At 43.6% G+C, this 125199-nt stretch overlaps 2 protein-coding genes across 5 annotated transcripts; one reads left to right on the top strand and one right to left on the bottom strand.

Moving 5' to 3' along the window:
• Nucleotides 1-2486: 2486 nt before the first annotated feature.
• Nucleotides 2487-106771, bottom strand: KIAA0319L (KIAA0319 like; the record flags this gene model as incomplete). Its single annotated transcript, XM_079697243.1, has 20 exons — nucleotides 2487-2729; nucleotides 9457-9548; nucleotides 12031-12121; nucleotides 12845-12967; nucleotides 13817-13959; nucleotides 19710-19869; nucleotides 21418-21556; nucleotides 21924-22075; nucleotides 23493-23641; nucleotides 25397-25529; nucleotides 26249-26372; nucleotides 27555-27783; nucleotides 30807-30939; nucleotides 32776-32868; nucleotides 33332-33419; nucleotides 36333-36430; nucleotides 39482-39583; nucleotides 42468-42711; nucleotides 70978-71492; nucleotides 106633-106771. 20 exons carry the CDS (start codon nucleotides 106769-106771, stop codon nucleotides 2542-2544), a joined length of 3135 nt encoding a protein of 1044 aa, XP_079553369.1. The 3' UTR covers nucleotides 2487-2541.
• Nucleotides 106772-111020: 4249 nt separating this feature from the next.
• On the top strand, nucleotides 111021-118382 carry NCDN (neurochondrin; the record flags this gene model as incomplete). Of its 4 annotated transcripts, XM_079728484.1 has the most annotated exons (8): nucleotides 111021-111053; nucleotides 111281-111352; nucleotides 111908-112048; nucleotides 113144-114112; nucleotides 115105-115346; nucleotides 115909-116133; nucleotides 116521-116663; nucleotides 117946-118382. In XM_079728484.1, the coding sequence occupies 8 exons, from the start codon at nucleotides 111021-111023 to the stop codon at nucleotides 118380-118382; spliced, it is 2262 nt and encodes a 753-aa protein (XP_079584610.1). The 4 variants fall into 4 exon arrangements, with proteins under 4 accessions (XP_079584610.1, XP_079584611.1, XP_079584612.1 ...); XM_079728485.1 differs by lacking the exon at nucleotides 111281-111352 and having other exon boundaries at nucleotides 111878-112048; XM_079728486.1 differs by lacking the exon at nucleotides 111281-111352.
• Nucleotides 118383-125199: the final 6817 nt, after the last annotated feature.

Below are 125199 nucleotides of genomic sequence, written 5' to 3' on the forward strand. Positions count from 1 at the left end.
TGGTCAAGGCAGGGGCTCCCAGGCTCCTGAAATTCAGGATCATGTCAGAAGGGTTCCTTTGGGGTGACAGGGTTATATGGAAGTAGCCTAGCTCTCCGTAAGCAAGCCCAAGGATTTCTGGCTCTTTCATGAGTCAGGCAAGAATAGGGACATGGCAGTCTTCTCGATGCAAGACCCCAAGCCAGGAAAGCAGCACTGGTTTCTGGGTTTTGTCCCTTTTTTGGTGGGAGGAGTAGGGGATGAAAAATTATTTTATTCATCTGAGACTGAGATAAAAATATATCCTTCAATGAGCTGTGGCTAAGATAAGATATAGGAATGAGGCACAAAGAACACAGAAAAAACCTACAAAGCCAGTAAGTTATCAAGTCCTGTAGCTCCTTCATGGATCCTTCAAAGTTCTTCCAATATACCAACCTCACTAAGTCCTGATCGCCTGCCCACCAGCTGCTCTTGGGCAGCCTGGCCTACACACCCGAGGACACACGCAGCCCTGGCCCACAGCACGCCCCGGGCAGATCCAAGCTCCCACTCCTCTGAGCTTCCTGCTCAGGATGGGTCAGCTGCTGCCTCCTATTCATGACACACTGAATGTGCACTTCTAGACCAGCGGTTCTCAAAGTGTGGTCCCCAGACCAGCAGAAGAGCATCTCTGGGAACTTACCAGAAAGGCACATTCTCGTGTTTCGTCCCAGTCCTACTCAATAAGAAACACAGTGGTGGGGCCCAGCAACCCATTTTTAAAGGTGATTTTGATCCAGACCACGCACAGGCTCTGCTGGGCCTGAGGTCTAATTCCGTCATTTACGGTGTGTGGACTGAGTTACTTCTCGTATGCCTCGTTTCTGTTCCTGTAGAAACAGAACCAATACCGCCCACCCTCAGCTGGTTTGTGCGCAGGGCCTTGGGGGAAGAATGAGTTCCACGGTCCCTCTCTCCCCTCCCTTTCCCGGGAGTCCAAGACCGAACAGCAGCCCTCCTTCTATCCCACAAGCTCAGCAAGCTGTTCCTCCAACACTGCACAGTGTTCTGGGGGCACGGGGCCAAGCCCTACTGCCTTGGAAACCCAAAAGAGAAGGGCAGGGCCCCTAAAGGCCAACCTGGGCACTGGGACACGCTGTATCCCCAGCTTGTCCACAGGGTAAGGGTAGGGGTGAGAGGGAGTGGTAGTGTTTGTGTGTGTATGCATCAATTTTGTGTTCACAAAAGGTCGAAGGAAGGACAGAAAACTCCCCTCCCTAAAAGCCACAAGGAGCAGCTGGCCAGCAGGGGCCAGGGTGGTGACTCCTCCATCAGCAGCCACTGAGGTAGGGTCCCAGCACCACACATGCTGACGCCAGGCCCATGACTTCCCTGCCAGAGGCCATTATGTCACAGGGACATACAGGTGCCTGGACCCATGGTACAGGCCAGCAATGGAGCATAAAGCAGCACACCCAGAAGGCACACGTACAATTAAATAGCAGGTTTAATCATCTCACAACAGACTGTAGTGCAGTAGTATAAACTGTAAGTTTCTTTTTAAAAAGCCACTCCCCCAAAGCTCCCATTCCTCAACACCCAGAAACCATGGCTGAGGAACCAGTGACAGGGCCGGAGGGATTCAGGAAGTCTCTGTTCCATGAAGCTGAAAGTCTTTCCAGGTCAAGGTTGCCTTATGAGTAGCCAAGAGCCCTAGGAGGAGTTGATGCACACACACTCACTCTAACACACACACACACACACACATATGCAAGGGACACAGAAAGAAGACACTCAGACAGACGGACACAGAGGAGACCGCTGTGGGAAAGTCACACACGTGCACTCTCATTCCATAACATTCCAGTCTGTTTGTCGCTATCTCCTCTGGGCACAGGGAGTGGTGGCCTGATCCCTGAAGCAGCCAGGGTGGTCAGGAGGAAGAGGGGTGGCAGTCTGTGTCCAGCCTGACTACTCTGACACAACAGCCCAGCAGCCAGAGGGGCCCCTCTGCGTTCCTGAAACAGCCAGCCCTCCCCTAGCCCAGCAGCAGTGATAAGGAGGGGGCACCACTTCCTCTGGGCCTAGCAAGAGGGCGCACTCTGCCCCAAAGACGAGAACAAAGAACGTGCCTGCAGGCAGGCTTTTGGAGCCAGGGGGCTGGTGGTGCTTGTTTCTGTACCCAGGGGTGGAGGACACAGCCAGGCCTCGCTGTGCAGATGCCCCAGAAGCAGCAACCCTGCCAACAAAGAGCTGGAGAGGAGGCCAGGAGCTGGCAGTGTCCATCCTCGGAACAGATGAGGGGTTCCAAAATCGGAGGCCCTGAGGTGAGGACATTCTGTGGGACCTACCAGGCGGGTGTAAAGAGGAAACCTCTTCATTCACAGCTTCATTCAGGGGTTCCCGGAGAATGTCTCTGGATTCAAGTACCATCAGCTCTAGTTGAGGGTATTAGGGTGGAGTGACCAGCAGACGCTGGGAGAACAGCTGCCCTCAGACATGGGAGGTATGAGAACCAGCCTGGCAATGCTCTGCACCCTAGCACTGCCAACCCCTAACCTGAGGAGACAGACCAGGTGGCTACAAGATCTCCTCCCGTGGGCTCCTGGCCTTAAGCGGGGCCTGCCCATTGGGCACGGAGCCGTTCTGACCATGCAGGAGCTTGCCCTTCTCTCGGTCTGGCCACGTGAAGATGGCGTCGTCACTGTCCAGCTCCGACTCCGAGTGCATCAGGCTGCTGCTCAGCACCGGGCCTTTGTGTCTGACACCTGCAAGGGAGTCAAGGGACCCAGCGTCAGCAGCACAAATCTTCTCTTCCTTGAGCCACACCCTGCCCCCTCCTCCCAGCCTGCAGAGGAGCGGAGGGACAGGGACAGTCACGGTCCCCTCTCCTGAAAAGCAGGCTTCCCAAGTCCTCCCAGCCCTGGCTAGATGGAACACTCCATCAGGGAAGCCTCAGAGAGCGACTGATCAGGTTCCAATGGGGATTCTTTATTTTCAGCATCTATTAGCTTTGGTTAGGGCCACCCAACGACATTCTCATTTCTCTCTCTTTTAAATGTAGGGCCTCCCTGGTGGCGCAGTGGTTGAGAGTCCGCCTGCCGATGCAGGGGATACGGGTTCGTGCCCCGGTCTGGGAGGATCCCATATGCCGCGGAGCGGCTGGGCCCGTGAGCCATGGCTGCTGAGCCTGCGCATCCGGAGCCTGTGCTCCGCAACGGGAGAGGCCACAACAGTGAGAGGCCCGCATACCACAAAAAAAAAAAAAAAAAAAAAAAAAATAAATAAATAAATAAATAAATAAATGTAGAATGTTTTATCTCCCTTTATGCAGAGGGTGGAGTTCTGTGGGGGGCAGGAAATACAAGGAACAAGAACTTAGGCTCTAGAGAATGAGCTTTGTCACTGTACCCTGGCTCAGTATGGATGTAAAGTGCCTGCCAGAGGTGCTGACACTGAGTGAGGACACAATTTCATTCTACGCAGACGTTTACTCTGGCTTCGCTGAGAGGGTACAAGGGGTGGGAGAGCAGGCATGTGGCCCGGAGAGGCCTCTGCTGCACAGCCTGACTGAAGCGGGGACTGTCCCAAGCCGTCAGCTGGTCAGAACACACGAACGAGGACCCATAAGAAGCACCTGAGGTCAGAAAAAATGCCTGAGATTTTTTTTTTAAATAAATTTATTTATTTTTTTATATTTATTTTTGGCTGTGCTGGGTCTTCATTGCTGTGTACGGGCTTCCTCTAGTTGCAGTGAGCGGGGGCTACTCTTTGTAGCGGTGCACGGGCTTCTCATTGCGGTGGCTTCTCTTGTTACGGAGCACGGGCTCTAGGCACGCAGGCTTCAGTAGTTGTGGCTCATGGGCTCAGTAGTTGTGGCACACGGGCTTAGTTGCTCCGTGGCATGTGGGATCTTCCCGGACCAGGGCTCGAACCCGTGTCCCCTGCATTGGCAGGTGGATTCTTACCCACTGTGCCACCAGGGAAGTCCCAAGATGCCTGAGATTCTATAAGTCACTGTAGTTACCTTCACTACTCATCCTTATGGCTGCAGAGGCCAGACCATACCACGAGGTCTGGTAATAGCTTTAGGGCAGATCCCATCCAACAGCAAGATGGCTGCCCTCTGGCTGGTACAAATACTACTCCAGAGTAAGCAAAAGGTAGGCTGAGACAGCAGAACTAGAAGTGGGAATTGCCAACATCAAGAACCCAGCTTGGCAGCGTTCTGGGCCTGGCATTGCCCAGCCCCAGGACCTAACCCACCTCCTTTCTTAAAAAGGGGACCAGGGCTTCCCTGGTGGCACAGTGGTTAAGAATCCTCCTGCCAATGCAGGGGACATGGGTTCGAGCCCTGGTCTGGGGAGATCCCACATGCCGTGGAGCAACTAAGCCCGTGAGCCACAACTACTGAGCCTGAGCTCTACAGCCCCCGAGCCACAACTACTGAATCCCGCGCCCCTAGAGCCCGTGTTCCACAACGAAGAGTAGCCCTCGTTCACTGCAACCAGAGAAAAGCCTGCACGCAGCAACGAAGACCCAGCACAGCCCTAAATAAATAAATAAATAAATAAATAAATAAATAAATAAATAAATAAATAAATAATAAAAAAAAAAAGGTGACCAGTCAGGTGAGCTGTGTTTGAACCCTCATCCTCCAACAATCACTCTCCCTCCCCCTGGTCCCATCCAGATCCCCAATAAACACTGAAAGAAGGTCCTGGGATGATTCTCAGGCATTGTGCCCTTTCCTGGCCAGACATGACTTCAGGCTGTGAACGATGAGGGCATCTAGACTCTGACTGCACCTGTCACTCAGGAACCACAGCCCCACAGACCTTGCCCGTGTGCTGGTCATCTGTGCAGTGTGCTCTGGGGCCCAGCTTGTCTACCTCAGGGGCACAGTTCTGGGACATGACTGTGGACAGCCACAACTCGCACTGATTCTCAGGACGGCAGAGCAGCAGGGCCAGAGAAGAACACCAGCTTCCCAGGCTTTTCCAATGTGGTAGGGGACAGTGGCAACATAAGAAGCGTCAAGACCAGAGGAGCGTCAACATTCTCAAAACCTCTGTTTTGCCCCTATAGATGAAATACCCTTTGGGGGCTTTCTCCTCCAGCATCCAAGCACTTGAAGCTTCCCTTGTTCCCTAAAGCCCTTCTGGGCCATAGGTGTGGAGGACAGGAGCCTGAGAGGGGACGTGTTGCTGGCTCCAAAGTACACAGCACTCACCTGGGCCCTCCTACCTCTAGCTCCCGCTCTGCTTGAAGAACTGAGTGGGTTCATCCACTAAGCAATACAAGCTAGGAAGCTGGTTATATCAGTGGGTGCTGAACACGTACATCTCCTCTGACTCAGCAATCCCATTCCTAGGTCTGTACCTAACAGAAATCCATACACATGTCCACCAAAGGACATGGGCAAGAACGCTGACAGCAGCACTCCCCGTCACAGCCCCAAATGGAAAGCACTCAACTGCCCATCAACGGTCTACCCGACAAATAAATACATTCCTACAAAGGAAATTACACGGCAAGGGGAATGAACAGACGACTGCTCCACCTAACACCACGGATGGACGTCCTAAATGTGATGTTGAGGGACAGGCGCCAAGCCCAATGATTCCATTTATACAAACCACTCCAAGATGTTAGAAGTAAATTGGGGGGAGGCAGGCAGTGACTGGAAAGAAGCACAAAGGGGGCGCCTCTGGGGGGCTGATTACATGGGTACATTCACTTATGAAATGTGCTTATGATTTTCTGTACACATTAGACTGAATCACAGAAAACTGCTATCTTTATAGGTCAAAAGTCAATTATCAGTAATCTTATATGGTTCAATCTAATAGACTTCAATAGAAAGTCTTGAAAAAAAGTCAATAGAATAGCAAAACCAAACCAAAGCAAAAACCACAACTGCTGAATGTAAACCACGTCTCCTGAGGGTGGGCATGCGTCCCGCTCCGCCTGCTGGTCTTCGGTGCCAGTGGCTCCGAGCTCGCTCAGGTGGGCGCACGCCACTTCCAGTTCCTCCTCCTCCCAGCGGCATCCATCTCGGCTCACTTCCACACACACGTCACGCTCCACTAAACTCACTCTTCTTCCAGCTGAACTTCTTCAGTTCCAGACCTGGTACAGTTTGGTCCTGAATCCCATTCTCCTCACCCTACTAGTGACTCTGCTCTGGGTTGCACCCAAGAATCCACTGCAGAGCCCAGAACAACAGCCGGGACTTCTGGCCTGGTCAGACCCACACCAGACGCAAGGCGACTCTCACCGCCTCCTCGTGTGGACACCGCGCACGGAAGGGCCTGCCGACCCTCATCTAGTCTCATCTTGGTTACCTGGGAGCAGCTGGCCACCTGCAGCGCCCCCCGCTCCCTCCCTTTCCCCACAAGTCTGCCTTCCCATCCTGCCGTCACCCAGCTTTTCCCTCCCGCCTGCCTCAAAAGAGGCATCCAAGTCCCTTACCCCCTCCTCCCTCCCTGCCCAGGACCCTCCCCTCTGCCTCCTGTGTCTCTGCCTGCAAGCTGCTCCTGAACCCCGTCCACCCCGTCCTGAATCTCCACTTACTGTTGCTCAACTTCTAAAAGGACTTTTAGATATTTAGGGCCTCCATTTTCTCACCACCTACGTACTTCCTAAATAAACTGCACTTTGACTTCCACCATCTCTCACTCACCATCTACTCCAGTTCTTTAGGTGACCAGAAACTTCTCCAGTGTTGTCACTGCCGTCATCACCAATTCTCACCCTTCTCTTCCGCAGCAGCAAGCACACTGACTGCTCCCTGGTGACACCCCTCCTCCCTCACCTCAGCTCCTTAGCCCTGGACTCTTCTTTTGTCCCTCGACACTCTCCCCAGAAGGGATGTGATCTACTTTTGCGGAGCCGACCGTCACCAGCATACAGAAGACTCCTATCCAGTCCTGCTCTGCTGAGTTCAATTTAATTCGTCTTCTCTTACCCAAACTGCACTGACTGTCCTAATTCTGTGGTCAGGGCTATCAGTCCCTGTCTCTCATGTCGGAAGGCAGCCTGGACCTTTCCCGTCCCTCCATCCCACTGATAACCAAGCTGTCTGAGCCATCATCATCCCTCCTCGGACCGTCGCAAGAATCTCCTTGCTGGCCTCCACCTGTAATCTCTTCAATGAACGAAATGTTGTCACTAGACTAATTTTACTACACCAGCATTTTCAAGATGTCACTTCTCATCACCATCAGAATAAATGCTTAACTCCTTAGGCTGATGTTCAAAACTCCCCATAATTTCATCCTCCAGCCTCATTTCCTCAACCCCACTCATAACTGTTCTAAACCAAATGATCTTTTCCAGTGCTTCTTCTGCAGTCTTTTGCATCTAATAAAACCACCCAATCCACAGATGCTCAAAGAAGATGCTTGGGCACCATCCTTTACTTTTCCTTTTCTCTCAGCCCCCCTTGGAAAGCATATCATGAACCTCAGCAAGCCTTCCCCTCAAATGTATCTGGAACCCATCTGCCTCTCTCCATCTCATCATCTCTCCACCATAAGGGCATTCTATCTAATCTCTCACCCACTTTGCCTCTCCAATTCCTTCACAGAGCAGCCACAGTTGTCTTTTTAAAATGTAAATCTAACTGTACTGTGTACCTCCTTAAAAAAACTACCCATGGCTCCCCGTTGCTCTTAGACGCAACCCACAGCAAGGTCCCTGCTCACCCGTCTGGCCTTGTGCCACTCACCTCGTGCTCACCATGTCTTCTTCAAATCCCCTCTGCTCATTCCAGCAGCCGGGCCTTTACCAGCTTTGCCTGCAATCCTATTTCCCAGAGTCTTCATGTGCCTTCCTCTCCTTCTCGTCATCCCTTGGGTCTCAGCTTAAGTGTTATCCTTTATAAAAACCTTCCGTTATCACATTTTGTATATTTGTGAATTTGTTTGTCTAATGTCAGCCCGACATAAACTACACAAGAGCAATGTCTTTCTGTTTAGTTCTCTGTAATGTAACCAGTATCTGGCACAGGGCCTGGTACACAGCGGTATTAATCCATATTTACAGATGAATAAGGTACAGTCCCTGCCCTCAAGGATATTACTGACTAGTAAGTGGACAAAGAATAACATAACTGATATCATACAGTGAGAGAAATGCCAAAATAGACACGTGGGAGAAAGATAAGCACGACTTTAACTGGCAGGTTAAGGGAAGGGTGAGAAAGCGCTTTCTGGACAGAAATACGAACCAACAAAATTTGTTTAGAAAAGAGAGATACCAGCAAGGAGGAGGATCTCAGAAAAGCACAGTGACGTAAGCTCACCAAGGCCACGTCTACCAGACCAAAAGTAAGTCGCGAATGACTTCAAGGAGTGGAAAAGCCTTGCCAGAGCAACGTAAACACAACCTTGGCTACCTTGCAGATGGTGCTGCACGACGTCCTCCCCTCGAGGCCTCATCCTCGGTATCCTGTGTGCGCTCTGGCTGCACTTGTGTGGTTCGCTAGGCCCCAGCCTCCAGGCACCGCCCCACAGTGTTCCCTAACCAAGCTGCCTGGGTGCTGACAGAGCCCAGACTGCCTATGAGCATTTATTCTCTCCTCATATGTCTTCTCGCTCACTACAGTGAAATTCTGAGGGCACAGCCTATGGTTTAGAACACTCTATAGTCCCCTTACAGCCTCTCCTAATACGAAGCTTTAAGCACGAGAGACGTTTAATAAATACTTTGTATAAAACTAGTTCTACTTGCAGAGTGTTTAGGAATAGCTCTATATAGAGTCCAGCTCCCATAAAGAGATGAGGCCTGTGCTGTGGCATCCGTGATGAATGGGAACCTCGCCAGTGACCTAGCTCAGACAAGGACGGAGGGCCCTCTACTCACCCTGGCCCTCCGAGCCCCATCACTGAAAGCCGTCTTAATGCTTGTGCAGCTGGAAATTCTTTGACAGATGAGCCCAGTGCACCTGGAGCCAGCAGGGGAGCTGCCCTCCACCTGCTCTAAGACAATGATGGAGGCTGTGGATCTACCTGACAAATACTGGAGAGAGGAAGATGGGAGAGGATGGCTGGCTGGCAAGAAGGCCAGCTGGCAGACACTGGCTTTGATCTCTTCATGGCCTCACCTGTCTGCCCAGAAAGGACAGACTGATCAGGAAAAAGAGATCAAGGTCCCTGAGCCCGACTACAGGGGCAGCTTGAAAAGCTGAACTCCAGGCAGGAACCCTGAGGGGAACGAGCAAGCAAAGGAAAGCAAGAGGCTGAGCCCCTCGGCACAGTCAAAGGACCACTAAGAAGTGAGCCCTGGAGTCTGAGCTTGTCCAGTAGGCAGCTTCTGCCCCCACAGGGCAAAGCCGACCCTGAGCCCTCGTCAGGGAGGGGACAAGATGCTTTTCCAGCACAAAGAGCTGCCAACAAAAACACATTAAGGAGGGACAGGTGATGGCGGTGGCTCTTCAAGGAGAGTGGACCAACCGAGACACCCCCAGTCCCCAGTTCCCGGGGCCACTACCTGCTCGGGAGGTTGGCTTCAGTTCCAGGCTTTCCTGATCCGTGGCATCCAGGATCCTGTACTTGCTTTTCCTCTTAGGTTTTCCTTTTTGTCTGAAAAACACAATCCCCTGCTCAGGAAAGAGGTTCTGTGTGAGGTTCAGGCAGCCCACCACAGGGTGGCAGCCAGACTGCATGCAGAGCCCTGTCTTGGGGGATGCTGCTTAATGGAAGGGCTGTTTCTCCTTGTTTCTCAGCTGGGAAAGGTAGCAGCTGTGATTTGTTATTCAAATAGTCCTCACCAATTTGGGAAAAGGTAAAGGAAACATTATCATTTTATCATGGACTCACCACTCCACAGTGGCAATGAAGGAAGGATAGATGGGTTAAAAATGTAAATAAGATGACACTCCTATGCTTGAAGGGTATAGGGTGGAGGAAAGCATTAAACCAGCAAAACCTTGTTAATGGTGGCTGTCTTAGGCTGGTGGGAATTTTTTAAAATTCTTTTAATTTTCTAAGTTTTATTGTGAGATTATATTGCAGGTTGAATCTCAGTTCTGCCACTTATTAACTGTGTGTCCATGGAAAATGTCATTTTCCTGAGAAAAGGTTGTTATGCATATTAAAAAAGATATTACCTATAAAATGTATAAAATGTTAAACACATTTTATACATTTTTGCTTGGTACACAGTAAACATAGAAATGATACCTATTATTAATAATTAAAAACATAATAAATGTTACCATTAAATATTATAAGACTAGCTAGGAAGACTAAATGAAAAAACCTGAAACACTTAATCATGACTAACCTAAGTCTACAATTACGTAAAAACATGTACAGGTGAGAATCCCAGACTGAAAGGCAGGCAGACAAATTAAGAACCCATGTGCTACAGCTACATGTAAAACAATGAAATCAGAACACTCCCTAACACCATACACAAAAATAAACTCAAAATGGATTAAACACCTAAATGTAAGACCAGACACTATAAAACTCTTAGAGGAAAGCACAGGAAGAACACTCTTGGACATAAATCACAGCAAGATCTTTTTTGACCCACCTCCCAAAGTAATGAAAATAAAAATAAAAATCAACAGATGGGACCTAATGAAACTTAAAAGCTTTTGCACAGCAAAGGAAACCATAAACAAGACAAAAAGACAACCCTCAGAATGGGAGAAAATATTTGCAAACGGAGCAACGGACAAAGGATTAATCTCCAAAATATACAAACAGCTCATGCAGCTCAATATTAAAAAAAAACAAACAACCCAATCAAAAAAATGGACAGAAGACCTAAATAGACATTTCTCCAAAGAAGACATACAGATGGCCAAGAAGCACATGAAAAGATGCTCAGCATCACTAGTTATTAGAGAAATGCAAATCAAAACTACAATGAGGTATCACCTCACACCAGTTAGAATGGGCATCATCAGAAAATCTACAAACAACAAATGCTGGAGAGGGTGTGGAGAAAGGGAACCCTCTTGCACTGTTGATGGGAATGTAAATTGATACAGCTACTATGGAGAACAGTATGGAGGTTCCTTAAAAAACTAAAAATAGAACTACCATATGACACAGTAATCCCTCTACTGGGCATATACCCAGAGAAAACCATAATTCAAAAAGACACAGGCACTCCAATGTTCATTGCAGCACTATTTACAATAGCCAGGTCATGGAAGCAACCTAAATGTCCAACGACAGATGAATGGATAAAGAAGATGTGGTACATATATACAATGGAATATACTCAGCCATAAAAAGGAACCAAACTGGGTCATTTGTAGAGATGTGGATGGACCTAGAGACTGTCATACAGAGTGAGGTAACAGAAAGAGAAAAACAAATATCATATACTAACGTACATATGTGGAATTTAGAAAAATGGTACAGAGGAACCTGTTTGCAAGGCAGAAATAGAGACACAGACGTAGAGAACAAACATATGGACACCAAGCGGGGAAAGGGGTGGTGGGATGAACTGGGAGATTGGGATCGACATATATACACTAATATGTATAAAATAGAGAAGTAATGAGAACCTGCTGTACAGCACAGGGAACTTTACTTAATGCTCTGTGGTGACCTAAACAGGAAGGAAATCCAGAAAAGAGGGGGTGTATGTATTCATAAAGCTGATTCACTTCGCTGTACAGCAGAACCTAACACAACAACGTAAAGCAACTATACCGCAATTTAAAAATAAAAGAACCCATGTGCTAAGGTGGTGAGGCTGAGGTGTGGAGTATTAAAGGCCACACACCCTAGAGATAAGAGCCAGGTCCACACCCCAGGCACTCCCACTCCCACTCCAGCCACAGCCACGTTTTCCAGGTGGCAAATCACTGCAGTGACAGCCACTCAGCCTAAAAGAGTGTGCTTCTGCCTTCAGGAGTGTCAGAGGTAAGGAGAACTTCTCTGTGCATGCCGTGGGTGGGCCACGGCATGTAACAGCGATGGGAAGGGAAGAAACCCAGGACTCAGCGCCCTCAATATAGAAGGTGCCAGATACCTCTCTAATGAATAAATATGTAATTAGAAGCCCGAACAAATTTCCAGGGAAAGTCCATCTTACCTCTTACAACAACAGATTACAGTCCAGGAGAGGATTCCCAAGGCAACAACAATGACAAAGGAAGCAATGATAACATATAACACGCTCCACTCTGCCAAGAGAAACAAAATATTAAGGGCAGTGAGAAAAGAGGCTAAAAGGGAGGTCTGGGCTGCCCACCTTGGGCAGGAGATGGCTTCGCTCTGTAAACAAGAAGACCCCTCGGGCTCCCCAGGGAAGGTGAGACCTTGGAGTTAAAGGCAGCTGAAACTTTAAACCTTATGAATTGCCCCTGTTTTCTAGCTGGTGCTCTGAGACCCTGGGGCAGTGGGGCAGGCTGTAAGGAGCTTCAACAGAGGGAAAGCGGGGAATGGAAACCTGGGGCCAGAGTACACAGGCACTCCAAAAAGACAGGAGGCCTTGCGGCTCCTCTGATTTAGGCTGCATTTTGTAGTTGGTCTGATTTAAGCTTGTTTCTTCTTAAACAACTGCTTCAGGGGAATTCCCTGGCAGTCCAGTGGTTAGGACTCGGCACTTTCACTGCCAGGGCCCAGGTTCAATCCATGGTCGGGGAACTAAGCAACTAAGATCCCGCAAGCTGTGCTGAGAGGCCAAAAAACAAAAACAAAAACAAAAACAAAAAACTGCTTCAGAGCTTTCCTCTAACCTTGAGCAAGTGTGGAGGAAGCAAGTAAAAGTCCTCTGCAAACAGAAAATACACAAAGTTCTTCTCCTTGCTTGCTCATCTGCCTTGGAAACACCAACACCCACCCACTCAACTCAGAGCCACATTCAATGCCAAACCAGCTGGCACAGTTCCAAGCAGAAAACTCACCACAGTTGCTATCTCCATCCCTCAGCTGCACCTTGATGAAATTCTCCATCCAAAAAGGGTCACAGATACAGCGTTTGGTGAATGAATCACAGTGGCCATGGTCAGAACAGTTCAGCTGGCATGCTGAAAGTATCAGGAAAGGGAAAAAAGTCAAGGGGAGTCAGAGCCGGGGGTGGACCAAATTCCAGTGCCCATGAAGATGCGAAGGGATCCCCTTGCTCAATGGCCTGTGATGACATTTCCTGGAGACCTGCCCCAAGAACCTTTATAGCTGGGCACAGTGCCCATTATTAACATCATGGATAAAGCTGGAGCAGTTAGAAGGGCTCCAGACTGTTTTTACTTGCTGTTTCTCCATATCAGCAGTTCTTAATCTTTCATGTCCCACAGACCCCCTTCTCTGAATAATTGCCAAAATAAAACTCATAGTATTACAAAGGAAGGCAATTATACTATACATGTTTTTGAAGTGTTTAAGAATACAAAACTTTAAAATAATATGGGCGTCTTTATTAAAATATTAAGTAACAAGATCTAGAAGTGTGTCTAACAACTGTCATAATTTTGAAGTGGTGATGAGTAAAAATGCTATTTCATTACGTAGTATGATACAAAATTATGAGATTTCTATTGCCTTAAAGTCACATGTTCTGTTAATACTAGCTGTAGTTTCTTGCCTACCTTCATGATTGAGGAAAACAATAAATTTCAGTTAGAGGTTCGTGAAAATAAGGATGTAATTTTTTTCCCATTCAAACTCACAGCCCCTCTTAATGCTATCTCAGGGGCCCATGGAAGGTTAAGAAGCTCTGCAATGAGTGGAGACTCTTTCAAGAAAAAATGGTAGTTGAGGAAAGTGATTATCTCCTTGTTCCCAGAGAACAGGAAATGAAGCCCAAGGACAGCAGGGACTGACAGGTGAGTTGTGGACACTGGGTGGACTCTCATTCCCAACTTCCCAGAATTACTCACTGACAGTATTGACTTCCAGGGCTCTGAATATCAGAAAGTCTGCCTTTTGCTTCCGCAGCTCACTCTTGAGCATCACTGCCACCTCATGGCCTTTGAAGATCTGGTGAGGAGGCTCATTTTGAACAAAAAATACCATCTTGGTGCTGCAGAGACATGCAACAGTATGAATGAGCTGAAGCTGTCAACACGATAGCGGTAGCTATCATTTGCTAAGTACCTTCTGTCTGTGCCAGACCCTGTGCTAAGTGTTATACACATTCTCTCACAGGAAGCCCGTGAGAAAGGGGTTATCAGCATCATCTCCATTTTATAGAGGACAACACTGGGGCTCAGAGGGGTTAAGTAACTTGCCCAAGGTCACACAGTTAATTATGGCAGAGCCAGATCCCAACCCTGATATGTCTGACTCTAAAGCCTATGCTTTTAGAAAAGGCCTAAGCTGCCCCAACTAACAAGAAGACCTATTCCAAAAGCTAACTGGAGGCCAGAAAAATGGGGACTTGGTTATGGGTACATCCCTGCTGTCAGCCTTTTAACAGCTAAGAGTGTGGTGCTGTTGGGTTTGTGCTGGGTTATCTGTGAGACAAACCACAGTGCTTTGTAAAATATTAATTGTTGGACAGCATCAAAGCATTATCCATAGATCAAAACATAGCCAAAATGATCATTACTATGACAGCAATTACATTGACACAGCATTACAATGACACACAATGGTGTGGCCAGTGCAAGATCATGTTATTCTAGGCCCAGAATCTGTTTGCTTTCTGACCGTCAACTTCTGTCCAAGGTAGACCATGTCTGAACTCACTTCTGGGTGGCACAAAATCTGTTCTCTCTGTCTTGGCCTCCGTTTTTGGCAGCCTGTTTCGTGACTCCGTGTTAGTCTCACAAACTGAACTTTCCCAATCAGTGGGTCACACTGGGTTTATAGGTGAGCCCCAGGTATTGATCCCCATAGCACACAGGGTGGCTGGGTGGGACCTGGGTATCCCAGAGGCCCTGGACCAGCTGCTTCCAGTATAACTGTCTATTTATCCCGAAGTGCCATATAAACAGCATCATTTTCTATGGGTGGATTGACATGAAAGTTTGGGAAGCCCTGTTCTAAGACTTTTAAAAGCGTGCTGCATAGTGAGGCTAACAATGGGTATAATAAACTCCAGATTCAAGAAACAAACCTTTTCCATAAAAGATTTGTGGTCATTTCTCATATATACACTACTATATATAAAACAGATTACTAATGAGAACCTACTATATAGCACAGGGAACTCTACTCACTGTTCTGTGGTGACCTAAATGGGAAGGAAATCTAAAAAAGAGAGGATATATGTATATGTATAACTGCTTCGCTTTGCTGTATAGCAGAAACTAACACAACATTGTAAAGCAACGATACTTCAATAAAAATTAATTAAAAGAAATCTGTGGTCATTTCTCATATTTTCTCCTAGTTACCTAATTCATGCTTATAGTTTCAATTTCTGTCTATATACAAATAACCCTCAAATCTTTGTCTCCTCTCCCTATGTCCCTCCTGAGTGACCAAATCTGTATCTGCAAATGCTTGCTAGAATATCTATACCAGATCTTCCACAGGCATCTCAAATTCAACATGTTCCAAAATAAACTTATAATAATCACTAACTCATTAAGTGTTAGAGACTACACAAACATTATCTTATGTAATCTTCAACAACCCTATAACATGGGTGCTAGCATTTTTATAAGTGAAGAACAGGTTTGGAGAGGTGCAGTAATCTGCCCACTGTCACAAAGCTGCCGCTAACAGAGCAGGGCTCAGAAGCCAGGTCTGCCTGGTGTGAGGCCCATGCTCTTTCCCATTGTAATAAACTATCTCCCTCCAATCATATCCTCCTCCTGAATTCCTAAGCCAATCTAGGCCAAGCCAGAAACCCAGAGTCACTGTGATGCTTCTCTCCTTCCTCGTGTCCCAGAGGCAGTGACGGCAAGTGTGCAAGCAAACCCTTCCACAGTGCTCTTACCCGCACTCTTGCTAGTGTCTTCCACTGCTTTGTCCCAGCCAATTCCCACCAGCTTGATCGATCCCAGCAGCCACCTTCCCTTTTCCTATTCCCAGGCTGCTGAGCAGAGGTTAAAAAGAAAGTCCTAATCATCATGCTGTCTCTGACCCAGTGAACCCAGTGCATATGAGATTCACCTGGGGAGTTTTAAAATTTTAGGTGCCCAGACCTCACTCCAGACCAACTGAATCATCATCTGTGGGGGTGAGGCTTGGGTAATGGTATGTTCATAAAAGCTCCAGGGGATACTATTACGCAGCTGGAGTTGGGAATCGCTGCTCTCACCTCATGTCTCTAACCTTGGTTGAGACCCCAGTATTGCTCAAAGCCAGCATCCTTTCCTGGAGCTGCTGTTCTCAACCTTCACCACTTTCCTCAGGCTGCCCACCTCATTCTCACCTCCTCAAAGCAGATGGCCTTGCCTCCAGTTTCAGAGAAAAAACAGGACGCTGGTCCCAGTACTCTCAAATTTCATCCTTCTCTACTTCTAAATTCACCCATAATAGCACATCTTGCCTCCTTTCCTCCTGCCTCCAGGGAAAGTGGTCTCCTGCTCTGCCCACAGCCAGCGCCCCAGACCTACCTCCATGTATAACCCGCCTCCCCAGTCGCCACCATCTACCTTTCCTCTGCACCCTCCCCTCAGTCTATAAAAATGTTCAAGTATTTCCTATCTTTAAAAGGTGTTCTTCTGAGCTTGTCTCCCATACTGTTTTCAACACCAGCCTCTTCAAAGAGGCTTTATACTTACCATCTCTGTATCCTCAAACTATAAAAAAAAATTTCTCCCAGCATCTAAGTAAAATGATCTCACTATAGTTCTGATGATCTACTAATTACAAACCCAAAAGCCTGTTTTGCGTGCTCACCACACCTGTCTCTATAGCACCTGATTCCTTTGGCAGCGCCCCTTACTGCCAGCTTGTCCCTTAACTTCCAGCAGACCGCTCCCACCTGGTCTTCCTCCCACCTCTCTGACGGCTGTTTCCCAGTTTCCTTTGCTGGCCCTTCTTTCCTTGCCTCCCCTGTAAATACTCATGTTCTCCAGAGCTCTGTCCTTAACCCTCCTGACACTCTCCCAGTGTGACTCATCCGTCCTCATGGCCTTAACGCCTGCCTGTATGTAGTGACTCCTTATCTCAGGCCTTTCCTTCCACCTCAAGTTCCAGCCTATATGTACTACTACCTGTCCCTATGTAACCCATAAGATACCCCAACTTCAACAGTCAAAACTGAACTCATTATCTTTTCTTTGAAACTGGTTCCTTTTGTATCCCTAATCTCAGTTAATGGCATTCACCATCTATCTAGGCATCCAAACAAAAATCCTCATATTTGATGACTCACTCACTTTCATTCCCCAAAGGTCACCAAGTCCTACTGATTTACCTCTGAATTTCTTTTAATTTCCTCTTCTCTTCTGCCATTTCCACTGCCACTACCTCAATTCAGGTGTTATCACCTTTTTTACTAGACTAGTCCAAAAGTGTCCTGATTGGTCTCCCAGCCTTTGGTCTCTCCCTACTGTTTTGTTTTGTTTTTTTTTTGGCCAAGCAGTGCAGCCTGTGGGATCTTAGTTCCCCGCTGTGTGCCATGTGGGATCTTAGTTCCCCAGACCAGGGATTGAACCTGCACTCCCTGCAGTGGAAGCACGGTGTCTTAACCAATGGACTGCAAGGGATGTCCTGATCTCTCCCTATTTTAGTCTAGCCTCCACACTACTGATCTCCCTAAGGAAAAAAAAAAAATCTAATATCCTTGCTTCAAAAACAAAACAAACGGGCTTCCCTGGTGGCGCAGTGGTTGAGAGTCCGCCTGCCGATGCAGGGGACACGGGTTCGTGCCCCGGTCTGGGAAGATCCCACATGCCGCGGAGCGGCTGGGCCCGTGAGCCATGGCCACTGAGCCTGTGCTCCGGAGCCTGTGCTCCGCAAGGGGAGAGGCCACAACAGTGAGAGGCCCGCCTACCGCAAAAAAAACAAAAAAAAACAAAAAAAAACAAACAAAAAATTCACACATATAAAACCAACTAACTTGAGTCCTCCTATCCAAAGTATTGAAACTAAACTGCTTGGCTTGCTTATGACTGTTCTCAGTCTACAGAGCCAGCCTTATTGTCCCCCATATCCTAGGGCCCAGTAAATGCTCTGAACCCAAGGACTTCTTCCAGAGGAAACTCCGTACTTTCATACCACAGGACCATTGCTCACGCTGTTCCCCTATTCTGAATTTCCTCCTAGTCCTTCTATGCTTGATCAGTGCAAGTTTTACTTCTGGGAAATCTCTGGATGACCTCAAACCTCCTGGAAGAATTAATCGCCCTTGCCTGTGTCTCCATGATTGTGTTACCTGAAAACTGGGTTCTCCACGTGGTGTTGAGCCAAAAGACACAACCAAGCCAAAAACGAGGAGAAGGAAGACTTTTATCACTTGCGGCAAGTAAGGAGAACACTGGGATCTTTCCCAAAGCAGTGTCTTGGTGAGCAGCAAAACTGCGGAAGCTTTAAGCTCAGGGTACATGCATATTCGTGAAGGGGCTTGAGCAGGGGAGAATTCAGCATAGAATTGGGACAAAAGTCGACAGAGTCCAAGTTTTAGCTGAGGGTCATGAGGGTCAGAAATGGTCGATATCATCATTCCTTAGGCTCCAGTTGATCTGGTTGTCAAGTACTTCAGGCTACCTTTACCACTAAAACAGAGCTGGGAGTCTTTACAACTGATTTACTATTTTTGCTATTGTTACTTCTCTTGCCTGAAAAGAGTCATTTGTTCCTGCATTCTTTTTTGTTTTGTTTTGTTTTTTTTTTTTTTTTTTTTTTTTTTTTGCGGGTACGCGGGCCTCTCACTGCTGTGGCCTCTCCTGTTGTGGAGCACAGGCTCCGGACGCGCAGGCTCAGCGGCCATGGCTCACGGGCCCAGCCGCTCCACGGCATGTGGGATCCTCCCAGACCGGGGCACGAACCCGTGTCCCCTGCATCGGCAGGCAGACCCCCAACCACTGCGCCACTAGGAAAGCCCCTGTTTTGTTTTGTTTTGGCCACACCATGCGGCTTGTGGGACCTCAGTTCCCTGACCAGGGATTGAACCCGGGCCAAGGCAGTGAAAGCCTGGAATCCTAACCACTAAGCCACAGGGAACTTCCTGTTCCTGACTTCTTTCTTTCCCTTAAGATCATTCATTACTGAGGCCTGTTCAAGGGCAAGTACTGTGTCCAGGCTTAGATCACAAAATGGCTTAGGCCAAAATTGGTTTTGCTTAGGTCAAGAAAGCCATGCCTGGTTCTCTTTCTCTGGGGACCCCCTACACTATCTGCTTACCATAGCACTTATTCTGTCAAATCTACCCTGTACTGATGCTATATGTTAACTTGATTATCTCCCCTACTAGACTATGGTCTTCAAACAGACCTCTTCTGACCTTGCACCCTGCTGCAGTGTCTAGTACAGAGCCCATTACCTGTACTAGAAGAGTACATTTCTTCTTCATTAAAAAAATGAACACCGGGCTTCCTTGGTGGTGCAGTGGTTGAGAGTCCGCCTGCCGATGCAGGGGACGTGGGTTCGTGCCCCGGTCCGGGAAGATCCCACATGCCGCGGAGCGGCTGGGCCCATGAGCCATGGCCACTGAGCCTGCGTGTCCGGAGCCTGTGCTCCGCAACGGGAGAGGCCACAACAGTGAGAGGCCCGTGTATCACAGAAAAAAAAAAAAAAAAAAGGACACCATGAGTGATTCCTGGTCAGAGAGCCCACCCTTCTCTACCTACCCACACTATTTCTCAGCTCAGTCAAGAAGCCCAGGGGACCCCCTGGTCTTTCCTTTTCTCCCCCCATTCATTGCCCAGCTACCTCTGCTCCGTGTACGGCTGAATCTTTTGCACAATGATGTCGGAATCCAGCACCCCCAGGAGGACCCCAATCTGGCGGATGAACATCCCCTTCAGCCTCTCAGTTAGCTGACTGACGTTGACATCCAAGATGATCTCCACCAGGTTGTTTTTCCTGGGATCTGGAAAGCATGTGGATCAGTCATGGCTTTAGAAGTAGGAGAGTTAACATAGACCTGCCACTGTGCATGTGCTTTGGCCCAGGAGAGAATGTGGTGAGAGCATTCAGAAATGCAACTGCTCTCCTTCAATATGGAAAGGCACAATAGTGAATTCCCCATTGCTTTGTCCTGGTCCCCAGCAATCTGGGGCTGGCTTGGAGAGCTTCAGAAGCACTCCTGGTCTCTACACCAACCTGGCAATTACCACACATGTGCTGGGGACCAGGCCGAAGTGATGGGGTTTAGTGAAGGAAGTGGGGAACAGAGAAACACTTCAAGGTTTGTTTTAAAAGTCTCTACCCAGTTGGCTTTGCTGAACTCTCCAGGCCAAGTGGCAGGTATCTAGCAATCTCTCCTGATCCAATCTGATTTTCAGTAACTTGCTGTACTTTGTCTACAACAATGGGAGGGAAATTTTCCATCTCAACAATCTTATGGGAATGCATCTGCCCTATAGTGTTGAAAACCATAAACACAAAGGAAATACAGGCAGCCAAGAAACAAGGATTTCCTTAAAACAACATCACAGCTGGACGATGTTTTTACAACTCTAGAACTATCTATAAGACCATTGTGCTTTACACTTTTGATTATGTCCTAAAGACTATTCTACACTTGCAAGTTAAAAGTGACTATTCAGAATACCTATTCACATACTTGGATGCACCATTTGCCTGTCCTGATGTATAATTTATATAATTAGTAGACTATCTGTGATCTGATTTTAAACACAGAAGAGACTTTATAGTGTCTTGGCTGTTGTCCTTCAGAGAGGTAGGACAAGGACTGGAAGACCTGCCAAGATCCCTTCCCATCTAAGACATCTGTACATTAGCTTGGCCTAGATAATAAAGAGTAGGTTTAAAGTTAATACCTTCTCATCAGTTGTTCAGGAATTTATAAAGCTCTATCCCACCCTGTACTCACTGCCTCCCTATTACCAAATTAGCCTTGATACAAAACAAAAACATGGTTCTATTTAAGAAAGAAATTTTATTTCTGCAAATCTTAAAAATGTAAAGGATGCCAGTTACTTTACCTTCCCTGGGGGTTGTCAGATAAAGCCTGAGGCTCAACTTAAAAAAATAAATCATTTTCTGCAGCTGGGTGCTGATAAGACACCATGACTCAAGTTATTCCTGTGCTCAGATTCCCAAAGCACCCTGAGCCCTCTCTCATCAGTCACACGTAAAGGAGAAAGTGCTGGAGTAGGGGCCCAAAGGCCTGGCTCTGACACAACTGCTGTGTGAAGCTGAGCAAGCCCTGCCCTCTCTGAGTTTCTGTTTCTCCATCTGAGCTAAGTAGGGGGAGGTCCATATTTCTGCGTGGGTAGGAGAGGTCTTGTTGGAACAGAAAGTCTCTAAGGAGTTCTTAGCTTGGGGGTTCTAGATTTTTTTAAACCTGGATATGCCATCTGGCTCTGTCCATGCTGGGGGAAGGGTCTCAAGATCGAGGCCCTGTTAGGCTGATCCAGCAATTCCACTCCGACTCCTCACTAAACGAACTCACCAGATTTCACCTCCACAGTGGTCCGGTCTGTGTCACTCTCACCCTTCGCATCAGTCACTTTCAGGTGAAATGTGTAGGTTCCCTCAACCAGGTTGGAAAGAAAGAGGACAGGGTGGTGGTCAGAGTGATTTAACACCTCCTGTGGGGTTGAACGACATGGCTATATGGCAGAACAAAACCACACTCCTTTTGTGGAGTCAGCTGTTATGTCTGTCATAACTAAGTCCCCTCTGGGCTAGACGGCTTTGACTCGGGGCAGTTCCTGCTCTGTGATGGCACTACAGCCCACAGCAACCAGGATCAGGGAAAAGAATCACATTCTGTTCCACACTAGCTTGAGGGGTGACCCTAAGCAAGTCATTTAACCTCCCTGGATTTCAGAGCACAATCCAGGTTTGACATAAGAGACCGCTTGGTTAAAACAGGTACTGGAGTGTTTAGCTCAGCCTCCTCTCCTCATCGCACCACCTTGACCTGTGTAGCTCTCCACCTGCTGGCACACTCACCCCTGCAGCTGGGCTCCCCTCGTCTCGAGTCCAGAGGTAGTTGACTATCCCCTTGTCATCTGAGGACTTGGAGCCGTCCAGCTCTGCCGTGTCTGTGGGCAAGGTAATTACCACATTCCCAGTTATCTTGGCTATAGGTGGTTTGTTCATTTCTAAACAAAGAGAAACCATGGAAAAAAATGTATCATTCAGGAAAAGAAGAAATGCTTCTTGTGATGCTTATAAGGAAATTAAACTTCAAAATTATCTTAAACGGAGAACTGTTTTAAGTGCTTATCCATGCCAGCAACTAACAGTGTAGAGTTAATGCCACCAGTGCCACAGGTCCTGAGGCTCCAGTCCCACCCAGAGAAATGTTCCCCTGACACCAGTACAGTAGAGGGGACAAGTATAGTTTCCTCTTGTATTCTCATAGCAGCCTCCCCCAAAGGAATCCATTTCTCTGCTTGGGGATATATGATGATTGGAAATGAAGGCCTAAAGTGGATTAAAGCCCTGAAGTTCAGGTTTCATCAGCTGATACCACAAATTATCTTCAAAATATGGCTGAAAATGTTATTCTCTGAACATCTTTTTTGACTCCTTCCTTAGCATTTTAATAGAGAAAAAGAAGAGAGACACTTTCCTTATCCTGGGCCCCACCTGCAGCTTTGTTTACTCAGTGTGTGCTCTCTACTCACTGAGTTCAGTATACTGTGTTTGGGGGTCACCTGCATATCTGATAGTTTTTCTACCATCAGCCTATAGACCTCTCCCAAGACCATCACTGATCACTGTGCCTGCAAACCAGAGCAAGGCCAATCCACTTTTGCTCAAGTTGGCCTCAGCGTGCATGCTCCTAGGATGAGCATAGGAAGCTACAGTGCAGGGCAGTCATTCTAAGGTCTGACAGCAGGTGTCACTGTAGCTAGCAGGAGAGTCACAGAAATCCCAGCAGCAGAGGCAAAATAAAAATGCAGGGCTCCCCCTGGTGGTGCAGTGGTTAAGAATCCGCCTACCAATGCAGGGGACGTGGGTTCGAGCCCTGGTCCGGGAAGATCTCACATGCCACAGAGCAACTAAGCCCGTGTGCCACAACTACTGAGCCTGTGCTCTAGAGCCTGGGACCCACAACTACTGAGCCCGAGTGCCACAACTACTGAAGCCCGCGTGCCAAGAGCCTGTGCTCCGCAACAAGAGAAGCCACAGCAGTGAGAAGCCCGTGCACTGCAACGAAGAGTAGCCCCCGCTGGCCGCAACTAGAGAAAGCCTGCACGCAGCAACGAAGACCCATGGCAGCCAAAAATAAATAAATAAATAAATAATTAAAAAAAAAAAAAAACAAAGGAAAAAAACCTTAATTCTCTCCCTATTCAACTGAGAAGGAAGGGAGGGAAAACAAGAAGTTAAAATTCACCTTAAAAGTAGCTCACTCAAAGGCTGTTGTAGAAAAGCAACTAAGAGCTACCCTAACCTCTAACCTCTTTCCCTACTTTGTCTCTAATCAGTTTCTGCAACCAAACAAGAGATGATGCATTCTTCAGTTATCTGGCCCAGAGGCTGCTGCACCAACCCAAGGCAGTGAGGTACCTTCTTTGACAATGACATTCACAGAGCTCTGGCTTTGCAGGTTCCTCTCATCCTTGACGGTCAAGGTGAACACGTAGGTTCCCACTTGCAGCCCAGTCACAGTGGCGACACTGCTGTTAGCATTCTCAAGTTGTACCCCGTCAGGCCCCCTGGACAAAGAGAGAAACCAGAGGGTGGAATTGTATCTGTCTACTGCTCTCCTGTCCCCGTAGGAGCAGACAATTACTGCCTCAGCTAAGACATAAACTATTGTTTCTCACACCTTGAGAGGGCATGTTTAAAAATATTCCATTTGGACAGAGTGTCATTTGGCCCCAAAATACAGGCTACCTGCTGATCAGAAAACTCCATTCACCAGCTTTCAAACACATCTAGCCTTATCCTTTGTAAGAGCTTCTAGAACATTCAAACTCTTTGCTGCTCCAGTAAAAGGAAGAAAGTGCTCTGGGCAGGTCTCTGATCAAAAGAATGATTTAAGAGTGAAGTTTCTGAAAAGCATTTCGGGCCCAGTGGTTGGTTCAGCTCTTGCCAGAAAAGAAGCAAAATGCATTTCTTAATCACATGCCAAACTCCCTCTTGCTGAAAAGTCAGGGAAAGGAAATGGGCCAAGGCTACAGAGGAACTCTCAGGGAAAAACCATCCTCTTCTTAGCAGTTCTACAGGCAAAACTCCCTCCAGCTCCTGGACAGGAGCCACAGAGGAACCAGGATGCCCCGTATCTTTCCTTCTCCCCTGTGGCCTCACGCCACAGCAGGTGAGTGAGCTCTGAGCCAGCATGTAGGCACAATACTGCACATATACCAGACAGCCCTTCTGTTCAAGGGTCAAAATGCCTCAGAGCTTTCCTTAACACTGCAGGACAACCAGAGAAACCTGTAGACGCCCAGGTTTTGCTCTGTTTTGTTTTGCTGTTTAAATGTATAACCCTGACCCTAGCAGCCCCCCTTGAAACAGATTCTCCTCCAAGAAGCTATGCTAAGGATTATTTCTGCTGTAAACACTAATAAAACTCAACTAAAAGGTTTATCTGCTGTATCTTCAATAAACAGTTATAATTAAAACATGCTGGGTTGAAGAAAATTAGGTTCTCCAAAAGATAGAAACGAAAGCTAAGGAAAATCATTTCTAGAATCCAACTCACTAATCGTAAGTCAAGTGCTTTTACAAGTCAAATTACAGCCCCTCCCCACCCATCTCTAACATCCTAGTCAAAAACAAAAGCAGAAACAAAAAACCCAGTCTGTCCTATGGTTGCTACCTTTGGAAATTGGGAATGCTTTTAACTCTTCCTTGGAATTGCTTCCTGTGGGATCCTGCATATAATCTGAGTTCCATTTGTTATGGTTTAAAGGAGCTGAAAGAAATTGTGAGAACCAGGAATGGTTCGATTAGGTAATTCCAATTTAATTAGTATTATTTTGGTTATTGCCTTTGGCCTCTGGCTAACATAAATGGCATATGGTATCTTCAAGGAAACAATACCAGAGTACTGCTTTCATTTTGGAGATGAATTTTCAATTCTCCTTAAGAACTGCTCTGGCCCATCCCCCCTGACAGCCTTACCCAGTTAATTTTGAGCAACAGTGTTTTTCTGCTCCATTACCCCTTCCATCTTGCCTCTCAAGTGTAATTAAACTATGCATTTCAGCAAATGGATTGTACCTGTAAAAGCACCAGGACCACAAAGTACTACCTGGGGACAGCTAATGGTAAGCATTCTTTTTTTTTTCTTACAAAAATTATATTTTTCTTAGAGTTGAAGTTTGGGATTGCAAACATTTCTTTCTAAGTAATCCCCCTTGGATAAGCTAATAAGAGAAAGTAAACTCTTAAAAGCAAATAAAACCTTGCTCTTCAAAGGTCTGGAGCCCTTGCATATATAAGGATTTTGTGTCAATACTCACTGTGTTTTTTCCCAGAGATATGAGATAATTTTCTGATCATCTGAGCTTTTGCTGCCATCCAGGGTTGTGCTATCCATGGGAAGAGTCAGCTCCTTATCTGGACCTGCATCTGCCTGTGGAGGCTTGTTGTTTTCTAGGAGACAAGAGACTTGGGAGTTCAAAAGCAGGCAGTCCAGCTGGGAAAGGAGGGGAACCAATTGGGACATATGTTCTGGAAGCCTCAAGGACTCTGCCTCTCCACTCATAGAACTGTCAGATACTGTGTGAGGTAAGCATATGGTCAGGGAGCTTGCCTGAAGAATATAAGACTGAAACATATAAAACATTCTGAAAGAACATGGATTGAAGTATAATGCTACAGGAGTTCAAATGAGAGGGTTTGAAAGATAAGGTAGGGCTTTCTTGAGGAAGTGGGCTTTAAGCTGGCCCTTAAAGGGCATGGTGGGAGGAGTTCCCTGGTGGTCTAGTGGTTAGGATTCGGCGCTTTCACTACTGTGGCTCAGGTTCAATCCCTGGTCGGGGAAGTGAGATTCTGCGAGCCGCAGCCAAAAAAAAAAAAAAAGGACAAAAGGACATGGTAAGATTTGGGCTGGCAGAAACTCTATCTGCTAGCTCCCCTTGAAGGCACAATAACTAGCCAAGAGCAAGGGCACAAGCGAGGTGGTGAAATACTCCTTCTCTCTAGCTATGAAGAAAGCACTAGGGGAATGGACAATAGCAGCCGCCAGGGGCTTGGTGGATTGGTAACTCCCACTTCCACCCTCATAGAGCTCAGAACCCAAGCCCTCTTCTCCCCCCAAGGGTCAAGGGACCAGCCAACAGAAGAGCCTGCACCACAAGGTTAGAACTTACCAGGCTGCACAATAACAGTCACTTGAGCGGTGGCCTGCTGTCCTATTGTGTCAGTCACTGTGAGTTGGTAAGTATAGTCTCCTTCTTGCATGGCAGAGAGCTGCAGGGTAGGTGTTCTAACACCCTGGATATACAAATACAGACAAGTGGACTCCCGGAATCACATCATACAAGAAGTCCTACTCTGGTCTAAATGATTTACCCAGTTTTCTAAACCTAGGTTGGTAGTGGGCCATTACCTCCCAATTCAACATAATTACTGAATGCTCAATCAGACACTGTGGGACATCTTGTTAAAAGTTTCACCCTTCAAGTAAATAACCCTCTGACACAGCAACAGTTTCAAATAAAGCCAGAGCTCTCACAAGGTAGACGAGTACAGGAAAATGTGCAGAGATAATCAAGATCCACTTCTATGACCCAAGCAGAAAGAAAACCATTAACATATAGTAAAATAACACAATTTACAAAACAATGTTCTTCCTACTGAAGCCACACAGCGTGATCCTAACAATGCTGCCTCGGTAAAACATGGCAGCAACGACTCAAGATGCTTTATAATGCTGTGCATGCCCTTACAGGTCTGTACAGATTCTGCAACAGCGGAGAAACCTAACCTAATACCTTGCAGACATTTTATTTGGCCTTAGGGTTCTTAAAAGTTGGAAAATTTCACATAGAAGTCTAGGTTTCTGTCTTGTCTTGAAAAGCTGGAGGACCTAGCAACACTGGGACGATACTCTAGCGTGGCAACAACCAGCCTGACTGGAGGGCTGCTGACCCCTTTGGTCAGGGCTTACGCCCTCTGGTTTGCCACAGTCCCCATCCAGTTTTCTTCATTTACTTACGTTACCTGCCTGGTGACAGATCTAGTCTCTTCTTAAATATCTCCAGAGAGAAGATGCTCACCATCTAGTCAGGCAATCTCCTCCAATTTGTAATAGAGCTCACTAAGATTTGCACCCTTCACCAGAAACTAACACATTTTAAAGCAACTATACTCCGATAAAAATTAATTTAAAAAAAAATTTGCACCCTTGTAGCTTCTAAAGAATTTGACTCCCTGAAATTATCCTAGAGCAGCTACCAGTCTTTTCCTCTAATACTAAACATTTAAGATAAAGTTTTTGCTAATGTGTTAACTAAAGGCTCCTCAATCTTTCTAGATTTTTTTAAAAATTCAAATGTTCTATTCACTAATCTGACTTTGGTTATTAAGATGGAGAAATATAAGTCTTGGATGGGTGACCCAGTCCAGCAGCTCTAATTCCCTGGGCAAGAAAAGACAGAAACTATTCCCTCCTACCTGCATCTCCATCACTTTCCCTTTGCTGTTTGGGCTGAGTGACCACTCATAGCTGGTGATGCCGTGATCATCAGTGCTCTGATTCCCGAAGAGGGTGATGGAGTTTTGGGGCAGGGTGATCACTTGGTTGGGGCCTGCATTGGCCACAGGGGGGTAATCCACAGCCTTGTTCACTGTCAGGCTTGCCGTGGTAGAGTTGGTAGCTCCATCAGAGTCTACTACAGTCAAGCTATCAGGAAAGAGAGAGGAATGCAATCAGGGGTGGTCTTAAAGAAAGAGGAATAAACATGGAAGAACTGAAAATCAAGGCTAAAAAATACCAATGTGGCAGGATTACCAATCGGTAACCAATTCTAACCCATTCTTTTTGGAAAGTTAGAGTAATACTAGAAGCTAACACTGACTGAGGGTTCACTGTGTGCCAGGCACTGTTCTAAGCACTTTGTATCTCATTCAATCCTCACAACAGCCCTATAAAGTACTATCCCCATTTTACTCCTTATACATATGAGGAGACTGAGGCAAAAAAAGGTAAAGTAACTTGCCCAAGCTTGAAAGCTTGAAAACAGTGGAGTCAGGATCTAAATCTAGACAATATATCTCTAGCACCATTTCACTCTGCTGCCTGCATGTGTCTGTGGCTGGGACCTTTATAAGCATTGCCTGATTTGGCCCTCACAACAATCATATAGAATAGGTATCATCAACCTCACTATTATAGAAGCCTTAGAGAGGTAAGAAACCTGCCCAGAGCTAAATAGTGAGCCAACATGCAAGCCCAGTTCTCTGACTCCAAAGCCCAGAACCAAGTCTTAAGAAAGCAATAATCCCTGGCCACTATTCCTATAGGGTTCAAAGACGTTACACTAAATAAAGCAAGCTCTGACTGCAGCAGGCTCTCCTCCCATCATCCTGTTTTGGCTGTGTACACAGCACAAGGATGGACCAGGAGGGCTAGCTCCAGTAAGATAGGAGCCTGAGATGGAAATGAATTCTCCTACGCAAGCATCCCACAGTTTGTGCCAGTGTGAAAGAGAATTTGCAAGAGAAAAAAAAATGTTCATTTGTAAGAGCAGGCTTCTACCTAAGTGATGCCTTCCAGCTGAACAGCCTAAAGCTTCTCTTGCCACCTCAAAATGTGAGCATAAGCAAGCAAGGAGGTTTGGGCTGCTTCCATTTTGCTCACAGAAAGAGGAAAAGCATATAAAAGACATGTCGTTTGTTTAAATCTCACAACCAGCCACAGAAAGAGCCAGACATCTGTGGGGTTTTTATCCCACAATCTCACTTTTTACCTATGATCTTAAGGGGACTTCTGATATTACAGCTTTTAGAAAAAGAACACAAAAACATCAGACACACAGACATGTGCAAATCAGCAAACATCTGAAAAAGAAAAATCCACAGAAGTTTTCCTCTCTTTCCAGTTTCTGTTTTCAGTTTTTGTTGTTTTTTTTTAACATGTCTTATTTGTCTCCTATTTCAGAACAAAAGCAAGTTATAGACAGATGGCAAAATGGCAACTGCCCATTACGCTGACTTTCACCTCAGACAGTCCCTGGCTTGCACGCAAAAGTTCTGGAACCAAACAGCAGCTGACCACAGGGCTGGGGAAAGAGGCCACTGCTGTGTAAAAGCAGGGGAGAGGAAAAGGTAAGTGGAATCAAACAGATTGGACCTTAATGCTAATCAAACCCAATCCCATCATTTCATGGACTGAGGCTTAGAAAAAAAGAACTGCACCCAATATCCCATTCACCCAAAACGCTCTAGGTTAACATTGTGTTTAAAAGCTCAGACTCTGGAATCAGACAACCTGTGTGACCTTGGGCAAGTTACTTAACCTCTCTGTGACTATATTTCCTAATCTGTAAAATAAGAGCCATTATAATACCAGGTACAAGGGTTAAATGAGCTACTGCGTGCAAAGAGCTCAGAACAGTACTTAACACAGTAAATGTTCAAGAAGCAGTAGCTATTATTGTTACTATTTCAAAAAGGATCAACATCACCCAGGCTAAATTCCATAAATGTTAAAATTCCTATATTAGAAATCCAAGGTGAAAACCAACTCACATTTCCATTTTAACTCAGTGAGAAGGCTCCTGCCTTGTTGTAATAGCAGCTACCCTTCATTCACTTGAAGTCTTGAGTCAGTGAGAGCGCTGCTAAGTCAGAACTTGTATATTTATTTGTATGGTAGGTGCTGTGCTAGGACATTCCTTGCTGTGTCTCTGGTAGTGTCTAAAGCGTGGTTAATCTCAGATCCAGTGGGGAAGACAGATACCCATGAACAAGCCGTTGCACCATGGCAGGCACCACATAGAGGCACTGAGTGCAACAGGGAAAGAGGAGGGACATTCCCTCTCCTCTCTGGAGGGATCTCAGAGAGCTTCACAGACAACTGAGGAGGTCCTTAAAGATAGGCGGAGTCCCAACAGATTGAGAAGGGCATTCAAGGAAGCATAAACAAAATACATATAGGCCAAGTCAAGGAGCAGAGTAGAATGAGTCCTGACTTGGGGATTAGAAAATCTGCATTTCAGCTCCAGCTGTGTGACCTCAGAGAAGTTAGTAAATACAGCGAGCCTCATTCTTCTCAGATGTAAAATGAGGATGGTATAGTGTACATGTGGTGTTTGCATGACACTCATGTACCAGTGCTTCGTAGCCTACAGTGAGTAATGCAAATATAAGGAGGATTACTCTAGGGTCAGCCTCAGACTCATTAATCACAGTCTAGTATATCAACACTAGTTCCCAAAAGAACTGACTTTGAATCAAATTCTCTGAAAATCCCCAACAGAGAAAGATGCTACAAATCATATTCAAATAAACCACTAAGTCCAAAGTAAAGATTTTGATATATCCTAAGTTGAGGAAGCATTTCCCAAAGGGGAGAGATGAGAGTAGATTCCTTCTAGATTTTTCCTGAGAAAAGGCAAAGGAAGATGGGCCCTTTCACTTAATGACAGAAATTCTAAAAAAAAGGTTTGGATATATGCCAAATAAGGCTTTGAGAAGGATTAGCTGTGTGGATCCTGATCTATTATGCAAGGACCTTTGCCCTAAAAAGTTATGACTATTGAGACCACTGTTACAACATGGCTCAAAGAACCAGTGGAACCAAAGGCTATATTATCAGCCAACTCTACAGGGAATTTGGTATCTGTCAGAGTGACTCCTATAAGAACGTAAAACCCATAAGGGGAAAAAAATGGCCTATGGTAAACTTGAAGGATCCAAATTTACCTGAAAGTGTAGTTCCCAGGGACGAGCTTACTTAGTTTTAATATGGCCGTATCTTCAGAAATCTTCTCTTCTCTCAGAGGTCCCTTAAGTTCTTCCCAATGGTACTGGACGATCTTATCATCATCCATGCTTTCTTGACCATAAAGAAATATCAGTTACAGCATGAGAGCACTGGGTCTTAGCACTTATCCAGTTTACACAAACCAGGGCAACTACCCAGAGATTTGAGGCTAGGAAAACTTTATGAAATTACAGACTATGTCTCCAGAGTGTTTCTTCCCTCGGATTATTGGGTCATTCTGCCTCTCTATGAATATTCCACTGCGTAGTTTTCCAAGGACTCCAACACAGGCAACCTCTGGTTAAAACGCTACTGTATTAAGTATATGTATAAAAAAAGGAGAATCAAAAGGTCTTAAACACATGAAAAGATACTCAACCTCACTTAAAAAAGAAATGCAAATTTAAATTACACTTGAGATAGCATTTTTTAACCTCTCAAATTGGTAAACACCAAAGTTTCACAACACATTATGTGGGTAAAAAGTGTGGGGAAAGAGGCCCCCTCATAAGTCATAGTGGAAGCATAAATTGATACAACCTCTATAAGGAGCAATTTGGGAAAATTTATCTTTGGCCCTGCAATTCCTCTTCTAAGAATTTAATACTTCAGATCTACTTGCACTTGTGTTGTGTATCTGTAGGACATTTAATATTTGTGTTAAATGTCACGCTTACAAGATTATTCACGATAACATTATTTGTAATAGCAAGTCAAAAATAATCTAAATGGTCATCAATAGAGATTGAAAACAAGTACATATTCATACAATGAAATCATATATTCATATCATGGAAGGTTATGTAATCATTAAAGGAAAAAAAGAATGAAGAAGTATTGCATGTGTTAATTCAGAAAAATTCTCCAACATATAGAAACAAGCACTGTACGTAACAGTGCACGTAATGTGTTGTCATAAGGACTGTATATGTATTTTCTTATATACGCATCAAATATCTCTGGAAAGATACATAAGATAATACCATTGGTTGTCTGGAGGAAAACTGGATAGTTGGGAGACCGGGAGGGTAGTGATTCTTTTCACTGTGTACCTTTACATATTATTCAACTTTGATCTAATCAAAAATATAAAATAAAATGGTACTAAGTGAACCCTTTCTGCCACTCTCACAAGTGTTTCTTCCTATTCTGCCTCTTCCTCTTGGCCTGCTACTCTTCTGTCCTCCTCTTCTGGCCAGAATCACCTACATGAAAGGTTTAACCCGCTAGAGATCCCTCTGCTAAAGTAGCAGCTGCCTCTGCCACAAGCCCCTGTTGTGCCAAGACACTCAGGGGTGACAGGGCCTTAACGGGCCCCCAGAGAGACCAAGCCAATGCTGGAGGGTGACAGGCCCGAAACCTCTTGCACACACAGAGCCAAGGCCCAGAAATCCTCTCATGTCACCCATCAGGTGACACTACTCTGAAGGGTGACATGTTAACAACGGGCCCAGGCAGGGGTGTGTGCTCCATTCTGTGAGTCTCTCCAGGAGAAGGCTAACGAGAATCTTGCTAGGCAGTGATGGCTGAGTGAGAGCTCTTTGTCAAGACTCTCAGTTACTTATCTTGTCATGATAGGAAGGAGCTTTGTTTCCATAGCTAAGGATGGCAACTCCAGGCAAGCAAATTTGAAAACCAGCAAGTTTCAACTAAAATAATGCTAAATACATGAATAATCCTACTTTCTTACCATCTCAGAACAGAACTATTACTGCAGACAGGCCACACGGGGATTTTAAACAGGGCCTGTCTGGTTTTTACTACCTAATCAATTGCTTCAGATGGTTGGTCTTCCCCTAACACGGCCGAGGACTGGCCTAAACACTATGCAGACATAGCTGGCCCCAAACCTTCTACCAGTACACAGGGAAGGCTCTTCTAAAACATCATGCCTAGACAAGTACTCACGGCTGCCATCAATGACTGTAGAAGTGGTTGGCAGAGAGATCTCCTGGAACTGTGGTGACACAATGGCAACAGGAGGCCGATTCTTACGGGGCTCTGCAAGAACATGACCCACAAGAAATTGGAAGAGGGTCTTTATAAATTATAGGAGAAGCAGGCCATATCTGGGTGGAGCATAAGTCATTTTCCATTACATAAGTGAGAGCTGAGCATCATCAAATGGTAAAGTCACAAGATCAGGTTGCCATTCTAACCTAAGGCACCTGGGAGTGTTAAAGCCTCTTCTAAGCCTGACGACTGCTAAGGCCATGCCCTGCGCATTCTTTCAATGCTCATGTCCTATCTACTACATCAGAAGTACTATAGCAGCAACTTCCTGCTTTCAAGCAAGCTGAGTAGAGGTGGACAACAAACAAGCTTTGTGAACTAGGAATTGCCCAATACGTAAATATATTACAAAAAAAGAATGAGAATTTAAAACCCCTAAAATCAAATCTCCATCTCCTTGGGAATCCTGCAGAAGGAGCAGTGGAGACATGGCCAGGGCTGGGTAACATACCTGGTTTCACTGTCACATTCACATAGCCTTCCCCATGGGCATTCTGACCATCTACAATCACTTTGAATTCATACAGGCCTGGAGTGAGCTGCAGAAGTGAGAAGATCTTTTAGACAACGACAAACAGCAGCAATTATATTTAAAATAACACATATATCTGAATTTTCCAATGCTGTTTCTTGAATTCTCCTCTTCTTGCACCATTTCCAAAATGGAGAAAGTAAACTAGCTGAAGATATGAAACAATGAATTATAAACTAAAAAACCATAGCTTTTCATGTGAATCTTATTACTAGCTGACTCGCAACAACAGAAGGGATTTCAACATCTCTGTACTCCCATTTTCTTTTCAGAAGAACATTAAGGGCCCAACCATCCTACTTCACAGTTATGAAATTAAAACAATCATCTCTGCAAAGAAAAACATTTTGTAAAAACACCAAATAGCTCTCAAATATCTGAATATTTCCCCCTCCTGATTTCCACTAACTGTATGAACATAACATAAAAAAAAAATCACCCACAATCCCATTGTCCTAACACCCCAATTAATCACATTTTTCTTATTTCCTTCTAATCTTTTACCACAACCAAAAAAAGAGCTATAAACAGTACACCTGTTCAACAAACATGTATTGAGAATCAATTATATGTGGTCATTGCCCTAGGCTTGAGGTTTGGAGAGGAATTAGATAAGGTCCCTACCTTTGAGGAGTTCATATTTCAGTGGTATTCAGGGCCTAGCTAAAATCAAGATATATCGGACTTTTTATTATTCTTTCTTCCATTCATTTAGCATGAACACTTTCCCCATTAGAACAGTCTCTTAAATAGTCATTTTAATGGCTGCAGAAGAGTACATGAATAAATGTGCCATAATTCACATAAGCATTTCACATTGTTGGATATTTGGGTTGTTTCCAAAATTTTACTATTATAACTAATGCTGTGGTGAACATCTTTCAGGTAAAATGATTTTTTTCTTTCTTTTGAATTATCTCCTTTGGGTAAACACTAATTGAATGCATGGAGCATTTTGGACCACTTCCTTCTTCTTGTAATGATCTCCTTCCTTGGCTTTCACTTCTAGGCCTACTCCACATTTTCTTCCATTACCTCTTCCTTCCATACCTTTAATGACAGTGTTCCCCAGGATTCCAATTGCAATCCGTTTATTACTTCACTCTACACACTCTCTGGATGTTTTCATCTATTTATGGCTTCAGTTGTCAACTATTTGATGCTGGTGTACAAATTTATCTCTCCAGCCCGGACTTGCATCCTGATCTCTAGCCCCTTACCCCCAACTACTTACTGGTCCCTCCACTCAAATGTTTCACAGGTACCTCAAACTCACTCTGTCCCAACATGAATTAATCATCTGCAAACCTCTTCCAAACCTGCTCCTCTTTCTATGTTCCTCATTTCAGTGAATATCACCTCAAATATACCAACATCCAACGAAGTGTCTAAGCCAAAAGGCTAAAATTATCCTGGACTTCTCTTCCTCAACACCTCCACCCAATTAATTGATCACCAAGTTGACCTCCATAGTATTTCTCAAATCCACCCACTTCTCTCCATTCACACTGTCATCACCTTAGTTTTTAACCATTCATCATAGCACAGTTGTTAAGAGCATGGGTTTAGAGATGGAAAGTTCCAGTTCAAATGTACCATTTAATAGCTTTGTGCACTTTGGCCAAACCACTTTGTTTTTCTAATTTTTAGTTTCGTCATTTGTAAAACAAATACTAATATTTACATCTTGGGGTTGTTAGGAAGATTAAATAACTGCATAAAATAATTAGCACTGTTTCTGGCACATGGTAAGAGCTCAATGGGTGGCTTTTAAGTTTTATTTTATTTATTTAGTTTTTTTTCACTCAGACTATTATCACCTCACACCTACATTTTTCAATAGATTCCTCCCTGGTCTCCCTAGTTTGAGTCTTATCTCCTCCAATCTGCAGTCAGGGTGATCCTTCTAAACTGAAAATCTGAACATGTCATTCTCCTGCTTAAAACCTTTCAAAGGCGCCATATTCCTTCTGGATAAGAGTCAAAGGCCTCACTCTGGCATGCACAAGGCTCTGTGCAATCTGGCACCTGCATCTCTCCAACTTACTTGTGCCACTGTTCCTCTCATACCATGGGGTCCAGTCAGGATGAACCACGTAAAATTCCCTTTTTCCCACATTTCTCTCTATTATTTGGCCCAGTGGACATACTGCTTCCTCTGCTTGGGGTATTACCACTCCACCCTTTACCCAGTAAGCCAGTCACCTTTCATGACCCAACTAGGCCAACTCTAAGAAATCTACTCTAACTCCCCAGGGCTTCAATACCCCATGCACTGACCTAGTATACTCCTGTTATAATTACCTGCTTCAGGTCAGTAGCACGTACTAGACTGTATTTTCCTAAAATGTTAATATTACGATTAATTCACTAGTAAATCCCCAATACCTGCCACATAACTAGTGTACAATGAACAGTTGTTGAAAGAAAGAGAGGAAAGAAAGGAAGGAAAGACGGAAGGAAGGTAGGAAGGAAGGAAGGGAGGAAGGGAGGAAGGAAGAAAGAAAGAAAGAAGGAAGGAAGGAAAAAGCAATTGCTTGGCTAAAGAATATGAACATTTTTATGGCTCTTAATAACTACACTGAATCCCAAAAAAAGACTGAGCCAATTTACACAGTCATGTGGCCACAAATAACCTAGCTTATCTCCCAAATTCTAAAATCCTTATGTTACCCTTAAAAGCTGTTTAGTGTGTATTTTCAGCTATCACCACTATGCTTATACAATATTCTCACCATAAATGAAAATTTGAGAATCATACACTAACAAATACTGGATGTCAGCCAGCCAGACTTTTGGAGGATTCGCTTCTGAAAGGCTGTTCCTAAGTTAAGTGTGGACAGGAAATTCTATATTATACATGTTAGAAAATGGTCAACACCTCTACCCCATCCCTGCAAATGACAGGAGGCAAATTCACCTTGGATAGTTTGAGGATCTGGAAATGTTTCCCTTCCATTTCTCCACTGTAGTCTTTAGGATGAGTAATCAGCTGCCAGTCGTAGGTGTAGGTTTCTCCTATAGAAGGGCAGTTACAAAAATCATGAAAACACACACCTACACACAAAGAGGGCAACCACACAGCCTGTGAATAACAAAATTTTTCTAAATCTTGACAAGACCTTAGTTTTCAAGACTTCACCCCAAAGCCAAAGGGAAACCAAACATTCTGTTGAAAGAAAAGGTGGATTCTGCTGACTCAACTATAGTTAGGGCTTCTTCCACTCTCTCCCATCAGTGCTCATTCCTGCCCCATACCCACGCTGCTTTGGGCCAATCCTCCCCTAAAATACCAGGTTGCTCATGGTATGGCATCCCAGTGAAAATACATGCCCTACAAACCACTATGGATGAACTCACTGGGAATAAAGGCCATTTTCTTGCAAAACTTCTTTTGCAACAAAGAACAGCAATGACTTCTAAATAACATGGTTCAAAAATACCTTTTTAAAGAGTGCTAACAATGCTCGTCTCACTGAGGTCATCACACCCTGGTGAGTTAAAAGAGCTACTTCATTCCTGCTGAGCTAATAAATAACACACTGCAGAAGGTGGTAGGGGATAGCCCATTTAAAACAGGCCCCAGTGAAATTAATTAAGATCACATGAAGCATTAAATGGTCCTCATTTGTAGCTCAGACTGTATGAATGGGTAGGGTGAGGATAGAATCCTGTTATCTAAATGGAATCCCTCCCCAGTTAAAGCTGTCTTAAATATTTTTTGGAACAAGATGCATTTATGGCTAGGAAGGGGGGGCATTTGGTAGGAAGGTTTCATTTAATTTACTACCCTAAAAGGGAAAAAAAAGAAGTCTCAAATGCTTACAGAGAATGGTCACCTTTTTCTTACTTCATGAGTTCAAAAGTTAATGTTAACGCACAGAACTTAATTCCAAACAGTCTTAAGACTAGATTTTACTTTATAAGCCTGAGATACAAGATCTATTACTCTTCCTTCCTCCAGAGAATACTAGCTTTGTTGTGGCCAGTTGTCAGCCCCAGGCAGCTCTCATAAATGTATCTGTAGAAGTTAGGTTACATGAGGAGCAGGAAAGAAGAAGGAGAAGTAGGACTGGTGCTAAGAGATGACATTTCTTGAACTGTAGTTAGAAATTTTTTTTCCTGCACAGAAAACAGACTCACACTAGCTTGGGAATTGACAATTTTATAACATCTAAGGCTAGCAACACAAATTTCAACAAATGACAATACTCTTAGAACAGGAAAGCTCAGGGGACGAATTATGCCTTGCAGACAGGAATTTGCCCAAGGGTAGGAACAACTGAGTATAGGTCTGTTAGACAGAATGCTGGTTTTAATGATTTAGGGCAGTGGTTTTCAAATCATGCCTCTGAACCCTAGAGGGATCCTGAGAGGTGCTGCAGGGGCTGCCATAGGAGATGAGAGGAATGAAGAACGGGCAGAGCTGGTCCTGTCTCATCGTCCCCAACCTTTGAAAGTTTGAAACCATCCATCTCATGTATCTGATTAATACTGAAGAAACTGGGGAGCGGAGAGTTGAAAGAATCTGTTTTTGAACTGATGTGTTTTGGAATACTGATATACAAGGTGATATCAACTCACAGAAATGTATATGCAAATAGGGCTTAGAAAAGAAAATACAGTACAGCCAGGATATCTTTCACAGAAGAGTGGAAGCAACTGCAGCTCAAAGCAGTTCTTTCTTTACCTGCATCTTCAAAGGCCACCAAATCCATTCACCTTAACTTATCACCAGAGGAGGAAAGGAATATGTTTCTCTATAGGAAGGTGGAATGAACTGATAAGGAAAACGCAATGTGAGGGCAGAAATAAAGAACAGAGAGGGGGCTTCCCTGGTGGTGCAGTGGTTGAGAATCTGCCTGCTAATGCAGGGGACACGGGTTAGAGCCCTGGTCTGGGAGGATCCCACATGCCGCGGAGCAGCTGGGCCCGTGAACCACAACTACTGAGCCTGTGTGTCTGGAGCCTGTGCTCTGCAACAAGAGAGGCCCGCGCACCGCGATGAAAAGTGGCCCCCGCTTGCCACAACTAGAGAAAGCCCTCTCACAGAAACGAAGACGCAACGCAGCAAAAATAAATTAATTAATTAATAAACTCCTACCCCCAACATCTTCTTTAAAAAAAAAAAAAAGGACAGAGAGGGCATTTAGGTTCTGGAAAAGTAGTTTTTGCATAAATACACTATTTGGTACTAGGCCCAGAAAGTAGGGATATTGTATTGGAAACATGTGTACCTAAAATGGAAGGACCCCATCCTGAATACAGTAAGGCATTTTGCTTAACTAGCCTTACAATGAGCTACTTGACTAACCTTATAATGAGAGTTAACACAAAGCCAATGCAATCATTTTCCATCAACATATGCTTCACTTCATGTCACAGATAATCTTAAGAGAATACGTGTTTATAAGTCAAACTTTGGTGTATTAACATGTACTTCAAAGGTTAAAGGGATGCACATATTACAAAAGTTTTCTTAAGTAATAAATTAATCATCCCCTAATTTATATATTTTATAAATTTGAATATTGTATATTACATTGGGCTTGTCTTTTTTTTTTTTACATGACAAATCTATATTAGTAGTAGTCTTGAATAACTTCTCTACAAGTTCTATATCTGCTACTTACTAGCTGTTTGGCCAAAATAAACAGGTTAACCTGAGTCTCAGTTTTAAATGGGCATAATAAAATCTACATTTAATAAGCATCAGCTATGTGCTAGGCACTGAGGTATATAGGTACATTATACCATTTCATTTTGCCCTTAAAGTAGCCTTATGAAGTAGGAATTATTATCCTCATTTTACTGAAAAAGAAATGGAAACTTAGAGAAGTTAAATAATTTGCTTAAAATCATTCAGCTAATGACTGGCTGAGCTCAGATTTGAACCCAGCCTTGACATCAAAGCCCATGATCTCAAACATTATATTGCCTCTCATATCACATAAATATTTGTGCATGTTCAAGCTATTATCTTATTCTCATAGGACTTTTACAGAGAGTAAATGTATGTAGATTCTATTATGAATTAAAACATTACACAAATATAAGTGGATGTTTTACCTGCATCTGGCTCTTGGAGGACATATGCATTTAACTGAACTTCATTCTTAGGCAAGGTAATCTGGACACTGTTTCCAGCAGATACCACCAGTTCCTTTATAACTGGAAATGAAGAAAATACACAAGAGATAAGAAATTAGATCCAGACTATCTCATTTCTCTCCTTCCTTTTGTGGCCAAATTTCTTCTATAAACAATATTCAGCTACTGCCTTCATTTCCTCATTGTTTACCCACTCTCTAATCCCCTGCAACGTGACTGTGCCCCCACTTTTCCACCGAAAAGGATCCTTAGAGGTCATCAACAAACTGCTTCTTAGCAAATCTAATAGCTGTTTCTCAACCCTCATCCTTCACCCCTGTGGTATCTAATACTGCTGACTGCCTCCATCTTAAAACTCATGGTTATCATGACACCATATTATTCCACTTTCTTCCTTTCTCTCTGAGTTTTTCTCCACTGTATTTTAACTATGGTCTTTCCCTAAGCCCTCTTTATATAGTACTTTCCACAGAATTCAATAAACAGAGTTCAACTCTGTTTCAAGGATCATCATGCTGATACATAACTTTCTAATAAAATACATATATAAAGTTCCTAGAGAAAAAGGCAAGTGTTGGCCGCAAGGCCAGCCTTAATTTTCTTTCCATTTCAACTGATACAGCCATAGACTTAGATAATTCCAAGAATCTTAACTGGTCTTCCCTCTGCTAGCTCTCCCCATTCTAATCCATTCTGTCTCCCTAAAACACCCATCACCATGAATTTTTCTAAAATACTCACCCACCATGAGACTCTCCTACTTAAGACCCCCACTCCCACACCATGTTTCAGTCCAAATTCCTAACCTGGCATCAGGGATCCATCATCATCTGATCACATCATCTCACCCTTCCACCCGATTCTGCCTCTAGTTATACTCATTTTCCCTCTTGTGCTCCACAGAAGTCTACTCTTGGGGACTTTGCTAAAGCTTTTTTCTTCAATTGGGGTGTGTGCTTACTATTATAAATACAGTACTTTGTTTCTAGCCTAAAAGCCAGGCTTCTCTCCAAAAAATCTTCCCAGACCATTTCAGTTCGAACTTATCTACTTCCTGAACTACTTTAGCATTTTTGGAACATCCATATCAGCTAATAGCTAGATACTATATTTCTGCTTTTCACCAGCTATTCCATACATGTCAAAGCTTCTCAACTATGGCACGACCAATTCTTTGGACCAATTCTCTGGACCACGACATTTTGGACCAATTCTTTGTGCATGTTGGGGTTGGGATGGGGGGGAGACTGTCCTGTGCACTGTAAGATGTTTAGTAGTATCCCTAGTCTCTACCCACTAGATGTCAGTAGCACCCCTCCTCCACGGTTGTAACAATGAAAAATGTTTACAGGCTGTTGAGAACCACTGATTATATAAATCTTATTTCTCTAACAATAATTGTTCACTTGGTATGAGACCTAGGAACTAGAGAGCTTAAAGCAAACAACTGGTTGGTTCACCCATATTCCAAGACTGGAAGGTGAAAAGGGTTTCTTAGACAAATATGAAATTTGAGATTTATCTGTCTGCTTGGGAACACTGCACTTGGGGAGAAATGAAACCATCCATTATGGAAGCTTCAGCATTTAGACACTCCAGGAGGTGGAATAAGAATTGCTGCAGTAACTTTCAAAAAAAAGAAAAAAGAAAAGAAAGAAAGAAGGAAATCACTCTACTTAGAGAAAGTATAATGGTCAAAAATACAGCGCAGGGCTTCCCTGGTGGTGCAGTGGTTAAGAATCCGCCTGCCAATGCAGGGGACACGGGTTCGAGCCCTGGTCCGGGAAGATCCCACATGCCGCAGAGCAACTAAGCCCATGCACCACAACTACTGAGCCTGAGCTCTAGAGCCTGTGAGCCACAACAACTGAGCCTGCGTGCCACAACTACTGAAATCTGCGTGCCTACAGCCTGTGCTCTGCAACGAGAAGCCACTGCAATGAGAAGCCTGCGCACCACAATGAAGAGTAGCCCCCACTCACCACAACTAGAGAGAGCCCGCATGCAGCAAAGACCCAATGCAGCCAAAAATAAATAAATAAATTTATATTAAAAAAAAATACAGCTCAGCCCAAAACTTTCACAATTACACCAAAATTTACAAAATTACAACCATTCTGCCTGAATACAAAAATTACTTTAGTGCCTCAGGACTGAAACACTAAAATTTTATGTTATATTACCACTGAAGGAAACCTTAGGAAATTAAAAATTGGCAAAAATTCATTTTCACTGGCTTTGCTTCACCCTGTTGACTTTTTCAGGGGATAAAGATCAACTTAGTTCCCTTGATTAAGCATTTCCTCCTAATACCTTAGAACGGAACTATGAAGCAGACTCGTTGTTAAGGCAACACTCTGTATAAATCTCCTGCCTATGAGTTGCTTTAAAAATAAAGATGCAAAAAAAATAATAATAAAAATAATAAAGATGCAGAATTCCCTGGCAGTCCAGTGGTTAGGACTCGGTGTTTTCATTGCTGTGGCCCCAGTTTGATCCCTGGCCAAGGAACTAAGATCCCATTAGCCGCATGGCACGGCCTAAATAAATAAATAAATAAATATTTAAAAAATAAAAATAAAGATGCTATCGAAATCACAGACACAAATATCTGACCCACAATCACCCATTCAGAAGGCAAACAGTTATACAGTTCCTACTCTTTCTTCCCAGTGGCCTCTGCTTGCTTGGCTCCTTGAACATTACTTAATTGAATCTAGGTACAGTGGAATTTGGCTCTGGAAAGAGCCTCAAAATACCCATAGGCTGGAGCTTATTGAAAAAAGGATTGAGAGACCAAGTCCTATGATTACAGGGACATTAACAGGATTATTATGTTTTTAACCTACAGTATTTAAAAGTCATGCCTCCCTCCTTTCTTTCCCCAAAAAGGGAACACTTTGATCAAAATCCTATCTCCAAGGACAGAAGAAAAGGGCCTCACCTGGGTATGGTGCTGAGGTGCTCTGGAAAGAGGCCTGGGGGGTAGGGGTGGCATAACTGTAGGAAGGAGCCACTGGCAGAGGGGTAGCAATCGGGATTTTCCCAGGGGTTTTTACTTGCTGAATGCTAGGAGTAGCACCCGGGTCCTCTGATGCCTCAGGTTGAACTGACACATTTGACCAACCAGGAATCTTCGCAGTCAGATCTGTGGTTAAGGGATTAGAAATTGTATCTGTGTTGTGGACCTAGAGAAATGCAAAAATTCATTTGAATAGGCAAAAGTTATACAGCCAGTTTTTTAGGTCATGTCTCATGAAATAACTGCATGTTAATTTTTTTCTTTTGAAAAATGCAAAACTGTCAAAAATATTAAAGAAACTAATCTTATCACCCAAAATGGTGTTAAAATGTTGATATAAATCTTCCCAGTATTTTTTTTCTATGCGAAGAGTTTTGCTTAAAACAAAGTAGTAATAATTACACTATGTATACTTTTATCTTCTTTTCTTACTTAATATTTATATTCAATCTTTCTACAAATATGTATTAAGCAACTATTATAAAACAGGCCTGTGGATCCAAAATATAATTAAAACATAATCACTGTGCTCAACAAGCACACAATCTAGTGGGGAAGAAAGGACTAGAAACATAATAAGCCAAAATGGTAAATACACCTATAAGAGCTATGACTGAACCAAAGAAACATAATCAGAGTACTTCTCTTTCTTGGAGAGAGGAAGCATGTGAAGAAGGATGGTTTAAATAAATAAATAAAGACCTTCTGGAGGTGCAGAGTCCTGAGATGCATTTTAAAGGGTAAACTAGGGAAGAGGCTGAGGGGAGAGATGAGTATAAGCACAAGAAATGAGATTAACATGGCTAGTGTTGGGAAATGAGAGTCATAAGCAAAGTGAGAGGCAGGGAGTAACAGAAGATGAGCTGGGAAGACAGTGAGGGGTCAGACTAAAGAAGACGTTAGATGCTACTTTAAGAAGCCAGGTGATGATGACAATTAAAGGGTTATATACAGGGAAGTGACAAGGTAGGTCAGCTTTTTGTTTTAAATGAATCATTCAGGTTGCTGCACAGTGTATGGGTTTGAAGAAGTAAGACAACAGCAGGAATACCCCTTAGGAGGTTACTGCATTCATCCAAATGAGAAATGATGAATGGTTTAATAGGGTGGTTGTATGGATTTTTAAAAATCAACTAATGGAAGTATAATACACAAAATAAACTCACACATTTAAAGTGTATAGGTCAATGAGTTTTGACAAGTGTATACACCCATGTAACCACAATCAAGAGACAGAACATTTCTATCAGCCACAAAAATTGGTTCATGCCACAGACTAATTTCCAGTAATGAAATTATTAAATTATTAAATCAGTAATTTAAAAAACTCCCAGTGAACAAAAGTCCAGGACCAGACAGCTTCACAGGTGAATTCTACAAAACATTTAAAGAAGAAGTAACACGTATCCTTCTCAAAATATTCCCAAAAATTGAAGAGAAAGGAACACTTGTGAACTCATTCTAGAAGGCCAGTGTCACCCTGATACCAAAAACAGACAAAGCCACCACACAAAAAAAGAAAATTACAGACCAATATCACTGATGAACATAGATGCAAAAAATTCTCAACAAAATACTAGAGTACCAAATTCAACATTACATGAAAAGGATCATACACCATGAGCAAGTGGGATTTATCCCAGCAATGCAAAGATGATTCAATATCCACAAATCAATCAATGTGATATACCACATTAACAAATTGAAGAATAAAAATCATATGATCATCTCAATAGATGCAGAAAAAGCTTCTGACAAAAATTCAACATCCATTTATGATAAGAACTCTCTAAAACTGGCTATAGACAGAACATATCTCAACATAATAAAGGCCATATATAACAAACCCACAGCCAGCATCATACTCAACAAAAGACAAGGGTGCCCACTCACACTACTTTTATTCAACATAGCATTGGAAGTCCTACCCACAGCAATCTGACAACAAAAGGAAATCAAAGGAATCCAAACTGGAAAAGAAAAAGTAAAACTGTCATTGTTTGCAGATGATATGACACTATACATAGAAAATCCTAAAGACGCTACCAAAAAACGATTAGAATAAATGAATTCAATAAAGTTGCAGGATGCAAAATTAATATAGAGATATCTGGTGCATTTCTATACACTCATAATGATCTATCAGAAAGAAATTAAGGAAACAATCTCATTTACAATTGCATCAAAAATAATGTAATACCTAGGAATAAATCTAACCAAAGAAGTAAAAGACTTATACTCTGAAAACTGTAAGACACTGATGAAAGAGAAAAGGGAGCCCTCGTACACTGTTGGTGGGAAGGTAAACTGGGGCCACCACTGTATAAAACAGTATGGAGGTTTCTCAAAGAACTAAAAATAGAATTTCCATACCCAGCAATTCCACTCCTGGGTATATATCCGTAAAAACAAAAACAAATTCGAAATGTTCAATGCAGCATTATTTACAATGGCCAAGACATGGAAGCAACCTAAGTGTCCATCAACAGATGAACAGATAAAGAAGATGTGGTATATATATACAATGGAATACTACTCAGCCATAAAAAAGAATGAAATTTTGCCATCTGCAACAACATGGATAGACTTGGAGGGTATTATGCTAAGTGAAATAAGTCAGACAGAGAAAGGCAAATATTGTATGATATCACTTATAAGTTTATGTGAAATCTAAAAAATAAAACAAACTAGTGAATATAACAAAAAATAAAGTCTCATAGATATAGAGAACAAACTAGTGGTTACCAGTGGGGAGAGGGAATGGGGGAGGAGCAAGATAGGGGTAAGGGATAAAGAGGTTCAAAATTCTATGTATAAAATAAGTAAGCTACAAGGATATATTGTACAACACAGGGAATATAGCCAATATTTTATAATAATTATAAATGGAGTATAACCTTTAAAAATTGTGAATCACCTGAAATTTACACAATACTGTACGTCAACTATACCTCAATAATATATAAATACACAAATAAATATTATGAGGATAAAAAAAAGACATTGGGGCTTCCCTGGTGGCGCAGTGGTTGAGAGTCCGCCTGCCGATGCAGGGGACGCAGTTCGTGTCCCGGTCTGGGAGGATCCCACGTGCCGCGGAGCGGCTGGGCCCGTGAGCCATGGCTGCTGAGCCTGTGTGTCCAGAGCCTGTGCTCCGCAATGGGAGAGGCCACAACAGCGAGAGGCCCATGCACCGCAAAAAAAAAAAAAAAAAAGACATTGATGAAAGAAACTAAAGATGACAAACAAATGTAAAGATATCCCATGCTCATGGACTGGAAGAATTAATACTGTTAAAATAACCATACTACCCAGAACAATCTACAGATTCAAGGCAATCCTTATCAAAAACAGAACAAAACAAAAAACATTCATTTTTCACAGAACTAGAACAAATAATTCTAGTATTTGTACAGAAACACAAAGACCCTGGATAGCCAAAGCAATCTTGAGAAAGTAGAACAAAGCTGGAGGTATCATCCTCCCTGACTTAAAACTATACTACAAAGCTACAATAATCAAAACAATATGGTACTGGTGCAAAAACAGATACACAGATCAACAGAACAGAACAGAGAGCCCAGAAATAAGCCCATGCTTATATGATCAATTAATCTACAACAAAGGAGGCAAGAATATACAGTGGGGAAAAGACAGCCTTTTCAAAAATGGTGTTGGGAGAACTGGACAGCTAAACACAAAAGAATGAAACTTGACTACTTAATCACACCACATATAAAATTAAACTCAAAATGGATTAAAGACTTAAATGTAATACCTGAAACCATAAAACTCCCTGAAGAAAACACAGGTGGTCAGCTATCTGACCCAGACTTTTTTTTTTTTAATTGGGGTATAGTTGGTTTACAATGTTGTGTAAGTTTCTGCTGTACAGCAAAGTGAATCAGCTATGTATATATATATATATATCTCCTCCCTCTTGGACTTCCCTCCCACCCCGCCATCCCACTCATCTAGGTCACCACAGAGCACCGAGCTGAGCTCCCTGTGCTATACAGCAGGTCCCACTAGCTATCTATTTTACACATGGTAGTGTATATATTGACATTGGTCTTAACATAATATTAATATTGATTTTTTTTGGATATGTCTCCTCAGGCAAGGGAAACAAAAGCAAAAATAAACAAATAGGATGACATCAAACTAAAAAGCTTTTGCACAGTAAAGGAAACCATCAAGAAAATGAAAAGGCAGCCTACTGAATGAAAGAAAATATTTGCAAATGATATATCTGATAAGGGGTTTAATACCCAAAATATACAAAGAACTCATACAACTCAATATAGAAAAAAAATCCAATTAAGAAATGTGCAGGGCTTCCCTGGTGGCGCAGTGGTTGAGAGTCTGCCTGCTGATGCAGGAGACACGGGTTCGTGCCCCGGCCCGGGAGGATCCCACGTGCCGCGGAGCGGCTGGGCCTGTGAGCCATGGCTGTTGAGCCTGTGCGTCCGGAGCCTGTGCTCCACAACGGGAGAGGCCACAACAGTGAGAGGCCCGCGTACTGCAAAAAAAAAAAAAAAAAAAAAATGTACAGAGGACCTGAATAGACATTTTTTCCAAAAAAGACATACAGATGGCCAACAGACACATGAAAAGAGGCTCAACATCACTAATCATCAGAGAAATGCAAATCAAACTGCAATGAGATACCCCCTCACAACTGTCAGAATGGCTATCATCAAAAAGACAACAAATAGCAGGTGTTGGTGAAGATGTGGAGAAAAGAGAATCTTTGTGCACTGTGGATGGAACTGTAAATTGGTGCAGCCACTATGAAAACCAGTATGGAGGTTCCTCAAAAAATTGAAAATAGAACTGCCATATAATCCAGCGATTTCATTTCTGTGTATTTACCCAAAGAAAATAAAACACTAATTTGTGCCAACAAACACATGAAAGGATGCTCAACATCACTAATCATTAGAGAAATGCAGATCAAAACTACAATGAGGTATCAACTCACACCGGTCAGAATGGCCATCATCAAAAAATCTACAAACAATAAATGCTGGAGAGGGTGTGGAGAAAAGGGTACCCTCTTGCACTGTTGGTGGGAATGTAAATTGATACAGCCACTATGGAGAACAGTACGGAGGTTCCTTAAAAAACTAAAAATAGAACTACCATACGACCCAGCAATCCCACTACTGGGCATATACCCTGAGAAAACCATATTTCAAAAAGAGTCATGTACCACAATGTTCATTGCAGCTCTATTTACAATAGCCAGGAAATGGAAGCAACCTAAGTATCCATCGACAGATGAATGGATAAAGAAGATGTGGCACATATATACAATGGAATATTACTCAGCCATAAAAAGAAACGAAATTGAGTTATTTGTAGTGAGGTGGATGGACCTAGAGACTGTCATACAGAGTGAAGTAAGTCAGAAAGAGAAAAACAATACTGAATGCTAACACATACATATAGAATCTGAAAAAAAAAAAAAGGTTCTGAAGAACCTACGTGCAGAACAGGAATAAAGATGCAGACGTAGAGAATGGACTTGAGGACATGGGGAGGGGAAAGGGTAAGCTGGGATGAAGTGAGAGAATGGCATGGACATATATACACTACCAAATGTAAAACAGATAGCTAGTGGGAAGCAGCCTCATAGCACAGGGAGATCAGCTCCGTGCTTTGTGTCCACCTAGAAGGGTGGGGTAGGGAGGGTGGGAGGGAGATGCAAGAGGGAGGAGATATGGGGATATATATACACATATAGCTGATTCACTTTGTTATACAGCAGCAACTAACACAACATTGTAAAGCAATTATATTCCAATAAAGATATTAAAAAAAACCCAATAATTTGAAAAGACATATGCACACCAATGTTCACAGCAGCATTCCTTACAATAGCCAAGTTATGAAAGCAACCTAAGTGTCCATTGATAGATGAATGAATGAATGAAGAAGTGGTATCATATATACAATGAAATATTACTCGGCCATAAAAAATGACATCTTGCCATTTGTGATAACATGGATACATCTAGAGGGTATTATACTAAGTGAAATAAGTCAGACAGAGAAAGGTAAGTATCATATGACCTCATTTATATCTGGAATCTAAAAAACAAACAGATAACAAACAAAACAAAGAATCACAGATACAGAGAACAAACATGGTTGCCAGAGGGAAGTGGGTTGAGGGGTGGGGGTGAAAAGGGTGAAAGGGATCAAGAGGTACAAACCTCCAGTTATAAAATAAATAAGCCACGGGGATGTAATATAAAGCATAAGGAATATGATCAATACTATTGTAATAACTTTGTATGGGGATAGCCTGTCACTAGACATATCGTTTCATAAAGTATGCAAATGTCAAATCACTATGTAATACACCCGAAACTCACATAATACTGTATGTCAACTATATTAAAAAAAACAGTTGGTTCATGCCCCTTTGCAGTAAATTCCTGCCTCCAGCCCCAGGCTCAGACAACCACTGATTTGTTTTCTGTCACCATTAGTTAATTTGGGCTTTTTTTGTACTTCATATAAAAGGAATCATATACAAACTATTTTTGTTTCTGGCTGCTTTCACTCAACATAACATTTTTAAGATTCATATCAGTATATCAATAGTTCACTCCTTGTTATTACCGAGTAGTATACCATTATAGAGGTATACCAAAATTTCTTTATCCATTCATCTACTGATGGAGATTTAAGTTGTTTTCAGTTCTCAGCTCTTATAAATAAAGCTGCTATAAATGTTAGAATACAAAATGTTTCTGTAAACATATTTTAATTTATCTTGGGTAAATTCTTAGAAATATTTATTGCTAATTACATATATGTTTAACTTTATAAGAATCGGTTAACTATTGTCCAAAGAAGCTGTACCATTTTGTATTTCCACAAGCAATGTATGAGAGCTCCAGTTGTGCCACAAGTTCACCAATACTTAGTATTCTTGATCTTTTTCCTTTTTTCTTTTTTTTGTCACTCTCATGGTATCTCACTGAGATTTAACTTGTACTTTCCTGATGACTAATTAGGTTGAAAATTTTCTCATATGTTTATTGGCCAGACATATATTTTCTTTGAAGTTTATTCAAATCTTTGTCCATTTTTTTACAACTTTATTAAGATATAATTGACATAGTAAACTGAACATATTTAAAGTATACAATTTGATAAAACTTGACATATGTGTACACTTATGAAACCATCACCACAATCAAAACAATGAACATATCCATCACTCCCAAAGATTCCTCATGCTCCGTTGTAGTCACTTTTCCTCCCCACTCTCACCTCCAAACAACCACTGCTCTGTTTCTTGTCACTATAGATTAGTTTGCATTTTCTAGAATTTTATGTAAGTGGAATCACACAGTACATACTTTTTTTGTTGGTCTGGCTTCTTTCAGTCAGCAAAATTATTTTGCTATTAATCTGTTGCGGGGTGTACCAACAGTTCTTTCCTTACAATTGCTGAGTAACATTCTACTGAATGCTACAAGTGAATAATATACAAATATATTTATACAAATAAAATATACAAATATACAATATATTTGAATATACAAATATATTTATTTGTTCAGCAATGATGGACATTTGAGGTGATTCCAGCTTTTGGCTATGACAAATTGAGCTGCTATAGATATTCCTCTACAAGTCTTTGTATGAACATATCCTTTCACTTCTCTTGGTTAAATATCTGTAAGTAGAATGCTTGGTCATATGGAAGATGTACCTTTAACTTTTTAAAAAACTGCCAAACAATTTTCCAAAGTTGTGCCATTATATAGTCCCACCACCAGTATGAGCATTCCAGTTGTTCTATAACCTTGCCAGAATTTGTTATAAGTCTTTTAATTTTAGCCACTTTAATTTGCATTTTTCTAATGGTGAATGATGTTGAGCACCTTTTCATGTACTTACTGGACACCTGTATAACTTCTTTGGTAGACTATCTGTTGAAATCCTTTGTTTCATTATTAGTTTTCTAACTGAGTTACAAGAGCTCTTTGTATATTCTAGAAACAAGTCCTTTGTTAGGTATTTAATTTGGAAATACATTTTCCCAGTCTGTTGCTTCCCTTTTCATTTTTCTTAATGGTGTCTTTTAAACAGCAAAAGCTTGTAATTTTGATGAGTTCCAATTTATCAGTTCTTACTTTTATGGTTCAAAATGTTAGTGACTTATTTATGTATTTATTGACAAGATCACAAAAATGTGTTCCTGTTGTCTTCTACAAGTTTTATAGCTTTAGCTCTTAAATTTAGGCCTACAATCCATTTTGAGCTAGTTTTTCTGGATTGTATGAGGTAAGGGTCAAGGTTCATGTTTTTCCATATCACTATCCAATTGTTCCAGCACCATTTATTGAAAAGATTATCTTTTCCCACTGAATTGCCTGGACACATCAACTGGCCATATTTGTGTGCATCTTTCTCTGGAGTCTATTCTGTTTCACTGGTTTAGTCTACCTTTACCCCAATGCCACTGTATTTTTCCTAGCAGGCAAGTAACTTACCTGGATTTAATCTGTAGAGTGGCTTCCCCTGCAATGTGCAGCAACTGATATCTCTCTGTAATTCTTTATTATTATTATTATTATTTTGCAGTACGCGGGCCTCTCACTGCTGTGGCCTCTCCCGTTGCGGAGCACAGGCTCCGGACGCGCAGGCTCAGCGGCCATGGCTCACAGGCCCAGCCACTCCGCGGCATGTGGGATCTTCCTGGACCGGGGCACGAACCCGTGTCCCCTGCATCGGCAGGCGGACTCTCAACCACTGCACCACCAGGGAAGCCCCTCTTTGTAATTCTTGCAGCTACTTTTTCAGCCTGGTCCCCTGTAGGTTTTCTTGTGAATCTGGTGATTGGCCAAGAATTTGGCCATAGATTATACTCACATCCAGGGCCTGTTCTGACTGAGATTACTCCCTAATTTTTCAGTCTTAGAGTCTGTCCTCTGATACCTCAAGTAAATAAGACATCAGATTTCTGCCACCTGAGTTACACATGGTTGGGTAATGAATTCAGTTAAAAAAAAGCAGCAAACTCACAGAGCTCACCTGGTTTAGGTTCTGTCTTTCAAAGACAGGACTCTGCCTCTCTGATCTCTGTATGCTTTTTCACCAGGCCCTCTGGAATTTCTCCATGTAGGTGTAGTTTAGAGTTTCAGCCAGGGGATTTTAGTGGGGTTTATAGTCAGGTTATGGGTTTCACCTTCTTCTGTGTTGTTTTTCTTTTTAACTTTCAAGAGCTCCTCCCCTTATGTTTCCAGGTAATTTTTCTCCCCTGAACTCTGTTCTTTGCCACCATAAGAAAGTAAAACTGAGGTTTTCCACTGCCACTTTCCTCTGCTATGGGGGTTGATGAATGCCCTCAGGCATTTAAAAAAAAATTTTAAAAAGCTGCAAACTCACAATTCTTATCATTTCCAGTTACTGATTTTCAAGAGTAAACTCTCCTCTAGCTTCTTATTATCTGTGGGAAGGTTCAAGAGACTGCTTTACTCTCCACCATTACTGGAAATTCCCCGTGGGATGGATTTTAAAATATTAAGAATCTAATATTTATGAAGCTGAAATGTATCTTGGGCTTCAGGAAAAAAATCTAAGGTGAATCCCACGTTTCTACAAGGATATTAAAATCATTATTATGATTGGATTCCATATGTTCAAAAAGCTTTAGGAAACTGCATATATTAAGTAGAGATATGGAAGATATATTTTTAAAAGACCCAAATAAAGCTTCTGGAGATATTACAGTGTCGAAGGTGAAAAATACACTGTAAGAGATTTAATGGCAAAGTAGACAATGCAAAGAAAACTCAAAGACATATCAACAGAAACTATTCAAAACAAAACACACAGAGAAAAAAAAAGACTGAAAAGAAATGAACAGAACATAGCAAATTGTAGAACAAATTCAAGGGGCCAAAATGCTTCTAATTGAGTTCTCAAAGGAAGGAAGCACAGGGACTTCCCTGGTGGTGCAGTGGTTAAGAATCCACCTGCCAGTGCAGGGGACACGGGTTCAATCCCTGGTCCAAGAAGATCCCACATGCTGTGGAGCAACTAAGCCCATGCACCACAACTACTGAGCCTGCGCTCTAGAGCCCATGAGCCACAACTACCGAGCCCGCGTGCCACAACTACTGAAGTCCACGCGCCTAGAGCCTGTGCTCCACAAGAAGAGAAGCCACCACGTTGAGAACCCTGCGCATTGCAACAAAGAGTAGCCTCCGCTCGCCGCTAGATGAAACCCACGCGCAGCAACAAAGACCCAACGCAGCCAAAAATAAATTAATAAATAAAAAAAATTTTTTTTAAAAAGGAAGGAAGCACAGAAAAATATTTGAAGAAATAATTTCCACATGTTATAAAAACTATAAACCCACATTTGAACCCAGATTTAAGAAGTTCAACAAGTTCCAAGTATAAGAAACATAAAGAAAACTACAAGTAGTAATATAATCAAATTTCTTAAAACAGTGATAAAGAGAAAATCTTAACAAGGAGCAAGAGAAAAAAGACACATTATACATAGAGGAACAAATGTAAAAATTACAACAGATTTCTCAATAAACGCAAGCAAGAAGAGATTGCTATAATATAATATCTTTACAGTACTGAAAGCAAAAAAAAAAAAAAAAACCCAAAAAAACAGAAAACAACAAAAAAACCCACAAAAAACCAAAATCCCTGCCAACTTAGATTTACTTATATAGTGAAAATATTTTTCAAAGACTAAAGTGAAATACTGAATTTTCAGACATACAAAAGTTGAAAGAATTTATCGCCACAAACCTACACTACTTGAAATGATAAAGGAAGTCCTTCAAGACGTAGAAAAATGATACCAGGTGGAAACCTGAATCTATACAAAGCAACAAAGAGCACTGGTAATAGTAACTAACTAGGTGTGTATTTTTCTTATTTTCAAATCTCTTTAAAAGATAATTGACTGTTTAAAGCAAAAAAAGTAACAATACACTGTGGAGGCTATAACATATATAGAAGTAAAATGTATGACGACAATAGCACAAATGCCAGGAAGGGAGAATGGAAGCATACTGTTGTAGGGTTTTTATACTATACATGAGCTAGTAAAATATCAGTTGAAGTTAGTCCTTGATAAGCTAAAGATGTATGCTACAAACTTCACAGCAACCAGTAACACGACATAAAGAATTATAACTATGTATTAATTTCTTTGTTGTTGCTGTAAAAAATTACCACACACGTTAGCAGCTTAAACCACACAAATTTATCATCTTAGAGTCCTATAAGCGAGAAACCCAACAAATACAGATCTCACTGGGCTATACCAGGTGGTTGGCAGGGATGTGCTCCTTTCTGGAGGCTTTAGGACAGAATCCATTTCCTAGCCTTTTCCGGTTTCCAGAGGCCAGGCACTCCCCTTGGCTCAAGGTCCCTTTCGTCCATCTTCAAAGCAAGTAATGTTACATTTCTCTGTGTCCTCCACACATCTTCCTCTTCTACTTTTAGAAGAAGGACCCTTGTGACTAAAATGGGCCTACTCAGAAAATATGATAATCTCCCTATTTCAGAGTCAGCTGTTTGAAAACCTTAATTCTATCTGCAACCCTAATACCTCTTTGCCATGTAATGTGACATATTCACAGGTTCCTGGGATTAGGAAAGTGACATACTTGGGGTGAGGGGCGACGGGTCATTTTTTTGTTTTGTTTTGTTAATTAATTAATTAATTAATTAATTAGGCTGTGTTGGGTCTTCATGTTGCTGCACACAGGCTTTCTCTAGTTGTGGCGAGCAGGGGCTACCCTTCATTTTGGTGCGTGAGCTTCTCACTGCGGTAGCTTCTCTTGTTACGGAGCATGGGCTCTAGGCGCATGGGCTTCAGTAGTTGTGGTGCGTGGGCTCAGTAGCTGTGGCTCGCGGGCTCTAGAGCACAGGCTCAGTAGTTGTGGTGCACGAGCTTAGTTGCTCCGCGGCATGTGGGATCTTCCCGAACCAGGGCTCGAACCCGTGTCCCCTGCATTGGCAGGCGGATTCTTAACCACTGAGCCACCAGGGAAGCCCAGGGGGTCGTTTTTTAAGTATCACAACTAATAAGTCAATATAAAGAGGTAAAATGGAATGAAAAATAATTAATTCAAAGAAAAGCATAAAAATAGGGATAAATGAACAAAGAACACATGGGACAAACAGAAAACTAATACTAAGTAGGTAGATTTGAATCCCACCACATCAATAATCACATTAAATGGTTTAAACAATCCAAGTAATTGACAGAGATTGTCAGATTGGATAAAAAGCAACACCCAGCTCTACGAAGCCTATAAGAAAGCCACCTTAAATATAAAGACACAAATAGGTTAAAGGTAAAAGGATGGGAAAAGATATATCTTGCTAATACTAACCAAAGAAAGCCTGACTGGCTATATTAATATCAGACAAAACAGATTTCAGAGCACATAATACTACCAGAGATAAAGAGGATAAATTTTATCATGATAAAGGGGTTAGTTCATCAAGAAGACACAACAATCCTAAACATTTATACATCAAATAATAGAACTTCAAAGTACATGAAGCAAAAGCTAATCTAACACTAAGGAGAAACATATATCTACAAACATAGTGTGATATTTCATCACCTCTCTAAATAACTGATAGAAATTAATAGAAAATAAGCATATAGAAGGTCTGAACCAATTTGATCTAATTGACATTTATATAACACTTGCCCAACAATAATAGGATACATATTCTTTTCAAGTGCACTTGGAACATTCACCAAGATAGACCATATTCTCAGCATTGGAACAGGTCTCAATAAATTTAAAAGGATTCAAGTCATACAATGTTCACTGGCTACAATGGCATTAAATTACCAATCAATAATACAACAACATCTGGAAAATCCCCCAAAACATTTGGAAACTACATAATATACTTCTAAATAATCCAAAAGTCAAAGAAGTAGTCAAAAGGGAAATTTAAAAGTATTTTGATATGAATAAACTGTAAACACAATATCAAAATCTGTAGGATGTGGCTAAAACTATACTTAGAGGGAAATTTATAGCACTAAAATACCCATGTTAGAAAAGAAAGAAGTCTCAAATCAACAACCTCAGATTACACCTTAAGAAACTAGAAAAGAGCAAATGAAATCCAAATTAAACAGCAGAAATGAAACAATAAAAATTAGACAGCAATCAATAAAATAGAAAATAGAAAAGCAATAGAGAAAAAGAAATGAAACCAAAGATTGTCTTTGAAAAAACCTAGCCAGTCTGAGCAGAAGGAGGGAGAGAATCCATTTCTTAGCCTTTTCCAGTTTCTACAGGCCACGTACTCTTCTTGGCTAATGGTCCCCTTCCTCCATCTTCCAAGCAGGCAACGTTACATCTCTCTGTGTCCTTCCATAGTTACATCTTCCTAAGATACAATAAGTAATTGTTTTGCTATACACTAGCAACAAACAGAAACTGAATTTTTAAAAATATCAACTATAATAGTATCAAAAATGAAATACTTAGGGATAATTCTGACAAAAGATGCGTAAAATCTGTACCCTGAAACACATCGCTGAGAGAAGTTAAAGATGACTTCAACAAATGGAAAGATATACTGTGTTTATGGAACAGTAGACAGACTCACTATAATTATAAGGCTATGAATTCTCCCCAGATTGATCTACAGCCTTAACATAACCCCAATCAAAATCCCAGAAAGCTTTTTAAAAAGAAATTGACAAGATGATTCTAAAATGTATACGGAAATATAAAGGACTTAGAAGAGCCAAAACAATTTTGATAACAAAGAACAAAACTGTAAGATTTACATTATCTGATTTAAAGACTTATTACAAAGCTATAGTTAACAAGACAATGTGGTATTGATGTCAATATAGACAAATAAATCAGTGGAACCAAACAGTGTCCAGAAATAGATTCATAAACATATGGTTAACTGATTTTCAATAAAAGTGACAAGCAATTCACTTGTTTGAAAATGGATGGTAAAAATACAACGCTAGCACAATTTGATACTCATATGCCAAAAAACAAAACAAAACCCTCCCATCCACAGCTCTCTCTGTGCACAAAATCTAGACCTAAATTTAAAACCTAAAACTATAAAACCTTTAGAAAACTTAGGAGAACTCTTTCTTAGATACAATATCAAAAGCATGATCCATAAAAAGAAAATGATACACTGGACATCATCAAAATTAATATCTGCTCCTCAAAAGACACTGCTTACAAAATGTCCATTGACAGATGAATGCATAAAGAAGATGTATACAATGGAATACTACTCAGCCATAAAAAGAACAAAATCATGCCATTTGTAGTGACATGGATACAACTAGAGATTATCATACTTAAGTGAAGCAAGTCAGAAAGAGAAAGATAAACACCAAATGATATCACTTATATGTGGAACCTAAAATATGGCAAAAATGAACCTATCTATAAAACAGAAACAGACTCACAGACATAGAGATCAGACTTGTGGTTACCAAGGGGAAGGCACGGAGGGAGAGGGATGAACTGGGAGTCTGAGGTTGGCAGATGCAAAGTATTACATTTAGAATGGATAAATAAGGTTCTACTGTATAGCCCAGGGAGCTATATCCAGTCTCCTGGGATAAACCATAATGGAAAAGAATATTAAAAAAAGAATGTATCTATCTATCTATCTATCTATATCTATACATAGATAGATAGACAGATATGTATAACTGAGTCACTTTGCGGTATAGCAGAGGTTGGCACAACAGTGTAAATCAACTATATTTCAATTTAAAAATCAATTTAAAAAAAGGCACTGCTTACAGAATGAAAAGCAAGTCACAGACTGAGAATATTTGTAAATCCCTTATCTGATAAATGACTTACATGCAAAATATATATGTGTGTGTATATATATATATATATATATATATATGAAAACAGCCCAATTTTTTTTAATGGGGGAAAATATGAACACTTTACCAAAAACATATGGATGGCAAATAAGCACATGAAAAGATGTTCAACATCATTAGTATTCGGGGAAATGCAAATCAAAACCATAATGAGAATATGGGGATATATGTATACATATAGCTGATTCATTTTGTTATACAGCAGGAACTAACACAAAACTGTAAAGCAATTATATTCCAATAAAGATGTTAAAACATAAATAAATAAAATAAAATAAAATGGCACTATAAGAGATACCACAAGGGAATAATGAAAGAAGCATTAAAAGTACTAAGAAGCAAAGCTTAAAAAAAAAAAAAAGATACTATTACACACCTATTACAATATCTAAAATGAGAAAGACTCACCATACCAAGTGATGGTGAGAATGCAGAGCAACTGGAACTTTCATACATTACTAATGGGAATGTAAAATGGTACAACTATTTGGGAAACAGTTTGGCAATTTCTTAAAATATTAAATATAGACCTATAATATGACCCAGCTATTCCACTCCCAGGTATCTGACCAAGAGAGATTTAAACATATATACATACAAAGACCACACAAATGTTCACAGCAACTTAAAAAATCTGGAAACAACCCAAATGTCCATCAACAGGTGAATGGATAAACAAACTATGACATGTCCACACAATGGAACACTATTCAGTAATTAAAAGAACCAACTACTGACACATACTACAACAAGGATGAACATCAAGACATTATGCTAAGTGAAAGAAGCCAGACACAAAAGACTGCACGTTGCATGGTTCCATTCACATGAAAAGTCCAGAAAAGGCAAAATTTACAGAGACAGCAGATTAGGGGATACCTGGGGTTGGGAGTGGGAGTAGGAATGGCACAAGGGAAGTTTTGGGCAAATAAGCACCAGGGAAGTTTTGGGGGTTATGGAAGTGTTAACTAACGGGTTGTGGTTATGATATACAACTCTATACATTTACTAAAGTCACTGAATTGTACACTTAAAAGGAATGGGTTTTATGGTATGTAAAGTATACCTCAATAAAATTGTTAAAAAGAAGAGTACATAGGGCTTCCCTGGTGGCGCAGTGGTTAAGAATCCGCCTGCCAATGCAGGGGACACGGGTTCGAGCCCTGGTCCGGGAAGATCCCACATGCCGCAGAGCAACTAAGCCCGTGCGCCACAACTATTGAGACTGCGCTCTAGAGCCTGCGAGCCACAACTACTGAGCCCGTGTGCCACAACTACTGAGCCCGTGTGCCACAACTACTGAAGCCCGCACACCTAGAGCCCATGCTTCACAACAAGAGAAGCCACTGCAATGAGAAGCCCGCGCACCACAACGAAGAGTAGCCCGCGCTCGCTGCAACTAGAGAAAGCCTGCACGCAGCAATGAAGACCCAAAGCAGCCAAAAATAAATAAATAAAATAAATTTCTAAAAAAAAAGAGCACATAATGTAAATATGATTCTGTTTACTTAAAAACCCTAGAAAATCTATAATAACCTAAAGCAGATCAGTGGTTGCCTAGGAATAAGGGAGGGAATGGGAAAGACATTACAAAGGGACAGGAGAAAATTTGGGGGGTAATGACATGTTCATTATCTTTTTTGTGGTGATGGTTTTATGGGTATATACATATGTCAAAAATAATCAAATTGTACACTTTAACATATACAGTTTAGGGAATTCCCTAGTGGTCCAGTGGTTAGGACTCTGCACTTCCACTGCAGGAGGCACAGGTGTGATCCCTGGTCAGGGAACTAAGATCCCACAAGCTGCACAGTGTGGCCAATAAATAAACAAATAAACCATTAAAAAAATGTACAGTTTATGATACGTCAATTGTACTTCAATAAAGCTGCTTTAAAAAGTATGGTATCCACAGAAGAGCAAACATTCTATTCAGTGTAGCTGGAGTGGAAAGTAGAAAGGAGTAAAAAAAGAGCGATTCATGCAGCCAAAAATGTATTGTTAATGGCTGCACTATGTCACTTTCCCCTTATTAGATAGACTGCTTCCACTTTCTAATTAAATAAATACCAGCTCACCATTGTGAGTGAAGCTCCTTCTTTATTAAGGAATTACTGCTTTAGAATAAATTCCCAGAAGTAGAAGCATAGGAATACTTTTAAGTAAGGCAGGCAGATTTTTATTTTTAAAGAAACAGTTTGTTTATTATTATTATTATTATTATTTAGTTATTTTTAAAGAAATAGGAAAAGGAGATATGGAGCTAATTATTTTACTTTAGAAACTATGAAGTAATACTGAAAAATTTCAGAAATAGTATAGGGTCAGGGAGACTTGGGTGGAATTTCCTTGGGACAATTTTTTCTGGCACTTGACAGAAATCATAAAAACTAATCCAATTGTGAACAAACCATAAGTCATAAATCATGCCCCAGATGGATACACCTGTTTTTTCTTCAAGGAAGCTTTATTCAGAATGATGAAAGGTTTCTATTCACATTCTTTTTCTCCATCTCTTCATTCCTCTCTCCCTCCTTCTCCCTCTTCCTCCTCTCTCCTTCTTCCCCGCCTCCACTCTGGGGCTACCCTCTCCAAATATGGCAAGCCAGCCCCAGTGATTAATACCGTAATTCAAAATGACAAAAAATATCCTCCATCATGAGCTATTCTGTTTTGAGTAGGAGCCTGCAGGGCACACACAGGATGTTCATGCTTATCCAGGTAGTAGCCCTCCTTGGTAAGACACATGCTACACTAGTGCCTACTTAATATTAAAAAATGACTCACAAAAATTCAGCTTTCAACATATTTTTATTTGAGACACAATTGTATTAAAATAAAACAAGGGACTTTCCTGGTGGCGCAGTGGTTAAGAATCCACCTGCCAATGCAGGGAACATGGGTTTGATCCCTGGTCCAGGAAGATCCCACATGCCGTGGAGCAACTAAGCCCATGCGCCACAACTACTGAGCCTGCGCTCTAGAGCCCGCGAGCCACAACTACTGAAGCCCTCATGCCCTAGAGCCTGAGCACCACAACTACTGAGCCCACGCGTTGCAACTACTGAAGCCCGCGTGACTCTAGGGCCCGTGTGCCACAACTACTGAGCCTGCGTGCTGCAACTACTGAAGCCCATGCACCTAGAGTCTGTGCTCTGCAACAGGAGAAGCCACCGCAATGAGAAACCCGCGCACTGCGACAAAGAGTAGCCCCCACTCACTGCAACTAGAGAAAGCCTGCATATGTAGCAATGAAGCCTCAATGCAGCCAAAAACAAAACAGAACTATTATTGTCACTAACAAAAATCCTACTAGAGGAAAGACAGTATCTTTCTGCAGTAGCAAAGCCAGTGGAGCTGAATGATACATCCCAACCCAATTCTCCGTAACATCCCAACCCATATTCTCAGAATATGGCAGGGTTTATCTTTGTAATAGTTAGTTACAAAGTTATGTCTTCTCAGAATCTCCTTGAGAAACTAAGACCGCCCATGAAAGGAGAAAGGGGGAGGATGACAGGAGTGTTAACTAAGATATGGCTGGTTTTGAGACTGTTTTTCCTGTGGCTCAAATTCTGCCAATTAGCAAGGAGCTGTTAATGGATCCACAACAAAACCCTCTTCACTTCATAACTTAACTTATAAAGTAGTCAACAAACACATTTTCAAATTCATTTCACACAGTAAAAAAAACAGATAATCACATCAACAAAAGCCAAAAACCACAAGATCATCTCAATAGATGCAGAAAAAGCATTTGATAAAATTCAACATCCATTCATGATAAAAACTCCTACCAAAGTGGATATAAAGGGAACATATCTCAACATAATAAAAGCCACTTATGACAAAGCCACAGCCAACATAATACTAAACAGTAAAAAGCTGAAAGCCTTCCCACTAAATTCTGGAACAAGACAAGGATGCCCACTCTCATCACTCTATTCAAATAGTACTGGAAGTCCTAGCCACAGCAATCAGACAAGAAAAAGAAATAACACATATTCAAATTGGTAGGGAAGAGGTAAAATTGTTATTATATGCAGGTGACATGATACTCTATATAGAAAACCCTAAAGACTCCACACAAAGACTATTAGAACTGATAAATGAATTCAGCAAGGTAGCAGGATACAAGATTAATATACAGAAACCTGTTGCATTTCTTTACACTAACAATGATATTATCAGAAAGACAAAGTTTAAAAAATCCCATTTAAAATCACATCATGTGAAGACCAGACACTATAAAACTCTTAGAGGAAAACGTAGGCAGAACACTCTCTGACATAAATTGCAGCAAGATCTTTTTTGATCCACCTCCTAGAGTAATGAAAATAAAAATAAACAAATGGGACCTAATGAAACTTAAAAGCTTTTGCATAGCAAAGGAAACCATAAACAAAGCAAAAAGACAACCCACAGAATGGGAGAAAATATTTGCAAATGAAGTGAACAACAAGGGACTAATCTCCAAAATATACAAACAGCTCATGCAGCTCAATATCAAAAAAACCAAACAACCCAATCAAAAAATGGGCAGAAGACCTAAATAGACCCTTCTCCAAAGAAGACAAACAGATGGCCAACAGGCATATGAAAAGATGCTCCACATAGCTAATTAGAGAAATGCAAATCAAAACTACAATGAGGTATCACCTCACACCAGTCAGAATGGCCATCATCAAAAATTCTAAAATAGGGCTTCCCTGGTGGTGCAGTGGTTGAGAATCTGCCTGCTAATGCAGGGGACACGGGTTCGAACCCTGGTCTGGGAAAATCCCACATGCCACGGAGCAACTAGGCCCGTGAGCCACAACTACTGAGCCTGCGCGTCTGGAGCATGTGCTCCGCAACAAGAGAGGCCGCCATAGTGAGAGGCCCGCGCACTGCGATGAAGAGTGGCCCCCGCTTGCCACAACTGGAGAAAGCCCTCGCACAGAAACAAAAGACGCAACACAGCAAAAATAAATAAATTAATTAATAAACTCCTACCCCCAACATCTTCTAAAATAATAAATGCTGGTGAGGGTGTGGAGAAAAGGAAACCCTCTTACACTGTTGGGGGGGATGTAAATTGGTGCAGCCACTACAGAGGGCAGTATGGAGGTTCCTTAAAAAACTAAAAATAGAACTACCATATCATCCAACAATCCCACTCCTGGGCAGATATCTGGAGAAAACCATAATTCAAAAAGATACATGCACCCCAGTGTTCACTGCAGCACTATTTACAATAGCCAGAACATGGAAGCAACCTAAATGTCCACCGATAGATGAATGGATAAAGAAGATGTGGTACATACATACAATGGAATATTACTCAGCCATAAAAAAGAACAAAATAATGCCATTTGCAGCAACATGGATGGACCCAGAGATTGTCATACTGAGTGAAATAAGTCAGACACAGAAAGACAAATATCATATGATGTCTCTTATATGTGGAATCTAAAAAAAAGGGTACAAATGAACTTATTTACAATACAGAAGTAGAGTCACGGATATAGAAAACAAATTTATGGTTACCAGGGGATGGGGAGGGGGATAAACTGGGAGATTGGGATTGACGTATATACAACATCTTATAATAAACTATAATGGAAAAGAATTTTTAAAAGAATGTAGATACATATATTTATACATATATATGTATAGATATATACATCTATACATAACCAATTCACTTTGCTGTACACCTGAAACTAACATGATAAATCAACTGTACTTCAATAAAAAAAAAAAAAAACCAGATAATCAGATAAAAGAGCCAGAAGATTTAGAAGATTAGAGGAGAAAGTGTGCAGGTACAGTGAGAAAAAAATAAGGAAAAAGTATTATGGTTCAGGCACTAAAACTTCTGAAAAAGGAAAAGTACAGTAGCAGGGATTTTTGCATACCCACACACAAAAAGGAAACAGGCTGCCCAGTTTTTCTCTTGATGCAACAAGCCACTCATGTAAGATCAGAATGGCGGGGGTTGAGGGGTGTTGAGGGAGCACTCAGTGAATATATGCACACAGTACAGGAAGGGCGTAGGTCAGCGAGGGGTGAGAAACCCACAAAACTTGTCCAGGTCAAGGGGCTGGAAGGGGGTCTGGGGCTGAAAAATTTCTGGTGTCTGCTGCTCAGATAACTGAGAATGAGAATCTGGGGAAAACTAGGTCCTGAGAGATTCCAAATTTGTCAGGAAGTAATAGCCAGAAGAATAAATGAACCCTTGGCAAAAATTTCACAAGCCTAAAGGATTAAAGGGAAGATTTTAAAACAAGAACCAAAAGAAAGCAACCAAGCAAAAAACCTTAAAAAACAAACCAAACCAAAACAAAACAAAAATATGGATGAAGGGAAACAGAACTGCTTGGGTTTCTGTCCTTGGTTATGCAAGGCTCTTCTCTGTTGCTGCCCACACCCCACGCCTCTACCTTGGGATAAGAGCTAAGTAAGTTCCAACCTTCTGTAAAGTAAGCCTAAGAGTTTTCCTTGGGGATAAAAGGCAGCAGAGAGGAGTCCAGGAGCTTGGCTCACTTATCCTTCTCAGTCAGCTGTTCTACAGAAAGCCACCGGCTTGCAGGGGTTGAAATGCTGTAATATTGACTAGAAGCGGGGAAATGGTGCCGGTAGAGAAAGGAGCACCTCAGTCTTTCTAAAGCCAAACCTTACGTGTGGGGATACCTAATTGGACCTTCATTCCCTGGGCTCAGAGAGAACACTCCTCCTTTCACAAAGCAGGATTGGCAGCAATTAATTGCCAGTGGCTCAACTCCTCGTACTGTAAATGTGCCAGTACCCAATTAACAAGCCTTCATGCTCCTCCCGCCAACAATTCAGAGGTTCGTGATACAGAAAGGATGAAGTACTTAAACCAAGCAGTACAAGCTTCTCCTTCTCTAAGTTGAGAAAGGGGAATAAATTGATGACATTCCTTTCCACTTCTGGAATTGCTGAAGGTCCACAATACCTACTCTTGAATGCAATATATATACGTTTTCAAAAGAATGAAAAATGCTACTGACGACCCCATGCGTTTGCAACTCTGCAGGCATTTCAGGCAAGACAAGAGTAATATATGATACAATTTCTTCCTCCTGTGGATGCAGACTTGCTTGACCTACCTTAGTGAAAACAGTACAAACCAAAATTTTAGTACAAACTATTGCTGCTAGTCAGTCATCCCTAATTAGAAGATCTGCAGTGCATACATTTCTCTTACTCTCCCTAATGTATTGAGCAGAAGTTTGAACTCCAAGTTCTCTCCTAAAAGAAATGCCTAGCAATTAACTATTCTGAATATACAAGAAGTTCCTACCACCCTTCCAGAGCTATCCATGGCCTTCAGCATGAGAATCAAGCTCCTAAGCATGGCATATAAGGTCAAATGTAACTTGTCTGGATCTGAAGACTTCACTTTGCCCCATTTTTCAGCAATGCTTGCAGTTCTCAACATGTGATGCCAAATGCCTATGTGCGACACTGCACAAAGCCCACTCCCACTCCTAGGGCTTCAAAGTTCAAGTTCAATATTCCTCCCCCCATGTCCACCCACTCTCCATGTTAGACCATAAAGCCTGAGATCCTGTTCACTAGCAGCAATTTATTGTCCCTGCCTATGACTGGTGAACAACAAGAAAAAGAATTCCCCAGCCAACATGACTTCAGGATCCTCCCTCCAGCATATACCTGAATTTCGTAAGGCCTAAGTTTGAATTTTTATCATCTTCCAGAAGACCATCAGGCCTAAATCTACAATAGTTGTAATTTAACTGGTCCAATTTTACTGATCATAACTATCCTGTGGTGTGCTAGAGCCAGGTCATATGCCGACTGTGTTCATCTCTGCCAACTCTGTGTATATCTCTGCCAACTCTGTGTTCAGTGACTTCATGTTGGTAGCTTGAAATTGGTCACGGTGGTAGTATTTACACCATGAAAACTGGCAAAAACTACAACTCAGGGCTTGACTTTGTTTTCTGGGGGAAAACCCAGTTGTGAACCATTTACCACACCACACTGTTATCCCTACAATGATCTATACTTCCTCTCCTTTAAAACCCAACCTCTTTTTCTTCCAAATATTCAATTCAAATGATCAGAAAGTCACCTGTACACTCAATCATTTCATGTTTTGTTCCCTATACCTCCTGCAGGAGAGGCTACATAAATTTTCAGGATCTGGTGCAAAATGAAAATGTGGGCTTCCATGTTCAAAAATTAAGAATTTCAAGATAACGAGAGCAGAGCATTAAACCAAGAACAAGGCCTTTCTAAGTGTGGGGACTGCACAGGTCACATGCCCATAAAGTGATCCCTGACCTCCTACTCTTATTTATTTATTTATTTTTGGCCATACCACATGGCATGTGGGATCTTAGTTCCCCGAGCAGGGATCGAACCCAAGCCCCATGCATTGGAAGCTTGGAGTCTTAACCACTGGACCACCGGGGAAGTCCCTGACCTCCTTTTTTTTTTTTTTTTTTTTAAACATTCACAGAATTTTTTTAAATTAATTAATTTTTTATATTTATTTTTGGCTGTGTTGGGTCTTCGTTTCTGTGCGAGGGCTTTCTCCAGTTGTGGCAAGCGGGGGCCACTCTTCATCGCGGTGCACGGGCCTCTCACTGTCGCGGCCTCTTCCGTTGCGGAGCACAAGCTCCAGACGCGCAGGCTCAGTAGTTGTGGCTTACGGGCCTAGCCGCTCCGTGGCATGTGGGATCTTCCCGGACCGGGGCTCGAACCCGTGTCCCCTGCATTGGCAGGCGGATTCTTAACCACTGCGCCACCAGGGAAGCCCTGACCTCCTATTAAGTGTAAGCCTGCCCTCCCCTGAGGATACTGTTTCCCATCTATCTCTGCAATATGATGGCTACTTATTCTCCCACACTTTAGGATTAAAGGTAGGTTGCTATTTTATTTGCTCCCCTTCTCAATGCCTTTGCAAGTCATTACTCTTCTATCTTCTCTGTAAAAACCTCTTCACCTTTGCTATCTTGCTGCACAATACTTCAACTCTCATCATAGCTGTCATCTCTCAACTTACTCATTACTCCTCCTACTTTACTGATGGCTTTGACATCTGGATCTCAAAATTCCTCTTCACTGCAAGTCTTGCCTCAAGAGTAAGCAGATTAAGAGGACAGACTCTGGATAGAATCAGACTCCTGGGTTCAAGTCTTGGTACTACCACATATATAGCTATGTTGCCATGTTCCTAAACCTTTCTTTTCCCGAGTTTCCTCATTTATAAAATAAAGATGGTAATAGTAATTCACAGGATTTGTTGCATAGATTAAAAGGGTTGATTCGTGTACAGGGTTCGAAATTGTACCTGACATAGTACTAAGTACATAGTACTTACTAATAGTAGTAAGTACTCAGTAAACATTAGCTACTATTGCTGTCATCATTATCATCATCCTTATTAAAGTCTATCTCAATGTCTACATGGATAACTCATTCAACATGTTCTATGAGCTCCCTGTCACCAATAAATTTCTTCTCTGCTCTACCCCAGCAACTCTCTTCCATAGCTTCACCCTAGATCCTCTAATCACCATATCTTCTCCACCTCCAGAATATTAAATTCAAATATCTCACTCTCTGATGACTACCTTCGGTCCTTCCAGCACATTTACCTGTTCCCCTATATCTGCTTCCCATCATCGAAACCTCTGAATGCCAGACTCCTCTACTGAATCTCTTTCAGCCCCTCCTATTTTTGTCTCTTTTCCTTTCTTCTTTTATCTCTCTTTCATCCATTCTCTTTGACAACAACCTCAGTCTCAACGCCCCAATTTCCTTCTATACAAAATTGGCAAAGTTCTAATCTTGGATGAATCAAACTATCAGCCTTTTCTTGACAGGGTTGCTGAGAGCTACTGAGGAGAGTCATACAACTATAATTATAAATTCATGGTCTCCACCTTCAATGACACCCAGCAATCTTTCTATTTCCTTACCTAGTTTACAATCTTCTACCCCTCACAATGGCCATTTCAAGCCTTTACCACTCTCTCCAGACCTCTCATTTTCCTGCCTACTACCCACCTAACCCCACTCCACCTACCTCTGCTTCTACTTTCAATAAATGATCTATCCCACTTCAGAAGAAACAAGAATGAGATTAGAACTACCACAATGTCCTCCTATCAAACCTAAAAGTCCACCTTAGCCGCATCTATATCCACCCATTTCTTCCTTCCTATCACAATGAAGGAGATGTCTCTCCCTTGCTTAAGGCTAATCTTGTGCTCTGTGCTCTGGATTCTTTTTTGTTTTTTAATAAATTTATTTATTTATTTATTTTTGGCTGCATTGGGTCTTCATTGCTGCGCGCAGGCTTTTTGTGTGTGTGCGTGTGTCAGGCACTGCCTTTTTAAAAACTTTTTATTTTGCAAAGTTGCAAACATAGTACAGAGTTCCTAAATACTCTTCACCTTGTTTCTCCTAAGGTTAACATCTTACATATGTATTGAAGCCAGAAAATTAACATTCAGGTAGTACTGTTAACTAATCACCTTATTTGAATATTGCCTGTTCTCCACTGTCTTTTTTCTTGTCCATGACTCATCCAGCATCCAACACTGCATTTAGTTGTATCTCCTTTGTTCCCTCCAGTCTATGACAGTTCTGTCTTTTTCATGATCTTGACATATTTAAAGACTACTAGTTTTGTAGAAGGTCCTTCCATTTGGGTTTTTTTTTTAAACATCTTTATTGGAGTATAATTACTTTACAATGGTGTGTTAGTTTCTGTTTTATAATAAAGTAAATCAGCTATACATATACATATATCCCCATATCTCCTCCCTCTTGTGTCTCCCTCCCACCCTCCCTATCCCACCCCTCTAGGTGGTCACAAAGCACCGTGCTGGTCTCCCCGTGCTATGTGGCTGCTTCCCACTATCCATTTTACATTTGGTAGTTTATATAAGTCCACGCCACTCTCTCACTTCACCTCACCTTACCCGTCCCCCTCCCCGCATCCTCAAGTTCATTCTCTACGTCTGAGTCTTTATTTCTGTTGCGCGCGGGCTTTTTCTCTAGTTGCGGTGAGAGGGGGCTACTCTTCGTTTTGGTGCGGGGGCTTCTCCTTGTGGTGGCTTCTCTTGTTGCGGAGCATGGGCTCTAGGCACGCCAGCTTCAGTAGTTGTGGCTCGCGGGCTCTAGAGCACAGGCTCAGTAATTGTGGCACTCGGGATTAGCTACTCCGCGGCACGTGGGATCTCCCGGAACAGGGATCGAACCCGTGTGCCCTGCATTGGCAGGCGGATTCTCAACCACTGCGCCACCAGGGAAGCCCTGTGCTCTGGATTCTAACCTACCTGCCTTATAAGGCATGGTTCTCAAAGTGCGGTTCCCAGACTAGCAGCATCAGCACTCTAGGAACTTGTTACAAATGCAAATTCTCAGGCCCCACTCTAAACCTACTGAATCAGAAACTTTGGAGCTCGGGCCCAGCAATCTGTTTGGAACGAGGCCTCCAAGTGATTCTGACACTTGTTAAAGTTTGAGAACCTCAGCTCTGAGGGAGTATTTATCATTTATCCCCCTTTCCCGTATCTTCAACTGCCTTCTTTAGTGAGATGGTTCCCTTGCCTGAAGAGCCTCCTACTTGATTGCTCCATGTACATTCTTGCACTTCTCCAGTCTACTCACCACACAAAACATATCTGATCATTTCATTCCCTGCTTAAGATAAACTAATACTTTAAGAAGGCCTCAAGGCTCTGCACACCTCTGAAGCCTGTTCTTTCTCCACTAGCTCTCCTGCTCTGTCTGCCAAGCAAGACCAGTCTCTCCCAACTTCCTGATCTTCCAGTTTTCTAGGGCACCTAACAAACTTTGAAATTATTATTCCTTCTGCCTGAATTACTCTTTGCCTGTTTCTTTTCCGAATTCCTACTTCTACTTTAAGTCTCAGCTTAAGCTTTCCTTACTTTGGGTGGCCTAACTTTACCCCTCAGTCTCGATTAGGTCTCTGTTAGATGCTATTATAGCACTCCACTTACCCTCTCATAATGTGCATCAAGCTTATAATTATTTAATTATCATAAATGTCATGTCTATTTTCCTTGTCAGAGTGTAAGCTCCATTAGCGCAGGAATCATGATCTTATTTGCTTATTTGCTATAATATTCCTAGTGCCTTGCTTTTAGTACAGGACCTTGCAGATAGTAAATGTGTAACCAAACCTTTGCATACACTGGATCTTCCTCCAGAATGTTTTTTATTACCTTTAAACCCCTAGTGAAATCCTACACATGCTTCAAGAAACAAGTTAAGCATCTCAGTCAAGTCTTCCTTGTACATACACATCACCTGCCTGCTCAGGAGGATCACTTCTTCTTTTGTGCTCCTACTGTTCCTAAATCAACTAATGCAGTAATTATACACTATCATAAATACCCATCTTCATGCCTGAGTCTCCACTAGACTGTAAACTCCCTGAGGGCACAGATCATGTCTTGTTTACCTTTATATCTCTAGCGCTTAGAAAAGTACCTGACATTTATAATAAATGTCCATAAATGTTTATGGGCATGTTGAACCTAACACTGTATCTCTAATATTGCACTGAAAGGTTTTTTTCTTAATATTAAATCTGGGTTCCAATTCTAACTTTGTTATTCATTAGCTGTATGATCAAATTGTTTAACCTCTTTGGGCCTCAGTTTCCTCACTAGTAAAACGGGGCTAATAATACCTACTTGGAAATATTGCTATGAAAACTAAACAAAATGACATAATATAATGATTAGCACACACAGGGCCTAGCATGTAGTAGCCTCCCTACTATGGCTTCAACTTGATAGAGACAACTAGGACAAAACAAATACAAAAATAAGTCACAGCAATCAAGGGAGAATGAGCACAGAGTGAGTCATTCCTCTTAATCATTCGCCCAGGAAGATCAACAATGAAGAAACATAATAAGCAGAATAAACTCTACCGGTGGTATCTCCCTTGGCATACAAAGCTTGGTAAGAATTCACCCGAGACCTCTTGGCTAATGGCCACATCCAGCTCCCCAGCCTGGCAGGTCAGGTCTTAATCTGCAATACCAGGCATGGTTACTTCAGAGTGGAATAGAAACTACCTCATTAGGAATGTGTTTACAGGAGGGAGATGGGGGAGGAGGAGGAGAACTTGACTGCAGCCACATCAATCAAGTGTTTTGCAATCTGGCAGAAAACACTGCAGAATTGTTGATGGAGACTAACACCCACACAACTGCGCTTACCTGTAGCCAAGAACCAGCTTAGACTAGATAATGAGCAGCTTTCTGCTTTTACTGAAACAATGGTCAGACTTACACGGAAAAAACGTCTCTAAGGTCAAATTACCTTGAACATCCGGGCAGCAGCACCTACCAAGATGACACCAAGCAGCTTTACACATACACTCCTCAGCCTATGAGCACCGCGCACAGGCACCAGCTTCATAGCTCGTGTATTTGCCAAACGTAAAAGCAGATTAAACCGTTTCTTTGCTCCTTGTTCATAATATGCTTACCTCTGCAGAGCTAGTGGTATTCAGATCACCTCGCTCATTCATGTTAGAAGGCTGTGTCACTGTAGCTACTTCTTCACTGGGACTCTCTCTCTTCTGAAGCTTCCTGATGAAGCTCTGCTGGTCACTGGAAGATAAAGTAGGTCTGAGTGGAGTTCTGGGTGGGCTCTGCCTCCTCCAAGGTACCCTGCTCCAACCTGGCCCCAGAATACGTGGTACATCATCTTCAGGTAGAAAGTCCAAGTCGTCTGCAATTTGGAATTTTTTTAAAAACACCAGCATAGAATTGGAAGAGTCTGTCCTAAAAGCCTGGCAGCTCTGGGGCCTGCTGCAGTCTGCCTGAATGCACATCCCTTCTAACCACCAAAAGGCATGACAGGCAGAGTCCTGGCAGCAGGCAGCCCAACATGTCTGGAGAGAGGGGGTTCCTTCAAGAAGCCGGAGGTGATTTTCTCCCCCAGATCTCAGGCCAACTCCAAATTGTGTCTTCGCCTGCTGGCACCTGTTCTCCTTGGCATCTAAAAACAAAGAATGAAAACATTTTAAAATAAAATAAAAACAGAGACTACAGCTCTGTAAAGAGTCCTGAATACTAACATTTGAGGGTGTTTGAAGATTGGTTTTTAAGAGGGTGGGGAAAGCTGTCTAGTAAGTGGAATAAAAGACACAAAAGAGAGAGCTTTTTGGCTCAGGATATTTTAGCTTGTAGAAGTACTGCTCCACATTCATCACTGGCTCCCCTCCTCAATGAGTCCCTTGCATGTAGACCTTTTAAACAGAACTCCAGTTCATGAAACAGAAAAAACAAAACAAAAGAGCTCTTCTGATGGAAGTGTACTGAAGGATGGGGCCAGAGTCCCACCACTTGACCCCACATTCACCTCCAAGGCATTTCTCAGGGACAGTATGAAGATTATGGGACCAGAAGAGCAGCCAGCTGAAGAAGATGGAGTACTCTGCCCACTGAACTGGCAGCAACACAAATTGAGTACTCTTGACCTATTGCAGGATTCAGGTTCATCCATTCTCTAATCAATGGTTTGCCAAAGTCAGGTGGTTTTGCATATCACAGCATCAACCAGAGCAGTAGTCAGTCAAGCTTACCAAAAATTTTAATCATGAGAGGTATTCTGCTAGAATGAACTTCTAAGTTCTAAGCCATGTCATAATAAGAAATATTGGAGGCTAACACAACATTGTAAAGCAACCATACTCCAATAAAAATTAATTTAAAAAAAAAAGAAAAAGAGGGCTTCCCTGGTGGTGCAGTGGTTGAGAGTCCACCTGCTGATGCAGGGGACACAGGTTCGTACCCCGGTCCGGGAAGATCCCATGTGCCGCGGAGCGGCTGGGCCCATGAGCCATGGCCGCTGAGCCTGCGCGTCCGGAGCCTGTGCTCCGCGACAAGAGAGGCCACAACGGTGAGAGGCCCGCGTACCGCAAAAAAAAAAAAAAAAAGAAAAAGAAATAAAGGAATAGAACTACAACAGTGACCTACTGTGGTTAACCTAAATAACATGGTCCAAAATTTCGGCTAACGTCGCTTACAGATAAACTTTTGAGCCGCTGAATGTTTTCAGGCATGGTATTGATTTTCCTGAAATATCACCTCATTTCTGTTTTCTTAGATGAAATAAAGTCAAAGCATGTTCTGAATTAAAGTTTTTATACAGAGTTCATTTTAAGGTCTTAGTTATATAGGTGTCTGTAACCAACTATGGTCAGGGTTATACAAGGCCAGAACCAGGATGAGGCAAGAGAGATGCCTCAGGCACACTCTTAGAGTGCTCACTCTTAGAGTCATGTAAGTGCAGGGCTGGCCTACCCCGACCTTTTTTAAAAAATATTTATTTATTTATTTATTTGGTTGCATCAGGTCTTAGTTGCAGCATGCGAACTCTTAGCTGCTGCATGTGGGATCTAGTTCCCTGACCAGGGATCGAACCCCAGGCCCCTGCATTGAGAGAGCAGAGTGTTAGCCACTGGACCCCCAGGGAAGTCCCAGCTTACCCCCATCTTGAGAGTGAGTGTTTCCTGAAATTTCATACCCTAGGTACATCTTTCTTCACCCTAGCCCTAGCCCTGGGGTTATAACATAAAATTTTATTGTAGAATTACATATAGAAAACATGTAGTAGAATCAAACCACTGAATAGATGGATAGTCATGTCTGCATGTACACATAACTGAAAAAGGTCTATGACTGACTAAAGCAACAACTGGATAATCTGCCAAAGCCATGGTGACTCCCAGGAAACAATTACTAAATATGGACACCAGTCAACTGAGAAATAAGAGAAAAATAGGCAGCCTTCTGGATTATGGAGTCAAGCACTATGGAAGCCAATCTGCCACTGTTCCTTCTTTCTTTCTTTTTTTAAGTTTATTTACTTTTTATTTATTTTGGCTGCGTTGGGTCTTCATTGCTGCACGCAGGCTTTCTCTAGTCGCAGCAAGTGGGGGCTACTCTTTGTTGCAGTGTGTGTGCTTCTCATTGCAGTGGCTCCTCTTGTTGCAGAGCACGGGCTCTAGGTGTGCGGGCTTCAGTAGTTGTGGCACATGGGCTCAGTAGCTGTGCTCGCAGGCTCTAGAGCACAGGCTCAGTAGTTGTGGCGCACAGGCTCAGCTGCTCCGTGGCATGTGGGATCTTCCCAGACCAGGGATCGAACCCATGTCCCCTACATTGGCAGGCGGATTCTTAACCACTGTACCACCAGGGAAGTCCCTACCATTGTTCTTTAAACAAAAAGAGAGAAACATGGGCACCAACCTAACATCAGACAAGACAATTTAGAGGCAGAAAAAAACAGAACTTACTTAAGAAAAGATGAATAAATAGAAACTATGAAAAAAATGAAGTTACCAAGAGCTATGGAAATGCTCCTCATTTCCTCATCCACCTTCCTAAACAATAACCAATGGTATGAATCTTGGTAACAGCTGAGTGCACAGAGTTTGTTGAAATCAGTAAATTGTTACATCAGTAACTACTTTCAGTTACCTTTATATCAACTTTCCATCATTCTTCTCAGAAAAAGTCTCTCATATTTAATATAGTGAAAAGGTCTACAAAGATGAAAATAACTTGCAGTTTTCTATAAGCCACTATTTTATTTAATTTTTTTTAATGTACTGTAACCTCCACTTCTGCCCTTGAAGGAGAAATTGCCATAGGACTTGCTTTCCTACCATGAGAAACTAGAAAACTAGACAAAATATAAGAAACAATTGTTTTTGGACACTGAACAACATGTGGTCTGGGGCTGTGATCCCAGAGAGAAAGGAAATAAACAAGGGTGAGCCCTAGGACCACCTTGGCTTTCTGTTTACAGGATAGGCATGCTGCAGACTGTGTAACAGGAAGAACCCAAGCAGAGTAGGGTGGTCTTGCTGAGTTGAGGAAACAGAGTTCAGGGTGATTATGATAGCTAGAGACTACCGGAAAGGAGGAAGCTACACAGAGAAAGACCTTCAGACAGCTGGATAGTGGTTCCCTTGGTATAATACTAATTTACACCAAGTGTAGGTTAAAACTGCATGAAAGTTTAGAAAGTATTTTGAAATGAAACTGAAAACAGAACAAATTAAAATTAGTGGGATGCAGTTAAAGCAACGTTTAGAGGGACATTTATAGCTTTAAATGCTTATTTTAGAAAAGAAGAAAAGTCTAAAATCAATGATCTAGAAAGACACATAGGGAGAATGCCATGTGATGACAGAAGCAGAGATTGAAATGATACAGCTGCATGGCAAGGAAAGTCAAGGATTGACAGTGACCACCAGAAGCTAGGAAGAGTCAAAGAAGGATTCTACTCAGAGTCTCAGAAGGAACCAACCCTGCCAACACCTTGATTTTGGACTTCTAGCATCCAGAGCTATTGGCCTAAGCAGTGTTCTCTGCCCTTGCGTGGAAGAATACTTCAGAAGACAGATGGCTCCAAGACTACCAAGAGCCTAGATCTAGGGATCCTTGACATATGGGGATGAGGCTATGGCCTCTACCCAGATTGAATGAAGATACCTGGATGCCATTCAATGGACATGTACAGAGATATGATGTTGGAAATCTATAGGAATCTGTTGTTATGGGGCTTTTCTCTCTTTCAATCCAAAATTAATAGCCCAAATGGAGCAAGGGGCAGAGCCCTGGATGGAAGTGTGAGAAGTTCCACCAGGTACCTGTGAAGTCCAGGCGTACTGGTTTGAAACAAAGATGTCAGCCCTAAAGCAAAATACTTCTGAACCGTCTGCTCTGAAAGGGCAAACAAAAAGTGTCATAACTGATATAGGCCTGAAGTGGGAGGACAGAATCTCCACAGAGAAGTATTTCTATAATGTAGGAAGGTCTTCAAATTCCTCCTTTATTAGACACCAGAGATATCATACTGGTAAGAAATCCCATAAACATAAACAATGTTTGATAGCCATTATGAGCAGCTCATTTCTTTTAATCATCATAAAATTCACATAAGAAAACAACCTTATAGATGTACTGAATGTGGCAAATTCTTCAAGAAGCACTCAACAATTATTAATCATTAGAGAATTCATTCTAGAGAAAAACCCTATAAATGCAATGCATGTGGAAAAGCTTTCAGAAAGAACTCTATCCTTTTAGGTCATCAGAGAATTCAGACCAGTCAGAAACTCTTACAAATGTAAAGACTGTGAGAAAGTCTTTGCTCAGAAGGTAGCCCTTACTCATCATGAGAGAATATATAGTGGAGAAAGGCCTTTTATATGTAATGAATGTGGGAAAGCTTTCAGGGATAACACAACTGTGTTGGAACATAAGAAAATCCATACTGATGAGAAACCATACTGGTATGATGAATTCAGAAAAGCCTTTAGGAAGAGCTCAACTCTTATTAATCATCAAAGATGCATACAGGAGAGAAACCCTATAGCTGTAGTAAATGTGGAAAATCTTTCAGGTATACATCCTTTGCTGGACATCAGAAGACTCACAGTGGAAATAAACCCTACTGATGTAATGACTGTGGGAAAGCCCATATGAAGAGCTCAGTTTTTATTGGACATCAGAGAAGCCATACCAGAGAAAAGTCTTATAAACAAAATTAATATGGGAAGACTTTTCCCCAAAGTTCAGCCCTTAAACAACATAAGATAATTCATAGCAAAGAAAGAGCCATGAAATGTAGTTATTGTGGTAAATCACATAGAAGTAGTTTATTCATTCTGAGCAGCAAAGAGAAGACATTCAATAAATTATACATCTAACAAAAATATTCTGTGTACCTCTATCCTGGAGAACTTCCACTTGTGAGGATTTCATTATAGTATAGTTTGTACTGTAAAATATTTGAAGAACCTAAATGTCTATCAATATAGAAATAGTTACTACAGAATACTATACAGCAAGTGAAAAGAATTAGGTAGAGTTCTATATGCAGCCAAAGAAATATCCCCATGATACCTTATTAAGTTAAAAAAGCAAGTTGCAGAAAATTTATATATTATGGTCTTATTTATATTCTTTAAAATGAAGCTTTTTTGTTTGTAGATATATGCTTTCAAAAAGATCTGGAAAAATAAAGGCCAAACTTTAACAGGAAAAAAAACAATGATCTTATGCTTTCATCATAAAAGACAGAAAAAAAAGAGTAAATTATATCTAAGATAAGCAGAGAAAGGAAAAGATAAAGATAAAAGTAACCACTGAAACAGAAAACAAACAAAAAACAACAGAGAAAAATCAATGAAACCAAAATCTGGTTGTTTGAAAGGTCAATAAAACTGATAAAGCTCCAGTCAGACTGATGACAGAAAAAAAGAGAAAAGTTACAAATTGACAATATTGGGAATGAAAGAAGGGTTATCATTACTGCTTCATTAAACCAGGGGAGCCAACTATGGCCCAAGGGCCAACTCCAGCTGTAAATAAAGTTTCACTGGAACACAGTCACATTCATTTATTTATGTATTACCTATGGCTGCTTCTGTTCTAATGGCTGAGTTAAGTAGCTGCAACAGAGTTATCTTAAGACCAGTAAAGCCTAAAATATTTACTATCCGGCCCTTTAAGAAAGTTTGCAAACCCCTGGTGTAAGAGAATATACTTTTGTTTGACTTACTATTTACTATTGAGTAGAGCCTAAATTTAAATGTTAACTTATAGAAGAGATAAGTTCCAAATGACTTTGATTTTTATAGAGATGCAAATTATTTCTGTCTGGTGTGAAAGATAACCTCAAAAAAAAAAAAAAGATAACCTCAAAGCTTTAACTAATAAGGCACCCTTACTTCCCATCTAGCTATTATCCTTATCCCCTTACTCATTCATCCATTCAAAAAAAATTTTTTTAGCTTTTTTTTGGCCGCACTGAGCAGCATGTGGGATCTTAGTTCTCTGACCAAGGATTGAATCCGAGCCCCCTGCAGTGGAAGTGCGGAGCCTTAACCACTGGACCACCAGGGAAATCCCCAACCAATATTATTGAGCATCTGTTTCATGCTAGGTATCTCTTTGATGGAGCTTATAATTTAGATGGGGGAGACAGTGATTAAATAGACATAATAAACATAGAACTGCAAATTAATGGAGTGCTATGAAGGAAAGAAATTCAGTCTTTACAGAATAAAGGTAGCTAACTTTTGAACTTATCAAATACATTATCATATATGTGACATGATATCAAAGATAGTTACTGTACATTGTTTGAAATGAAAAATACTGGAAATAACTTACACATCCCTCAACAGAGAACTGGTTAAATAAACTAAGGAAGATTTATGCAGTTGCTGGGATGAATAAGGCCACTCTCTATAGTCCTGATATGAAATGATGTCCAGGAAACACTAATACATTATGTGGAAAAAGAAAGGGGCATAGCAGTGTGTACAGTATGCTACAACTTGTGTGTGGGGAAAAAAGAATACAATTGTGTGTGTGTGTGTGTGTGTATAGACTATTTTTGGAAGAATATTCAAGAAACTGGCATGGTTGCCTTTAGGAGGGGAAACTAGGTAGATGAGAGACTTGTTTGTTCACTAAATACCCTTTTATACCTTTTGAATTTGTACAATGTGTATGTATTATATCTGGAAAAATAAATTTTAAAAATATTAAAATTTTCAATGGCTTCACTCCCTTGAATGAATCAAAATCCTTAACATAACCTAAAAAGATCTTGTATGATCTGGACCCTGCCTACCTTTCTAGCCCCACCTTGTATCACGCTCTCCCTCTTTCATCATGTTCCACCCCCAGACTTCATTCATTCCTCAAATGGACCACGCTCCCTCTCCTAACTGGGCTTTGTACATGCTGCCCCCGCTATTTGGAATTTTCTTGCCTCCTTTCTTTAACCAGTTAATTCCTCATACGAGGTTGCAGTTCAACCATCACTTCCTCAGAGAAGCCTCCATGCTAAGACAGGTCTCTCTAGTACACCCTTTGGGCCCTGTTGCCTCTCTCCTTCAAAGTAATCATAGCACTTATAAAGTTACATGTATTTGTGTGATCATCTGTTCAATGCCCTTCCCCCACAGCTTCACTGTAAGCTCCAGGATGAGAGGACCACATCTGCCTTTTTTCCCCCCTCACCACTGTATCTCCAATTCTAGCATAGGACTCGGCACATTACATTGTAGGTGATCAAAAACCCTTTTTGAATGAATGCACAAATAAATGCATGTATGCATGAAGAAGTATTGAAAGAATGAACAAAGGAACTGTCAGATGGCCAGGTATTGAGAGGGTCATACTTAAGACATCCAGGCTGATGGCAGGATTTTTTTTTTTTTTTGGTTCAGTTGGGTCTTTGTTGCTGCGTGCAGGCTTTCTCTAGTTGCAGTGAGCAGGGGCTACTCTTCATTGCGGTGGCTTCTCTTGTTGTGGAGCATGGGCTCTAGGCGTGCAGGCTTCAGTAGTTGTGGCTTGCAGGCTCAGTAGTTGTGGTACACGGGCTTAGTTGCTCCGCAGCATGTGGGATCTTCCTGGACCAGGGCTCGAACCCATGTCCCCTGGATTAGCAGGCGGATTCTTAGCCACTGTGCCACCAGGGAAGCCCTGATGGCAGAACTTTGAAAAGAGACGAGGCCCATATGCCACAATAAATGAGAGAGGGTGAATGACAGTTGGTAGATGAGTAATGATTAGGGGTAAGAAGTGTTATAAACCTCAAAAAGAAGAAGTTTTTACATGAAAGTGGAGGAGTAATGTTCAAGAAATAACAGTGAGGAGTCAGCTCCGCCTCCAAACTCGGAGGTAAATGGGATTTGGGAGAATGAGCAACCACTGCCTGCAGGCTAGAGAGAAATATGTATTTCCCTAAGAGAAAGCCAGGTCTCAGAACACTCGCTCTATCCAATGTCCTGACTGACGAGTTAGAGTATAGAGAGGGTTTAGTAACTCAGTGGATTCTTGTCACAGGTAAAAAGTTAGGAAGGGAGGGGTGGTACGTGCCAGTGAGTTGAAAAGCACAAATTTATATGGTAACGTCAAATGAGACTCACACAAATCATAATGGTTAAGGCACTTCATAGCAAGAAAAAAAAGAAGATGGAGGGCTTCCCTGGTGGCGCAGTGGTTGAGAGTCTGCCTGCCGATGCAGGGGACACGGGTTCGTGCCCCGGTCTGGGAAGATCCCACATGCCGCAGAGCGGCTAGGCCCGTGAGCCATGGCCACTGAGCCTGTGCTCCGGAGCCTGTGCTCCGCAAGGGGAGAGGCCACAACAGTGAGAGGCCCGCCTACCGCAAAAAAAAAAAAAAAAAAAAAAAAAAAGATGGAAAAATATGATGAGGAACTGATGACAGGATGGCTGCCTATCCATCCGTGGTATAAAATGGTGAAAGCTTTCAGGCAAGTTACGGAGGATGTCTTACCAATGGAATGCGGGGGAGAGGGGAACATATTTAGACTCCAGGGAAATGGTCAAGGGCATTTACGGAGATTACAAGGTTGAAGAGAAGGTAGCAAAAAATTCTAATTCCCTAGTTGTTACTAGCAGCTCTGGTTAAATTAAGATCTTGAAAGAGGAGGAGATAAAAGCAGGTGGGGAGGACTTCTTTTGCTCCATGGCTCCACAAAGAATGTCGCATAAGCTATACATCTGGTAGTATAAGAGAGAAATGTTTCATAACCCAAACATTCCCCCTGCTTTGTGAGGTGACCTGGAAGCATCAGTTACAGATCTCATCCACTCCTCTGGGCTGGAGAGTACATGTTCAATGAGGGAAGGAACAACCTGCGGGTTCATGCAGGATGTTCCAGACTCTCCCTACTTCACTTATACCTCTTGATTTCCATATTCTTAAAAGTATTACTGGGCTTCCCTGGTGGCGCAGTGGTTAAGAATCTGCCTGCGAATGCAGGGGACACCGGTTCGAGCCCTGGTCTGGGAAGATCCCACATGCCGCGGAGTAGCTGGGCCCGTGCACCACAACTACTGAGCCTGCGCTCTAGAGCCCACGAGCCACAACTACTGAAGCCCACGTGCCTAGAGCCCGTGCTCCACAACAGGAGAGGACACCGTAATGAGAAGCCTGCACACTGCAACGAAGAGTAGCCCCCGCTCGCCACAACTAGAGAAAGCCCGCATGCAGTAACAATGACCCAACACAGCCGAAAATAAAAAGTAAAAAAAAAAGTATTAGTAAAGCTTAGTAATGGGTAAGATCTCTGATTCTTGTGAGTCTTATCTGACAATTTGATCCTTTGTATTAGCTCAAAGGAATAGAGCCTGGGAGAGAACAGATGATCAGAAGCACTTATATCTTCAACAGTGACCAGGAATAACTGATGAGGAACTGATGACAGGTAATGTCTGGGGGAGGTTAGCTGGCTTTAGTGTTGCTAAAAAAATTAATCCCAATAGTTCCCAATAAGGGGAGGAGGTACTCTGATCTGTTAGTTCATATGTTCAGTTAGTGGGAATTTGAGGGTTTTTTTAAAATTAAATGTTATTTAATGTTGCTCCATTATGTGTTCAATAACAAAAATGCGGGAGAGGGAGCAGTTCTTTTTCATCTATTCAGTGGATAATTCTTTCTCTTAGATTAAAAGACAAGGGCTCTAGTTTCAACTCTAGATCTATCATTTACTAGTAATTTAACCTCTGAAAAGTAATTTAACCTCTCTGAGATTCAGTTTTCATTATTGTTACTCTTGAGAAAAACGATGCATCAGAGGAGGAAGCAGGGAAGCAGTGGAAGAGTCAATATTGGATTCTACAAGTAACTTGGATAAAAGGTAAGATGAAAATAAGCTCCAATTTTAGATCAGTTCCTCTCCTGCCCACACGGCCATAGCCTGGCTCTGCTCCCAGGGCCTAAACAAAAGTAACACTAAATCCTTACCAAAAAGGGCTTACAGTTGGTAGAATCTTAGACTTTTCCTTTGGGAAAGTCTAGAACTCACTGTTAGTAGGAGCACACAGAAAGCTTACCCAGGGTGAACACAGGAAGGCAGAGCCAATCCCTTTCTTTCTAAAGTCTTGACAAAGCAGAGAATACAGGTCTCTCGTATGAATTACCTGGAGGATCCCCAAAACAGGAGGCTCTGGAACTAACAGTGCTTACTTAACATTACCACCTCTCAAAAGATAGAATTCTAATAATCTGGCACAAAATCTAGACCAGGTTTCATAATTCCAAGCAGCAGAGTAGAAAAGCCTATAGAATATAAGAATTACTGCCAGAAGGAAATGCATCAAATACTTTTAGAAAGCTGTGAACAACTCTAGAAATATTTAGACAGTGCTGTTGCCTCCGGCATTCTTAAATCTCAGGTAACAAGCTTGACTTCTCCAGCTAACTTGGAAACTGTGCTGGCTGGCAACCAAAAAGGAAGTAGAGACAGAATGCCTGCTATCTTAGGAACTATACGGTTAAGGTCATTTGGGAATTCATACTTTAACCAAATTCATCAAATGGTATCCCAATGGAAGATCTGAGATGGTAGGAATGGGAGTAGAGAGAATGCCCCACTGGTATTATTTGAAAAAAAAAAAAGAGCAGCTGATAAATTCTCCTGGGAAATTGGGGCGGGGGAGCAGGGGGAACCAAGTTTCTGTGGAAAACTATACACGGTCAGGATATTTTATAGGCAAAATTTGCACGTACTTTTTTCTTGGGGGGGGAATTGCATCTTTATTTTCAATTAAGGTATGAAAGTACTTCCACTGATTATGAATATAGGCAATAAATCACAGTAGTATCAGATGTGTGACTTTGTCACCAAGGGAAACCACAGATGTTCCCGTGTTCCAATTGTCACACCTCAAAATATTTCATTTCAAAATTACATTAAAATTACAGTAATTATCAGACCTAAAGCTACATCTTTTTTGTTATTACTAGAGCACACATACTACTGTATCACAAATTAGGCCTTTGAATATTATGCTAACTGTATATGACAAATTGGTTTATTTTCTATTTTCATTAACTTGTTTTTTTATTGGAGTATAATTGCTTTACAATGTTGTGTTAGTTTCTGCTGTACAGTGAAGTGAATCAGCTATATGTATACATATATCCCCTCCCTCTTGGACCTCCCTCCCACCTATCCCCCATCCCCCATCCCCCATCCCCCCTACCCAGGTCATCACAGAGCACCGAGTTGAGCTCCCTGTGCTATACAGCAGGTTCCCACTGGCCACCTATTTTACACATGGTAGTGTATGTATGTCAGTCTCAATCTCTCAATTCGTCCACCCCCTCACCCCCCCCGGTGTCCACATGTCCGTTCTCTACGTCTGCATCTCTATTCCTGCCCTGGAAATAGGTTCATCTGTACTATTTTTCTTTTTTTTAATTTCTCTGTCTACCTATCTATTTATTTATGGCTGCGTTAGGTCTTTCTTGCTGCATGTGGGCTTTCTCGAGTTGCAGTGAGCAGGGGCTACTCTTCGTTGTGGTGTGCGGTCTTCTCACTACGGTGGCTTCTTCCATTGCGGAGCACAGGCTCTAGGAGTGCAGGCTTCCATAGTTGTGGCACACAGGCTCAGTAGTTGTGGCTCGTGGGCTCTAGAGCGCTGGCTCAGTAGTTGTGGCACATGGGCTTAGTAGCTCTGCGGCATGTGGGATCTTCCCGGATCAGGGATCGAACCCATGTCCCCTGCATTGGCAGGCAGATTCTTAACCACTGTGCCACCAGGGAAGTCCTGTACTATCTTCCTAGATTTCACATATATGCATTAATATACAATATTTGTTTTTCTCTTTCTGACTTACTTCACTCTGTATGACAGACTCTAGGTCCATCCACATCTCTACGAATAACCCAATTTCACTCCTTTTTATGGTTAATATTCCATTGCATATATGTTTCACATCTTCTTTATCCATTCATCTGTCATTGGACATTTAGGTTGTTTCCATGTCTTGGCTATTGTAAACAGTGCTACAGTGAACACTGGGGGTACATGTGTCATTTTGAATTATGGTTGTTCTCAGGGTATATGCCTAGTAGTGGGTTTGCTGGGTCATGTGGTAGATCTATTTTTAGATTTTTAAGGAACCTCCATACTGTTCTCCATAGTGGCTGTATCAATTTACATCCCCACCAACTGTGCAAAAGGGTTCCCTTTTCTCCACACCCTCTCCAGCATCTACTGTTTGTAGATTTTTTGATGGTGGCCATTCTGACTGGTGTGAGGTGATACCTCATTGTAGTCTTGACTTGCATTTCTCTAATAATTAGTGATGTTGAGCATCTTTTCATGTGTCTCTTGGCCATCTGTATGTCTTCTTTGCTGAAATATCTATTTAGGTCTTCCACCCATTTTTTGATTGAGTTGTTTATTTTTTTGATATTGAGTTCCATGAGCTGTTTGTATATTCTGGAGATTAAACCTTTGTCGGTTGCTTCGTTTGCAAATATTTTCTCCCATTCTGAGGGTTGTCTTTTCATCTTGTTGATGGTTTCCTTTGCTGTGCAAAAGCTTTTTTTTTTTTTTTTTTTTTTTTTTTTGTAGGTTCCCTCTATGCCCACTTCCTGGAGAGTTTTTATCATAATTGGGTGTTGAATTTTGTCAAAAGCTTTTTCTGCATCTATTGAGATGATCACATGGTTTTTATTTTTCAATTTGTTAATATGGTGTATCACATTGATTGATTTGCGTATATTGAAGAATCCTTGCACCCCTGGGATAAATCCCACTTGATCATGGTATATGATCCTTTTAATGTGTTGTTGGATTCTGCTTGCTAGTATTTTGTTGAGGATTTTTGCATCTATATTCATCAGTGATATTGGCCTGTAATTTTCTTTTTTTGTAGTATCTTTGTCTGGTTTTGGCATCAGGGTGATGGTGGCCACATGGAATGAGTTTGGGAGTGTTCCTTCCTTGGCAATCTTTTGGAAGAGTTTGAGAAGGATGGGTGTTAGTTTTTCTCTAAATGTTTCATAGAATTCACCTGTGAAGCCATCTGGTCCTGGACTTTTGTTTGTTGGAAGATTTTTAATCACAGTTTCAATGTCATTACTTCTGATTGGTCTGTTCATATTTTCTATTTCTTCCTGGTTCAGTCTTGGAAGGTTATACCTTTCTAAGAATTTGTCCATTTCTTCCAGGTTGTCCATTTTATTGGCATAGAGTTGCTTGTAGTAGTCTCTTAGGATGCTTTGTATTTCTGCGGTGTCTGTTGTAACTTCTCCTTTTTCATTTCTAATTTTATTGATTTGAGTCCTCTCCCTCTTTTTCTTGATGAGTCTGGCTAATGGTTTATCAATTTTGTTTATCTTCTCAAAGAACCAGCTTTTAGTTTTATTGATCTTTGCTATTGTTTTCTTTGTTTCTATTTCATTTATTTCTGCTCTGATCTTTATGATTTCTTTCCTTCTGCTAACTTTGGGTTTTGTTTGTTCTTCTTTCTCTAGTTCTTTCAGGTGTAAGGTTAGATTGTTTATTTGAGATTTTTCTTGTTTCTTTAGGTAGGCTTGTATAGCTATAAACTTCCCTCTTAGAACTGCTTTTGCTGCATCCCATAGGTTTTGGATTGTCGTGTTTTCATTGTCATTTGTCTCTAGGTATTTTCTGATTTCCTCTTTGTTTTCTTCAGTGATCTCTTGGTTATTTAGTAACGTATTGTTTAGCCTCCATGTATTTGTGTTTTTTACATTTTTTTCCCTGTAATTCATTTCTGATCTCAGAGTGTTGTAGTCTGAAAAGATGCTTGATATGATTTCAATTTTCTTAAATTTACCGAGGCTTGATTTGTGACCCAAGATGTGATCTATCCTGGAGAATGTACCATGCGCACTTGAGAAGGAAGTGTAATCTGCTGTTTTGGGATGGAATGTCCTATAAATATCAATTAAATCTATCTGGTCTATTGTGTCATTTAAAGCTTCTGTTTCCTTATTTATTTTCAATTAGGATGGTCTGTCCATTGGTGTAAGAGAGGTGTTAAAGTCCCCCACTATTACTGTGTTACTGTTGATTTCCTCTTTTATAGCTGTTAGCGGTTGCCTTATGTATCGAGGTGTTCCTATGTTGGGTACATATATATTTATAATTGTTATATCTTGTTCTTGGATTGATCCCTTGATCATTATGTAGTGTTCTTCCTTGTCTCTTGTAACATTCTTTATTTTAAAGTCTGTTTTATCTGATATGAGTATTGCTACTCCAGCTTTCTTTTGATTTCCATTTGCATGGAATATCTTTATCCATCCCCTCACTTTCAGTGTGTAAGTGTCCCTAGGTCTGAAGTGGGTCTCTTGTAGACAGCATATAGATGGGTCTTGTTTTTGTATCCATTCAGCAAGCCTGTGTCTTTTGGTTGGAGCATTTAATCCATTCACGTTTAAGGTAATTATCAATATGTATGTTCCTATGACCATTTTCTTAATTGTTTTGGCTTTGTTTTGTAGGTCCTTTTCTTCTCTTGTGTTTCCCACTTAGAGAAGTTCCTTTAGCATTTGTTGTAGAGCTGGTTTGGTGGTGCTGAATTCTCTTAGCTTTTGCTTATCTGTAAAGCTTTTCTCCATCAAATCTGAATGAGATCCTTGCTGGGTAATCTTGGTTGTAGGTTCCTCCCTTTCATCACTTTAAGTATATCATGCTACTACTCCCTTCTGGCTTGTAGAGTTTCTGCTGAGAAATCAGCTGTTAACCTTATGGGAGTTCCCTTGTATGTTATTTGTCATTTTTCCCTTGCTGCTTTCAATAATTTTTCTTTGTCTTTAATTTTTGCCAATTTGATTACCATGTGTCTCGGTGTGTTTCTCCTTGGGTTTTTCCTGTATGGGACTCGCTGCACTTCCTGGAGTTGGGTGGCTATTTCCTTTCCCATGTTAGGGAAGTTTTCAACTATAATCTCGTCAAATATTTTCTCGGGTCCTTTCTCCCTCTCTTCTCCTTCTGGGACCCCTATAATGTGAATACTGTTGCGTTTAATGTTGTCCCAGAGGTCTCTTAGGCTGTCTTCATTTCTTTTCATTCTTTTTTCTTTATTCTGTTCCGCAGCAGTGAATTCCCCTATTCTGTCTTCCAGGTCACTTATCCGTTCTTCTGCCTCAGTTATTCTGCTACTGATTCCTTCTAACGTAGTTTTCATTTCAGTTATTGTATTGTTCATCTCTGTCTGTTTGTTCTTTAATTCTTCTAGGTCTTTGTTAAACATTTCTTGCATCTTCTCGATCTTTGCCTTCATTCTCTTTCCGAGGTCCTGGATCATCTTCACCATCGTTATTCTGAATTCTTTTTCTGGAAGGCTGCCTATCTCCACTTCATTTAGTTGTTTTTCTGGGGTTTTATCTTGTTCCTTCATCTGGTACATAGCCCTCTGCCTTTTCATCTTGTCTATCTTTCTGTGAATGTGGTTTTTGTTCCACAGGCTGCAGAATTGTAGTTCTTCTTGCTTCTGCTGTCTGCCCTCCTGTGGATGAGGCTTATTGTGTGCAAAAGCTTTTAAGCTTCATTAGGTCCCATTTGTTTATTTTTGTTTTTATTTTCATTACTCTAGGAAGTGGGTCAAAAAAGATCTTGCTGTGGTTTCTGTCAAAGTGTGTTTTTCCTATGTTTTCCTCTAAGAGTTTTATAGCGTCCTTACATTTAGGTTTTTAATCCATTTTGAGTTTATTTCTGTGTATGGTGTTTGGGAGTGTTCTAATTTCATTCTTTTACATGTAGCTGTCCAGTTTTCGCAGCACCACTTATTGAAGAGGCTGTCTTTTCTCCATTGTATATTCTTGCCTCCTTTGTCATAGATTAGGTGACCACAGGTGCGTTGGTTTATCTCTGGGCTTTCTATCCTGTGCCATTGATCTATATTTCTGGTTTTGTGCCAGTACCACACTGTCTTGACTACTGTAGCTTTGTAGTATAGTCTGAATTCAGGGAGCCTGATTCCTCCAGCTCCCTTTTTCTTTTTCAAGATTGATTTGGCTATTCGGGGTCTTTTGTGTTTTCATACAAATTGTAAAAATTTTTGTTCTAATTCTGTGAAGAATGCCACTGGTAATTTGATAGGGACTGCACTGAATCTGTAGATTGCTTTGGGTATTATAGTCATTTTGATAATATTGATTCTTCCAATCCAAGAACATGGTATATCTCTCCATGTGTTTGTGTCATCTTTGATTTCTTTCATCAGTGTTTTATAGTTTTCTGAATATAGGTCTTTTGCCTCCTTAGGTAGGTTTATTCCTAGGTATTTTAATCTTTTTGTTGTGACGGTAAATGGGATTGTTTCCTTGATTTCTCTTTCTGATCTTCTGCTGTTAGTGTATAGGAATGCAAGAGATTTCTGTGCATTAATTTTGTATCCTGCAACTTTACCAAATTCATTGATGACTAGTTTTCTGGTGGCATCTTCAGGATTTTCTATGTACTGTATCATGTAATCCGCAAACAGTGACAGCTTTACTTCTTCTTTTCCAATTTGGATTCCTTTTATTTCTTTTTCTTCTCTGATTGCCATGGCTAGGACTTCCAAAACTATGTTGAATAAGAGTGGTGAAAGGGGACATCCTTGTCTTGTTCCTGATCTTAGAGGAAATGCTTTCATTTTTTCACCACTGAGAATGATGTTTGCTGTGGATTTGTCGTATATGGCCTTTATTATGTTGAGATAGGTTCCCTCTATGCCGACTTTCTGGAGAATTTTTTCATAAATCGGTGTTGAATTTTGTCAAAAGCTTTTCTGCATCTATTGAGATGATCATATGGTTTTTATTTTTTAATTTGTTAACATGGTGTATCAAATTGATTGATTTGCATATATATTTTTTTTTTTTTTTTTTTTTTTGAGGTACGCGGGCCTCTCACTGCTGTGGCCTCTCCCGTTGTGGAGCACAGGTTCCGGACGCGCAGGCTCAGCGGCCATGGCTCACGGGCCCAGCTGCTCCGCGGCATGTGGGATCTTCCCAGACCGGGGCACGAACCTGTGTCTCCTGCATCGACAGGCGGACTCTCAACCACTGCGCCACCAGGGAAGCCCTGATTTGCATATATTGAAGAATCCTTGCATTCCTGGGATAAATCCCACTTGATCATGGTGTATGATCCTTTTAATGTGTTGTTGGATTCTGTTTGCTAGCATTTTGTTGAGGATTTTTGCATCTATGTTCATCAGTGATATTGGTCTGTAATTTTCTTTTTTTGTGATATCTTTGTCTGGTTTTGGTATCAGGGTGATGGTGGCCTCATAGAACGAGTTTGGGAGTGTTCCCCCCTCCGCAATTTTTTGGAAGAGCTTGAGAAGGATAAGTGTTAGCTCTTCTCTAAATTTTTGATAAAATTCGCCTGTGAAGCCATCTTGCATTTTTTTTTTTTTTTTTTTGCGGTGATTCGCAGGCTCAGCAGCCATGGCTCACGGGCCTAGCCGCTCCGCGGCGTGTGGGATCTTCCCGGACCGGGGCACGAACCCGTGTCCGCTGCATCGGCAGGCAGACTCTCAACCACTGCGCCACCAGGGAAGCCCCTTGCACTTATTTTTAACATTCACTGAAACTAAAATTCTTTTCTTGAAATTTCACAATTTTATAACATGGTCAAGAATCCATTCAAAGCATTCCTTTGGTAATTATACCTGCAATGAACTATTACCAAGCAGCAAGGCAAAAGCTTTAAATTTGGTGCTTCAGGCAGTGACTGAACTTTGGCTCCATACCATCTGTCTTCCTGAAGCTATCATCAGAAGTATGCATTCTCTCAGAAGCAGTAGGTCTCAGCCAATATGGATGCCATATGAAAATGAGACCAGCAGGCATATTATCCATCCCAAAAACAACTCACAGGAACTGTTCAAAAACAAACCACCTCAGGGGGCAGCCTCCACCTTCCTTTTGACTATCAGCATGTCTGTCACCTGCACACCCACTAATAAACAAATACAAAAATGGTTCCATGTTACTCTCCACACCAGTTCTCTCCTGCAGGGGGTTAGCATATTCAGAAAGCAACGCAGAGGGGGGTAACTAAATCCTTTGAAGGGCACAATCAGGTATGAAGTTTGGAAAAAGCCAGGGTAATGACCATTCCCCTCTCTCTTCCTTTTCAAAAGGGCCAGTACTTTTTTCCTCGACTGCATACAAGTTAGACTGAAAGGTGGCAGTAGCCTCACAAAGCAGTCCTTAGAAAAGAAAATAATTACTATCGCTTTTGCTGTGTGCATAGCTTTGTTAAGAGCACAGTTCGTTAAATGGTATGGTTTAGGTGATTTGTTGGAACTGAACTACTGCTAAAGAAAAATCAGTAGTCTTTAAGTCCATATTCTGACTCCTTTCCCTTGACTGGAAAGTTTCCATTCTTCCCAAAGACCATTCTGGTCAAAGGCAAACGCTCCATGGAACTAGCTGCCCACCAGGTACCTTTCAGCCACTATTCACATTAACTCTTGATTGTCTGATAGGTGGAAAAACAAGCTTCCAAGGACTCGATCACAAAACCTGAGCCTTTTAGCACTTCTCTGGTTAAGAATACTTAGAAGAGTAAGTTCTCTTCTATAAGACTGTCAATAAAGAAGCCTCAAAGGTACTGGATTGCGACAAACTGCTGAGGAGAAAAACAGTACCTTAACGTCTCCTCAGAGGAGGGCAATATTTACAGGCAAAAGAGGGGGGAAATGTTCTTTTAATCTACCTATAACTGTACTTTACAGATTAAAGGAACTATGAAAACCACCCTCATTTAACCTTGGTTTAATAAGAAAATACATCCAGCCTCCAAAGTGAGGTTGGAGGTTCATACAGAACCCTCAGAAAATTACATTAAAAATTTTATATCCAGAAGAAAATCCCATACCAAGATTAACACCCTTATGCCATCTCACCCCATATTCTGACCCCCACCCCACAAGTCTGGTTAAGACTTTGGCCTCTGAAATAAGACTGCCTGGGTTCTAATATCAATCCAGTCAAGTTACTAGCTGTGTCATCTTGGGTCAAATATCTTGGTTTCTTCATGTGTAAAAATAGGAATGATAACAGGGTCATAATAGATATAAAAGGAGATAAGCTATGCAAAGTACTGAACACAATGCCTGGCATGTAGTTAAAGCTCAGTAAGTATCAGCTGCCATGACTTTGTGTTGTCGTTACTGCACTTCATTTCAGCTCAGGCACCACTTCTTCCAGAAAGTCTTCCTTGAAACCTTCACCCAAGATTCCTCTCATCTACATATCCTACGTATACCTCTACCATGGCATTTCTCTCACTGGATCATATTTGTTTGTCTACCTCACACACTCTGCCCTCTTTAAGTGCTAGGGTTGTATCCTGTATCTCTGTATTTGTAGGCCCAGCAAAATGCTTGGCACATAGTAGGCGTTCAAAGAATTATCTGTTAATTTTTAAAGTTTACCCAACATTTAAATAAATTTATGCTTTGTTTTTTTTTTTAACTAACAAAATCTGGCAAAAGATGTCAGTTCTAATATGGAATTACTTAAGTTTTAGTCAGATTCTTAATGTTATTTCATTTCCTTGGCTAAAAGGGAGGGACAGGAGAGAAAAGCAAAGTTCCCAGTTCACTAAGAAATGAGAAAGAGCTTTTTGAATCAAATTGGGGAGAGCACTGAATGGGAGGTATGATGAGAGATGTGCAAAATGAGAAACTAACAAAAAGCCAAATGGATTAAAAAGAGATAAAGTAATCTAACATAACCAGCTAGGAAACAGCCTTTCCTGCCTAAACACTGAACTGAAAAATCTTTTCAAATCACAAAGCAGTCTTTCCTCATGAAAGGACCAACCAAATTTTAGTTCCCTGAGCTATCTATTTCAGACCACTCCACTTCACTCAAAGGCAAGATGGGCTTTCACCATGGAACTTTCAGAACAAAGCAACAGTGGAGAATAGCTTCCCAGTTCACCCAGGCAAATATTCATCCATCACTGATGACAGCTAGATCCATTCAATTTCCCTTCTCCTGAGTAATGAGGAAAAGTAAAAGAAAAAAACACATCTAAGTTCTGGTCACCTGGATGAAAAATGGAAGCCAGTCTATCACAACTCTAATGCCTTTAATTTCTACCTGATACTTATTAATAAATCAGAAGTTTGCCTTAATTGGATATGGTTGCTATAAAGTTTCAAAAGACCTATCTGTTAAGGTTTAGTCCAAAGCCATTTTCACAACCAAGTCATAAGTGAGAGTACTGATCGAAACACTGGTATAGCTGAAAATAGCTCTCCTACCATAAAGTCACCTGCTCAGAAATGAGCCAGTCATCAAGGGCTTTATAATATCTAAAAGCAGATTGAAGGCAAATGAGGAAACCATGTACTTAAAAAACAAAACAAAACAAAAAAAAACTGTGACTGGGGGTTACAATGCTGCATGTAATATTCTCAGAATCTCCTGCTTTGCTTTTTCTCCCACCACTTTATGACTAGAAGACTATGGAGAATCCTGTCAGCAAGGAGAGCACGCCTCCAAGCCACAGCGTGCAGGAGCCCACACCTCTCTATGAAACACTGTCTTCGTACTTCAAAAAGCACAGGTATCAAATGATAACAGATAAAGTTTGGCCTGTAAATAAAAGCGGTCCTAACAAGAAAGACTTTTTTTTCTAAAGAGAAAAGCCCCAGGATATGATGTCATGAATTTAGCAATTCCCTATATAGCTCACTTGTAGATGTTATTGTTAAGAACCTGCAGTTGGGGGGCTTCCCGGGGGCTTCCCGGGGGCTTCCCTGGTGGCACAGTGGTTGAGAGTCCGCCTGCCGAGGCAGGAGACACGGGTTCGAGCCCCGGTCCGGGAGGATCCCACATGCCGCGGAGCGGCTGGGCCCGTGAGCCATGGCCACTGAGCCTGCGCGTCCGGAGCCTGTGCTCCGCGACAAGAGAGGCCACAACAGTGAGAGGCCCGCGTACCGCAAAAAAAAAAAAAAAAGAACCTGCAGTTGATTCCTGTCTCTGACTGCAGGGCTGATAAAGTATTTGCATTCACCATCACACCAACCTCCTTTGGAAATCCACACAATAAACCCTGAAACAGAGCACCGTTTTGTTTCGGGGGAAGGTGTTTGGGGTTTTGGTGGGGGATTCTTTGTTTTTGGTTTTCTTTTCTTCCCTTTCCTTTTCTTTTTACTTGCTGCTGGTTTTGTTGTTTCTAAAGAGAAGGTCATTTAGAGGGCTGCAGCAGAGATATGTAAATTAAATAAAACAGCAGTAAGCTTGAGAAGAAATAAGGAAATAATACAGCAAACCATGAAGTGTTACTTCAGCAGATATGGCCAATAGAGGAAAATTTTATGTCAATTTATCCATTAAAAATCTGTCTTTTTGGAGTATTATGTAAGTCTCATAAAAAAAAAAAAAAAACCTGCAGTGGGCTGAACTGGGACATGCGAGGACTCAATACAACCAAGCTTCAGATACTTAAATATCTCATACCACTTTTTGCTTATAACAAATAAAATGCAGAGCTACAGATGCTTTCTCATCTGTGTGTAAATGAAAGCGAAACTGTACGAGTAGTTAGTATTCTTAGAATTTTTAAGAGCCAGTTTATTTAAATTAAATCAAAGCCAATCTGTATCTGTACAGAAATAAAAATAAAATTTTCTTAGGGCTCTTATTCTCTAGACTTTACAGAGCTGTATATACGCTTCCCTCCACCCCTCCCTCTGTGATAAAGAAATGAAAGAGCTCTGCAGGTTAAAAACCACTTCAAATGAATCCGAGAAGGAAGTTCAAAGGGATTAGAATATCACTTGTCTCACCAGCCTGCTATAGAGTAGGGTTCAGCTCTTCCCTGCCCCACTCTTCGTGCTCCCATAACACATCGTGGAATTCATCATGCTTTTTTATGTTTCTACATCTATCTCTGCCTCCATAGCATGAACACTCTGATGGCAGGAACTGGGTTTTATTTAGCCAGAGACAGTCCTTGTTGACAGGAATTGTATGTACATAACACCTAGATACTAATTATCATTAAGTGATTTGAATTAAGCACCCTAGAGGAGGTATTAAAAATGTGGTAAGCATATTTTAAGGCACTGAATATGACCACACATATAAAGCACCAGAGATCACAAATATTAGAAAACTGTAATCTAGTTAAAGTCATCAACATAGCGTATCACTGACATTCAGATAATTTGGCATTGTTTGGTTTATTTACTGCAGATGTGTGCCTTTCAATAACTTCATTTTTATGACATGTACACACACGCACACACACACACACATCATTCTTTCTCCTATACTTCCATCTTCCAAGTTGATTGTAATTCCCACATTCCACTAACAGAAATAAAAATCTTGGCAAAATGGTCAACAAACATTCCTTACTATCCAATTATCTAGTACAGACTCTGTCTAGCCACAGAGAAACTGGCCTTTCCTTATCCTCACCTGTAAAATGGCAATATTTCTCTGCTGCTTAAAAGTGACATTAATTCTAGGCAGAGCAACAAGGATGCCCAAATGCGCCTGGTCTCTCTGTCTCTCTCTCTCTCACACACACATAAACACACCCCGCAAAGGCACACAGAGAAACCCCTGAAGACACACCACACACAGAGGGCCTTCATTCTTTGCCTCTCCCTCCCTCCTGACAGAGGCAGCCGCCGCCACGTGAGACACAAAGGAGTGGGGGCGGAAGAGCTCAATCAAAACAGCTTGGGGAAGGAAAGGAGGGTATGCTCGTCAGCGAAAGTCTCCGTGGAAAAGCCAGAAAACCTTCCCTTCCGCCCTGACTATCCTGGGCAAATAACCTTGCTCAAGATCTACTTACTTGAGCTTAGAGGTCAAGCCCTCCCTTAAACCTTTCAGAGAAGGGGTAATATGAAAATTCACCCTATTATTTCAAAAGTGCATTATGAGAAATGTCAGGGTGCAGCTTATACACATACTCTGGGGAGCAGAGCTGAGAGCAATTTTGAAATCCAAGCAGTTAGACAGGAAGAGCCAGGAGCTTCTGTCAGGCTGGGACAGGGCCTTTGCAAGAACAGAAAATCTCCCTTCTACCAGGTCCAGAGATGGCTGGTGCCATGGCGGCCTCCAGTAACTGAGCAGAGCAAGCAAGCAAGCTCTCACAAACAGAACCTCCCCAGCGATACGCCTGAAACTACAGCCACAGGTTCACAGTGGTCACCTCTGGCAATGGGATTCATAGGATGTAGTTATTTCTATCTGGAATAATCGTTTCCTAAACTTTCTACATTAAGCATGTGTGACTTTTAAAATCAAAAAAGAAAGGGTTAAAGAGGAAGGAAGGGAGGGAGGGAGGGAGGAAGCTAGCTAGAGCAGCCAGAGAGACTGATGAAGTAGAATGCACAGGTAGAAGAGAAGCTTGGCACTGCTTCAGCACAGGGGGCTGTTTTCCTTCAGGCCAAAAGCCACAGACTGACCCAGCAGGATGCAACTTCTTCAGGTGGAACCTAGCTCTTCAGCTTCTCTCTACAAGGTTGCTTCATTTATTCTGATTAAGACTCACTCATTCTACCAGGCCTACTTCCATAAGCTTCCAGCTGACTCAGGTTGCCCACAGTTAAGGACAATAAGCACTGAGCTGTATATAAAAAAAAAACCCAAAAACAAAAAACAGAGGAGCCCTTTCTTAATAGGCAGAATGGCAGTCCCTTTAAAATTTTAAACCTAAATCTGAAATTAGGGTACAGAAGTAAAGTCAAATCAATATAAACTTCCCATCTCCCACGTCTGGTAATACAAGTGGTTCCCTTTATTACCTAAAAGTGAGAGAATCCATAAACATTTACTTTAAATTGCTGCTCGATTAGAATCAAAGCATAACGTTTAAGCCAGTTGGAAGAAAGAAAGCATTCCTAAAAATCCTGTCATTTGCTGGGAGAGTTTTAAAAGGAGAAATGGGATGAGCTACACTAGGCGTCCATCTTCAGGGGCAGAGTCTGCAGTTGGTGGAGCTGGATAGGCCTTGGCCAGCATTCCTCTCTGCTTTTGTTTCTCCTAGAACAGTGCCTGTGACAGTTAACTCATCATTCAGGGACATTCATAATTCCATCTCATCTCAGGGTATTTTACAGTTTCCTTTTGTGATTGACCAGAGAAGTTCAAAATTTATATAATTTGGTGCTTGCCTTACACTGGAACTGTTCACCTGAGGGCCTAAAGTAACAAACCTGATGCAAAAAAGAGTTTCAGGAGCTGACTGGCTGGGTATATCTAATACCCATGAAATCACCAGAGGACACACATATACTTCCAAATTGGGGCAAGGGCTGCAGCTGTCGCACTTTTTCCAAATCTCCAGATAACCACCCTCGCTGCTTATTCAGGGATGTGGGTTATTAATGGTGGCAAGAGTGGGCTGGATTGAAAGGGAAGCTGGATATACTGCATTAATAGACAGGGGACTCACCTACATAATTCTTAGCAGATGGTTACTCTATTGAGACCAGCTTGAGACATCAAATTCCCTAGTCTCTTAGGATTCTGAAAGTAAAACTGGGTCTCTCCTGTCACTGAATTACCTTGAGACTCTCAGCCTCTTTGAAGGGAACCTTGATACCAGTAACATCATCCCTTTTGAAGAGAACTTCTGTTCCCTAGTAATGGCTAAGGAATCACTAGACTGCAAGCTCCAAGAGGGCAGAGACCATGTCTGTCTTACCACTGCATTTCTAATGCCTAGGATAGTAGGCACCCAATAAATACATTTTGAAGGAAGGAACTAACTCTGCAAGCTACTTCTGACATAAAATCCAGAAAATGCTATTGAAGTAGCCTCAGGCACAACACTGCCCTGACTAAAAGACAAAGCCAACCTGGCCTAGCACAAGAGTTTGCCAGACATGGGCATATCATCAGTGTTGGGGGAAGTGAACCAGGGCTGAGGGCCAGATGGTGTCATGGCAGCAGAACAAACTCCTCTTCCAGAGGAAAAGTATCCCTGGCTAAAGGAGGAAACAAGTAGCCAACAAGCAGTCGTACTCCTTAGTAGCATGTTACAATTACAGGAAATGCACAACACAGCTCACCCTGTCATGGGCTTCAACCAACCTCAGGCCTGAATGGAGGCCTACTTCTCCTGACAATGCAGAAAGGCCAGCTGCCTACAGTATACTTTAAAAAAAATGTGGGGATTGACATCCCACTGGACAGAGGTTTAAGAAGCCAGCAGAGACCTCAAAACTACTACCTACGGGGTCATCTTGGGATAAGACAAGAGTCTAACCAAACAGGATTTTATGTCATCACATCATAATGACTACCACTAACATTTGCTGAATTGTTATTTATGCACCTGGGAGTAGGCTAAGCACTCTGTGTGAACATTTCATTTAATCTTCATAACAATCCTATCAGAGGTACTGTCATTCTTGTTTTGTAGATGAGGAACCTGATGAAAGGTGGGTTTCAGTCATACCACCCAGTATATAATAGAACCAGGACTCAGATACAGGCTTGTCTGACTCCTGAGTCCATGCTCCATGCTCTTGGCCACTCTGCCTCCTGTTTCTTGCTCAGTTGATGAACTAGGTAGGTGGTCAAGATCAATTCTTACAACTTCTCTCTAAAACATATCCAGTAGTGTCTGGAATCAAAAGTGGCTGAAGGATCTTAACCACACAGGCTGACTTTTCTTAAGGAAGCTCTTGGATGGAGGATCAGAAAGAAAGTTCAAAGGGCAGGCCCTCAAACCAAGAGCTGTGCATTTTAACCCAAACTCTTCAGTACTACTCACCTGAGAATAGATGTCCAAAGAGTAACCACACACATAGTCTTGATCATGTTCCTGCTGATTCCACACAATGTCTGGACCAAGACCTTGCTTTGGTCCTGCAATTATTCTGTTTTTATAAATTCCTCCACTACTGTATTATTTCCTCTCTGAGGAATTCCTAAGGAGAGTCAATTTAAGACAGCTTTTAAATTGAATTGGATTTACTGCCCAATTATGCCATTTTCTTAACCCTCTCCACTTTATCACACAAGTTAGGAAATAAGTCTGTGTTTGCATAATGTTTCTAAGGGGCAAAAAGAACCCACCAAAATTACAGTTTTCCTAGCTAGAGAGAAGGACTTAAGATGATTACCTTTTACTGAAGAGTATTTAAGCAAGAGACAATTACTTCATTTCATTGGGAGAGAAGCTAACTTTAGATAATTCTGATTGGTCTTACCAAAGTCAATTAAATTGTGATATAAAAAGATCCCATAGACTTGCTCAATGCTAGCTGAATTTTAGAATCAAAGAGCTTGCATGGTTTATGTTAACGGCCAGAAAACTCTACCTCCCCCAGCTGCCATGTACTCAAGTCATCACAATCTGAGGAGACAGATTTAGGATTAATAATTTATTACCTTCCTGTAGTGCAATGTAGTTAAGAATATAGGACAGTTTGGCAGGAGAAAGTTCTTGCTGAAGGCTCATTGCTGTGAGGTGTATTCCATTAGTCATCCACCTTAAATGAGGTGCCCAGCAGATATAAGAAGAGCAGAGATATAATGCCACCCAAAAACTCTCTGGAAAATGCTTTTCTCCTAAAGACAAGACCGATGCATGTTCAAAATATATTATTCTCTTCAAGGAAAAAAGATACCACTTGGTCTGACTGGTACAACAGGGGCTACAGCCCTCAAAGTACAACTAAAAGGTGGGGGCAAAGCAAGAAAGTGAGTTCAGGTGTCTTCTGTCTGCCAGGGGCAAATGCGAGCAGTTATAAGAACAAAATGGGAATGGCAACTAGTGGGGAAAAGACCTCTTGCTAAGCCAGAAGCTGTCTCTGTCCCATCTGCAGTCTCTGTGGGGGCTGAGGGTGATAATTAATCTCTCCCATCCAGAGTTTAGGACTAATTAAAAAAATAAAACATGGCAGTTAGAGGTAGATGGAGACCAAAATATCATCTTTATAAGTGTAAGGTGACTGGAGAACATAGCTTAGATGTACAATCACAAATGGGCTTCCTAATACTTTCCTACACTGAATTAAACTTACCAATTGGACAAATGCAGGCTGTCCTGGCATGGGCAGACCAGTTAGAGCATGGCAGGGTGAGAATACATGAAAATCCTGGACTAGCCATTCCACACAACAAAATTCTCTTCCATTATGACCAAACAGAAAAATCGCTCTTCCATTCACGGAGAGAGTCAGAAGGTGGGAAAAAAAGAACAAAAATTACCTTCCTGGGAAGTGAAGTGCCCATTTAATTGGCCAAGACTGAAAAACAGAGTATGAAAGATTGATTCTCCTTAACATGTATATTCCAAGGTGGTCCTATTTCTAGCATTATCTTTAGGTTAACCCAACAAACCTTTATTGCTACCTACTACATGCTATATGTTAGGTATGTAACTATGAGTAAAACAGTTTCATGAAGTAGACACATAAGCAAGTAATCATAGCAGACTTCTGCTCCCAGCCATGATGGAGTAACTGGTACCAGACTCACCATCTACCATAAATAACTACGAAACTGGGCAGAATACTGAAGACAATTGTTTTCCATAAGAATATAATAGTCAGTGCAAGATTAAAATCCCTGGGAGAAGGGAAACTTGAAGTGAGCCCCATAATTGCCCACTTCTCTTTTAAGGGACAGCTTCTCAACCACAGCACAGAAAGCTGGAACCCAAACAGAAGAGAGGGTTCTCACCAAGCCCAAGGAGCAGAGATCTGAATTTGGCTAGAATTTGAGTGGCAGGACACTGGAGAAGGAGCTGTGAAAAGAGGGGATCCCAAAAGGCTGAGGGCTGGGACATAAAGGCACAGGTTTGTCATATACTAGATGTTACATCAATGAGAAGGAAACAGAATCACTAGAGGTCAAGCAGTGCTGGGGTAGGAGGTAGGAGCATTTTAGAATTCCTGCTCTGCCAAAGTGAAGAAATCACATTAACACCACAGACCAGCAGACACTAGAAAGGCCTTTAGAAGTAAAGACCACATTCTAGGGCAAAACCTACTCTGAACCTCTCCTCACAAAGCCTAAAACCAACACAGTATAATACGGCATAATAATAGAGAAATATATAGACACTATGAGAACACTAAAGAACAAGTTCAAATCAAGGCTTCAGGGAAAGCACCAGAAATGTTGACCTGAATCAGAAAACATCAGGCAGGGACTTCCCTGTTGGCACAGTGGTTAAGAATCCGCCTGCCAGGACTTCCCTGGTGGTGCAGTGATTAAGAATCCGCCTGCCAATGAAGGGAACATGGGTTCGAGCCCTGGTCCAGGAAGATCCCACATGCCGCGGAGCAACTAAATCTGTGCGCCACAACTACTGAGCCCGTGTGCCACAACTACTGAGCCCATGTGCCACAACTACTGAGGCCCACGTGCCCAGAGCCTGTGCTCTGCAACAAGAGAAGCCACCACAGTGAGAAGCCCACACACCGCAACAAAGGGTAGCCCCAGCTTGCCGCAACTAGAGAAAGCCCGTGCTCTGCAACGAGAAGCCACCACAGTGAGAAGCCCACACACCGCAACGAAGGGTAGCCCCAGCTTGCCGCAACTAGAGAAAGCCCGTGCCCAGCAAAGAAGACCCAACACAGCCAAAAAAAAAAACATATATATATATATAATATATAAAAATAAATAAATAAAATAAAAAATTTTTAAAAGACCCAACGCAGCCAAAAATAAAAATAAATAAATAAATTTATTTTTAAAAAAAGAATACATCAGACAGAATGGTGATGGCATAGGCAGAGGAATGGAGTACTCTGTGGAAACATGAAACGGCACTCTATGAAAAGCAATTTGAACGTGGAAGAGAAAAAGGAGTATAGGATGCTTCAGGGATTTCTACCTAAGAATATGAGTAGAGGTGATCGTCGCACCGTTACAGGGAATAAAGGAGGAAGAGGGGTAAAAGATCGTGAGTTCAGTCTTGATATATTAAGTTGGAGGTAGCTGGGAGACATCCAGTTGGAGATGTGTGACATACAGGTGGCTATGTGGTCTGGGGCCCATGAGAGAAGTGAATGAACACGTATAGACTTGGGAGTAGTGAGCACACAGGTTACAATTATGAGAAAGAATGAGATTGCCCAGGGAGAGCACACAAGTGTGAGACAAGAAAGGATAGAAACAGAACCCTGAAGAACAAAACATTTAAGGGACAAGCTGAGAAGGGAGTGAGGGAAGAATTAGAAAGTGCGATGCATCAGCTGTAAGGGAGAGCAAAGAAAAGCATGCTGTAACTTAAGCAACTGAGGAAAGGGTATCAAGAAAGTAGTCAAGGGCTTCACTGATGGTGCAGTGGTTGGGAGTCCGCCTGCCAATGCAGGGGACACGGGTTCGTGCCCCGGTCCGGGAGGATCCCACATGCCATGGAGCCGCTGGGCCCGTGAGCCATGGCCGCTGAGCCTGCGCGTCCAGAGCCTGTGCTCCGCAACAGGAGAGGCCACAAAAGAAAGTAGTCAAAGGTGTCAAATGCAGCAGAGATGTTAAGTAAGGTAAAAAGTAAAGGTGTCAAGCTAGGGAGGTCACTGGTTACCTTGGTAAAAGCCAAGGTTTAGGCAGAAGCCAGACCTCACTGGATTCAGAAGAGGACAGAGGTGGGAGAATAGAGACAGCAAATGTGGTCTGCTCATTCCGAAAGCTTCCCTGACTGGGAAGGCTAAGCCAGGAGCCTGGCTAGAGGTCCCTCACAAAGAACAGTGCCTGGCTCAATAAATATTTGTTGAATGAATAAGCAATAATAATAAAAATACAACAAATAAATGATCTGTACCCATCTGGTTGTTTGACCAGTCCTTGTTTCTAACTGTATCAGTTTGTCTGTCTGCAAACTGGATATGTATCAGGCCCAAGCCAAGTTCCATTTCCTTCAGGAAGCCTTCCCTGATTCTTCTAACCTTCAACAACCTCCTCTATGACAATCAAAAAACAGTAACAAGTGTTGCTGAGGACATGGAGAAACTGGAACCCTAATACATTGCTGGTGGAAATGTAAAACGGTGCAGCAGCTGTAGCAAACAAAAAGTTAAACAAAGAGTTACCATATGATCCAGCAATTCCACTCCTAGGTAAAGATACAATGAAATATTATTCAGCTATGAAAAGGAATAAAGTACTGATACATGTTACAACATGAATGAATCTTGAAAACATTACCCTAAGTGAAAGAAGCTAGACATAAAAGGCCACATATTGTATGAATCCATTTATATTAAATGTCCAGAATAGGCAAATCCATAGAGTCCGAAAGTAGATTAGTGGTTTCCAGAAGCTAGGGGAGAAAGAGGGAATGACTGCTAATGCGTATGAGGTTTCTTTTAGGAGGTGAGTAAACTGTTCTGGAATTAAATAGTGGTATTATATCTCAATTAAAAAAATAAATAACCTCATCTAATCTCTTACTACAGAACTCCTAAACTCTACCCATCTACTTAGCCCTAAATCTACTGGTTTGTATTGAGTACAATTACTCTCCAGTGAGAGAGAGGTTCCTTGAAGACACACAGCCTCATCAATTTTCTCCTGGACTACTATTTCATTAGCTTTCTAACAGATATCCTTACCTCTAGCCCTGACCTCCCCTCCCTTCCATCTTTCTCCCATCCCCACCATTACCATTCTTCCATATTCCAGCAAAAATGTTCTAGAAATTTACCAGTATTACTCTCCTGCTTAAAGTTTTCAATAGCTCCCAATTTCCTAAGGCAATTCTCTCCAAAGTAGAGTTTTTGCTTACCAGAAGTGCACAAAACAAATCATTGGGATATGAAAAGAAAATATTAAAACTATTTGTTTTTGGCATCTCTCATAAACATAAGACATTAGTACAATGGTGCTTATTATAATGTATAAACAAACAAAAACTGGGGCACATCTTCAACTTTTTTTATGGATATAAGTATATAATCAAGAAAATTTGGAGACCATCTGCCTTAAAAGATTAAAATCAAAGCTTCTTTCCATGGCATACAAGATCCTTCATCACCTGGCCACCACCTACCTCTTCAGGAGTTGCCATTCCAGCTTTGTTCTTTGTATTTCAGCAGCACTAAACTGCGTATAGAGTTCCCTTTATTTACCAAGCTGTTCCGTAATTTCGTGCTTTTGCTCTTGCAATCCCATTGCCTGGGAATACCCTTCGAATCCTTCAAATTCAACCTTCAAAATTCTGTTCAGGCATCAGCTTCTCTGGAGAGACTTCTTCAGTTCTCCCCCTTCATCTCTAAGCTAAATGCTTCTCTGGTTGCAGTAGCACTCAGGGCATGGTAGCCCTCTGTCTTTTCACTTACCACATCGTAGTATTTATACATCTATCTCCCTCATTAAACTGGGAGTTCTTCCAGGGCAGGAATTGTGTTGTACTCATCTTTATTACCCTCGTGCTTAGCCCAGGACCAAACTCCTAATAAGTTCTCAAAAACTGGTTCTGAATTGGATACTTTTTCTCTGTACTCAAAATACTTATTAACTAACTCTGTAATCTATTTCCCAGAAGCAAGGGAATAACAGTAAAAGTTTTCATAGCCAATTGTTAGCTTCTGGAGTACATTAGCCTCAATGACCCTCCGTGGTTTAGGTTTCCAGTGCTGGTTCCGGCCCTCTCCTGTGCGTGCGCATATATAACTCTTCAGACGCACACATTCTTTCTTTAGATGTTAAAATATTTGTGAGTATTTTAATCAGATCTTGTTGTTCTCAAAGGCATTATGTCTCTTTAAAGTGCCTTCACATACCTTTGTCCTGATTGTGTTCATTTTAAGCTTTAACTCTCAAATGATAGATTGTTGATTTTAACGTTTAATTCTCAAAGGACAATTCCCTTATTGCTAATTTATTACTCAGTCAACAAATATTTTTATGGTGCATCTACTATATGTCAAGCCCTTGGTACTTGCTAGGAATAGATGGCGTGAGCAAAACAGGCAAAATCTCTGCTCTCAAGAAGATGACAATCTATTATAGGAATTTCCAAATTCTTGGGGTCACTTCATGTTTTTCTCCAGATACCGATAATCCCCAGGTCCAAAATGCTACTTTAAGCCATGTAACAATAACGTTAGACAGAAAAATAGTAATTCAATGGCTCACAAGGAAAACACAGAGCATCTTTTATCCAATTGTAATCACTGCTTCCTAGCAGTGGGCTCCAGCACTGAACCCAAAGCTGAAATAAAAAATAAGCCCACTATACATAAGTCAGTGGGTACCTGGGGCTCTCCCAAAGATGGAGAAACTGCTAAGTGATAAACAGGAATGGGGATAATTGGAGAGCTGCTTTGTTTTGTTTAGTTTTTCAGGAATAATTTCTATAATCCATGAGCTAAAGACAACAGCAAACAATCAAGAATGTATTTTATTAGGGAAAACGTAAGAGCTCAGATAAAAACTGAACAAATTCATGAGGAGATAAATACTGACTCAGGCTACCAACAATAGGCTTTTGCTGCTATTGTTTTGTTGTTGCTTCTTCAGATAGGTTTTACCCCCCCTTATAAAAAGAGTTAACATGTACCCTGGAAAACACAGAAAAGTATAAAGAGATAGTAATTCCACTACTCAAAAAAATATATAAACATTTAGTTATATGTCTTGTTTCAGACCTTCTATTACATAAAAATATTTTTTTCTTTTCACAAAATTGACACCAATTTTGAAGATGAATATGCAATTGTATATCATGCTCTTTCATGCTTAACATTAGGAGCATTTCCCATGTACTTGTTCTTCTAAAATGTGAATTTTTAAGTCAGGTAATATTCCACCATGTGGACATGCCATAATCTCACCACTCCTATTGTGGGGCAGATTGTAGCAATGTTTTGCAACACAGAATAAATAAGTGTTGATGACTGCTCTCATTCACAACCATCTAAATATGTCCTTGAGGTAAATTCCTAAAGGGGGAATTACTAAGTCAAAGAATATGAACTTTTTAAGGATCTTGATTTATCTCAAAAAGTTCTCTGTTCAAACTCTCCAGCACAATAGGAGGGCAACCACATCACCCCTTGGCAGCACTAGATATTTTTACTTTGATTTTCATCAATATGATAGGTTAAAAAGGATTTCTCATCTTAATCTGCAGCTCTTCGGTTAGTAATGAGAATGAACATTTTTCTTAATGTTTTATGAATCATTTTAATTTCTTATGATACTCTGCTTATGTCTCATTCATTTTTGCTATTAGGACACTGTGTTTTTTAAAAAATTGATGTAAAAGAGCTCTGATAAATTAAAATACATTAAAAAATCTGTCTGTCATGTATTGCTTGCATGTTCCCTCAGTTTGAACACATATGGCTCTTGGTTCTTCCATGATAAAAGCTCCAAACTTTTCCAAAATGGAACTGGTACAATCTAATTCCCATCAGAACCACTCCTACCAATACCACCTTTGCACCTTTATACTCAATCTGTTCCTTAGGGTGCTGTTTTGAAGCACCAGGCTCAAGGGACACTAAAGAGTAGCCCAATGAGACCACAGTACCATATTTAACCAATTAGCTTGGCAAATACAGAAACATTCAACAATGCTTCTTCCTCCCCTATACTCAGAATCCCTCAAATAACAAACTCATCCTGGTTCAGGGCAAAAAAACTGTCTTTGGTCCTCCAAAAGATCACCTGTGGTTGGAAGGCAGCATAGCAGAAGAAAAAAAGCATGAGCTCTAGAGTAGAAAAAGCTGCGTTTAGATTCCTGGCTCTGTCATGTTCTTGCTGTGACCTTGGTCAAGTCATTTTGCCTCCCTGGGCCTCAATTTCCTAACTACAAAATAAAATTATCTGTTTTCAGGTTATCATAAGGATTAAATGAAACATGTAATGTTTACAACCAGGGGTCTGGTAGGTGGTAGGTGCACTTCAAAAAGTGTGGTTTTCCTACTCTGATGGTGCTAAATCAGTTACTTATTTAATTCAAATGATCTTGCATAAAATGTTGGCTTGAAATAGTTAGCTGTCCCAGCAAAGCATCATCTGGGTAAAAAACATTTAGGTCAGCTTTCTGTCAACTGCAATTTCCACTGCTATAATTATGCAATCATCAACCACCACTGCAAAACAACAAAAACCCCAAAGCTGATGTTACTGAAATTGTTAAATACAGTAATTACTTGATTCTCAAGATCATGGCCACCAACTCCTTTTGGAAAGCCACAGAAACTTTTCTAATTATGGGGGCAAAAGACGGATTAGTTGTCCCAGACAGTGGTCTCTACAACAGAAGTCTTTTGGTCATTGCCCAGAACAGCAACATACTGAGAAGTCATTCTCAAATTGCTGTTTCCTCACATTCCATACTCTGAAAGGTACAATGTCAACAAAAGAACCAAAAGAAAAAAAAAGACAGAAAAAAAGGATATTCTTTGAGATTTAACCTTTTTGGCACTTTTTCCTGGCAAGAGGTAATAGACTGGTGAAATAATCTCTAGGAGGAAAGCATACTTTATAAAATCTATCAGCATAACCCCATTCTACAGAAGAAGCAGGGAACACATTCTCCCTCTAAGTATAGAGTGTAGATTCCTTCAGGAAAGGAAAGAAAGCCAAGTATCACTTATGTTCAGAGAATTGTAGTACACGCTTTAATTATATTATGTTTTAAATCAAGTTATGAGGTAGATCTTATGTTTCCTTACAGACAATAGGTAACTTGCTCAATGTTTTATAGTTATTAAGTGGAAAGAAACATCCAGCTCCAGGACCCAGGTCCTTCTAACTTTGAAACCTTTTTCTTTTCATTACATCTTCATCAAATCTCAAAATGATCATGCCAATTCTCCTTTTTTTTTTTTTTGCGGTACGCGGGCCTCTCACTGCCGTGGCCTCTCCCGCTGCGGAGCACAGGCTCCGGACGCGCAGGCCCAGCGGCCACAGCGCACGGGCCCAGCCGCTCCGCGGCATGTGGGATCTTCCCGGACCAGGGCACGAACCCACGCCCCCTGCATCGGCAGGCGGACTCTCAACCACTGCGCCACCAGGGAAGCCCCCAATTATCCTTTATGAGAAATAACCCAGGGACTTCCCTGGTGGTCCAGTGGTTAAGACTCCATGCTTCCACTGCACGGGGCACGGGTTCGATCCCTGGTGGGGGAACTAAGGATCCCACATGCCGAGTGGCAGCAGCCAAAAAAAAAAGAGAAAGAAAGAACCCAATTTAAATTTTGGTTTAAAACAAAACAAATAAACCCAACAAACTAAGTGTCCACCTAAAGGATGACCACTTCTGTCAATTAGCAGGTTGCTTTTCTGGCTCCTTCCAGTCTTTAAAATGAACTGAAAGACTCACACCGAGTACCTTTTTTAAAAAATCTTAAATATATAAAGAAAATGGTACCTGTTGACAGCCACAGAGCACTGAAGCAGAAGCAAATATAAAACAGGTACAAGCTTCTCAACCACTTCACAGATGTCTGCCAACAAAATCCTGATAAAATCCAAGAAGCACGGCTTGGCTTGATTCCCAGCTTCTCCATGGCCTTCCAGACAGGCAGAACCAGTCCACTAGAAAGACAGAAAAAGAAGAAATTATATGCCAAGTAATTAATAATTGATTCCTCGAAGTGCAGAGTGCTAGAGAGTGTGACAGATTAGGGAGAAGGGAAGCTTCAAGTTTGTCTTTCACTGCTCATACCTGCCTATAAATTTCAAAGCTGAGCTTTGGCGTAGCCTATGATTATCAGGATAAAAACATAGCCAGGGATATGAAATGAATCCACTGTAAAACTGAAACACTTTATATTCCATATTTTCTAATCTAACATCATCTATGTGGAACAATGGAAAGCGTACAGACTGAAAAAAAAGATCTGAATTTCAGTTCCAGTTCTGCTACTAACAGCTTTGTGACTTTATACAAATACGCTTTTTTACCTATGAAAAGAAGAGTTTGGAGCATCAGAGGTAAACTAATCTGAAGGCTTTTCTAGCCATGTTTTTTAACAATTTTAATGTGACTGTCTTTAGGCAGGGCACGCACTCTCCAGTTTGCTACTGTCCCCACCACTCTTATCTTTAAAATCTATCCAGTTTATACTTTGATGTCACCTCCCTGATCCTTAGAATCATTAGCAATTCCTGACTTAAATTCAGATATCCATTCAACAAGTATTTACACAGCCCCTATTTTGTACTAGGCATTGTGCTGGCTACTCTATAATCTAGAGACCGAATGATTTAGGTCTCTTCCAGAAGAAAAAATGACTTTCCATCAGCTTCTTCTCTCTTACACAACTTCCCTATATTGTATAAATTATTATATAAATCTTGGCAGTATTACGAAGGTTGACTGAGTTCTGAAGAAGTAATTTAAAAATCTTCTGTCCCGGACTTCCCTGGCAGCACAGTGGTTAAGAATCCGCCTGCCAATGCAGGGGACACAGGTTCGAGCCCTGGTCCGGGAAGATCCCACATGCCGCGGAGCAACTAAGCCTGTGCGCCACAACTACTGGGCCTGCGTGCCACAACTACTGAAGACCGTGCTTAGAGCACGTGCTCCACAACAAGAGAAGCCACCGCAATGAGAAGCCCACACACTGCAATGAAGACTAGCCCCCGGCTCGCCCCAACTAGAGAAAGCCCGCGCGCATCAACGAAGACCTAAGGCAGCCAAAAATAAATAAATAAATAAAAATAAAAATCTTCTGTCCTAAATATGCACCTGTCATCCACATCTGGAAAATGGCACAGACTGACAACCCCAGCCCCAGCCAGCACTGTATGGGTTGGATATCAATACTGATTAATACCAGGAAATAGAGAAACACACATACAGAACTGCAAAACTAAGGTACAGCCCACCCAAGAAAAAGCTTTCACTGAGCCTTAAGCATCTGAAGGACTTCATCTTTCTCATTCACTTCCATCCATTCCTATTTCTAGCGGTTTGTCATTGTATGTTAGGGAGCAGGGGGCAGAAAGGAAGTGTGCAGGTCAGACACATGCTCAAAAGATTATGGGGCCTCCCTGGTGGCGCAGTGGTTGAGAGTCCGCCTGCCGATGCAGGGGATACGGGTTCGTGCCCCGGTCTGGGAGGATCCCATATGCCGCGGAGCGGCTGGGCCCGTGAGCCATGGCTGCTGAGCCTGCGCATCCGGAGCCTGTGCTCCGCAACGGGAGAGGCCACAACAGTGAGAGGCCCGCGTACCACAAAAAAAAAAAAAAAAAAAAAAAAAAAAAAAAAAAGATTATGAAATGGAGCCTAAGTTAGAAAGTATATCCAGCAACTTTTCTAGCCTCCCAAGATGGAATGAGTGAGCATGCATGTGTGCGTGCGTGTGTGTGCACGTGTGCATATGAATCTTACCCAACACATTTCTGCCTACCACAAAAGGATTTTAAATTCAAGGTGACTCAACACCTGTCATCAATAGTGTGGCAGGTGGGCGATAGAAGCATAAAAGAAATGAATAGGTTTCGAAATGGGAGTAATAAACACCACTGGATTAGCAAGCTGATTAGAAGGGCAATGTCTCACAAACCATGCATGAGAGAGAGGCAGTTATTTTCATGTGAACTCCGAACCAGTCATTCCTCTGAAACCTACAATTGCCTAAGGGCACAAATCACTGCTAGGGTCCAGTCAAAGGCTTGCTGACCAGAGGCAGGAACACCACCACATCACCAAGATCCAAATGGCTTGTTATAGAATCAAAGGGAAACAGCCCAGGGAGAGAACACACACCTCCACAATACTGGACAAATGAAAATCTAGAAAAGCTTGCAAGAGTTCTGGCATTTAGGGCGTTACAAGTACACCCGAAATAAAAGCACTCTCTGTTGCAGCAGCTGTTCAGACAGAGCAGGGGGTAATGTTTACTTAATGCTTCAGGTTGATGGGGGATGTATCATAGTTCAGTCTGTCAGCTACATATGTGGAACTCCATTTATGTACCCAGAGATAAGATATGTTTGAACAACGACAGAGCACGTCTGAAACAGCCTATTCAGCTGGTATGAGTAATTAAGAATAAAGCTCTTTAAAAAAAAAAGTCTCAGATATTTGGGAAAGTTACAGAACAGACTGCCGTGAATAGCTTTGCTTATATTTGCAGACACTGTTTTCCAAATAGCTGGAAAAATGAACAGATTGTTCTGGGAGGTCGTGTTTCCAATTTGTTCCTAGCTTCCAGTCTGTTCATCAGATAAGAAAGCACAAGGAGAGTCAGCTAATACTCTTCAACAACTGCATCTATCTTCGATTGCGCACAACCACGGTGAGAGGAAAGAAAGCAAAGCTTTCCTGGAATCTCGCCTGAGGTCTTTTCTCTTGACTTCCTTTATTTCACCTTTGTGCTCACTGCAGCCACCACAGGACCCCTCGGTAGGGCATAATTTCCAGGTCCTGAATAAGGCCGGTTTCGCATCTTAATTTACACGTAGTGCTCAGCCCCGCCCCCCTTATTCAGCATCAACTTGCGGTCCTGGTGGGGAGAACAAACACCAGAGACTGAAGCTAGAGGCTAGGGAGGAAGAAGGCCAGCAGCGTCTCGCGGCCGATCTGTCTGTCTGGGGATGGAGGGAGCCGCAAGACCAGGCCCGGGCCCGAAAGAAGCGGGGTTCAGCCTGAGACTCGAGCTCCGCACCTGCAAAGCCAGAAGCAGCTGGCTGCCCTAGCCGGGCCAGGAGCGCCACCTCCGGGTCCCAACACCCGGCCAGCGCACCCCCAGAAACAGCCCATCCCGCTTGCCCCTCCCCTGAGCTCGTGGTCTTCGGCCCGGCAGCCAGCCGCCCCCGGCCACCTACCGGGGCTCAAGGCCACAAAGCGGGGCCCCGGCTCTCGGCGGCCTCCGCCTCCTCCCGGTCCATGGGGTCGGGGCCCCAACCTTCGCTCCCCTCACCCGGGGGAGGAGGAAAAGGAAGAGGAAGAAGGCAATGCGGGCTCCCCACCCGGGCAGCTCACTCTGGCCTCAGCCTCCCTGGACAGCGACGGCGGCCGGAAACGCCGCCCCCTCCCACCTCCCGGACTCAACCCGGAAACACACTCTTCATGCTAAACAAGCCCTTCTGTCCCCCCGGAAGCTCAATTCCAGCCGCGAGCCCGAGGGGGAGGAGGGGTAGTGCTGGGGGGTAGAACTACGCACGAGCGAAGGAACCTGGGTCCCCAGGCTGTCGCCTCCCGCTCTCCAGAAGCGGTCTGCACCTTCGCCCGACCTGCGCGAGCCCCAGGCCCCAGACTCGGGCAATACCCACAAGCAAGATGGCGGCAACGGCAGCACCCCCTACGGCTTAGCGCCCAGCTGTGCCATTGGCTAGAGCCTGGAGTGAGGCCGCCGAGGATTGGTCGAGAGCGCTGCGGGGGTGGGGGTGGAGCTGCAGCAGCCTGGAGCCAGGAGTGGGCAACGCGGCGTGAGCAGCGGCCCCAGGCTCCCGGAGCACCGCGCTCGGAGAAGACTTCGCCGCTCGGGGCCGCAGCCTGGTGAGCTCAGCCCCCTTCAAGCCCTCCCTTACATCCCAGCCGGGGCCACTCCGAGCCGGCGCCTATCGATGCCGACACACCCCGGGGACCCTATCGCGACTCCATCGCGCCATATCGCGACACCATCGTGCCTTGTCGAGACTCCATTTTGCCACAGCCCTTCTCAATATATAGCTATATCTTTTTAAAAAATTTGCCCTGTCATCTTTGGGGGCTGTCCCATGTCGTGATTTTGCCGTGATCTCTCCGTGACATAACCGCGCCATCGTGAAGTGTGATCTCATCGCCGCCCTGTCGTGACTTCATCAATGTCGTGTTGTGACCTGGCTGCGGCGGGACAGGTGGTGACCGTCAGGAACCCTCCTTCCCTTCTCATCTCCCCATCTCAGCAGCCCCTCTTCGATTATCCGGCTTTTGGAGTCTCCGTTGTCCTGGGAGCTACCCGGGACCCCTTCTTGCTTCTCCAGCCCCTGCCGGCGTCCACAGGCTGGTAGCCGGGCGGGGAGGGTGAGGAGAGGGAGCTCAAGGGGTTAATTCTGCTGCTGCTTCTGCTGCTCCGCTGCTGCAGCTTCTGCCCGAGGGAGGGAAAGGAGAGGAGGCAAGGAGCCTGCGGGGGCGACTGAGAGCCCTGGCTGGAGGGATGGGGTCTCCAGAGGGCCCTCTGAGCTTTCCCTGGTCAGCACCTTGCTTTCTGCCTTCCGCTGAAGCTTGTCTCCTCTCTCCTGAAGAAGGGAGGGGAAAGGAAACCTCATGCCAGCCTGAGTCCGGATAATCGAACTTCACCCGTGTATGTCTCCATTCCTCCCTGTCTGTCCTCACCACTCCCTCCCTGTACGCCTGGTGGAGGGAAACAAAACCTGGACTCTGGTGCCAGGGAGCAGCTGAGCAGTGGGGCCAGCCCCCTCCCACCCCCAGGAGACTGGTGAGGAGAGCTGTCCAGCTGAGCAGCAGGATGCATGGTCCTTCTTTCCCACTTTCCGGATGTGACCTTGGACCAGGGTCCCTTCTTCATCCCTAAGGACTTGAGGGTCCAGCCCCTTAAAGGGGCTCCCCCAAGGGAGGTCAGTCCTGAGGAGTCCATCCCTCCTGATCCTCCCCTCCCTCTGTGCTAATCCCTCCCTCCCTCCCTCCCTCCTCCACTCCCACCCCCACCCCTCCTCTGCAGAGGGATGCTCAGTCCCTCTTGTGTTCACAGTTGGGCAAGGCGCGCATCATGGCCTCGGATTGCGAGCCAGCTCTGAACCAGGCAGAGGGCCGAAACCCCACCCTGGAGCGCTACCTGGGAGCCCTCCGTGAGGCCAAGAATGACAGCGAGCAGTTTGCAGCCCTGCTGCTAGTAAGGAACGGACTGACAGTTGGGAGGTGGGAAGGGCTGGGTGGTTGGGCTCCCTAGGAATGGGGTCAACAAGTCCCCAAGGATATATAGGTGGTGCTCGTAACCCTGGAGGCACCAAAGAAGGCCTAAGGCATCTACCTGTGGACTCATTTTTGCCCCCCTGAGTATGGGAGCAAAGGGGGAGAATGGGGGTGAATAAAGCTTGTGGCCCTAGGAGCCTTGGAGGATGCTGAGTGGGTCTGCTCTCTGGGGCGTCCCAGAGCAGATGGGAGCTGACTCATAGGGTTACAGCAGCAGGTAGTAACTAGTGCAGAATACCTGAGGGCTGGGGATGTTTGTTCTGGAGGTGGAGAGGGTAGCAGGACTGGAAGTGACCGGGAAGGGGTCCTAGGGGATGGCCAGGATGGGTATGTAGGTTGCGGGTGAAGGATCTGGTTCGGGGCTTAGCCCTGGAGGAACCCAAGCTGGGGACAGCAGAACAGGAGCTGCAGTGCTGGGAAGGGTGGGGGGGGGGGGTGAAGGGAGGAGGGAGTACAGCCTGCTTGTTTGCCATGGCAACAGGGAGAAGGCTCCAGAGTCAAGGGCTCACACTGCAGCAGGGGAGGTGTTTAGGTGAAATGTAAGGGGAAATGTTTTGACAGGCAGAGCGGCGAGACACAGGAGCCATTTCCCCTGAGAAGGTGGCGGGAATGGATCAGAGACTTCTCTGGAGAGAGCAATTAGAGAGGGACCCCAAATCCTTGGAGAATTTTAAACACTGAGTTCTAAGCCTCTTCCAACTCAGGATGTGGGCATCTAGCTTAGATATCAGGAGGAACTTCCCAACTAACCAGGTAATGAAACAGTAGAGTGAGTAGTTGAGGAGGACCTGACCTCCCTTCCACAGGGATCACAGATGAGGGATCCCAGAGTTCACACCTGTCTGCCTCTGGGGAGAAGGAAGGAGCTGGATGAAGTGATCTCTGGGAGACCTCCTGACCCCAGAGTGAATCTTGTTATATAACCTAGTCCTGCTAATGGTCAACCCCAAGAGTGCAAGGGACAGTCTTTGCCACCCCTTCCTTTCATCCTGCTGATAGCATATACCTCCCTTAGGTGACCAAGGCAGTCAAAGCAGGTGACATCGATGCTAAAACTAGGCGGCGGATCTTTGATGCTGTCGGCTTCACCTTCCCCAATCGTCTCCTGACTACCAAGGAGGCGCCGGATGGCTGCCCCGACCATGTTCTCCGGGCCTTGGGTGTGGCCCTGCTGGCCTGCTTCTGCAGTGACCCTGAACTAGCCGCCCATCCCCAGGTCCTGAACAAGATCCCCATCCTTAGCACCTTCCTCACAGCCCGGGGGGACCCTGACGATGCTGCCCGCCGATCCATGATTGATGACACCTACCAGTGCCTGACAGCTGTGGCAGGCACACCTCGTGGGCCCCGACACCTCATTGCTGGTGGCACCGTGTCTGCCCTGTGTCAGGCATACCTGGGGCATGGCTATGGCTTTGACCAGGCCTTGGCACTCCTGGTGGGGCTGCTGGCCGCTGCTGAGACACAGTGCTGGAAGGAGGGGGAGCCTGACCTGCTGGCTGTTTTGCGGGGCCTCAGCGAAGATTTCCAGAAAGCCGAGGATGCCAGCAAGTTTGAGCTCTGCCAGCTGCTGCCCCTCTTTCTGCCCCCAACAACTGTGCCCTCTGAATGCCTCCGGGATCTGCAGGCCGGGCTGGCACGGATCCTGGGCAGCAAGCTGAGCTCCTGGCAGCGCAACCCAGCACTGAAGCTGGCAGCCCGCCTGGCGCACGCCTGCGGCTCCGACTGGATCCCAGCGGGCAGCTCCGGGAGCAAGTTCCTGGCCCTGCTGGTGAATCTGGCATGCGTGGAGGTGCGGCTGGCACTGGAGGAGACAGGCACAGAGGTGAAAGAGGATGTGGTGACCGCTTGCTATGCCCTCATGGAGTTGGGGATCCAGGAATGCACCCGCTGCGAACAGTCACTGCTTAAGGAGCCACAGAAGGTGCAGCTTGTGAGCGTCATGAAGGAGGCCATCGGGGCAGTCATCCACTACCTGCAGCAGGTGAGGGTGCAGTGCCCACCCGAGGGGGCCCAGTGTGGGAGGGGGAGCCCGAGGGCAAGGGAAAGGGGGAAGTGAAACCCCGAACCTGGGTGTACGGGGAGACAGAGAAGACGTACCTACCTACCTACGGAGGGCTGATCCTGCAGCACTCCAGGGAGTAGTGTGTGGCCAAGCCTCCCTCTCCCTCCCTGAGCCTCCACACAAGCACCATACCACATGCCATATGTGCACTCCCATCACAGTACACACACGCGCACACACAACACAGCAACCTCCTACTCACAACCCTCCCCCCAGTCCACACACACGAAAGTGAAGCAGTCTGTTCTGTTCAGTCTGCAGCATGGCCTTACACACATACACATAGAAACTTGTAACGGTACAGGGAAACGGAGCAGGGCTGCCTGCTTCCTGCCCTTCGTGGAGGGTCTGCTAACTCCATTTGATCACCTGCCCCGACATCCCCTCCTCCCTCCTGCCTGAGAGTCCAGCCCTCCTGTCCTGCAGGGGTTCCCTCAGCACTCCGGTCTCTTTAGTAGCCTGCTCCAGCCGCATACCCCACACCCCCCACACACACCGTGCCAAGCTCCCATTGTCTCATTCTTTCTGATTTAGCCCAAAGGGGGGCTTCTCTCCTGGCCTCCCACCCCAGGTCAGAGCCACCGTAGAGGGAGTGTTTTCTTAGCTTTGGACCTGTGGGTCTCCTTCTAGCCTTGAGATGCTTTCGAGGCTGAGTCCCAGCGAGTGCAGGGGCATGTTGTCTAAAGTCCAGTTCCCTCAGCAGGCGTGCCCTGAGGGCCTGCCCTGTGCCAGCCCCCGGTTGAGTGTGTCCCAACCGTGCGCTGGCTTCTGGGTACACAGGGCCTGCCTTTGCAGGGCTCACAGGCCAGCATTCCCTTCCACTTGTGTTATTCGTAGCCTGGCCGGCATGCTGGCCAGCCAGGGGAGGTTCTCTGGTCCTGCTCCATCTCAGGGGAGTCCTTTGGCAACAGGTGGGGCCAGAGAAGCAGAAGGAGCCCTTTGTGTTTGCCTCCGTGCGGATCCTGGGTGCCTGGCTGGCCGAAGAGACCTCGTCCCTGCGCAAGGAGGTCTGCCAGCTGCTCCCCTTCCTCGTCCGCTATGCCAAGACCCTCTACGAGGAGGCCGAGGAGGCCAGTGACCTCTCCCAGCAGGTGGCCACCTTGGCCATCTCCCCCACCACCCCGGGGCCCACCTGGCCAGGGGATGCTCTCCGGTGAGTTTGTCGTTATGGTCTGTTCAGCCAGAATGTGCTAAAGGAAGGAGTAACACGGATACCTCCTCTCTCCCCAAACTGGGCTGTGCCGGGCTTCCTGACGGGGGCCTGAGGTTTGGTAGTATTTCTGTTTGTTGGGGGTGGGGTGAGGGGTTGTTCCCTCAGGACACCTGGGCTTCCTAGTCTCACTTGCCAACCCCAGGTTACTCTGTAAAGAGAGAACTGCTATTGAGCATCTACTGCCTGCCAGGCATTTTACTGTACCCTTTACCATTTTGATCTCATTCGGTCCACGCGGCAAATCTAGGACAGAAGTCTCATCCACATCTTCAGGATGAGGAAACTGAGACTCCAGGAGGTTAAAGTAACTTGCCCACACTCACAGCCCAAGTTTGAGCCCAGGCCTGTGCAACTCCGAAGCTTGTGCTCTTTCTGCAGTGCCTACAAAGATGTGTTCTCCTTCTCCCCTACTTCCCCTTCTCTTAGATGGGGTGCCCCCCCAAAAGGGAATCCTGGTGCCTTCATTTCTCCCCACACACATCTGTCCCTTCTACACCCCCAGGCTCCTCCTGCCCGGCTGGTGCCACCTGACAGTCGAAGATGGGCCCCGGGAGATCCTGATCAAGGAGGGGGCCCCCTCACTTCTGTGCAAGTACTTCCTGCAGCAGTGGGAACTCACATCCCCTGGCCATGACACCTCAGTGCTGTCCGACAGCGTGGAGATCAGCCTGCAGACCTGCTGTCACATCTTCCTCAACCTCGTGGTCACTGCACCGGGGCTGATCAAGTGAGGCCGGGGAGGAATTGGAGGAAGCAGGGGTCCTGCTCAAACTTGGCCCAAATCTCGGTCTCCTACTTTGCTTCCCTGTGCCCATGGGTTCCTATTAGTGTTAGAATGGAACGGTCCCAGAATGGAGAGAGAGCCACCCCACACAGGGATTTGGTATATGTGGAAGCCCTCTGGGCATGTATGTCTACCTGCTCCAGCCATAACCCAGTCTCTGCTCCCCAGATGCCACGCATGGGGCCCAAAGTTAACTGTGCACCCTGCTGCCTAACTTCTTGCCAAACCCTGGCCTGGTAAAGCTGGGAGCCCAGCATCCCACGTTTCCGCAGGGCTTGGTCTGGCTCTACTAATCTCCCGCCTCCCATCTTTCGCTCCCTTTCTCCCCAGGCGAGATGCCTGCTTCACTTCTCTAATGAACACCCTGATGGCGTCGCTGCCCGCACTAGTACAGCAGCAGGGGAGGCTGCTTCTGGCTGCCAATGTGGCCACCCTGGGCCTCCTCATGGCCCGGCTCCTTAGCACCTCTCCAGGTAAGCCCTGGGGACCCAGTCCTAACAGATGGAAGCAGAAGACCTGGGTGGACCTGCTATGTTCTGGGCATAAGTCATCCTTTTCTGAAAATGGTTTTACAGAATTTTCCAGTCAAGGAAATCTCTGAAGTGCGCCTCCCTCCCCCGCCCCACCCCACCCCACCCTTCTTCCCCAAATGATAACATTTTCTTCCTTCTGAAGCCTTTTAAGGCAAGGTCTGGTGGGTGTAAGTACAGGCCCGCTCCGAGGCACAGGCATAAGCACCTGGAATCCCCAGCAGCCCAAGGAATCTGAATTCTGTGTTTTCAAGGTGGAGCCGCCCCCTCCCAGGCCTTGAGTCAGAAACATGACTTTTCTCCATTGAGGTTTTTCTGTGCTCAGCACCGCACTGCACCTCGTGACAGGCTTCGGTGCTCCTGTGCACTTAACCTTCCCCACCTCCCACCTCACTCTGGCTGCATGCGGTGGGGAGGGGCATCCGCTTCAGCCCCCTGCCAGCCCTCGGTGTCTCCCACTTTGGCCGTGGGTGTCTGCTTGGGTCCCTCTGTCCCTGCCTGTTCCCTGTACCCCATCTGTCAGGTTGGAGGAGCTGCACAGATGCCTGGGAACAGGGTGTGATGAGCCTGTACCCTCAGCTGCCTCTGTTCCCTGTGGGGGGGGCCCCCAGTAGGGTACCTGGCAGCTGGAAGGGGAGCACGTCCCAGTAGACCAGGAGCTCCCCCCGTCCCTCTAGCCCCTGAGCTCCTTCAGATCCAGGCTGCATCTCCACAGCCCCTGAGTAGAGCCACAGTGCTGGTTCACCCAAAAATGCCACCAGGTTAGCCTAACAACCTCGGGAAAGCATCTGCAGTGCAGGGGGCGAACCCCTGCAGGCAGGCGAGCCAAGCCTGGACCCCAGCCCATGGTCCCCTCTGGCACCCTCTTCTGGCCTGAGAATCAAATTGCTGCACCCTCCTCAGCCTATAAAGTGCTAGGCCCAGCGGAAGCTCCCATCACTACTCAGACTACAGGAGGGTCCGACCACGAGGTAGTGTCCCAAGATTATTACATTCCATTCTCACGACAGAGTTCTAAGATTAGCACTATTGGCCCCATTTTACTAGTGAAGAAACAAGACCCAGAAAAGTGAATTAACCAAGGTCACACACTGAAGTCAGTGGTAGGGTTTGAAGGCAGGCAGGCTGATTCCAGGCTATGCTTCGGCCCCCGAGTATGCCCACCAGGAAGGGAAGGGGCTGGTGAGGCAGCTCGTTCATGCCCCCCTCCCTCCTTGCCTTGCAGCCCTTCAGGGAACACCAGCATCCCGAGGTTTCTTCGCAGCTGCCATCCTCTTCCTGTCGCAATCCCACGTAGCACGGGCCACACCTGGCTCAGACCAGGCCGTGCTGGTCCTGTCCCCCGACTACGAGGGCATCTGGGCGGATCTCCAGGAGCTCTGGTTCCTGGGCATGCAGGCCTTCACAGGCTGCGTGCCCCTGCTGCCCTGGCTGGCCCCCGCCGCCCTGCGCTCCCGCTGGCCACAGGAGCTGCTGCAGCTGCTGGGCAGCGTTAGCCCCAACTCTGTCAAGCCTGAAATGGTAGCCGCCTATCAGGGTGTCCTGGTCGAGTTGGCACGGGCCAACCGGCTGTGCCGGGAGGCCATGAGGCTGCAGGCAGGCGAGGAGACGGCCAGCCACTACCACATGGCCGCCCTGGAGCAATGCCTGGCAGAGCCCTGAGGGGGCATCCACTGGGGACAGACCCGGGGGGCGGGCGGCAAGGGAAGGAGGGAGGAGGCATCTCCCCTGAAGCCCCCAAATTGGACCCTCTCCCCCAACTTCCCCCCCAAAACATCCCAGCTTTCTGGCTTTTCCGAGGGTGAGGGCATGGTGCCCATCCTTCAAGTGTAAGGAACTGCGTCACGCCCCCTGGGCCCGCTCAGGGGCAGGGATTGGCTTGGAAGTCAGCATGGCTGTTCCCGCCAGGCCGGGGGAGGTTGGAGCAGCCCGCAGGGAGGGCGGCACTAGGTGTCATTGTGCCCGATGTCTGGCTCCCTTGCAGGAGGGAGGCCCCCAGATGGGACAGGGCTGGCAGGAGCTGGCTGCTTCAGCCCATGTGCCCTGCCGGCCAGGGCGTGGGCTCCCCTAGACTGTGGTGCCGCTCTGGACTTCCAGGTCCACGTCCTTTAAATTGGCCATTTGGTTCTTGCCCTTGGCCCCCTTGGGCAGAGAGCAGGCTCAGGCCGTTGACATCACAGTTCTTCCTATCAACTTCAGTGACCCAGGGTCTGAACTGCCCCGGCCTTCCAGGGCAACCTGGGGCAGACAGCCCTGGTTGGGGGGTCGGGAAGCCTTCCACCTGAGCTTCCTTGAGGGGACCCAGGAGCCCTTGGATCCTGGTCTCTAAGCTTTTGTGTTGTGTTGCAGCAGAGTGACAGTGAGGGTTGGGGAGTTATTTATTTTGCCTGCCCTTATCCCTGCTTGGACACCTGAGCATCTGATCCCTGTCCCCTTGGTGCCATATGGCCTGGCTGGAGACAGGAACCGGAGGGATGCTTTCCCAGAATCCGCATGTTTCCCTAGTGACTGCACCCCATCACCATCCTAGTGCCTGGCTTTAACTCCCACCCCTGCCTTGTGATTCCTCTCTGCAGAGAGACGCGACTGGCGGCTCCAGCAGGGACTACCTTTCTTATGAACCTGATCCCTTGCGTCCCTCTCCCCTTCCCTCCCCCAGTGCGTTCTGTGATCGCCCAGTTCAAAGCTGTGCACATGTGGACACTCAATAAATGTTCATTGGTGACAAGATGGCTCCTGTGTGGTCTGTCCTGCACTTTCTTCCTTCCAGGCCCCAGCAGCTCACAGCACACATGCCCTGCGAAACACACTTCACAAGTGTCATCTCATTCAGCCCTCCCAAGAATCCAATGAAGCGAGCGTCATCCTGATTCTCCAGATGAAGAAGCTCAAGCAGGGGTAGGTGATTTGTTCGAGGTGTTACAGCCAGTACATGCCAGAGTCAAGACTCCATCCGGGCCATCCAATTTCTCAGCCCACACCCTTCAATGCCAGATCAGGTGACAAACTCATATGTTGATGTGGCAAGGCCTCTGGGGGGGCTCTTGTGCTCCTGTGTACAAATGAAGTTCTGCCCCTCCATGTCAGCAGATTGTGGCCAAGTAGCGCTGCCACATCCTCCAATGTTTAAAGGGAAGTCAGAAATCTTAGTGTTTACGTGAAATCTGATTTTGAATGTTGATATTTTTAATTAAATCAGTACTACCCCAACACAACATCTGCAGGCCAAACGTGACTTTCAGGCAACCAGCTGTTTACTTCTGTTCTATGCCAAGTGAGAAGGGGAAGGGTCTGAGAGCTTCGGTGGAGACTGGACCCAAGTACCCACGGCCTCACCAGGCCTGAACCAAAGCTGTAAGTCTGGAGCCAGACCAGCCTCTGGCCCACGTTCTGCAGACTCTTCCACCTAGGCCCTCAAGCCTGCAAGCATTGGTTGAGCACATCTTAAGTGCCTACCTGTGGTTGGCTGTGCATAGACAGGAACGTTCATTTATCTATTGGATGTACTGAAAGTCATGTCCTCGTCATGGAGTCCCTGAAATCCCTGAAAAATATGAAAAGACAAACCCTGCCTGTCAAGCAACTTAAAATCTAGAGAGGAAACAGACAAGGCAAAGGACAGCTCCTAAAGATGTAAGCAGTTGCTTCCAGGGGGGTCTGAATAAAGTGTGGCTGGAGCATAAGAGCCCCTCAGCCTGGCTGAGTCAGTCCAGGAAAACTCGGAGGAAGTATTTGTGGTGAGACCTGAAGGGAGAAGGAGCTTGCCAGGTAGACAAGCCAAGGGACAGCAGCTTGGGAACTGCAAGTAGGTCATTACTGCTACAGTGGAGAGTGTGAAGTGGGGAGTGGTGGAAGATGAGGTTGGACCAGTGAGCAAGGACCAGATCTTACAATTCCTGGTGTGCCAGGCTAAGCAGTTTGGATGTGGGGTCATGTTGAGACTGTGGATTTTTGAGCAGGTTGAACGTGATCCATTTGCATTTTAGAAAGATGACTTCGGCTGCAACGGGGATGACTGAGTCAGGGAGCTTGGAGAGGAGGTAGTAAGTCTGAACTGAGCCAGTGGCAGTGAGGGTGGAGAAAGTATAGGTCAGAGTTAGCTAGTTGGGCTTGGTGATTAATTGGGGTATGCGGGCCTCTCACTGTTGTGGCCTCTCCCGTTGCGGAGCACAGACTCCGGACGCGCAGGCCCAGCGGCCATGGCTCACAGGCCCAGCCGCTCCGCGGTGTGTGGGATCTTCCCGGACCGGGGCACGAACCCGTGTCCCCCGCATCTGCAGGCGGACTCTCAACCACTGCGCCACCAGGGAAGCCCTTGGTGATTAATTGGAAGTGAAGAGGGATAAAGAGCAAAGGATGACTCCCAGGTTCCTGATCTGGGCCAGTGACTGGATAGTGGGGCCATTCACCGTCATGGGGCACACTGAGAGAAAAACAGGTTTGTGCAAAATATAAGCTCATTTTGGTAAATGGTGAATGCGTAAAGCTTATATCCAGGAGGAAGTGGCTCTCTACAGCCTGGAACTCAGAGAGAGGCCTGGGCAAGTGACAGATTTAGGAGTTGTCAGTACAGGGGGTCCTTAAAGTCAGGGAAGTGACTGAGATCATCTGGGGAAGTGAAAAGAGAAGAGAAGGGCCCCAAAGCCAAAGGCAACTACCCTTTGTCCTTGCTCTCCAAGTACTCTCCCTTGTGCTGTGGGGAAGAAAAACCCTGCATAAAGCCTCAAAGTGCAAGGCAGACTGAGCTCTGTACTTTGGTGAGGGATGGTCAGAGAGTTCCGGGCTCTGGAATGGGGAGGGGACTAGGCTAGCAGGGTAAGACCAAGTTTGTTCCTGGTAATTCAGCAGCAAGGGAGAAAGGGGGACCTGAGCTGAAGTTGTGAAATCTAACCACGAGGTGGCGCCTCAGCATCTCCTTGTGCCTGATTTCCCCCACCCTGCAAACAGCCCGGCCCAGAGCAGAAGGTTGTCAAAGGCTGGGAGGAGGGTGGCTGTGTCAACAATAAAGGAGGCCGGCCTGAGTCTTTTCTTAACATAAAGTCCAAACGCAAACTCAGGGCTTCCCTGGTGGCACAGTGGTTAAGATCCCGCCTGCCAATGCAGGGGACACAGGTTCGAGCCCTGGTTCGGGAAGATCCCACATGCCGCGGAGCAACTAAGCCCATGCTCCACAACTACTGAGCCTGCGCTCTAGAGCCCACGAGCCACAACTACTGAGACCCACGTGCCTAGAGCCCATGCTCTGCAACAAGAGAAGCCACTGCAATGAGAAGCCCGCACACCGCAATGAAGAGTAGTCCCCTAGAGAAAGCCCGTGCGCAGCAACAAAGACCCAATGCAGCCAAAAATAAAATTAATTAATTAATTAAAAGAAAAACCCAAAGAACAAATGCAAAAGAGAGGGGAAGATTTGAGCCTGGGAGAAGAGCAATAGGGCAAGTGTGCCAAATGGGAGCCCATGTATGTTTGAACATGCGTACCTATGTGTCAATATATGTCCTGTGTTCCCATGTGTCCCATAAGTGTCTCTGTGCCCTCTGTGTCCAGGAGTGTCTGCACATGTACCCCTGTGCACATTCCAGGGCTCCACATGTGTGCATGTGTTCCAGAGAGTGGGCAACCAACAATGCCCACCTCCATGTCTCAGAAAGTGAGGAGCCCCTTGGTCCTGAACAAGAAGGGCAATAGAGTCTGCAAGCACAGGACCCAGAAGCTTTGAGGAGCCCCCAAAGCAGCAACAGACCATGCAGAACATCCATCTCCCTAGTAGCCATAAGTGAAATCATTCATTTATCAGGTGACTTCCCCAGATTATACCTGGGTTCTATGTCTAGCCACCCAGGGTCATGTTCACATGGAGACTTCCTAAAGGACCCCTCAGTAGGCTGAGGGATTCATAAACTCATCCACTCATTCATCTGTCATTTATTTAATAAGCATTTGCTGAGCACCTGCCATGTACCAAGTCCAGCACTAGACTAGACATATTTTCTCTTTCTCCTTTCACCTTCTTCTTGTGAACTGGTTCATGAGTCAGGAAAGGAAGATTAGGTTCAGCTGCAAGGAGCCTAAAATGCTGGTTACGGTGTTTAAAATTTTTCTCCCCAAAAATGAGCCATGAGGAGCCGTAGGAGTGTTTTCAGTCAGGAGGTAACATGGTCCAGTCATTTTTGGGGAAGAAGAGATATGAACGAAGGCAGGAGACCATTTGGGGGTGGGGGGTTGTTGCAATGGTCTAGGCAGTGGTTCTCAGACTTGACTTTGCTTCTGAGCCACCTTACAGGCAATAGCTGGGCCCCACTCCCAGAGTTACTGATTCAGTGGATCTGGCTGGGGTCCAAGAACTGGCAAGTTCTTCTAACAAGTTCCCAGATGTTGTAGGTGATGCTGGTCCAGGGACCACACTTTAAGAACTACTGGTCTATGAGGAAGAGTATGGTAGCTTAAGATGCTGACAGAGGATGGAGAGAGATGTTTAAGGATTAGAAATGATAACACTCTATGAGGATTAGCTTATGCAGGTGAGGGAAACGACAGGGGCTGGATGGCTCTTCTTAATTTGAAGGATGGTGGTGCCATTTAAAGAACTATAGAACACAGGAGAAGAGGCAGGCTGGGGTTGGTGGTGGGGGTGGAGGAAATGTTAAGTTCAGTTTGGGCCTTGGAAAGTCTCAGATGGATGCAACAAGGTGTCTGGAGGAAATATCCAGCTGGCAATTGCATCTATGGGTCTGGATTTTTGGTGAGAGATACAGACTGGAGATAACAAGGTTGGGAGATAACAGCAGACAGGTCATTAAAGTCTTGAGAGGGGATGAACTCACTAGTGAAGAGTGTAGATAGGAAGAAAAGTCAGAAGCTGCAACTCTGGGAATGAATAACTGACCTTAAGGATGGGGGTGAAAAGAGGGGAGATAGAAAAGGAAACTGAGGGACTTCCCTGATGGTCCAGTGGTTGAGAATCCACCTTCCAATGCAGGGGACGTGGGTTCGATCCCTGGTCGGGGAACAAAGATTCCACATGCTGCGGGGCAACTAAGCCCACGCTCCACAACTATTGAGCCTGCGCGCTCTGGAGCCCACGCCACAACTAGAGAGAAGCCCGAGTGCCTCAACGAAGATCCCACATGCCACAACTAAGACCCAAAGCAGCCAAATAAATAAATAAATAAATTTTTTTAAAAAGAAAGAAAGAAAAGGAGACTGAGAAATGGTCAGATTAGAAGGGAGGAGAAAGAAGCAAGAAGAGGTTGTCTTAAGCTGCAGGGAAGTAGGGTGAGGAAACCCAAGGAAGCCACTGGGCAGGCAGCTCTTCCTGTCATTCTGGCCTTCCCAAGCCTACTGGAGAGAGCAGGAGAGCCCCAGAGCTAGGCACAGGCATCATCAGCCTCGCTGCTCCTGGACGTCTCCCAAAGGGGTCCACCGACCTGCATGCATTCACTGTCACACATACACCTGTCCTGGAGCCTGATGTCTAATGTCCTGTGGCTGAAGTTGAGGGTCGAGGGAAGAGGGGTCTCACCATTGACTCACATATCCACACATATACACACACACACACACAAACATACTCCTGACCTCTGATCTGTCCTAGGCATGAGGTTGCAGAGCTGCCCAATTTTGCTTCGTCTACCACCCTAGCTGGTGGTTCCACCTTCTGGAAAGTTCTTAGTGGTGAAACCTTGCCTGCTTCCAGCCTCCTCATTCCCCCAAAGCCTCCCAGGCTGAGATGACCCAGACCTGAGTTCTGCACCTGCCGTGTGCCTTCTGGGATACCCTCCTCAAATCTCCTCCACATACCTCCCATGGGTTAATGGTGTCATGTCACCTCTATCTCCCTTTCTCCTCTAATTTAGCTCAATATTTTTACCTTTACTTTCTCACCTTCCACTTCATTAGAAAGGGGCCTAAGAAACCATCTAGTCCTCTCTTCCTTCCCATACCTTTTTAAAAAAAAAATAATTAAAAAAAAGTTTTGGCCATGCCACACGGCATGTGGGATCTTAGTTCCCTGGCCAGTGATTGAACCCATGCCCCTTGCATTGGAAGCACACAGTCTTAACCACTGGACCGCCAGAGAAGTCCCCCTCCCATATTTTTTTATTGTTGTTGTTGAAGTTGCAGAAACTGAGGTCAGAGAGGAAAAATGTCTTGCCCAGAATCACACAGTCCATCGGAGTCAGGACTAAATTCTAGGCACCTGAGTCTAAGGCGATATAGAATAGTAATTCTGAACCCAGAAAGAGGCTAGAAGCAGACTACCCCAGCTCTGCCACTTAACTAGCACCTTGATCTTGGGAAAGTCATGTCACCTCTCTGTGCCTCACTTTTCTCAACTGAGAATGGGGATGGTAAGGGTTTCTATCTCATAGGGCTGTTGTGAGAGTTAAATAACTCAATACTCATCAAATACTTAGCATAGAGTCTGGCACACTCTGTAATGTTTGCTGTGATTATTTCTACTCTGCCCTGGTCTGAG

Source organism: Hyperoodon ampullatus (assembly GCF_949752795.1).
Source record: "Hyperoodon ampullatus genome assembly, chromosome: 2".
Lineage (NCBI taxonomy): Eukaryota > Metazoa > Chordata > Mammalia > Artiodactyla > Ziphiidae > Hyperoodon > Hyperoodon ampullatus.